The sequence below is a fragment of the Pinus tabuliformis genome, chromosome 4_2 (assembly GCF_031772625.1).
Source record: "Pinus tabuliformis cultivar Carrire ecotype Pingquan chromosome 4_2, CPIR1, whole genome shotgun sequence".
Taxonomy (NCBI): domain Eukaryota; kingdom Viridiplantae; phylum Streptophyta; class Pinopsida; order Pinales; family Pinaceae; genus Pinus; species Pinus tabuliformis.
In genome coordinates, this window is record NC_142304.1 from 136,118,986 (window position 1) to 136,263,164 (window position 144,179).

General features: G+C 39.8%; 1 long non-coding RNA gene across 1 annotated transcript; it reads left to right on the forward strand.

The window, feature by feature from the left end:
• The first annotated feature begins 32,385 nt into the window (after positions 1-32,385).
• LOC149168597 (uncharacterized) lies at positions 32,386-33,586 on the forward strand. Its single transcript, XR_016259333.1, has 3 exons — positions 32,386-32,513; positions 32,604-32,875; positions 32,987-33,586. It is a non-coding gene; the product is annotated as an uncharacterized LOC149168597 (long non-coding RNA).
• The last annotated feature ends 110,593 nt before the right edge of the window (positions 33,587-144,179 follow it).

Genomic DNA, 144,179 nt, shown 5'->3' on the forward strand with positions numbered 1-144,179 from the left:
CTAGTCAAACAAATACCTCAATCCAATGTGATCACTCATAAGCACAAACCACCTACCAAGAAGATAATGCCTCCACATATTCAGTGCATGTCTAATCACTGCTAACTCAATATCATGTGTTTGGGTAGTTCTTCTCTTGCTCGTTTAGTTTTGGGGACTCATAACATACAACCTGTCCATCTTGGCATAAGGAATCCACCAAGCCCTCTCTTGCAAGCATATATACATACCACAAACTCTTTTTCTGGATCTGTAATCTGTAGTACTGGTGCATGCATCAACAACTGCTTAATCTGCTCAAAGCTAACTTCAAACTCCTTTGTCCATTCGAACTTCTTACCTTTCCTTTGCAATGGTGTAATGGGATAAACAATTTGTGATAAGACTTGATGAACTTCCTATAACAGCCTACCAGACCCATGAAAGATCTCACCTCATCCACACTCTTAAGAGCTACCCACTCCATGATGGCCCTTATCTTCTCTGGATCTACTCCAATGCCATTCTTAGAGACCACATGCCCCAAGTAGTGTACCTCAGTTTGAATGAAAATACACTTGTTGAGCTTAGCATACAACTGATGCTCTCTCAACAACCTCAATACTGCTGCTACGTGCTCGACCTGTTCTTCCTCATTTTTAGAATATACAGTATATTAACAATGAACACAATAACAAACTTATCCAAATATGGCCGCAACACACTATTCATCAAACACATGAATGTAGCTAGAGCGTCAGTTAAGCCAAATGGAACAACAACAAACTCATAATGCCCATACCTAGTCCTGAACGTGGTCTTGTAAATTTCCTCGTCTTTTATGCATACCTGATGGTATCCGAGTCTCATGTCAATCTTCAAGAACACAACTACTCCCTTCAGTTTATCAAGCAAGTCATCAATCCTCAGCAAATGATATATGTTCTTGATAGTCACTTTGTTCAACTACCTGTAATGAATGCATAATCTGAGGGTACCATATTTCTTTCTCCCAAACAAGATCGATGCACCCCAAGGTGATAAACTTGGCCTAATGTATCCCTTGTCCAACATTTCCTTCAGCTGCAATTTTAACTCAAACAACTCAGGTGTGCTCATCCTGTAAGGTGCTTTTGATGCTGGAGCTGCCTCTGACACTAACTCGATTGAAAAGTCTACCTTCTTGTGAGGTGGAAACTTTGTAATATCCTCAGGGAATACATCCTGAAACTGTTGCAACACTGGATATTTGTTCAACACATCTACATCCTCAACTTCCTTGCCCTTATCACTAGAAATGTGTACTGCAAATAGCTTGCACCCTTTCCTGCAGCTATGCTCTTCTTACATTGTTGTCACCATCCTAACTGATGTGGCTTTGTTCTTACCTTGCAAGAATCTTGGTTCTCCATAGTCATCAACACAATCAATGGCTTTGTCATAGTAGTCAACCTTGTTTCTATGTAGATACAACCAATCCATGCCCAATAACATATTGTATGATCCCAACGGTAACACATTCAAATGTGCTGCTATAGGCATACCATTTAAATCAAATGTGCAAGCTCTTACCTAATGATGAACTTACTTCTTTGTACCTATAGCGAACTGCACTAACCAAGACTTTGCATGCAACTCTTTATTCAAACCACAATTATCCACCAAGTCAGGACTAACATAGCTATAATTAGATCCATGGTCAATCAAAATAGAAATAAATTGATCACAAAGCTTACTATCCATCTCAATTATAGATTCCTGGTGTTTCGCTTGCTCATTTTCCACTATTGCATAGATACGTGGAATACTCTGGCCAACATCCCCAATAGTCTGTGCCTCTTGTACACTATTATCTTAGGCCTTCCACCCTAGTGCTGTGGATAATCTCTCATATGGTGTTCCTCACCACATGTCCAACACTCTAACTGACCAATGCCCTAACCTCTATGATGTTGCTGCTGCTGTGACCCATGTCCCTATCTAGCTGCATTAAATCTCTTTTGTGGAGCCACATTTTCTTTCTCATCTGCATGTTGAGGCCTTGTCCTCTTAGGCTACCATTTACCTCTACCTTTGTCTTTTCCCTTCCATCCATGCTAAGATTCATTATTACGCTTGGATTGCTCATAACAATGCTTTAGTTTCCTAATAATTTCATCAAGTGAACGAGGCCCATCATACTTAATCTGATCCCTAAATGTTAATGGAAAACCACCGACAAATCTCTGAACTTTATCCTTCTCATCAGTAAGATATGGCACATACCTTAATATTTCCAGAATCTTGGTCGTGTACTCTCTGTTTGTCATTGATCCCATCTTTAACTCATAGAATTCTTTTGCCTTACTGTCATAGTACCTTTTTGAGAAGTACTTCTTCTTGAAAAGCCTCATGAATTCTTGCCAACTCAAGTCATCTATCCCGATGTATCTAACCCGCTTAACATCTTTCCACTAGATGTCTGCTTTACCTTTCAAGATGAAGATAGCCATTTTGGCCTTCATGTTATCCATGTACTCATGCAACTCAAAGAATTTGTTCATCCCAAGTATCCAAGCCTTTGCATGAGTCTAAATTCTTCACATCTCCATCAAAAGTAGGTGGTTTTGCTTTCTTGAATTCATCCGGTAAGTATCCCCTATAGTTCCTCCTATAAGGATGATAACAACGATGATCATGATGTCAATCAGAACCAGAACTAGAATAATATATGTACTCTTCGCCCCTCTTTTTTGGAGTGCCCAACAACCTGCCATCTCTCACTGTGTCAAATCTATCGGACCTATGTCTACCAGGATATCTACTACCATATGCTCCATTAGTCCCATCCTCATGTGCAAGGATGATCCGAAGTGTCCCTTGTCACTATAGTTCTGACAAAATATGAAGAAGTATAGCATTGACCTCTGCTTGATTCTCTTGTGCCTATATGATCCGATCATTATCTACCTTACAACTCCTTATCTCTTCCTTCAAGCTTTTCAATGTATTAGCCAAATCAGAAGTATGCCCCACACCATGCTGCTCATATGATGCATAGGGAGATTCTATGTAATCTACCACCTTGTTAGCCATTTGATCTTTCTCTACCTGCAATAGATAATATGTCAGATAAACCAAATCACAATAAACCAACATACCTTAGTATAAATTGGGGAGGATACATTGTCTACAAGATCACCAAATGAACATGATACATGTATAACATAATCATAACAACGTATAGACATTCACAAGTAATTGTATCAACACATAATCATCACTCTAGTTAGGATCCAGTCCTCAATGCAAGGCCATATCAACAATGCATGCTATGACTTCATGTATGAAAACAACCATTAATCCATTATACACATTGCTACATGCAATCGACAATATGCATAAGCAATGCCTAGCCAACTACAAATACGCATAAATGCATGTAATTGAACATAATCGACCCGTTATTGCAATCAAACTACAAGACTGATACATTTAATCAAAATATTCAAAATGTAACCTAACATACAAGGATGTAAGTAAGTGACATAAAATCAACATGTAAGCGACAATTAACCATATACAGTCAGTCACATATTCATGTCAAATACTCTTCACAAAATCAACATCAAATTCTCCATGATAACCATACTGCAACCTTAATCCATCATCAAGCAAATGCAACAAGTATATAAGTGTAAGAGACACACATGCAACTGACATGCATGCATGAATAACACATTCAACCCATCCATTTTGAGAGTTGAACCATGCTTTGATACCACTCTGTAACACCCTCCTCCCACATCCACCCATGGAACTATGCCAACCGAAGTAAACATGAGACGAGAGGCTACTATGATAAGATTCGACCTCCTATGTGACCTTAAGGAATTGGAATCGATGGAACATCACACATAGTCATCCAACGTCATCAAAAAAACCCTCAAGAGACAAGTCAACCACTCAGACAACCTGTACCTTGGTCCCACTACTGTTCTGGACCTCTGAGGCCATAGTCGCTCTCATGCTATGGGAAAGGGAGTGACCAGAGAGCCTCAACATGTTTTTACTTGTATATGAATGGATAATGTGTCTATGGCCTAATAGATGAATATGCAACAAATGGAATGAGGAAACAATGGTTCACAATGATTCTCAGATAAGCATGGGATCCCTACACTTAATTCTGTTGTTTACACCTGCATGTTTCATGGTTACAATATGTTTGATGAAATGCCTATCATGGCTAGTAGGGGTTCAATTAAGGTCTTGTTGATTTTATTGCTTTTGCTTCATTATTTCCCTGTACCTTTCTTAATTTCAAGCCACTTGCCTTGGTGCAGGAGTTGTACATGCATAGTATATGCACTATCATCCTATTGACGACCTCCATCTGGCCATCAGTTTGGGGATGGAAAGCAGTTGACTTGGTGAGTTTGGTTTCCAATAGTGTCCAGAGGCTTGACCATAATGTGCTCAGGAACTTGCTATCCTGATCTGATATAATGGTCTGTAGGATCCCAAAATGTACCCACACTTGTTCAAAGAAGAGTTTGGCAGTGTCCTCTGCTATGATACTCTTCTTGCAGGTTGCCAATATAGCCATCTTAGAAAATATGTCCATGACCACAAATACATAGTCATTACCATGCTTGGTAGAAGGGAGGCTAGACATATATTCCATGTAGTTTGATTCCAATGACTAGCTGGGAGTAGGTAGAGGAGTGTACATGCCTTGCTTCTTGATGGTTGGCTTGGTGATGGCGCATGTAGTGCAGGATCTGATATATTTCCCAACATCTAGTCAGAGTTTTGGCCAATAAAATTACTTTTGTAGTACAACCATAATTTTCTCCACACCAAAGTGTCCTGCGATTTTCCTGTAGTGCGCTTCCCAAATGAGCTTGGCACACTTGCTTGAAGGAACACAAAGGCGGTCCAGGTAGCATAATAATGCGTCCTGGAGGTGGAAATCAGGAACTTCCTTATCATCTACTAGCATCTATTATGTGGAGGCAAACTCTGGATCATTTTTATATAGTTGTGGCCATCCAGAGGTCTTGTGGCCACAAGAGTTGAGAACAGTAATTAGTGCTACAACTGGGGTTTCACTGAGGTAGTTTGCAACATTATTGGTGCTACTCTTTTTGCATTTAATGTTCAAGTGGAATTTTTGTAGATATGTAGACCACTTATGATGGTGATCGTTTTATAACTTCCCTTGTGTCTATATAAATTGAAGAGAATGGTGATTAATGTGGATGACCGTCTCCTTCTAGAATGTAATGCTTCCATTGCCGACAAGCTTGAATGATGGAATACATATTTTTATCATAGGTTGGGGACTTCCAAATTGTATCGAAAAGTGTCTCACTATGATAGGCCACTGGATGCCTGTGTTGGGTGAGGACTGCACCAATAACATAGTCTAAGGCGTCTGTCTCGATTTCAAATGGATGTTGGAGGTCTGGCAGTGTGTGTACTAGTGTAAAGCAGAGTCGGTGCTTCAACTCAACAAATGACTCCTGTTGGGACTTAGACCAGGAAAATTTTTCTTTTGGCCCGCCCTTAGTAATCTGACTCAAAGGCCAAGTGATATGGGAGAACCCCAACATGAACCTCAGATAAAAATTTGTTAGGCCCAAAAACCTGCGAAGCTCCATTAGAGTGTGTAGAAATTTCACCTGTAGAAAAAACCGATATATGCAATGTCCTAAAGCATAATACTTGTTCTACTTCTACAAAACATTAAGCGGAAGCATAATCAAATTCATGAGCAACATCAAGTAGAAACATGCATAACTGATCAAGTGAAATAATCACACATAACACAAGATATATCTAAGGGAAAGCACCAGCATAAAACTCCAACCATGTATTATCAATCAAGTGGAAATCCTCTTCACAATACCAAAAGAATTAGCTCTCAAGCTATTCAGTTCTCAATGAACTATGAATATCTGAAGATATCTCTCATGAACCAACCAAGCCCTGTATATAAAGGCTTTACCTATGGTCCAATCCCTATTTCCTTGCACAGTTTGCTGAGGAAATAATAGCAAAAGCATATGCAATTAATTCGAAACATACCAAGTTAACCAATGGTCCAACTACACAATCCTTGAGGACACTAGTTCCTCAACCATGCAAAAACTACTTACTAGAAATAGTCAAGAATCTGATAGTACACTGTCCCACATCTGATCTCAACTGGGTCTCTGACATAACTGAAATGCAACAGTTATCCATGAGTGAATTCTCAATTATCTAAAATAATAGTTGTCACATGCATGCAAGCATTAAAAAACTATATATTATTATTTTAACAACTTGTTAAAATAATCAAACTGGACTTGAATAGTTAGAACTAAGTCGACTGATTCTCTCATTATAGAACTCGTACTTATTCCCTCAATCAGTGGAGTAAATTAAGGATAAATTCCTCAATCAATGGGACAACTCATGTGCATGCTCACAAAGACTTCAAATTCGAATTTTCTTAACTAATTAACTCAACTGAATTAATTAATTAATATTTCCAATTGTTGTTAAGACCAAAATTAATTTTACTTCCTATAGATAGGCTAGGGACTATTATAAATAGGAAGGGACCCAACAATGCTATTTTTAGAACTTTTTATTTTTAGTAGTTTCACCTCTCACCCAATGTGGCCAATGACCTCACTGGCCAAACTGCTATTTTTAGACATGCTATTTTTAACAGTTCTATTTTTAGCACTTTCTAAATTTAGCATTTCTTGTTGCACATTTTTCAACACTCCCTCTCAACAAGAAAGGCTTCCTCTTGAATCCGATTCTATAACACTAGAATGTTCTGCATGCAACACATCTACCAAGTGCAGTTGCTCCAGCAACACTCGAAACAAAAAAACTCCCAATTGACCACTATGTTGGGCTAGAAACATACTCTGATGCTAACAAGTGCTCCCTCTTTGACCTCTACGCTACTACAACATCTCCATGCATCTCACACCATTGCACCCTTCTCTGTGCTACCTTGCACTGTGCAACACACTTGTGCCTTTCGCATTGCTGCAACTTGCATGCTCTGCGCTGTCCTAGGATTCCCTGCACTATAGCTCTCTCTGTCGCTCCATCTACATCTGTCTCTACCCAATTAGTCAGTTCTTGCTACTCCACATCAGGGCTCCTGTAGCAAGGTCTCATCCAAGAGGTTGGGTACCTCAAGGACCCTGCCCCTCCTCCTTGGGACGATCACTCTACATCGCCCCACCTCCTACTTGGAGGTATGGTTGCATGTGATCCCTCAGCCCACTTGGCTCAAATTTTGCCCCAACTAGAGGTCTCTACATGAGTGGATGCCTCCACTATGTCTCCTCTTGGCTTCCCTAGTTGTGGCTGCTCCACAACCTCCTGAAGCTGCTTCACCAATCGTGGCTCCTCCACAATTGTCTGAGACTTCTTCTGGCTCTGCATGTTGAGAGGTAATTTACTCTCCCTCTCAACCACCAAGTATCTAACCTTTTCCTTGCTCCTCAAGTCTTTGCATGTATCTTGTACCTCAAGTGCATAGAGGTTCTTCACTAGCACACCAATCTATTTCCACTTTCCCACTGTCACAAATTTTTCTAGAAAAAGAGTTGATATTAAATCAGCGATATCTCCCTCATTCGAACTTCGATTTAGCCGATTTTTTTATTTTTTATTTTGGGTATTTTCCCACAAGGAATCCAAATCTTCTATTTGTTTATGAAAGTTTTGTACAAAATTTTTCAGATCTGCTCTACAAACTCTCGGCCCAAAACTAAAAACTTTGAAATATCCTATAGTATATTGTTCTTCCTTGATCAACTGTGCTCCAATACCATGTAGAATTTTGTAGAATTCTTCTACAAATCCTAGCTTTGATACCATGTAGCAATTTCACTTGTATGACAAACTGATATATGTAATGTCCTAAAGCATAATACTTGTCCTACTTCTACAAAACATTAAGCGGAAGCATAATCGAATTCATGAGCAACATCAAGTAGAAACATGCATAACTGATCAAGAGAAATAATCACACATAACACAAGATATATCCAGGGGAAAGCACCAGTATAAAACCCCAATCATGTATTATCAATCAAGTGGAAATCCTCTTCAAAATACAAAAAGAATTAGCTCTCAAGCTATTCAGTTCTCAATGAACTATGAAGATCTGAAGATATCTCTCATGAACCAACCAAGCCCTGTATATAAAGGCTTTACCTATGGTCCAATCGCTATTTCCTTGCACAATTTTCTTAGGAAATAATAGCAAAAGCATATGCAATTAATTCCAAACATACCAAGTTAACCAATGGTCCAACTACACAATCCTTGAGGCCCTAGTTCCTCAACCATGCAAAAACTACTTACTAGAAATAATCAAGCATTTGATAGTACACTGTCCCACATATGATCTCAACTAGGTCTCTAACAGAACTGACATGTAACAGTTATCCATGAGTGAATTCTCAGTTATCTAAAATAATAGTTGTCACATGCATGCACGCATTAACAAACTATATTTTATTATTTTAACAACTTGTTAAAATAATCTAACTGGACTTGACTAGTTAGAACTAAGTCAACTGATTCTCTCATTATAGAACTCATACTTATTCCTTCAATCAGTGGAGGAAATAAAGGATAAATTCCTCAAACAATGGGACAACTCATGTGCATGCTCACAAAGACTTCAAATTCGAATTTCCTTAACTAATTAACTCAACTCAACTGAATTAATTAATTAATATTTCCAACTGCTGTTAAGACCAAATTAACTTTACTTCCTATAGATAGACTAGGGACTGCTATAAATAGGAAGGGACCCAACAATGCTATTTTTAGAAATTTCTATTTTTAGTAGTTTCACCTCTCACCTAATGTGGCCAATGACCTCACTGGCCAAACTGCTATTTTTAGACATGCTATTTTTAGCAGTCCTATTTTTAGCACTTTCTAAAATTAGCATTTCTTGTTGCACATTTTTCAACAGAGTGGTTGAGGTTGGCCAATCCTGAATGACTTGGATCTTAGTCGGATCCACATGCACACCACACACATCTATGATGTAACCCAAATATTGGACCTGGCTCATGCCAAAGGTGCATTTATCCAAGTTGGCACACAATTTGTGTTGCCAAAGGGTTTGAAGGACCTACCGAATGTGTTGCAAGTGTTCTTCCCAACTCTTGCTGAAGATGAGGATGTCGTCCAGATAAGCAACCACAAATGAGTTGGTGAAGGGCCACAAGATGTCATCCATTAGCCTCATAAAAGTAGAAAAGACATTTGTCAACCCAAAGGGCATAACCAACCATTCAAAAAGGCCTTCCTTGGAATTGAAGGCAGTCTTCAATACATCTGTGGGCTCTATTGGAACCTGGCGATAACCAGACTTTAGATCGATCTTGTTGAAATACTTGGCCCCTTGAGTTGGTCCAAAAGGTCATCAATCCATGGGGTTGGATATTTGTTCCTAGTGATTTTGTTTAGTGCCCCATAATCAATGTAGAGCCTCTAGGTCTGATCCTTCTTTTGTACAAGTAAAATCAGTCTCCCATAAGGTGAGGAACTTGGTTGGATGTGGCCGTTTTGCAGCAACTCCTAGATTTCCCGCTTGATCTCTTCATTTTCCAGAATAGAGTGTGATATATCGGACCGTTGGGTAGAGGTTCTCTGAGAGTTAGATCGACCGAATGGTTGACTTGACAGTGCAAGAGTACCCTATGGGTGAGGAGAAGATGTCCTTGTATTCTTCCATGACCGTATCCACCTACTTCTACTGCATGGAGGAACCCTTCCCCGGGGCCATGGATGTGGCTACGATATTCCCCTTACTTTGAGATTGAATCATAGTAAAACAAATTTCCTAGTCTGGGAGATGATCTTACTGCATTGCTTAGCAGAGATCAAAGAAATGGTGGTAAGCGAGGCTACCTCCGATATCTTGTATAAATTACTACCCAAAGAAATAATAACAGAGTGGGGTATAGCCTCATATACAACATGTCGCTTCCACAAGTATGGTTGTCCTAATAATACATTACAAAATTCAAGAGGAGCAACACCACAAAATACCTCATCCATGAAGGGCTCGATGTTGTAAGGATGGTGACAGTGCTTTCTCATGCAGAGATCTCGTCCTTGGTGAAGCCAACCGATGGTGTACAACTGCGAATGTGCTGTAGTCGGTAGGCCCAGCTGCTTCATGACCTCTACTAAAATGAGGTTCTTTTGGCTCCCACTATCAACAATTAATTGCAGTGGAGAACCCTTCACCCACATTTGTGAGTGGAATAGGAATTCCCCCTCCTTTGGATATTCAGGTTCAACCTTCTAGATCTTGGTGGTGGCCATAGTGGAATTGGGCTCCGTGTCAATGATCTGCTTCCCTTTTCATTTCCCTTGTCAGGTTCTGACTTAGAGTCGGAACATGCATCTGACTCAGAAGCCTTCAACTCAACCACCAACGACTACTTGTCCAGACACTCGTGTTGTTAGTGGAGCTCTTATGGAACTCACACCACTTTCCCATGTCCTTATTTGTTTTTGTGGTGTTGTTGATGATGTTTTTGGGAATTTTTTATTTGCTTGTGATTGGAACAATCTACATCTGTAATTGGCTGCAACGAGTCCATAATTATGACATATAGAACATTCAAAATTATTGATCGGAGGAGAGAATCGATTAACATTTCTATAGTTAGGAGTAAATGATTTTATTTGAAGATTCACCTTCATTGGTTGTTGATCAGGTTGAATTCTTATCTCTTTGTTGAGCATTTCAGGCTTTGCATTGTTACCCTTTAAATTCCCTGCATCAACTTGTGAACTAGATTCTCCTTCAACAGTTTCATGAAAACCAAGACAAGATTTGATGATAGGAGAACTTTGACTACTAAGAACATTATCCAAAATATTAGTACTATCTTGAAATCTCAAATGCTTATATTTTTCTTCTAATTTACTTTTTAGAATGTTTATCTCAACCTCCATTCTTTGATATTTCTTTTCCTTTTCTAGATACTTCTTCTTCATACTTTCTAAATTAACACTTATTCCTTCTTCCACCTTCTCCTTTAATTTGAGAATCTATTATTTCAACTCATTTTTCTTTTTCTTCAAATGCTTGAAGTAGTTCTTCATTCCTCTTATTTGATTTTTCAAGATCTGCTCTTAGAGAGATGATCTCAACTTCAAGACCTTCACAATATTGTTTAGATTCCACAACACCATCTACTGATCTAATATGATCATTGTTATCATATTCCTGCAAATTATCTTTAAGATTAACAATCCTTTTCAAAGAATAATATGTTTTGTTCTAAGATCAAAAATTTCTTCTAACTTGTCTTCTTTTGAATCAACAACTCACTCTTACATAACAAAGGTTGTTTTGTTATCATGTTCATTTTTTGACACATTGTTAGGGATAGGATTACCTAGCGGTTCCCCCAATGAGCAACCTTCCTTTGGGTTTTCTTCATGGATTTCTTGTAGAATATCCCACATTTTCTTTGCAGCTGCATAATGCATAAGCCTATTTAATTTTGAATTAGGTATTCTATTAATGGTGTCACTTAATGCCTTACTGTTCTTTTGCACTTCCTCATCTTATGGAGGAATTTTGGTGTAGCCATTGCATACTAAATACCAAACATCACAATTCATTATATTAGACTTCATATTTTCTTTCCATTGGTGATAATTATCATTACTTAGCATAGGTATGCCTTCATTGTCCATTGTTATTGACTTGCCTTGATCTTATGCTTCTAGGGCCAACATTTTTGAATCTGTTTTCTCTTTAGAGTGTTTACTTTCACTTTTACCCATGAGTGCAAGTTCAATCATTTCACTATCATCCTCACTATGATTATTGCATATACAAGTAAATGGACCACAATTAGAACAAAAGCCCATACCTGATAATTCTTTATTACCGTCTTCTTCATTCTTGATCAATAGAAAGGGGTGATCCCAAACCTGAATATTTGCTGACATCTGTAACTGTTACTGCATCTAATATATCACTATCACAATTTTTTGAATCCATTATTTGAGCTATCTTCTTCTTTCCCATCATCTTGACAAATCTCCTTCAAACGATCAAGCTTCTTCTGAAGGACTTGCCTTTATTTCAATTGTTGGGAAAAATACTGGGGGGGGGGAATTAGTATCAGGGAAAATTTTAAGAACCCCCCCTAAATTTATAAATATAATAAATGGGCGAATCTCCATGGTATATAGGAAAAATGGAAGGCGATTTTATCAATAATATAATATGTATATATAATTTTTTGGCGAATCTCTCACCAGGCATGGCGAATAGTTTACTCAATTATAAAATCTTGTAAGATCTTTGCGAGTCTTTCACTAAATAATAAAACTTTGTAAAGTCCTAGTGAATCTTAGCATAGGCTACATGCTGGTTTAATTCCCCCATTTAAATAGGCTACATTCGAAGTGAATACCATGGGTCAATACCATGTGCCATTTTGGTGAATACCATGGGTCAATACCATGTGCCATTTTTGTTTTTATTAATTCTAATAGTAGGGTTAATAATGGTTTTTTGCATGGTATTAATAACAATCTAGTCCATGGTATTTGTCCCATAGTATTTTGGCCATAGGTTTCACCTAAATATAACCCATTTTTTGAGTGTTCTTAAATGTAAGGTGACTTATGGAGTAAATATAAAAAAATGTTTTATTTGTTTACCATACCTCTCGTTTATTTATATTTTTATTAATTTACCATACCTCTTTTACAAATATGGTATTTGGCCCATAGGATTCACTTAAATAAAACCTCTTTCTTGAGCCTTCATAAATAGAACGAGGGTTATGAACTAAATATAAAAAGAGGTTTTATTTATTTACGATACGTCTAGTTTATTTATATTTTTATTTATTTACCATACCTTTTGAGTAAGTATAAAAAGACGTTTTATTTATTTACCATACCTCCACTTTACTTATATTTTTATTTGTTTACACCCTTACATGTATATAAGATGACTTATGGAGTAAATATAAAAAACGTTTTATTTATTTACCATACCTCCACTTTACTTATATTTTTATTTGTTTACACCCTTACATGTATATAAGGTGACTTATGGAGTAAATATAAAAAATGTTTTATTTATTTACCATAGCTCTCATTTATTTATATTTTTATTAACTTACCATACCTCTTTTATAAATATGGTATTTGGCCCATAGGATTCACTTAAATAAAACCTGTTCTTGAAAATGGGCGAATGGATTCACTTAAATAAAACCTATTCTTGAAAATGGGAGAATGGAAGGTTGTAAGTCCTAATTTCAAGGGCTAAATTTACCTTTTTTACCCTCTCCCTTAAAATAAGGTGGGCTATTTGAGGTGATTTGTAAAAATGTACTATGATACAAAATATTCGCCCACTAAAAATTTAAAACCCCTTAATTTCGCCAAAGGGCGAACATTCGCCCCTAAAATTATCCTTGATTAGTATTTTAAAACTCAATAAAACATTTCAATTTCTTATTCATATTTCTCTACGCGAATGTGGAGTACTAAAAAGGTATGTTTTTGATGATCATTTCAATGGCTTTTCAGTGGGACTTGTGAATCCTTTTGCATCATGAACGTGGAAAACAATAAAGAATTATAACAAAACATGTGGGATTAGTATGCAAGACTTAACCGCTGATAGTTGTCATTCTCCTGTGCAGGAAGGGGTAAAAACGAGGAGCTGTTGTTCCAAAGAAAAAGACAAGAATAGGGTAACTGCTATCCCTTTGACGAAGGACTGAGTGCAAACGAGGCTAAGCAGGTTGAAGCAAACCGGTCCGAAAAAGGAGGAGAAGACACCAGCTCGGTGGAGGAGAAAAGAAGTGATTAAGGATTAACAGTTTGGCGAATCCCTCAGGATCTTTGATCCTGAGGGATCGCTGCTTTATTTATCTTATTGCTTAGACATCTCCGCCATTGCCCTTATATAAAGGGACGTCACTTTTAGCTTTGGGGGATTATGCTTTTATGTAACTTTCTGTTAAAGATTGAACTTTGATCATCGAGTCTCGTTGAACTTGGCTCATTGTACTTTCTGTTTTATGCATTAATATAAACTTGGTGATTATCTTATCTCTGCGTCTGGATTAACTTAAAGCGGTGTACCCTTGAGGCTAAGGGCCCGACCCCGGAGGACACTTGCTTCTGTATCACTATGATTTGATTTCTGCGTGGTTTGCTTACCATCATTAGTTGGTAATCTGATATGCTTTATAAGTTACATCATATGCTCTGTTAAGATTCGTTCATTAAGGTTTTTACAGACAATAACTGTTATATTGACTCTGCATTATATCACCAATACTTTCAGAGTTGATTGAGTATCATTAGACTTAATTGAACATTGTTACTATTTTGTTACAGAGCTCTTATGCTGTATATTCGTGTTGTGGAATTTATCTGAAAGTTGTGTTCTTTATGATTCAGGAGTAATGCTGTTCCATTTTGAAACACAGTTGTATTCCTGTTGATGACGATTGGTGCTAAATCAGATTACTCTTCAAGTGTGTTGTGTGTGTGTATGATTTCCAAACGCTGTTCCATAACTTATTAGTAATTAATGCTATTCCATTAGTGCGTGTTGCTTGATTTGCATGGAGAATGAAAGATTGATGTTTGATTGCAACGAGTGCATTTGAGTTGGTAGGATAAAGCTTGATTACTTCTCGTGAGGTTTAGTTATTTGATTGTTGTTCCATTTCAGAATTGCTGTTCCATTTTAGCATTGTTGTTCCATTCCAGATTTGCTGTTCGATTTCTTATTTGCTGTTCCATTTTTCTACCTGCCGTTTCATTTACTCGCATTTGTTATTTTGGTGTGAGAGACGATCTGTGGCTGTAGCGAGCCTCGATATTTACTGCCTAGCTCCCATACCTGTGGTCCATGCTCTAATTTCCTTTCCATCAGTTTCCAAAGTGATGGGATATTGCTGTCGAACCCTTCACTGATAAAGTTGCCTAGATTTAAGAGTGTGTGATTTAGTCATTTGAAGTAACTTAGTTATAGACAAGCATCTGTTTACTCTTGTATTTTTGTTAAACACTGTACTACTAGCATTACTCTGACAATTAGCCTCAGATTTAGTCACTCTTTGAAATAACAAAACGCTCTCGGATTGACATATTAATGTGAGATAATTAGAGGTGAAAGAGACCCTTTTTATAGCTCTACATTTTGGCGCCATTGCCGGGGAAAGAGTGTAGCCATTTGTCTTTTTCAGAGTAGTGCACGAACCTGCTAGGGAAGAGTTGGATCTTAAAAACGGAAGGTAAGAACCTGCGTGCGGAGCATGTAAAAGCCCTACTCCACTGTCCGCTTTCCTAACAGATTTGCTATTGCTTTGTTTGAATAGAATTTAGTAGTTCATTTGAGTGCATGGCTAAGCATAAAAAAACCAGAAAATAATATTAAGCTTCCATCCAAACCTGTAAAAGCTAAGGGGCCAGTGACCCTTGGCCGAACAACCTTCATAGACGAAATCTATAAGAAAACAGAATCTTAGCCATCAGTAGGTCCCAGGAAAATTATTTCTAAACAACCTATTAGTTCCCTTCAAGCCACAAGATCACCATCTGTAGCCTTTGCTGAGGTGCATAGTCAAACTGAAGAGCAGGACTTTCAAGAAATTGAAAATTCTACTCCAGAACTATTGCAGGAAGGGAATTTCAGCAACTTTTGTGAAGGAGAAGGAGAAACAGGGGAAACCGAGGAACCAAAATCTCCCATTGGAACAGATCAGCCATTAAACAGCCCAGATAAGGGGAGCGCTGCAAAAATCATTGTTGAAGGAGTCCAATCTCCTCAGACATCAGGTATTCCCCTTATCCCAGATAAAGGAAGTGCCATTAAAACTATCCCTGCTAAAATTGTTCCCTCTCAACCTAGGAATACCCTCCTAGATATCCGAGAAGGTTATTGGCATATATTCGATCCTATGGCTCAGAACTAGCCAAATACTCAAACCTCTACATTACAATATCCTATAGTGGATTCTGCAGCAAATGTGCCCATGAAAGCTATCCCTCTTCAACATATTCCTACATTTCACAGTCTCACATCAGAAGATCCGGATGCTTTTTTATTCGAATTCTATGTGTTGTGCAGGGGATATGATTACACCATCGATCCCCAGAAATTGAAATTATTCCCTCTACATTAAAAGGGGCTGCTTTAAGATGGTTTATGGGACTAGGTGGTGGGCTCATCAACAATTGGGATCAAATGAAAGAATCCTTCTTAAAAAAATATCAGGATTATTGTAGGTTTAGAGAATTGAAAGATGAAATATTCCAAATGACAGCTAAACCGAACGAAACATTAGAAGAATATGTGGAACGTTTTCAGTACAATTTACAAAGATCTCCTTATGCATCACTACCTTTACCTGATAATGTGTTAAAAACTGCATTGATAAGGGGCATGGAGGAACAGTGGATTGAAACATTAAACATCATGGGAAAAGGGGATATTTATCAAGAGAATTTTGCTGACATTATTGATTTATGTATCAGAAGTTCGAGAGGCAGCACAAGAGTAAAACTGGCAGAATATGATTGGTTTGCAAGAGACAACAAAATATCAACAGAAGGAGTAACACGTGGGAGATTGGAAATTTATTAGAAAATTTTAAAACTGATATTCTAGGGACACTAACTACACAACTTGATATTATGCAGGCCAAACAGAAGCAGATGGAGGCAGAACAGAATTTGGCAATCTTCTGCCCCCGATGCAGGAAAAAGCATAGTCACAAGGAGTGTCCACTGGATACAGTCCAAACATGTGCCATCTGTACAAAAGATCATCTTACGGAAAGCTGCCCCTCACTTCCTGGATTAAAAGCAGTATATAAGGAAGCAGAGGAAGAACCAGAATCGGTGTACTTGATCAACCAGCGCCGCCAGTGGCAGCCGAGACAATCTGGTATGTTTCCAGACCCAACCTCTTCTTTTCAGCCTCCACAATATAATGCTCAACAATATAATATGTGGCAAAGTCAGTCCCAACCCCCATTTTCAAATTGGTCACCATCGTCGTTTCCTTCTTCAAACCCGTGGCTGAATCAGGCAAGCCAATCTGGTTGGCCGAATTTTCCACCATATTAGAAAAATAGCCCATATCCTCCACAATGGACTCCCCCTACTTCACAAAGTTCACCCTGGCAGACAAACTGGTAAAGACCGATGCACCAGCCAATAGGAACTATTCCACTCCCTCAACCTACTTTGCCAGCTTTACAATAAAATCCCAGTCTAATCTAAGACCGCAACTCCCAGCCCAACCCAACCCCAATCCAAATAACAAATCGGTCCAATCTCTTCAAATCATAGAATCACTAGAAATAGGACCCGATCTGCGGGAGTGTAACGATCTTCAATTATGATCTGGATGTATCATTGAAACTGAGGGAGATAAAATAGTTCATATTGAGGATCAGTTATCAAGAGAACATTAGTTGCAATAAGAGGATGTAAATAAGCAGCAGACTCATAATCAAGCAACCACATCTCTCCTCCGTTCCCAGAATGATTAGTCATACCTCGACCTTTACAGTATCTTGACTTTGACATTCTGGGAGAATTACAAAATTTGTACATAAAAATCCCATTCCTCCAAGCCATTCAAGACATTCCTATATATGCAAAAACTATCAAAGAATTGTGCATAAAGAAACCAAGGAGGAATATAACAACTAATCCAAGAGTCCAAGTAGTCGGTATTTTATCTGATTTATTATCTGGGAAAGAAACACCCATTAAATATGAAGACCTAGGAAATCCAATTGTAACTGTTAAAATTTATGGTCAGACCCTATCTAATGCCTTAGTTGATCTAGGAGCTGCAATCAATATTTTAACAACCACTACCTGTCAAAAGCTTGGAATTACATTTGTAGAACCCACCTCTACTTTGTTAGAATTGGCTGACCGATCTGTCGTTAGACCAGAGGGTACTCTACATGATGTCATGGTCTCTGTAGATTCCTGGGAATATCCAACCGATTTCCTGATAATTAATCCAAAAACCCAACTTGATGGACACTCGTTAATCCTAGGTAGACCTTGGCTTGCCACTGCCGATGCTTACAATGGTTGCCGGCAAGGAAATATGACCATAACCAAAGGACCTGATATCAAGAATTTAGTTCTATACCCTCCAACACAACCAAGTGTCACAATAATTAAAACTAACAAGTATCCTGTATCATACCTTACTGATAACATTAGATCTCCATTGACTATACAAGAGGCACTTGATTTTAAAGATCAAACAGAAGATGATGCCATTAACAACTTCATTAGTCAAACTGAATCCGGATCCTGCACACAATGTCACATGATAGAAGCAGCATTTGATAATGAATTAGAAGAAGATCCTCTGAAAGACACACATGATCAAACAATACCTGTTACTTCTGTCGCAAATAGTAAAATTGTGGAAATTGAACCGGGAAAAACTTTAAATATCAATGCCAACCTCACACCTGAACAAGAAACGAAGCTCATCCATTTGTTAAGAAAATATCAAGAAGCATTTGCATGGGATTACCCTGATATGAAAGAAATCGATCCACAATTGTGTACACACCACATTTATATAGAAAAAGATGCTAGACCTGTCCGTCAACCGCAAAGAAGACTTAATCCTCATCTAAAGGATGTGGTAAAAGCTGAACTTCAGAAAATTTTAGATGTCAATTTTATTTATCCTATTTCTGACAGTAAATGAGTCTCTCTGCTGGTGGTGGTACCAAAAAAGAATGGGAAATGGAGAATTTGTGTGGATTACAGGGAACTCAATAAAGCAACACAAAAATACCACTTTCCTCTCCCGTTCATAGACCAAGTGCTAGATACTTTGGCAGGAAAGAAATTCTTTTCTTTCCTGGATGGCTTCAGTGGATACAATCAGATTCAGATTGCCCCTGAAGACCAGGACAAAACTACTTTTACTTGTCCTTGGGGAACATTTGCCTACCGAGTTCTACCTTTTGGCCTATGTAATGCTCCTGCCACATTCCAAAGGGCTATCCTTAGCATTTTTGCAGATTTAATAAATGATGGAATTGAAGTATATATGGATGAGTTTACACCATATGGAGATGATTTTGATCTAGCACTAAACACCCTAGAAAAAGTCCTACAACACTGCATAGCTACTAGGCTTTGCTTAAGCCACGAAAAATGTTACATGATGATGACTGAAGGACTTATTCTAGGACACTATGTTTCAGCAGCCGACATTCAGGTAGACCCAGCCAAAATCCAAATACTTTTGCTTATTCCCACTCCTACTACTCAAACAGAGGTACACAACTTTCTTGGATTTTCTGGTTATTATAGACGATTTATAGAACATTATTCACACATTGCTGCACCTTTATATGCACTAATTGGTAACGTTGATTTTCTTTGGATAAAAAAATGTGAACGTGCTTTCAAGGATTTAAAGAGGCTCGTATCTACAGCCCCAGTCCTTCGAGGAACAAACTGGGATTTGCCATTTCAAATATCATCTGATGCCTCAGATACAGCCATTGGCGCAGTCCTTGGGCAGGAAGAGGATAAAAAACCATACGCTATCTATTACATCAGCAAAAATTTATCCCTTGCTGAATTAAATTACACTGTTACTGAAAAAGAATTCCTAGCTGTAATACATGCTGTCAATAAGTTTAGACATTATATTACAGGCTATCCTGTTATCTTGTATACGGATCATTCCGCCATAAAATATTTAGCAAATAAGCCTGTCACAAATGCCAGAATAACTAGATGGTTGATCTTATTGTAGGAATTTGATATCACAATCAAGGATCGGCCCGGAAAAGAGAATCCTGTAGCCGATTTTCTCTCAAGAATGCCAAAGCCAATTGATGGAGCAGCAGTTGAAGATCAATTTCCGGACGAACATCTGTTCGCTGTTGCCGTTCGAACACCCTGGTATGCTGATGTTTCCAATTACCTTGCAGTAGGTAAACTACCAAAACACCTAACCCCTAATGAACGAAAACAGATTGTTCAGAAGAGTAATCGATTCTCCTGGATTGGGGGCTATTTGTTTCACATAGGGGCAGACATGCATATCAGGAGATGTGTTCGAGAAGATGAAATTTTTGACATCCTAAAAGCCTGTCATGACGGACCATGTGGGGGACACTTCGCTGAGCGTAGAACTGGACACAAAGTATTACAGACAGGATATTATTGGCCCACGATTTTCAGAGATGCAAAGAAATTTGTCCAAGCCTGTGATAGCTGCGAGTGAGCAGGACGTCCTGGTCAAGCTGACGAGATGCCTCTGAAACCACAGTTAGTCGTCGAACCATTTGAGCGATGGGCTCTTGATTTCGTTGGACCCATCAACCCCTCATCAAATCAGAAAACATATATCTTGGTGGCAATAGAATATGTCACCAAATGGGTTGAAGCAGAAGCATTGCCAAGAGCCACAGAGGACTCTATCATACAGTTCCTGTTCCACCTATTTGTACGTTATGGTCTTCCAAGGGAAATAATTACAGACGGAGGACCACAATTTGCTGGCAATAGATTAGCTGCAAAACTTAATAATTATCATGTCCAACATAAAATCACTACTCCATATCACCCACAGGCGAATGGACAAGTAGAAAGTAGCAATAAGGTAATAGAATCAATCCTAACGAAAAACATTGCGTCACATAGGCGTGATTGGGCTGCCCGACTATCTGAAGCACTCTGGGCCTATAGAACAACATGGAGAAGCACCACCGGTTACTCACCTTATCAGTTAGTGTTTGGAAAACAACCCATTTTTCCTATAGAATTTGAAATCCAAACATTACAAACAACACAAGAAGTTGGCTTAGATCTAACCAAGGCACAGATTAATCGACTGCAGCAGATCAATGAATTGGACGAAATTAGGCTCTCTGCACTACAAAATACAGCACTGATTCAACAGCAGTGAGCTAAATGGCATGACGCGCTCATCAAAAACAAAGTCTTCCACGAGGGAGACTGGGCTCTGTTATATGACTCTCGGTTTCAGGACTTCCATGGGAAACTCCAGACTCGTTGGTTGGGTCCATACGAAATCCAGAAGGTACATGACAATGGGACCATCACTTTAATCACCATTGATGGTTCTGGATGTGCCTTCAAAGTAAATGGCCACCGAGTTCGTCTTTATCATAAACCACTCACTCGGGAATCCTTCTGCCAGCAGCTACGCAGAGACACTGATATGGAGATTTTAAGAGAGGAAGAGAAGTCTTCCTCACTTGTAATTCATTAAGGAATTCATTTCTTTTTACAATTTGTACATAAGTTCTTTTCTTTAAGTCGTTCGTGTACATATGCTTGAACTAAATGTGTTCTTGTCATTTTTTCTGCTCAAAGATTTCGATTTCTGCCGTTCCGTTTCTAAACGAATGGCATTTGCGTGTTTTTGCTGTTCCTTTTCAAAAGGAACATCATTCTTGATTTTTCTGTTGTTCCTTTTCAAAAGGAACAACATTCTTGATTTTTCTGCTATTCCTTTTCAAAAGGAACAACATTCTTGACTTTCTGCTGTTCCTTTTCAAAAGGAACAACATTCTTGATTTTTCTGCTGTTCCTTTTCAAAAGGAACAACATTCTTGATTTTTCTGCTGTTCCTTTTCAAAAGGAACAACACTCTTGATTTTTCTGCTGTTCCTTTTCAAAAGGAACAACATTCTTGATTTTTGTTGTTCCTTTTTCAAAGGAACGACATTTGCTTGTTTTGTTGTTCCTTTTCTAAAAGGAACAACATTTTGATTTTTGCTGTTCCTTTTTCAAAAGGAACGACACTGCGGTGTGTTTGCTGTCCCTTTTCCAAAGGCGCAACATATTTTTGATTTCTGCTGTTCCTTTTTCAAAGGAACGGCACTTTTGCGTCTTTTGCTGTTCCTTTTTCAAAGGAACAACATTTTTCATGGCTGCTGTTCCTTTTTCAAAAGGAACGACATTTGCACTTTTGAGACCTATGCTCCTCTGTTGTTCCTCTCCCCAAAAGGAACACTTCTAGCATACTTTTTCTCTCCTTGTGAAACAACTTATCCCTTTTGCTGATCTAAATTGAGGATGCTTCTTGCTCCTGTTCTTTCAAAGTCTTTTAAAGACAACTATGCACTTATGCAATGAACACAAAATCGCAACATACTGAAATCAGAAAATTATAAATCGCTATCTTTATAAGGCTTTGTATCGATAAGAGGACAGAAGGAAGGACATACTTATTCATCATCTTTTGTTGTCATTGTCTTACTAATTTTGCCTTGATTGGTTATCTTTATCATGACATTCTCTTTAATCTTATTTGATTATTGTTTAGGAATAAGGGCAAAGGGTTTATATCTTCCTATTGGGATAATAAGACTTTTTCCACCATTCCTATTCTTAAGGAGTGTGTTGAACCACCCTTTGTGTATAAATAAGGAAAAGTGCTTTATGAAAAAAGAAAGTAAAAAAATGAATTATAAGTTGTCAAATGCAGGATAGGGGGTCTCATCAAGAGCCAACCTACCATGATCATGAGGATGGAAGTGAAGTGGCATTCCCACTATGGCCACCACACCAGGGATATGGTCCAAAAGGTATATCAAATAAACAAACCTTGGAACAGGAGGTCTCATCACGAGTTTGCCTTCCCACTCTTCGCTCCCTCCTCATGAATGGCATTATGGCTAACTGGTTACCAAGCCAGCATAATGGCCTACACTTTGACATTACATTCCTTAATATGCACATAAAGGATCATGGTTCCAGGGGTGAAATAAACAACTCTGCCAAGGTTATGGACACCTGTCGGTAGCAGAGCACTGTTAATGGTATTGAAGTCACATTGATTACACCAATAGGTAGGATACTAATACTCTTTTGTTTCTTATATCCCAAGCACTAATCATACATTATTTCCCGACTTATGTATCGCATGAACATTTATTACCACCAATCATGGCAAAGGAGGTGACAATGACCACTTGAGATTTGGCAAGTACGACAGACGTCCTATCCCCTAGCCTCACATCATATCACAGCAGCCTCTTACGTAATTCGCGATCCAACTTCATGCCTCGATTTCGGTAATTCGTTGTTTTTCTAAACATGGCATATTTTCATACGCTGTTCCTTTATGACTTGGTTGCAGATCGGGTGCTGCTCCTTTCTTTGATGGCTGGGACAGCCTATCGCATTGTGGGGGGGAGGTTAACCTCATTATTCCCCGGGTTATGTGTCAGCTCACTATTCGGGAAAGATAGTGTACTAGGGAATGGCATGGCTTAACGACATGATATTTCTATTTTTTACACAAGTTGCTGTTCATAAGCCATTTCTATTGCATACTCTATGTTTTTTTCAAAATCTTGCGATTATTACTCCCTCTGTGTTTCAAACAGCACAAGCAGTTGCTGTTCCATTGAGAATCCATAGTGAAACCATGGGAGGCAGGGCAATTCGAAGCGAACCTCAGGAGTTGACAGTCTCCGCTGCTGCCCGGGAGATCCTGGAAAGAGCAGGATGGCTGACTTATCTCAGTCACTTGCAGGAGTCTAATGAAATAGTGGCGATGGAATTTCTGCAGAACCTGCAGGAGAATCACTCCACAGTAAGGGGGAAGCAGATAACGGTCACCGACGATATAATCGCAGAAGTCTCGAGACTACCAGCCACCAGACCTGTATGGACACTAAAGAAGGAAAGATTACAAAAGATCATGGAAATTTTCCAGGACGAAGGCCAGAGCTTGATGATTAAGGGGAAGGGAGTTCTGCCATAAACGCTAGGAGAACCCTGGGCGGAATTAGCAGGAACAGTGCAAAGCTACATCACCTGCGAGGGGAGGAAAGATGTGGTAAGACCACGACATCTTAAACTCTTAGCTGTTTTAAAGCAGAAATGCTCTGTAAATCTGCCTGCACTTTTGAATTCATTACTTCATGACGTTACACGAAGCCTAAAAAAGGCACAACATGTAGAGTCAGTTGTCAGCCACCATGGGTTAATTCGATTAATAGTTAGTCATAGCCTCACCCAGCAGCAAAGCAGCTGGGAAGAGCTAATTGCAATAATTGAAGGGAGGGCGACAACACCATCCCCAAAATGCAAACATACTACAAGCACACCAGAACGTCCGGAAAAATGCAGAGAATTAGTAAAACAAAAACATGTTGCGAGCACATCTGAACGACCAGAAACATGCCAAGAATCAGCAAAGCGTAAGCATGACACTGGTACACCTGAACGGCTAGAGAAACGCATAAAATCAGTTCGGTTAGCTTGGATAAGAGGAAGGCTGGAAAAGCTCCAGGAAAGCACCAACCAGCCAGTGGTAATTGAGGATGAGCAATCCTCACGGCTAGAAGTAGAAGAAGAACAAGCTGAAGGAGAAAAGAAAGGAGAGGCCGAGGAGGCCGAGCAATCCGAAGAGGAAAATGAGGAAGAAGCTGAGCATTCAGAAACAAAAGTTGAGCATCCTGAAATAGAAGCTGATCATTCCGAGGCAGAAGCTGGACAATCCAAGCAGGAGGAGGAAATGGGACAGCAGGAAGGTAGCCCACCATAGGACCCAGTGGGAGAAGATGAATTGGCCATAGTCTTGGCCAACATGGGTGAGTATGGCCAACCTTCCACTCCATCAAACAAGGTTAATTTTAGGGGCGAATAATAGCCCAAAGGTGAAATTTAAGGCTTTTTATATTTTAATGGGGTGAATTTTTAATTAAAATAATAATTTTTTTTATATATAATTAGCCCATATTTTATTTAAAAATTAATTTATTTTTTTTATTTTAGCCCAGGGCGGATAAACTAACCGAATCGTATTTGATCAAAATCGCCCCATTTTGATATTTGCGGAATCGTATTTGATCAAAATCACCCCCATTTTGATTTACAGTTTGGGTTTTCTGGTCTGGGAGTGGTTTGTGAGGGTCGATTTGGTCCCGGGAGTGGTTTGTGAGGGTCGATTTGGTCATGGGATGTTAGATTTATTTTGAAATGGAGGGCGGAGCGAGGGCGGCTCCCTGTTTTGACGGATTCAGCCCGCTGTTTTGGTGTATATGGCTCCCTGGGTCCCTGTATAAAAATGGTTTTGAAATAGGTTTTTTCATCCTAGTTCACAAATCTAGCAGCAGCAGTTTCGGTGGGATATTCTTGCATTTTCAGATTTCAATCCGCTTATTCTTCTCTGGTTTCGGTATCCATTGTTTCTTGGATTTGAACGGCTCATGCCACTGCAGCAGCAACAACAACAGTCGGTACTTGAGCGAATTGTTGGCTGAGCGCGAGAAATTAGGCCCCTTTATTCTCATGTTCGTGTAAAAGGTATATTAACTCTGCTGATATTCAAGCATGGGATAAGTAGCCGTGATCTGCTTACTCTTTTTATGATTGTCTGTGTCCTCCCTTTTGTTGTGTTGTTGAGCTGGAAAGTTATCAGTACTTACCCTAAATATTACAGCATTTGGATGTTTGCAGTCTGCCAGTATCCCAAGATGAATATTGTGATGGAGAAGGCAACTTCCTGCTTCTGATTCCCATGTATTGTTCGTGTTGGAAAGATCTAGGCAATGATTGTTGTATTGTTCATATTTTTCATTCAGCTTGATCTCGGTACAATTGTCTCAAATGTCTTTTATGGTGAGAGGGAGCGTTATAGTCATGTTGCCAAGTATGGGCTGGTTCATAGGGTTGAGTGGGGGAATTGGGTGTTTTCTTGCCTGAGTCATGGGTCAGTTAGCACTATTTATATCAAATGTGGCCTGAATGCTGTTTGAAACTGGAGATACTGATGACCTCAATGATGTGAAAAATTGGAGATACCGTATGGCCTCAATGGTGTTTGTAATCAAAATCTGGATTGAACACAGTGTCTGTATAGAATGTTGTATAGATTGTAGTCTAATTATGTATAGACTGTTGGTCTTAAGAGCATGCGATCATTGATCAAGCCATCATGACCCATGGCAGCTTTGAAGGGATAAAAGGAAGACGTGTTGAAGCCAATGCTGCCATTGGAGTTTGATTCTTGAATATCATGGAGATTAAGAAGAATTATGTTCCATGCTCAAGGTTAATTACAGTAACGTTTTATGTGCTTACTCTACAAATGAATTTGAACAAGTTTTTCATGGAAACCTTTCGAAAAGAGAAAAAAGACCTTGCATTATAGTTTATTGGTGGATTCCTATATTTTCTTGGTTGTTGTTACATGTTGACTATTGGAAGATCTGTTTATATTACTGAGAATCTTTCACCTGAAAATGGAGCAGTAAAGGACATATTAACTGTCTGTAGTCTGTACTGTGGTAGACAATAAGATGATTTCTTTTCTCAGGGATTGCAATTGCTTTCCGGAAGATGGGGTATACCTGTTCATGGTACTTCTTTCGACATCAAGTTGATAAACCTTCCCTTAGACTTGAGTTTTGTTTGGTTCTTGTTCGTTGGGTGATGATAAAAAATGTAATATTCATTTGTATTTGTTGATTTTATACTCATGGAACTTGTTTCTTATTGTACTCAGTTCTTTTGATGCAAGAAAGAACAACAGACTAGTTTGAGCTTGAGGTACTTGAAGCGGCAGCAGCTCTCTTCTCAAGCGGTATGTGTTCTAGTTCTCAAGTGTAATATGAGTAAATTTAGAATGTACTGCCGTTTGACAATACTTGTAAGCACTTTGAAGCAAATGTGGCCTGAATGCTGTTTGAAACTGGAGATACTGATGACCTCAATGATGTGAAAAATTGGAGATACCGTATGGCCTCAATGGTGTTTGTAATCAAAATCTGGATTGAACACAATGTCTGTATAGACTGTAGTTCAAGTTTTGTATAGACCTTTTGAAAAGTTTTCATAAGAGGTACTTGAAGCGGCAGAAGCTCTCTTCTCAAGCGGTATGTGTTCTAGTTCTCAAGTGTAATATGAGTAAATTTAGAATGTACTACCTTAGTTTTCATTTCATCATCCAACAACAACTCTAATGTGTTCAAAAAACTTGTCTACCTCCACCATCGTTGCCCGATGAGAGATAATCCTTCTCCCTTCTCCTCTTCATTTGGTTATCCTTTGCCATCATACTAGAATACAATCTCCTCCACAATTGTAGTCTTCATCTCAAGGACTTCACATGACAAATGAGTCTCTCTTTGTGGTTAATTGTACTATACCTTGGGTGCCAACATTCATAATTCTTGTTGTTGAACCAAGCTCTCCAGTTGCAGCAATAAGCTTGACACCTTTGTCTTATTGATTGCATTCTTTGAACAATGTTACTCAAGCCAATCCTTAAACCTTGGATTGATCAACCGATCTCTAAAGAACATTGCATCATGATGTTGTTCATCCCCTCTTCTACAATTTCTCTCTTATAGATGCATTCTTTGATTGTTCAAGGCCTCCTCCTTAATGACATTTGAGGGATAATTTTGCCTCCTTCCTTGTCTTAACATAAACTTGGTTTTGTTATCCATCTTTCACATGGCTGCTAGGATCCATGGTCACTTCTGAAAATTGCTTGCAAGGTTATCTTGGCTTCATTATGCATTGTTTTTTCCTTTTGGAAACTCATCCTTCCTTGAGGATTGTTTAGCATCTACTACCTCAATTTGGATTTCTTGGATCAATTTAGTGCTCTCGTTCTCCTTTTGGACCAGTTGTCCATTCTCCTCACATGCAAAGCATGCATTCACATAAAATTCACCAATTTTAAAAATAAAAGGTTACCTGGCCTCTTCTGATGCCTCCAACATCAAATTTTGTCTTCCTTCCATGCTTTAGGAAGGTACTCCTTCTCTTTCTTCTATTCTTATGACAACTATGAATGATTGTCCCTCTTGAAAATCCTTATCATCTGCATCTATACACATAGCATCAGTATCATAATCACCAAGCTCTTTAGCCCCATATGGTATATATGTTACGAGCACTTCTAGCTAACCTCCCATGAGACTTTCATTTATTGTCTCATCGACATCCTCTTTGTGTAGCTCCCTCTACTGTTATGATGCTTTTTCCACCATATCTTCTATCAACAAATCCATATGTTGATTTGAACTCTTTATGCAGTCCATGAGACTCTTTGATAGTCTCTCTTCAACATCTTCCTCATCATCAAGGACTATTCCCTGCTCTGGTTCAAAATAGTGAACTAATTCAACTTTAGGCTCAACAGGTGCTTCATCTTCCTCCCTAGCTTTCTAGCTTTAGGGGGCTTCCTCTTAAAATATTTTTTCTGACAAGTAATTTGGCCTTCTTCCTTAGGTCCCATCTCTACCTTTGGTATTCTCTTTCAAGCCTCATTTTGACTATGTTGAATCTCTCCTTCAACTCATAAATCTCCTTTTCAATTTCTTCTTTACTCATGCCATTTTCCTTGGCATGCTTCTCCCTTTTGTTATGGCCTCTCTTTGAATTATGTCCATCAGTAGCCATCTTCTTTCCTCCTTTCTTGTGAGCTTTCTCTTGCTCATTGTGAGCTACACTCAAGCCCCTTTAACAATTCTTCTCCATCACTTGTTACCCAATATCTCACCCACTTCACCTCAACCTAGGCTTTTGGTATTCCTCTGGTTCCCTCCTCTGGAACCCACTTGAGCATGCTCTGGTCTTCTATGGCTTCTACACTTTTCTCACCTTTTGAGAACTCCACTTGTTCTCTTCTCTTTGAGGACCTCAGCTAGAAACCTTCTATGTTTTGTTTTGTAGCCTATTTGTCGTAAGTTTCTTGCCATACACTTTAAGAACTTTATTGGTCCTCTGTTACCACTCCTTCTACTATTACCACTGTAAGGATTAACTCCTTGTATACATTTAAAAAAAAATACAAACCAGTTACCTACTAGTTCCTTAACCTCTGAGGTCTCAATATCTCAGTTCTTCCTAGCTCTACACTTGGTTGGTACTTCTTTAATATGCTCCAATCCTGTATTCCGTTCTCAATCTCTTTCTCTCCTCACTTTTTTTCTTAGGTTCCTCTTGCCCAAAATTTTCTTGGTTTCTTTGTCTCAACTTTGATGTCTCTTCTTCACGAGCAATCTTATAAATCTTTTTGGTTCACTGCAGAAACCTCCTCAATCACTTGTCAATCCCCAAGAGCATCAATATTGCTCTAGTACCACTTAATGCATACCTTTTGGCTACTCTCATATTTCCATCATTCAACATAGTCCATCTCATTCATTCACCTTCCCATTTTTGGCTCTTCCGGTCCCTTTTTCTAGCAGCCTTAACTGTGGAACCTTACGTTATGACCCACTAGTCAATTGCTCTATTCCTTTGACCTTTGACATAACAAACAATCTTGATTTTCCCAGATTTTCCACAAGTTCTTTCTCACAGTGACTATACTCACCCCTGTCTTGCGTTCTAAACCTCCCTACTACCTTCAACACAACCACCCTTAATAAATATCTTCGCATAACCCACTTAGTTGTTCTAGGTCACTAGACAGTTCTCAACCTCCTTAGTTGAAGATTTGTTCCCACTGTGACTTGAAACCTCACAGAATCTGCTTAAAGTGTGTAATAATTCTCCCAGGCCAAACTTGAAGTCAACACACACACCTGTCTCCTAGTATTTGAAAGCACTCAATCTCAATAATAAAGGTGCTTAGGCCTAACTTTACTCATATTACACTTGAGGTACTTGAAGCGGCAGCAGCTCTCTTCTCAAGCGGTATGTGTTCTAGTTCTCAAGTGTAATATGAGTAAATTTAGAATGTACTACCGTTTGACAATACTTGTAAGCACTTTGAAGCAAATGTGGCCTGAATGTTGTTTGAAACTGGAGATACTGATGACCTCAATGATGTGAAAAATTGGAGATACCGTATGGCCTCAATGGTGTTTGTAATCAAAATCTGGATTGAACACAGTGTCTGTATAGACTGTTGTATAAACTGTAGTCTAATTATGTATAGACTGTTGGTCTTAAGAGCATGCGATCATTGATCAAGCCATCATGACCCATGGCAGCTTTGAAGGGATAAAAGGAAGACGTGTTGAAGCCAACGCTGCCATTGGAGTTTGATTCTTGAATATCATGGAGATTAAGAAGAATTATGTTCCATGCTCAAGGTTAATTACATTAACGTTTTATGTGCTTACTCTACAAATGAATTTGAACAAGTTTTTCATGGAAACCTTTCGAAAAGAGAAAAAATACCTTGCATTATAGTTTATTGGTGGATTCCTATATTTTCTTGGTTGTTGTTACATGTTGACTATTGGAAGATCTGTTTATATTACTGAGAATCTTTCACCTGAAAATGGAGCAGTAAAGGACATATTAACTGTTATACGCTTTTGATTTTTCTGCCTTTGAGAACCTTGTGAGTTGTATGTCATTGAAGGGTGACTTGGTTTGAATAGTTAGCTTTGGAGAGCAGTTAGAGGAAGAAATAACTCAAACCCAAACTCAACAATGGAATTTTTATCAATGTGTCCATTCCAATAGATTATTATTCTAAATATGGATGATGTGGCAACAATAATTATATATTTTTTGGAATGTACCTCAGTGAATGATCACCTTTTGTAATATTTTAAGTGCCGCTACATAGAGATGTTATTTCTATGCTTAATTAATTGCATTGATGTGCCATAGAGCAATGCAATGCATCTGGATACTTGAAGTCTTGGAATTGCAGAGCAGCATTTGCTTGATTCCTTGGTAGCTGTTTGAAGATCCTAACCAAACTGATGTTTCTTTCAGAATTGTGGTTCTTTGTCATAGTAGTATAGTACGCTGTTCCTGAGATTACCTTTGGTTCTGTTCTGAGATCTGTAGAGAATTTTTGAGCAAGGGGGAGGATAGCTTCATCTTAATTTTAAAGCATCCCTCTACCCAACGTTAAGCTTGATGGGAAGAATTATCCTATCTTCAAGTGAAGGGTGCTAAACATATAATTGAAGAATTGATTGTTAAGACTTGTGGAGGGTAAGAAGACAAATTGCACTGTTGCTAAAGAATTAGTAAAGCTTTTGGCGCACAATGAAGATGTTTAGTACATTATAAGTTTTACTATTGCAGATCATATTGGTCCTCAAATTAGAAGTTTGATTAGTTCTTGTAAGATTTGGACTAGGATTCTCTAACAGAACAAGGATTCTCTATTCTAGGAAATGACTGTATGCATTTTAAATGATTGGTTGTGTATATCACTGTTTATACGATACGTATTCAGGATGTGCAAGATCAATTTGGAGCAGTTGATGATAGAATTGATCCTAAAGTTCATAGTGCCACTGTTCCAATGGTTGAAAAAAATGTTTCAGCCATTTGTGACCAGTGTGAATGCCACTGATAAAGTGGCTAACTTTCTTGGTGGAATGTTACTGTAGAAAGAACATTGCTGGAACAGATTCACTTAAAAGAGTGTATACCGAGCACTTACACTGAAATCACTAAGAAGAAAGGGAAGAAGTCTGCATAGAAAAGTTTAAAGGAAACTTCACAAAAAACCCTTGAAAAATGATGTTGTATCAAGCAGGGCCATTATTGCAGAGATTGTGTCAAGGCCCATTACCACAGTAAATATATATTATTTAGAACTATGTTGTAATTTTTGTCAGGGTTCATGTTTAGGTTCAACTATCACTGGCTACCCTATTCTGGAAGAGCTTTTGCTCTCCTGAAGACATCTTGATCTAACTCTTCATTCTTTGTTTTCACCTCCATAAAAAATCTCTAGTGGATTCATAAATTTTCCTTTTATTGTGACAGACTATTTTATGTGGTATTGTTGGCATACCTCCTTCAAATGGTGTTATTCCTGAATCTCCAATGCACATGAAAGGCTTAGCTACCCTCAAACATTAGGTACTAATATATTGGAATTATCAATTGCAACTTCTCAGGGAAAAGACACAATTCAGACATTTTATAGACGAGTAACTTACAAGTACGTTTGTTACAGTTGGTGCTTAGCAAGTTAGTGACAACAATCTGGAAAAGTATGCAGAAAATTTCAACCTTAGGGCAATTATACAGAAACATGCAAGAAGCCTATGAGCAAATGCAGACCCCAATGGTTTATCAGCCTCCACCTGCCTTGGTAATGGTCTTATTTTTGAGTTTGGGTGTTTCATTTTATCTAATTTTCCTCTCCCTTTATTTATTTGTCTTGTCATGTCCCAACCATTTATGCAGGCACTTAAGGAATTGAAAGAGTCCACAATTCAGTTGGCCACAAGTACTGGGAATATGGATGCCCCAGTTGATGAATCAATTTTTAATGTTGACAAGGACGTGGATGACCTGCTTCTTGTTGAGGTGAAAGAACAGCAATTGAGTAATTTGTTGCAATCTCTGATGGTGGTTGGCTGCCTTGTAGTAATGCCCATCATTAGAAAGATCCCAACTTCTGTGCTTTGGGGTTACTTTGCCTTCATGGCCATAGAGAGTTTGCCAGGAAATCAATTTTGGGAAAGGCTATTGTTTCTTTTCACTGCTCCAAGCCGTAGATACAAGTATGAACTTTATTCAAACTATATTGTGATTGAATTTAATGCTTGTACTATAGTTTTCAAAGATGATCAATGTTGAACTGATGGTTACAGAGAACTTTAGGAGTATCATGCTACATTTCTTGAAACGGTGCCTTTCAAGACAATTGCCACTTTCACCATTTTCCAGACATGTTATTTGTTGGCATGTTTTGGTATCACATGGGTGCCTATAGATGGTGTTCTCTTCCCACTACTAATCATGTTGTAACTTGTTAGTCCCAGCGAGGCAGTATATCCTTCCCAAGTTTTTCAAAGGAGCACATCTTCAAGAATTGGATGCAGCAGAGTATGAAGAAGCCCCTGGAATGCCATGCAATATAACAGTGAGTGCAAGACACATATCAAACAAATTTTAAAAATATTACTCAATTCTATTTCATAAGCCCTGCAACATGAACAATAATAAATTGAACTGTAACATATATTGATTGCAGGAAGCTGGAATTCAGGGGTTCGGACTAGGAAGCATGGGAACAGGTGCAAATGATGGCGAAGTTTTGGATGAGATGATTACATGAAGTCGCGGTGAGGTCAAACACACATATAGTCCATGGATAACTAGCTTGAGTGATTGCACACCAATTCATGGATCCGAGTCTGCATTAAGTCCCCAAGTTGCAGAAGCTAAACAAATATATAGCCCCCGTATAAGTGAGATCAGACAGACACATAGCCCTCACAGAGGGGAAAAGCATTCGGGCATTCCCCTGGTTAGTCAAGGAAAAAATATGAGTCCAAGTGCATTTGGTTTGAGGCCACATAAACCAACTTCCAATTAGGTGTTTGGAGTATAAATCCTCGGCTAGTAATCTTTCCCTTGAGTGAGCATATCTTATGTTTAATAGTACATATTTTGTTGGCTTATCATTATTTAATCATTGTGCCATAAATCACTCGGTTGTATTTGGTGTGTCTTCACAAAGAACCTCTGTCCATCTCAGAGGACAGGGTAGACCATATAGTGCGTGTAAAAAAATGTAATGGAAGTCAAGCTTGAAGTATTTCTGTTTTCTTGAAGCATGAAATCTATTATGTCAGTCTTGTGGTTTTGTAGACCCCGTGGTATTAAAGGGTCCTATGAGTGGTTTGAGCTTCATAGAAAGTCATCCTTATTCTACCAGTTGGATCATAACCACAAAGTTTGCAACCTTTAATGTTTCATTGAAATAAAAAATGTGGAAATTAAACTTGACAAATGAAAAGGAAATGGTAAGGCTTACAATATTAGAACTTCTGTAAATGTTTTCCCTTGGTTAGTTTTTAAAGGTAATGGCTAAACCAGAAATTACCTTTAAAAAGATCCAATTCATTTCTCAGAGTGGTGCAAGTATTGCACTAGGCCCTCTTTATTTTGCATGGCCACATTTTTGTTCAGGCTAAAGTTGGATTTTTGATCTTCTTTTTTTGGTTTTTTCTTTCTTCTTGTTAACCCGTAACAGGGTTTCTGCAGTAGAAGAGGGGCTGTGTATTCTTCCTGACCAGTTGGCCATTGCGGTGGCACATTGATGACAACCAATCTATGTTCTGAAGGACACAATTACATTATATACCACCTCTATGCCATTTCTGTAGATCAAAGTGCCAGACATTATGCACAGATTGAAGTCAAGGACCATGTAGGCTGGTGCCACTTGTTCGAGATTCAACTCTTGGGAAGAACACCATTTCCAAGGTCCTCCAAACTTGTAAGCAGTGGCCTACAGTTCAACTCTTCATTTAGTTGAACAACACTGTTGGTGGACCATCCTTAGCATTAACCATTTTCTTACAGTGAGCTACTTGGTTCTTGATATTCCTGACAAGTAGAGCTACCCTTACTAGCACTCAACTGTGTAAAGCGCCTTTTCCAATTTTTCCTGAATCACTGCCATGTTAACTCTGTCCATTGAAGGAATGCATGCAGAAGTTTTTATATCCTTTGTTTTATGTTAAAGTGTTTGGATCAAACAGTAAACATGCAGGTATCCTCCTTTTTTTGTTAAGGGCTTTGTAGTCCCTCATACCCTAGTCTACCCAGATTGTGGAACATGTAGTTTAAGGGGTTAATTACTCTGCCTAGTGAGGCATTTTGTTGGCAACAAAGCTTGAGGTTTGGCAGTCTCAGACTTCAGTCATACATTTTAATAGAAAAATAGAGAGGCAGCATAATGTTTCAACATTAATAGAAGTCTAGTTTCCAATGAAAAGTGTTGAACAAAGAAAGCATTAAACATTCATAGCACAATTTGCCAAATATGAACTTGCCAACTTAACAAAGATTCAAATAGGTGAGATGAGATGATGAAGAGATATTCTAAAAATGTACATACACTGGCCTCACAAAGAAAGTAGGAGAGAGAATAGGAGAATTATATTAAGATTTTCAGAATGAATGTACAGAAGATTCGATGCCTATATCTATGTGCCATCCTCTTACATATTGAAGAATCAATTATGATTGAACTACATAAATAGTAATAGGTTAACAATAATATATGTATGACCAATAACATAAGAGATTATATATGAATGACTAGAATAAAACGCTGAAATAAACTAAATACAAACTGTCAATATCCAATTAACATAAAATGATATCATGAGCAGAATTTTTTTTATACGGATAGAGAGAAATGCTATCCTCTTCAAGTAACAAGTAGCCCCTATTTTATCCTAAGATAACAGCTATAATTCAAATCATGTTTTGCTAGATTCAATACCCTAGATTTAGAAATAAATGAATAAATACTACAAGGAAATAGCATTACCCCATAAGCTTTTTCAGATGCAACAATATGCTCCTTTTGTGGTTCATTGTTGGCTCCTTCATCCACTATATCATGTTACATACAGGCACTCTTGCTAGCTCATGTTGAGATGGAAATATATATTTTTCATGACAGTAAAACATTTAGATAATGGAAATAAAGAATATGTGCATTCAAGTTAAATCAGATTTATCTTGAATGGTTGGGAAGATTTGTTATTATCTTTAATAATTTAAGTCTTGTAAAACAAATTCAGAAGGAATAATTTAAGTCTTGTAAAGCAACAAACTTGAAGAAAAACAAAGAATATGAAGCCATATACAAGGAATATGAAGCCTGTGTGTTATGTTAATTTATCAGCAGTTTTATGCTCTGCAGTATAATCTGTGAGAAAATTGGCTACAATATTCAACAGACAGGAGATTATGAGTTTCTCAATTTGTGCTATTATATGCTATGGATTTTCTAACCGATATCTTGAAAACGCGGTCTGCACTTGCCATCTATGCCTGAGTTCTGCAGCGGTTTGTTACTTTCAAGCCATGCCTAATGTCATATTGTTTGTTGCAACTTTAATGTAGACAGCTAACCAGGAAGGCATTGGGTCATTCATAGAGGATGCTTAGGCATGATTCCAGGATTTTGAAAATAATTGTGATTTCCATCACTAGTCATAGAACTTGATAGAAAGTTGGGATATTCATGAGTGTGAATTTATGTTTGTGTGTTTACATACTTTCTTATGAATTAACTAATGCTCAGTAGCAGTAGACATTGGACAAGTATATTTGTATACTTCTGTTTTAAACTGAAACAAATCCAGGGCTAAAAGGAATGGATTGATTGCACTAGTCATCCTTCTATAACTTTCCAACATAGGCTGGAGTAAATAGATTGTAATTTGGGTAATTTTTCTAACTGCAAACAGGAACATACTTGTGTATTGGCAGGGAAGCTATGATGGCCATTATGTCAGGCCAGGTGATCACACTCCCTTGATTGTGAGCACGATTGTGATCAAGATGGAAGACTTCATAGTCTAGATTGATTGTTTAGAAGTGATAGTTAGTGGGCTCATTCACAAAAGCTTCTATTTCACTAATCCTTTTTATAGAGTTGTCAGATTCAATTTCCAAAGGTTTTAAGTACACTATAGAGTTGAGTTCTGAGAGAGTTGTGATTCACAGTGTTAAGTATAGCAGCTATGACACTTGAATGAAGACAAGCATAATAGAGGTATCAGACTCTGTTATAAGCTTACCTACATATTATAAGGGACTTGGTTGGTTTTTTTATAATTTTATAGACAAGTTCCATGTCGTGGAAATGTGAAAAAAAATAGTGATATTGCCACCATGTGGTTCTTATCATATATGGTTTTATACTTCTTCAAAAAATTCTCTAAGAGTTCACAATGCTAAAATTCACTAGGACTTTACAAAGTTTTATTATTTAGTGAAAGACTTGCCAAGTTCTTACAAGATTTTATAATTGAGTAAAATATTCGCCATGCCTGGTGAGAGATTCGCCAGAAAATTATATATACATATTATATTATTGATAAAATCGCCTTCCATTTTTCCTATAAACCATGGAGATTCGCCCAATTATTATATTTATAAATTTGGGGGGGGTTCTTAAAATTTTCCCTGCCATCAAACCTCCACGGAAAGCCCCAGGAAGAAGATGCATCCGAAAACCACATGCAGAAGAGGCAGAAGAAGGAAATCTGCCTGTTCATGATGAAGAGGAGATAGGAGACACTGAACGGGAATAATCTGTTCCCAAGGCACCAGAGGAAATTTCGGAGGAAGTAGGGATAGAAAAAGAATTCACCCAAGAAGTGACAGAACCAGTTAGGGTTCCTACCCCAGAACAACCAGCACAAAACAATGAAGAAGCACCCCAGGAGAAAGATCCAAGGACTAGTCACGGCCCAAAACGCAGTAGAAATCCTGCTGTTCCTTCTAATAAAACGCTAGAAATTAGGGAATTACGAAAGGAACAACGGAGATTATTGAGCATAATAGCCCAGCTCCACCAGCAGATCAAGATCCTGAAAGCGAGGCAGAGGGTAAGGAAGACCGCAGGGAAGAAAAAGATGACCACTGTAGTAAAAATCCGCAAGATAAAAAGGCGGAGGACCAAAAATCGCCCTGCTGTTCAAAACCCTGCTGAAGATCCAACTGCTGTTCCAAATGATGCTGAAGATCCAGCTGCTATTCCAAATGATGCTGAGGAACAGACTGTTGTTCCATTTGAAAAGGAACAACAACAAGCTGATATTCATGTTAAAAAAGAAACGGACAACAAGGAAATTCAGATGGAGGCACCACCCTCAGGGGTGATAAGGGTTCTGAACTCAAAACAACGCAATAAGAAAGTTCAGGTAAAACTCCCGGCCTCCACTGTTGCATGGAGAAGAGATCCAAAGATAGTGACCTTGCGCAAGGGATTGAAACAGGCTCAGCAAGAAGCACAAAGGCTTAGAGAGCAAATGGTCCCTCGCGAGAAGCATGAAGAACTACAACAACAACTAAGGAACATCAATCAATCCAAAAGCCAGGCCTTTGAAGGGTGGCGAAAGGAACAAGAGAAAGTTGCAAAGGTAACTCGTAGGCTAGATACTGTTATCAAGCAGATGGATACCATGTGTTCTTTATACAATGACGTTTTAGCATGTAGGGCCCCTGCCAAAAACTATGCTCTGTTTTTACTGGAACGATACTTACAATTAAAAATAAAAGCTGTTAAAGGAAGCGCCCCGTACAAATTAACACTGTCCATGACTTTATAGACTGTTGTAAACATTATGGGGCGAAGGTCCAGAGATTTCTATGTGAATTCTATTTGCATAACCTCGTGCTAGACCAGGAGACTGAACTGAACCCTGGCCCTTTTGTTGGAGACATCCAATTGCAAGCATTCATCTCATTCGAGGTTAATAAGATTAAATGGCTCAAAGCCTATAATACTTTCCAGAGGCAGGAAAATGGCCTAGACTTGTGGGTAAGGGCTGAGCCTAGGGACCCAGTACAGTTGTGGAAAGCACATAGAAACCTCATGAGAATTCCGGGTGTCATCGAAACGTTAGGACCCATGCATGAGGCACTCATTCGACAAAGTTTAGAATATTTTCTTTCTATCAAAGACCTCGCCATTGATGCAGCCAAATTTCGGTACCGAATCTCTAATCCAAACATCCAACTCAGGGATCCATTTAAGTATGATAATTTTCAATTAGATGCCAACTGTTTGAACCTCTATGGCGAAAGCATTTTGAGGGCAGGGCCATCCTAGTTAGGATATAGATTCCGCAATCCAATTATCTGGCACCCTGCACCCAGATACCAAGCCCTATATGAGATGTCTGAGGGTGAAACAGGCCAGTTCTTTGACTACCTAGTCACTCACCATGGTTGTAGGCCTTCGCATGAGATTCCTTCTCCAGCCTATTCTCTCACTGCTTTGCATGTCAACTACAACGTTTTCATGAGGGCATGAAACAGGGTAAGCAGGGGGGTGTGTGGAGTACTAAAATGGTATGCTTTTGATGATCATTTCAATGGCTTTTCAGTGGGACTTGTGAATCTTTTTGCATCATGAACGTGGAAAACAATAAAGAATTATAACAAAACATGTGGGATTAGTATGCAAGACTTAACCGCTGATAGTTTTCATTCTCCTGTGCAGGAAGGGGTAAAAACGAGGAGCTTCTATTCCAAATAAAAAGACAAGAACAGGGTAATTGTTGTCCCTTTGATGAAGGATCGAGTGCAAACGATGCTAAGCAGGTTGAAGCAAACCGGTCTGAAAAAGGAGGAGAAGGCACCAGCTCGACGGAGGAGAAAAGAAGTGATTAAGGATTAACAACTGCTTTATTTATCTTATTGCTTAGACATCTCCGCCGTCGCCCTTATATAAAGGGACGAAACTGTTAGCTTTGGGGGATTATGCTTTTATGAAACTTTCTGTTAAAGATTGAACTTTGATCATCGAGTCTCGTTGAACTTGGCTCATTGTACTTTCTGTTTTATGCATTAATATAAACTTGGTGATTATCTTATCTCTGCGTCTGGATTAACTTAAAGCGGTGTACCCTTGAGGCTAAGGGCCCGGCCCCGGAGGACACTTGCTTCTGTATCACTACGATTTGATTTCTGCGTGGTTTGCTTACCGTCATTAGTTGGTAATCTGATATGCTTTATAAGTTACATCATATGCTCTGTTAAGATTCATTCATTAAGGTTTTTACAGACAATAACTGTTATATTGACTCTGCATTATATCACCAATACTTTTAGAGTTGATTGAATATTATTAGACTTAATTGAACATTGTTACTATTTTGTTACAAAGCTCTTATGCTGTATATTCGTGTTGTGGAATTTATCTGAAAGTTGTGTTCTTTATGATTCAGTAGTAATGCTGTTCCATTTTGAAACACATTTGTATTCCTGTTGATGACGATTGGTGCTAAATCAGATTACTCTTCAAGTGTGTTGTGTGTGTGTATGATTTCCAAACGCTGTTCCATAACTTATTAGTAATTAATGCTGTTCCATTAGTGCGTGCTGCTTGATTTGCATGGAGAATGAAAGATTGATGTTTGATTGCAACGAGTGCATTTGAGTTGGTAGGATAAAGCTTGATTACTGCTCGCGAGGTTTAGTTATTCGATTGCTGTTCCATTTCAGAATTGCTGTTTCATTTTAGCATTGCTGTTCCATTCCAGATTTGCTGTTCGATTTCTTATTTGCTGTTCCATTTTTCTACCTGTCGTTTCATTTACTCGCATTTGCTATTTTGGTGTGAGAGACGATCTATGGCTGTAGCGAGCCTCGGTATTTACTGCCTAGCTCCCAGACCGTGGTCCATGCTCTAATTTCCTTTCCATCAGTTTCCAAAGTGATGGGCTATTGCTGTCGAACCCTTGACTGATAAATTTTCCTGGCTTTAAGAGTGTGTGATTTAGTCATTTGAAGTAACTTAGTTATAGACATGCATCCGTTTACTCTTGTATTTTTGTTAAACGCTGTATTACTAGCATTACTCTAACAAATAGCCTCAGATTGAGTCGCTCTTTGAAATAACAAAACGCTCCCGATTGACATATTAATGTGAGATAATTAGAGGTGAAAGAGACCCTTTTTATAGCTCTACAACGACTTTAATTCAGTGAACCAACATATGAACGCGACTGTGATGAGGATAAGTAGCGTATATCCAGTTAACTAACTTTTCAACTAATTCATCATCTATTTAACTTGAACTAGTGCATCAGTACTTATTTAGACATTAATAAAATATTAACCATGTGTAGTAAGAACAAAATAAATCATTACACGTAAGTGATATATCAACACACATGAACACTGAGATTTTTAGGTGGAAACCCAATGTGGGAGAATACCACTACCGCTATCATCTCTGCTTTCATATTTTATTATAATTAAAAACTTCTTAAAATCTTGTACGGGAGTAGAATCACACTATCACATAGGCACCCTCTTGTAGTAGGCTACAACCTTCTCTTGTTCTCCTGTACCCATTGGTTGGATCTCGTTTACCGGCACCCACCGGAAGGGAGCTCCAACCCCCTGATCAAATTTACCAGCTACCACTCAAAGGAAGATTTGAATCCCTTACTAAAGGCTCCAACCCTCAGCACATCCATGGACCACATTTCATAATTTTCATACTGGATCCACCTGATTCAAAACATCAAAACCTGTAGGCCTCTTTTCATCAAATTTTTAGACTGGACCCACCACCATGATTCAAGCTTAATATCAAATAATAAAACTAAAACCAATCATCATATCAAATCACTTAATCACTGTACCAACTAAGACCCAAATAAACCTCAAACAACCAAAGCAGTTAGATTGTTGTAAATCCATTCACCAAAATACCAATCCACATACTATTCATCATAGAAAACAAATTATCTCACTACAAACCCTGATGAACCATATATCAAAATATATACCCTTTTGTTCTTAAGCATATCCACGTATATACACATTTTCCATGAAGCATACCTGCGTACAGATCTCAAAACAATGAACCCTGAAACTGAATCACTGTCATACTGAAATACTCACTAAATCACTTACAAAACCAATCACAGATCTTTGAACCACATATAGATAGCAACATAATTACTATTCAACAAATCATTCCACAAATCGTTTAACCTCAACCATCATTGTTAAACCCAAATCATCATGAAAGACTTCATTAACAGACAACAACAAGCACAATACGACTGATCAAGTTGATGAGACACCATATTCAACAAAACCCTAGCATATGTACACGACCCTTACAAAACACTTCCGTGTATGTACACGGATTTCATATTTGATACCCCCGTAAATATATTTCCATACTGAAAAATCAATACACTACTACTCAAAATCTGATCCGCGTATGTACGCGCTTTTTCTATAACAAACCTGCATACAAAAATGTAATTATTGACTCATACCTTTGCTGCACAACATAACTTCTATCAAACCCATACATAGTAACAAACTCAGGTTAAAACATTATCATCACAGATCAAACCAACCCATAAGCAAATTATTCAATGTATAGTAACTTCAAAACTATCGGATCTGATCCATCATCATACTCCCCGGTGCATACTTATCTAAGATCAAACTATTCACTAATAACCCATATCATGCACACTTAGTACTTTGACCTCCATCTCCTTATATAGCTTGGGCCTTAGCCAATACCTTAGGTCAATTCCATAGTTATGTTGATGGTATTCTTTGACGGGATCAAATGTCCATTACTGCGCTCATTACTATGGGCCAATACCATGGTAAAGGGTTCTGGAATTTAGAATACCATGGTGCGGAAACTATACACAATTTTTCTTCACCAAACCTATGTATGTACGTGGTTTTTCTTCATAGAACCTGCTTATATGCAACTTTTCTTCACCAAACCTTCGTATGTATGCGACTTTGCTTCACAAAACCTACATATATGTGACTTTTCTTCACTATAGTTGCGTATGTATGTGAATTTTCTTTACAGAACCTGAATATACTTCCTCAAACTTCATCTTTATCATTCCTCTATCTCTGAATTGATATTCCTTTGTCCAATCTTTCTGTCACATATGTACTTCCCAAAATACTCATCCTGCTACCATCATGCTGACATATTTATTAAATAGGTTGCCATCAATGATAACACATTTTTCATAATGCGAGCAATCTCCCCCTTAGGACTTTATGGCAACCAATTTGGTGTTTGGTCACCACCACCTGTAGATACATGTAACCACATCTGTAGATATACTAAGCATTCTCCAAACACCAAATTTGTCTCCCCCTTTAACATCAAGGGAAAAGGACTGGCAAATGATGAATTAAGGCTTCTCTCCCTTTGCTAACATGAGCAATGTTGATTTGATCCACTGAGTATGAACACTGAATACTAACCATGCTCCCACTTAGCAAATGCTAAATTTTCTGAAGATATACAAAGAAGTACATGACTATATGACTCAACCAGACATGGCCTTTCTTATCAGCAATGCCTCATGCTTACATTGATCACCCAACACAGTGGAGTTACATATTTAACTCAACATTACAGCACATGCCCAAAAAGATGGGATTACATGACTTAACCACAATAGTCCATACATGACTGAAATTTACAATGATTTGTAACATAGGTCTTTATATGACCTTTACATCGAGAGAGATACAATATTTATAACTAAGATAAAAGACCTCAATAAGACCATGATAGTCATCAAAAATCATCATACACTATATGAGATCTACAACATAAGCATCTTTCAACAATAATGTGAACTACATCATGCACATTTTCATCATCAATTTGCAAGATAAGAAAATGTAGCTTTAATCCGTTGAGAATGCAACAAGATGATGGAGCTTAGTGGAAAGAAGTCACCTTCACTAAGTGGGCCCACAGGCTATTTTTGGCGCAAAGTCTATTTTTAGACTATGTCTATTTTTAGACATATGGATCATGGTCTATGAGTTGCAGGATGCTGTTTATGGATGATTGGTCATGTTGGGAAAAATAGATGGAATTCTATTTTTGGTTCACATCGGAGTGATCAGAGTCTATTTTTAGACTGCCAGGCTAAAAATAGAACAATCAAATATTATTGTCTCATAATAATATTTGGACTATAAACATTATCTTATCCTCTTGGAGCACTTCAGTTTGAGCTACAGATGTGGCACATGTAGCTGTCAGAAGGAAATACGCTTTCTTTGTGGGTCAGTTGAGCTATTGCATGCAAGACTTCAGTTAGAACTCATGTGGTTGAGTTTGGTGGAGTTGATGGAGTTGTGTTCAGTTTGACTTGGTTGAACTAGTTGTATTTAGTCTAACTGCAAATAGACTAGTGATGAGTTGTGTGAATTAAATATTAATTAATTCACTAATTATTAACTCATAAAGCAACTAAAGAAATACATCAGTTAACTCAGTGCATGTACAGTTCAGTGGAGACAGGTGTTAGAGGTTGAGATTGATATCAGTTGTGACTATAGTTGTGCATGAGATCTTGCACAATCAGTGGGATTGAGTAATGCCAATGAGGACTACACAGTGTGGGCCAATACCAAGTAAATTATAGCCTGTGCTCATGTGATTTTCACTTTGGCATTGTGCAGTGGAGGCAGGCAAAGCAACGGAGGAGATTTGAACCTGTGACTTGTTCGGATCTGAGCTAGTTTTGTGTGTAACAGGTGGAGATAGTACTGAGTACTTGAGAGGAGTATTGTACTATGTATTGTTACATGTTCTCAATCATTATAATATACAAATAGTGTGGGGTTTTCAACTGTATGCTTTCCCCGGGTCACATACTGTGTTAATGTGTGCACGCGATTGATGTTTCATTGTTTTTGATGCTGCTAAATTGATGATCAATGTAGAGGAGATTATGTATTGTGCATGTATTCCACAATAGTGTATAATTGGGATAATATCTGTTGAATAAATGTTTATTATTCAAAATTTCTACATGGTATCAGAGCCGTTGATCATTATATCTACTATTCAGAAAGTGCTTACATCTTATTTCTTCAGGCAGAGTCTGTAATCGGGCTAGGTAGCCTCTGGATTCATCCTTCCTTTGGAAGGTGAGATATCTGGTAAAAGCCCATACAGTCAATCTCTGTATGAGAAATACTTTGTTCTCACGAATTTTAGATTTGAGGTGGTTGAGTTGTTGAGCTGGTGGAATTCGAATTTGTAGCAGTGTTTTCTTGGTGTCAACGTTTCAATGTCTTCCAACGGATTGCGATTGGAGTATGCTCTTGAGGGCAGCTCGAACTATATTGCATGGAAGGATAGGATGGAGGCGGTGTTAGATGATAATGGGCTGAAGGAGTTCATAGCGGCTAAGGTCCCAAAGCCTACTGATGCTGCGGAAGCTGAGGTTTGGAAAAAGAAGACAGCAAAGTGTCGAAGGATTCTATTGGAGGGCGTGAAGGATCACATTGTGTCCAGCCTGCATGGATAGGCTTCTCCATACTTGATGTGGAAAGCGTTGACATATCTATTCAAAAGCAAGAGTGACCAGAGGAAGCTGGCACTCAAGGATAAACTTAGAAACATTAAATGCGAGAAGGGAGACAGTATTCCCAAGTATCTCACAAAGTTCACTCAGTGTAGGGATGAGCTGGGAAGTGTGGGGGTGACTGTCGATGATGAGGACTTAGTGAGCTTGGCTCTCCTTGGTCTTCCGAAGAGTTGACATTCCTATCAGGACTCTGTCAATGGTCGGGAGAAATTGCCAGGATGGGAGAGAGTTTGGTCAGATCTTGTGCAGGAGGAGATCAGGCGGAATACCAGGGACGAATCTTCATCAAAGGGAACTGATGAAGAAAATTGTGCTTTGGCTGCCAAAGAAAAGAAGGGGAAGAGCAAGAAAGCTTCTCAGTCTGGTGCGAAAGGAAAGAAGCAGGACATGTTCAAGGTGAAGTGCTTTCACTGTCACCAGCACGGACACTATGCCACTAATTGTCCACAGAAGAAGAAGAACAAGCAAGCTACTGGATCTGCTACAGGAGAGGCTCTAGCCTCGCAGTTTGAGCTTGATTTTTCATTGATCGTATGCTTGGTTTCAAGTGTCATGGGATCAGTGTGGTTCTTGGACAGTGGTGCGTCTTTTCACATGACAGGAGATCGAGATTTGTTTTCTGATCTGGGGGAGAAAGATCTTGGAGTGCACATCGAGATGGGCAATGATGGTAGATACAGTGCGACCAATATCTGTACCATTTCCTTTGAGAGGGAGTCTGGTAAACCCTTCATATTGAAGGAAGTGATGCATGTTCCATGATTGAAGAAGAATCTTATCTCTGTGGCAATGTTAGAAGACAAGGGATATGATGTTGTTTTTAGCGAGGGAAAGGCTTTCCTGCGTAGCAAGACAACTGGAGAAACCCAGAAGATAGGGGTTCGAGTAAGGAACCTTTATCAGTTGCATGTAGATGGCTGCACAACAATGGCATTCAAGGCAGAAGGATTGGTGAGCTGGGATGATGGCGAGATGTGGCACAGGAGATTGGGTCACCTTCACCATGGAGCCTTGAAGGTACTGCAGCAGATCACTACAGGGCTTCCTAAAGGCACTCTTGCACAGTCAGATCAGTGCAAGGGGTGTACTTTGGGAAAGTTTGTGAAAGCCACCTTTCACGAGAAGGATAGTCATGCCACGACATTCCTTGAGAGAATTCACACAGACGTGTGTGGACCTTTCTCAGTAGCTTCGATAGCAAAACACATGTATTATGTGATTTTTGTTGATGATTTCTCTCGTAAGTGTTGGATCTTCTTCATGCAGAAGAAGAGCGAGACATACTCAAAGTTCTGTGAGTTCAAAGCATTGGTCGAGAAGGAGTCGGGGAAGAAGGTGAAGGCTCTTAGGAGCGATAATGGTGGTGAATACATCTCTGGTGAGTTCAAGGACTTTTGCGGTGCAGGAGGTATTCGAAGAGAGCTCATAGCTCCCCATAACCCACAACAGAACGGGGTTGCTGAGCAGAAGAACATAACAATCATGGGTGCTGCACGGGCGATGTTGCATGATCAGGGCCTACCCCTTCACTTATGGGCGGAAGCATGCAATACTGTAGTATATGTGCAGAACCATTGTCCTCACAGGATACTTGGCATGAGTACACCCGAGGAGGCTTATTCTAGTAAGAAGCCTGATCTTTCTCATTTGATGATTTTTGATGCTAACGTTTACATGCATGTGACAAAGGATGCCAGGAAGAAGTTGGAGCTGACCGTAGAGGTTGGGATATTTGTGGGGTACACTGATACGCCCCACAACTATCGTGTGTATTTGCTAGACAGTGGCAAGACTGTTGTGTGACGGGATATAAAATTTCAGGAGGAGAAAGCCATGAAGTGTTCACTTGAGAGGGAGCCACACTTGCATGCAGATGAGGAGCTATTAGTTCCTAAAGATGAGCTTCAGGACGTGGGTCAGCCACAGGATGAAGTTTATGGAGTGGAAGAAACCACTCATGCAGCACTAACCATTAGAGGGCGAAAGCGCTTGATAAAAGCTGAGCGACTGGCTCAAGATGCAGAGAAAGTTGTAGGACCACCTACAACCCAACGCAGGCAGAGACAGTCACCCGATCGGTACACTAGATACATGGCTCTTGTGAGAAAATTTGTTGTGACTGAGCCATCCTATTTCGAGGAAGCTGTGGAGGATCCCGCATGGGTAGACGCCATGGTGGAAAAGTATGATTCGATTGTCAGAAATAGTGCATGGGAGATTGTCCCAAGACTGGAAGGGAAATCAGTGGCGGGTTCGAGATGGATCTACAAAGTTAAGCAGGCAGCTGACGGGAGTGTGGAGAAGTACAAGGTAAGATTTGCTGCCCGAGGCTTTTCACAGATAGAGGGGATCGATTATGAGGAGACCTTTGCACCTGTCACAAGGTATTCTTCCATACGGACGATTCTTGCTCTCTCAGCACAGATGGGATGGCACATTCATCAAATGGATGTGAAGATTGCGTTCCTCAATGGAGTCATTGAGGATGAGGTGTACATTGAGCAGCTTGAAGGTTTCGATATCTTCAGCAGTGAGTCGCATGTGTGCAGGCTCAAGAGAGTGCTGTATGTGTTGAAACAAGCACCACGTGCTTGGTACACACGAATAGACAGTTATTTCATCGGACTTGGATTCTCCAAGAGTGAGGCGGATCCTAACCTATACCAGATTGTGGTGGAGGGTAAGTTGCTTATCATTGTACTTTATGTAGATGATTTGATTCTAACAGGTGATGAGCTGTTGATACTTTCATGCAAGGATGATCTTGCTAAGGAGTTTGAAGTGAAGGACTTGGGCCTCCTTCATTATTTCCTGGGATTGGAAATTTGGCAGCCCAGTGATGGACTATTTGTTTCTCATGGTAAGTATGCTCGGGAGATACTGGAGAAGTTCAACATGCATGGCTGTAAGTCTATTTATACTCCTCTTCCTGGAGGTTGGAGGAAGGATGGTGCCACTTCAGCAGAAGAAGTGGATGCCACTGTCTATCGACAGTTGGTGGGGTCGCTTATGTATCTGGTCAATACACGACCCGATATATGCTATGCTGTTAACCATCTTTCACAAACTATGGTTAAGCCAACCAAGCTCTTCTGGAAGGTAGGCAAGCATGTATTGTGTTATTTGAGAGGCACACTAGGATATGGTTTGTGGTACAGACAGGAGGATGAGGTGAAGCTATGTGGCTTCATGGATGCAGATTGGGCAGGGAGCCCAACAGACAGAAAGAGCACATCAGGAGGGGTCTTCAGTATCGGGTCGACAACAGTTTCTTGGTACAGCAGGAAGCAGAGATCCATGGCACTCAGTTCAGCAGAGGCCAAGTATATGGAAGCAGGTTTGGCTGCATGCGAGGCTATATGGATGAGGAAGATCCTGGTCGGTTTGTTCAGTTCTTACTTGAGCCTACTGTGATTTACTGTGATAACCAGAGTTATATTAAACTCTCAGATAATCCTATATTTCATGATATATCTAAGCACATTGACATCAGGTACCATCATATAAGAGATTGTGTGCAGCGGAGAGTCATGTTACTTTCATACATTCCAACGCAGGATCAGGATGCTGATATCTTGACGAAGGCGCTCACCAGGAGCAAATTCGAATACCACCAAGGCAAGATAGGGGTTGCTGATAATCCATATCTTGTTGAGAGGGAGTGTTGAGAATGCAATAAGATGATGGAGCTTAGTGGAAAGTAGTCGCCTTCACTAAGTGGGCCCGCAGGCTATTTTTGGCGCAAAGTCTATTTTTAGACTATGTCTATTTTTAGACATATGGATCATGGTCTATGAGTTGCAGGATGCTTTTTATGGATGATTGGTCATGTTGGGAAAAATAGATGGACTTCTATTTTTGGTTCACAATGGAGTGATCAAAGTCTATTTTTAGACTGCCAGGCTAAAAATAGAACAGTCAAATATTATTGTCTCATAATAATATTTGGACTATAAACATTATCTTATCCTCTTGGAGCACTTCAGTTTGAGCTACAGATGTGGCACATGCAGCTGTCAGAAGGAAATACGCTTTCTTTATGGGTCAGTTAAGCTATTGCATGCAGGACTTCAGTTAGAACTCATGTGGTTGAGTTTGGTGAAGTTGATTGTGGAGTTGATGGAGTTGTGTTCAGTTTGACTTGGTTGAACTAGTTGTATTTATTCTAACTGCAAATATACTAGTGATGAGTTGTGTGAATTAAATATTAATTAATTCACTAATTATTAACTCATAAAGCAACTAAAGAAATACATCAGTTAACTTAGTGCATGTCAGTGCATGTACAGTTCAGTGGAGACATGTGTTAGAGGTTGAGATTGCTATCAGTTGTGACTATAGTTGTGCATGAGATCTTTCACAATTAGTGGGATTGAGTAATGCCAATGAGGACTGCGCAGTGTGTGCCAATACCAAGTAAATTATAGCCTGTGCTCATGTGATTTTCACTTTGGCATTGTGCAGTGGAGGTAGGCAAAGCAGCGGAGGAGATTTGAACCTGTGACTTTTTTGGATCTGAGCTAGTTTTGTGTGTAACAGGTGGAGATAGTACTGAGTACTTGATAGGAGTATTGTACTACGTATTGTTACATGTTCTCAATCATTATAATATACAGATAGTGTGGGGTTTTCAGCTGTATTCTTTCCCCGGGTTACATACCTTGTTAATATGTGCATGTGATTGATGTTTCATTGTTTTTGATGCTGTTAAATTGATGATCAACGTGGAGGAGATTATGTATTGTGCATGTATTCTGCAATAGTGTATAATTGGGATAATCTGTGTTGAATAAGTGTTTATTATTCAAAATTTCTACATAATCATCATCAACCTATGACCAAGTATGCAACATCAACAACATAAGATTTTTCCGTATAGATCTACTATCAACTCATCCTCTTGAGCTCATCAAGGTCAACTTGTCCTTTCCCTTAGTAGGAAGAGCCTCAATCTGTGTTCATCGAAGGCATATGGATCTTTTGTCACATAACAAAATATCTTTTCATGCACCAATCAACATATGTGAGAACCAAGCATATACTCATAAATTAAGATAGGGAAAAGTAGCATCATTCCTTAACATCATCAATATGTGACTAAGTATGCCATGTCTCCAAGTATCATTTAACAGATGTAAAATAAGTATATCAATAACCATGTCTTCATGAAACCTGCAGTAACATCATTCTCTTTGCCCATTTTGTCATGCAAGAAGAACTATGACACCAACACCTCTTCATCAACATACAACTTAAGTAATCATCCATAATGTCCTTATCTGTAATTCACCCATCAATGATATCCCATTACATAGAAATAATAGTATGTATGTAGATTATCGTCAATGAGAAAATTGATCACTAGCAAACAATGAGATCAACATCATTTATCAAACTTTGTTAGTAACCCATCTCCTTGATACCATCAAGAGACCCAATCCTCAAGCGATATACCATGTGCATCATATCATGTGAGAACCAAGCACCATAAACATCATAATCCATATATGCAACTTATGTAAAATGACAACTGTAACATGTAACTATCATTCAAAACTTCAACAATCATGTGTGTCTTTAGCATCATTACCAATATACTTATCATGAACACCATTATTCAACAAGGAAAACTAAATAAATCATAATGCCAACAATGCATTATTAGAAGCATATAAAATTCTCCCCCTGAACCTGTGCCAACTATTAACTCTTAGATCTGATATTATCAACTTAGCCATCAGTTAGGTCATTAAAGCATCTTCATCAATTAGTAAATCCACCAAAACATATTTGTCATATTGCAGCAATTCATAAACCATAAATACAACTTCTAAGTAGCATCCACAGACTGTAACCATCAACATTATAACAAGAAATCTAAATAATAATCATCTGAAGCATATCAGAGCCTTTCCCTAAGTCTGCCCTACTATTTCTTCATCATAGGAAAACATACGCGACCGACTGTATCAAAAATCACATATATACGTGATCACACTTAAGCATGTACTGTTTATACCTGTTCATTACTACTACATCAGATGCACTATCAGTAATGTAAGAAACATGAATACCAAAACAACCACGGGAATCATCATCAATATAATATATGTATTACTCCCCCTGAGGTTACACATCACTAATCTTAATGACCCGATAGTCATCTTCTTCTCTTATGAGGTCATCTACCTTACATCACTTTGGCAATCAACGTTACAAGTATTCTTTTAAGAATAATGGAATGCAATGGGCACCATCTTCTTTTACTCTAAGTCTGAATCCTCCTCATATTAGTGAGAATTCAGTTCTTCAAGCACATATAATTTGTCTGGGCTTCTATATCCTCTTTCTATGACCTTTCCAGATTATTCAACTATAACTTTGCATTTGGTTGATGTAAAACACAATTATATTTCCTTTATCTGCCATTTGTCCTAATCTTAGAATATTTTGCTTTAGCCCTTGAAATAATAAAGTATCAGATGCTCCTTTATGTTTATTAATTATGGCTCTACATTTTCCTAGAACTTTTGTTGGAGCATTATTTCCAAGAATAACATTACCTTATTGATTTTTCTTGAGATGCTCCATCTTACTCTTATCTCTAGTCATGTGATGAGAGCATCAACTGTCTATGTACCATTCATAGTCTTCTTCAAAGGAGAAGAGATTAAGATCACACCTTATATGTTCTTCTTCTTTCTGCTTATTATGAGAAATGTTGGTGGATCCATATTTTTCAAGTCTTCTGACATCAATTGTTATATACCTAGGGGGGATAATATGGGGTACCAAGGGAGGTACTCAAGGTAACAATGTAATAATGGGATGGGCCATAGTAATAAATAAGGTGGTTAACCCATGTCATGTAAGGGACCACAAGTAGTTAATAATAATGTAATGGGCCCATGGTATTAGTTGATGGTATGAGGGAACCATGGTAATGACCCATGGTATTGTATGTATGAGGCCTATATAGAGGCTAGAGACTCCACTTGGGAGATAGTGAAGGATTATTGTATGAACATGCATATGGCTTGTGGAGTGTTCTCCTTCCTTAAGGAGTGAATGTATGGTGTTGCCCTACCTTAAGGGTTTGATAATAAAGAAGAAATTCTATCTATTTATCTCTTATTGTTTCTGGGTATATTTATATTATCATATATTTTTGGATCAGATCTACAACAATTGGTATCAGAGCACTTTCTTGGGCAAACAGTGGAGATTTTTTTTTTTTGCAGGGTTTCGGGGGCGGCGACTTTGCAGGTAAGATCTGTACATTTTGGTGCAAGATCTGTAAAATATAATTATAGATCTGTATTCTTTGTGAAAAAATAGCCGATTTCAAAAAAAAAAATCGGTTGAATCGGAGTCCGGATGAAGGAGATATCGCCGATTTAAAAATCAGTGGGGTTGTAGACAATTTTCAGGGCAGCGAGTTTGCGGCGCAGATCTAGACGTCCTGGTTCAAGATCTACAAAATATAATTGTATATCTGAATTGTTTGAGAAAAATTACCCAATTTCAAAAAAAAAATCAGTCGAATCGGAGTCCGGATGAGGGAGATATCGCTGATTTAAAATCAGCTCTTTTTGCAGAAATTTTGGTGATGGCGGGAGAGTAGCAGCACAGATCTGAAATTTCAAGTGTCTGGATCAAGATTTCTACCACATGGGCAGATGCAGAATGATTGTTCCATTTCTAAAAACAGGTTATAATATAGATTCTGAGCAATATTGACGAAACTGTGACAATTTCAAATTTTCGCCAAGTAAGTGAAATTTTTTCAAACCCTCTTCATGGAATATTTTACTGGAAAAGATGATAGCCCTACTATTGAAGAATTCATACAAAACATAAAGAAAATATTTGAGGAGAGATGGAAGTTTATGGTACCACTTTTTTTGAAAGAAGAGACTGCTATATGGTGGAACTCACTGGGCCATATAGCCTTGTCCAAATTCTCGAATGAAGAAATGGAAAAACTCCTTATGTACAAATGGTCTCAGACTAGAAAACAAGATAAGGGGAAACATGTGGGGTTATTTCCTACTGGTATATCTTTATTGCAGGTTCATGGATTGATTCAGAAAGAGAAAATCATTGTTTTTATAAATCCTAGTTGCAAGCAAAATCTTATAAGTGTTAATTTGGCAAAAAGATTGCAAGTTCCAGAAAAACTCATTGAAACTGCACAAGTTGATAATGAGGATGTTCAAGTGTACAAGGATTTGAAGATTTCTATGGATAAATATGTGTTGCATGGTGATTTTTATGCTTCAGATATGGATAACATGGATGTTGTTTTGGGATACCCTTGGATGGAATCAGTGGGTACCATAAATATTAATGTGCAAAAGAAATTCCTGAAGCTCTGGTATAAAAAGAAGAAAATTACATTACAAGATATTTCCATTACTAAGCAGGTAGAGTCCAAGGAGGTTGAAGCAGAAAATGTTCCAGAGTCTGATGATGAGCTAGTAATGATAGATAATCAAACACAAACAGACGCTGAAGCAGAAAAGGCTACAGGTACTGATACATCCGAGGACGGCTCAGTGGTTGAAGTCATATTGGACAAGAAGACACGAAAACAGGCACCACAGCAGGGTGAATTAAAGAAAAAGACACCGTGGGTTAAAACTTCAACATATCATCACCCACATCACCCCACAAGAAAACAACCAACACGATGGCAACCAAATAGCCACAAGGACAACAAGCCTCATATGATGGATAGCAAGGAGCCTAGATCCACCTACTACACATCAACAATGAAGAGCTGCAACGGTCAACTTCCATCTCAAGCGAGCGAGGCCCCAGTGAGATCGAGGGTTCACCTTTCTCTTGGATGGCTAGATGCACGTGCATGGTACCAGTGGACTACTCTTTTGAGTAGATCTTATTATTCCCCGAAACATGCTTAGGGGGGTGGAATGTTATATACCTAGGGGGGATAATATGGAGTACCAAGGGAGGTACCCAAGGTAATAATGTAATAATGGGATGGGCCATAGTAATAAATAAGGTGGTTAACCCGTGTCATGTAAGGGACCACAAGTAGTTAATAATAATGTAATGGGCCCATGGTATTAGTTGATGGTATGAGGGAACCATGGTAATGACCCATGGTATTGTATGTATGAGGCCTATATAGAGGCTAGAGACTCCACTTGGGAGATAGTGAAGGATTATTGTATGAACAAGCATATGGCTTGTGGAGTGTTCTCCTTCCTTAAGGAGTGAATGTATGGTGTTGCCCTACCTTAAGGGTTTGATAATAAAGAAGCAATTCTATCTATTTCTATCTTGTTCTTTCTTGGGTTATTTTCTATTCTCATATATTTTTGGATCAGAGCTACAACATCAATATTCTTATCTGATTGCTTTCCATGTTGTTTGAGACGATCCATAGATTTGTTCTTGCATTCTTTTGCTATATGCTCGAACTTGTTACACACATAACATCTTATATGAGCAGAGGAATCACAATATTTATGTTTCATATTCCTTCTATTGCAATCAATAGCTTTGTGATCAAATATATTGCAAGAAAAATAATATCCCTTAAAGAAGCCTAAGTACCTGGAAGTTGATGATATTTTTGTAAAGCATTTATTTGCTTATGATAGAAACAATCTGCTTCTACAACTAGTTGCAGCATGCCCATAATTATGACAAATAAAACATTCAACATTATTGATCAGAGGAGAGAATTGATTAACATTTCTATAGTTAGGAGTAAATGATTTTCTTTGAAGATTCACTTTCCTTGGTTTTTTATTAGGTTGACTTCTTACCTCTTTTTTGCACATTTCAGGTTTTGCATTGTTACCCTTTAAATTCCTTGCATCAACTAGTCAACTAGATTCTCCTTCAACAGTTTCATGAAAACCAAGACCAGGTTTGATGGTGAGAGACCTTTGACTAGTAAGAACATTATTCAAAATATTACTACTATCTTGAAATCTCAAATGTTTATCTTTTTCTTATAATTTAGCTTATAGAATGTTTACCTCAACCTGCATTCTTTGATATTTCTTTTCATTTTTTTGATACTTCTTCATATCTTCTTCAACCCTTCTTCCTTCTTACACTTGCTCCTTTAATTTGAGAATCTGTTCTTTGAGCTCATTTTTATTTTTTCTTCAAATGCTTGAAGTAGTTCTTCATTCCACTTACCTAAATTTTCAAGATCTGCTCTTAGAGAGATGATCTCAGCTTCAAGACCTTCACAATATTGTTTAGATTCCACAACAACATTTACTGATTTAATATGATCCTTGTTATAATATGCTTGTAACTTATCTTTAAGATTAAAAATCCTTTTCAATTCAAAATCAAGTTTTGTTCTACGATCAAAAATTTCTTCTAACTTGTCTTCTTATGAATCAACAACTCCCTTTGACATAACAGAGGTTGTTTTGTTATCATGTTCATTTTTTGACACATTGTTAGGGATATGATTACCTAGTAGCTCCCCTGATGAGCAACCTTCCTTTGGGTTTTATTCATGGGTTACTTGTAGATTATCCCACACCTTCTTTGCAGTTGCATAATGCATAACCCTATTTAATGATGAATCAGGTATGCTATTAATGATGTCCCTTAATGCCTTACTGTTCCTTTTCACTTGCTCGTCTGATGGAGGAATTTGGTGTTGCCATTGCATACTAAATACCAAACATTACAGTTAATTAGATTATACTTCATCTTTTCTTTCCATTCGTGATAATTATCATTACTTGGCATAGATATGCCTTCATTGTCCATTGTTTTTTACTTGCCTTGATATTTTGTTTCTAGGGCCAACATTTTTGAATCCATTTTCTCTTTAGAGTGCTTACTTTCACTTTTACCCATGAGTGCAAGCTTAGTTGTTTCACTGTCATCATCACTATCATTATTGCATACATGAGGAAATGGACCACAGTTAGAAAAAAAGACCATACCTGATAATTATTTATTATAGTCTTCCTCATTCTTAATCAATAGAAAGTGGGGTGCTCCTAAATCTGAATATTTGCTGACATATGTAACTATTAATGCATCTAATATACCACTATCACAATTTTTTGGATCCCTCCTTCAAGCTATCTTCTTCTTTCCCATCATCTTGATGAATATCCTTCAAGCGATCAATTCCAAGGACCCACTCTAATTCCAATTGTTGGGAAAAATACTGGGGGGGGGGGGTTGGTGAATCAATATTTTAAAACTCATAAAACCTTTCAATTTCTTCTTTATATTTTTGTACATGAATTTAATTAAGTGAACTAGTGTATGTACGCAACTATGATGAGGATAAGTAGCATATATCCAGTTAACTAACTTTTCAACTAAATCATCATTTGTTTAACTTGAACCAGTGCATCCGTACTTATTTAGACATTAATTAAACAACAACCATGTGTAGTAAGAATAGAATAAACCATCACACATAAGCGATACATCAACACACATGACCACCAAGATTTTTAGGCAAAAACCCAATGTGGGAGAAAACCACCGCTGTTGTTGTCTTTGTCTTCATATTTTATTATAATGAAAAACTTCTTATAATCTTATACTAGCACAGACTCATACCATCATGTAGGCACCCTCCTACAGAAGGCTACAACCTTCTCTCATTCTGCAACACCCATTGGAAGGGAGCTCCAACCCCATGATCTTGTTTACCAGCACCCACTGGAAGGGAGCTCCAACCCACTGATCAAATTTACCAACTACCACTGGAATGAAGCTTCGACTCCTTTACTGAAGGCTCCAAACCTCAACACCTCTGTGGATCACGTTTCATAATTTTCATATTGGATCCACCTGATTCAAACCATCAAAACCTGGAGGCCACTTTTCATCAAATTTTCAGACTGGACCCACCACCATCATTTAATCTCAATATAAAATAATAAAAATGAAACCAATCATCATATGAAATCACTTTATCACTATACCAATCAAAGCCCAAATCAATCTCAAACAAGCAAAGCAGTTAGATCACTGTAAATCCATTCACGAAAATACCAATCCACATACTATTCATCATTGAAAATAGATTATGTCACTGTAAACCCTGATCAACCATATATCAAAATATATATGCTACTGTTCTTAAGCATATCCACATATATATGTGCTTTCCATGAATCACACTTGCGTATAGATCTAAAAACAACAAACCCTAAAATTGAATCATTGTCATACTGAAATAGGTGTGGGTATGGAAGGTATGAAAGAGGCTATAATTACACTGCAGTTGTGTTGATGTAGAGGTGGTAGTGGTTGAAGATGAAATGGGTGTAGTAAAAATGGGGGTGATTATTAGAGGTGTAGTAGCAATAGAAGAAAATTCTAGAGGAATAGAAACAACAAGAAACTCTATAGGGGTAGAAATAGTAGAATGTCTAAAGGGGTAGTATGAACAACATGAATTTCTAATGGAATAGAAAAACTAGGTGGAATTATTTGTGAGGTTGGAGAGGAAGAAACATAAGAAGAAGAAGAAAGTTTAGGTGATTGATGAAGGAGGGATTTATGCACTGCTTGATCTAACTAGCTAACCAAAGCTTCAAGCTTGTCAAATTGTTTGAGTTCATCATCAAGAGAATTTGATTTATAGGGTTTTAGTAGGCTTTCATATCTCATAGTTTTAGGCACAAAGCTTCCATATTTACTTCTAAAAAGATTATGTTCAAAAGCTAGATCAAATTCTATATCTTCTAAAGTGAAAAAATTCTCAGGAAGAGAATTAAACCTAGGTAGAGAACCTTCACTTGATTCACTCTCAGATACACTTTTCTTTCTAATTATATTTTTTGGATTATCTGCAATTTTCGATGGATTTGGATCTGGATTAGTTCTAGTATAAATTCTTTTAGGAGCCAAATATACTATTAAGTATATAGAGCTAAGATATATAAAAATATTAAAGTGGAAAACAACCTTAAATCAGAATCTATTTCTGAGCCACAAAACCTAGAAATAATTTTAAGTTTTGAAACAAAAATTTACCATGGAAAATTTTAATACAAATCAAATTTGTTTGAAGTCCCCAGTATGGTCACCAGGATGTTATCACTCCGTAATTTCTTAAGGTTGTGAAAGAAACCCAGAGGTAACAACAAAACCACTTTTAAGTTTAGAAGCTAGCCCTTATAAACTCAGAGAGGGATCTCTCTGTCAGATTTAGATTTGCTTGTAGTGGGATTTTAGGCTAGATATGAGGTTCAAAGTTTGGTTTCTTGAATTGTTTAGTTTAGGCTGCAAGACAAGGCCATTGGGAAATGGAGTCAAAGTCTTAGAGTGATCAAGTGCATAAATACTAGATTAGAAATAACAGGGAAAGGTAGGCAGGCCGTTGGATCTTAAGGGCTCGATGGAGTGATAGGAAGGAAAAAGGTTCAAAATCAATTAAACATATAGAAATTAATAATTATATATTTAATTTTAGTTGGAAAACATATATATTGCTTAAAATCTAGGATAGAGTGTAATTAAACAAGTTTGGCCCATAATTTTGTTTTAAACAATAGAGAAAAGAAACACATATGAAAAACAAAGATATTACATAATTACGAGTAGAATAAACATCACCAATTAAGCTTCACACATGAATCCTAGAACACTATCTGTATTAATGGGAAATGATCACTTTAGCTTAGTGAACAAATTTACATCAAATGGTAGTCCTTTCTTGATACAAGTCCCAACATTTGTATTTCGATTTGGGAAGCACTTATACAAATTTATAAAAAAATATCTTAAGTGAAAACCTCAGGATCTTTTAAAAATATCCTAAACTATTTGTAAAAATAAAACAAAAATATAGATAGCTGAAACAATTGTGATGATATGGCACTATCTTCGAGGCTTGTTGTTGATGATTGGGCCTGAAAAAGTGCTACTCTGTTACTAAAGATAAAACAATTTTTACACTAAAATTTGACATAGCTGGTCCCATTAGTCTTCATTTGGAATTGGCATTTTAACCAATTTTCTGTAAGTCTCATCTACCTCGGTGTATTTATGGAAAGTTGGTTTGACCAGAAATAAATGCTTGATTTCAACTTTGATAAGCAGATCAAATTCCAAAGCCTCCATGAAATCTTTTCTTGTGATTGGGCCTTTGATAATTGAAAACTTTGATTTAACCCAAGCTATTGAGTACAACTTCTGCTGATAACTTGTTAGGGGCACTAACTTGTCTCCAATTCCCTTTAGTCTCGACAATCCTTTCAAATGTAATGCATTGAATTTCTTATGAAACTTATGGATGCTGGTCTCCAAATGCTAGCACTTGTTTTCCAACTGTACTAGTAAGTTCCTTTTAGTAAGGACTCTCTTGACTCCCAAGATAGTCTCTGTCCTATCTGCAATTTTAAAATCCACTAAGTCATCCTTGGTTTTTGAATTCAAAATTTTAATTAAAGTGTTAGCTTTCCCTGGCCTTTGTCCTAGGTTTTTTTTGACTTCTTCGATTAACTCCCTTGATCTTTGTATTAAGTCCTCATGTTCAAATATTATTTCAATTGAAGGCCATATTTCTGTGATGGCCTCATTTATCTCAATCCATATGTATTCTTTAGCCCGTGTTAGTGTTTGGGCCATCACAGATTCATTCTCTAGTTGCTCAATCCTTTGGGTTAGCCTGTGAGATTTATGCAGTTAAGATATATATGAATTATCTATCTTTAATTTATGATCCTACAAAGTTTTAAGTTGGGTTTTTAATTTTTCAATTTCCTGCCCTCTGATGTATAGGTCTTCCATAGCTTTAACCAACTCATTTGAGGAATCTGCGGTCTGTGCTTTTGTTGTTGTCGATGTAGATTCTTTTGCTGTGGTTGCAACTAAAATAGGCATCGCTGTTAGAGGAAATATGGCTAGCTATGATGAATTCTCCTTTTCCTTGAGCAATCTTTCCATCTCCACTTCCATATCCTTAATCTGGCTACTTTGTTCAATTATGATCTTGAACATGTCTTTTTTTAATTTCTCAAGCTCCCCAACTTCCTTAGCTTGGGGATCCTCAGTGTAGGGAAGTTTGAGTTGTTTCCTCAATGCTTCTATGTTTGTATTTTTCCTCCTCACAATTTATTCTGCTTCTTTTACATCTTTGGGGTCATACCACAGTTTAATTACCAGGTCCTCTAATGATTTAATTCTGGTTTCCTTAGCCAGAGATGAGAAATTTTCAAGTTTTCACTAAGATTACATGTTGCTAATTGAGGCCTACAATTTGGATACTGTCATGGTATAATTAGTTAGAGTACAATATAACATTTCACCAATTTGTGTATGCAAGTCTATTTGGTGAATGGGTGAATCTGCTCAGCATCAAAAGAGAATATATAATTATTGTAATTAGTTGGAGTCTTTGGAAATGGAACCTGTGCTTGAAGGAATGCAATTTAAATTACCCTTTTCTGTATCAAAGGATGAAAGAAGCCTGCGCTGTGAAGATTCTATTTGCTTCCAGAATTGGGAGTATGTGTTGGCTTTGAGCAGCTCATTCTTCTTCTTAATTTCTCTATATTTTGCAAAAATATTTAGTTCCTTTATCTAGTGGATCTTGAGAAGCTAAGGAAGATGGGGATCCTGTGAGGATATATTCTTCCCTTGTAGAAACATAAGGGCCTATTAGGACTATGGTGGCTTGCTCCTCATCCTCCTGTAGAAAAAATGGTTTAGTATTAGTCTTCTACTTCTTCTTGTAAATTAGAAATTATTTTACTCCAATCTCTGTCACTGAAGGGGAATCATCCTCCCTTGGCCTCTTGTCCCTTTTTTCTTTAGTTACTGGAGTCTGTGAGGTAGTCATGGATATCACCTATTCTTCTGCCTCTTGTAGCGTATTCTCCTCCCACTAAATTTGATTCATGAACTTTTCTATCTTTGGTCTAGGAGTGTGAGTGTAGGGAGTGGTTTTTTGCTCCACTCTCAGTTTGGAAATGATAACAAAAGGGTCATTTTTGTGGGGGAAAGTATCCAACTCGGAATGACCCTAACCCACTCTAAGGGTGACAATTCCTTAGCAACAGCTGAAAGCAAAGCTATCTAAAGTTTCTTCTTTATGACATGCAAGAGATAAAAGGAAGAGATCCACTTACCGATGTCTTGCGCAAATGGTCGATCCAATCTCCTTTGATTGCCGCTTGCTCCCAGCTCCAAGTATTTTCACGGGCCCAGCTACACGAGATCCTGCAAACAAGACAAAGAAAGGAAACTACAAGAAGCATGCATTCATAACCGATTCAAGGATTAGCATAAATCAAAGACGCAAGTAAGACAATACACCATTGAAACACATGGGAATAGAAGAAACTCAAAAGCTTTATTAATATATGGAAGTAAGGTTCAGGCGGTGATACAACCATGAGAGGTCCAATCCAGCATCACCTTCCCGACGGAGAGAAATCTCTTCTTCACCTCCCTCAAGCAATCACCCAATGCTCACAACTGTAAACCAACAGCAATTCTTTGCACTAAATTCCGGCCTCCAGATCCCATGGGATGAGACCCTTATATAGAGTTTTGGAGTGAAGATAAGTCATCTTGATGTGCGACTTGTTGTCCTCTTCAACCCCAGTTGTTCTTCAGTCCTTCACTCAGAGTTTCTGCCTTCCACTTGGAGTTTTAGAAGCTCTTAACTCATCATTAGGCGAATCTTATGATCAAGTGTCTTTTTAGAAGCTTCCTGGGCACTCGCACTTTGAGAAAAATATTCCTCCACATGTCCAAGTACGCCCAACGCAGGTAGCCTTTGTTCTACTTGCTATGCAACGCAGGTAGCCTTTGTTGTACCTGCTATGCAGCGCAGGTAGCCTTTGGAGCAGCTGTTTTGATCCAAAATTGGCCTGTTTTTGAGTGTTTTTCAGTGGAGAACTGAACTGTAGTGCTGTGGTTTGCTGACCTTGTTCTTCTAAGGGTAAGAACAACATGTTTAGGGACTTTGGATCCCTTAGATTATTGACATTTCATGCTCTATGCTGTAAGGCACAAAAATGTCTATAACAGTTGCCCCCTAAAGTATGAGGTCGTTTATCGGGTGAAATGCTTTATTAGGAGGATCCGAAGTTCATTCAATCGTCGGGAGGTGACCTGTAACAATAATACAATACAATACATTATCTTTTCATACTTTATTTTCATGATCTAGCTGATGCAGGCATTTCCCATGCTCAGCTTTATAAATACATTTGCTGTACATAAACAGACGATCGTCTGATAATAGACTGATAATTCTCTGCTTTTAATTATCATCCTTTTAGTAGGATGATCATCTGCTGCACATGTCTATGTTTTTATCTCCTGAATATATATCGCAGCCCGGATGGATGAAACTAGATCCGGGGTCTTCAAACTTATCCGATCTTCACTTTAGTACAAGTCGATCCATGTGAGAATTTCTTGAAGTCGAACATGGAAAGACATCGCTTGATTACCAGTCAATAATGTAAATTGTTAACAAGCGCGAGAGGAATCACCGATAATGATGATGACCCTCAAGGTACTGCAGCACAATTCACATGGTGTGAATATAGGATCTGACGTCGAACACCACGCAAAGTCTCCTGGTCGAAGGTCATTAATGTATACCTATCGCCGGGAGTGAGAAACTTGCCATTGAGGCATGCAAGCTTCAAAGTACTGAGGGGGTGTTCCTAGATCAACTTCTTGGATAATGAGCTGATGTCGACAAGAAGTGATCCGTCAAAGGAGGGCCTTAATGAATCCCACATCAGTGACACAGAACGGAGCTAGTGATGATGGTGAAAACAATCTGTGAAATATGATTCAGGGTGGCGGTCATGGAAGGATGAAAGATGATGTACGGTAGTGGATGGGACCCGGTTGACACTTTTCTGAATGACATCTCTTGAACATATAACGACACTGATGTGATGGATCGGTAGCATTACCCCATGTATGGATGGTATGGAGAGACCATGGTGAAGGGACCGGTGAATGATAATAACCCAACCCGATATTTACGGAGGCAAAAGTGTCATGTTCAAGAGCAACTTGCTACCATTAAGCTTTGAGGTTTTTCCCAATTTTTCCCCAGTCATTTCTGACCAGTACCTCTTTATTTTTGTCAAGCTTGAGGAGGATAACATATGCTTGTTCTATAACCTGCCCTTCGGGCAAGCCCATCGCTATGTTTTAACGAGCTTAGCGATAGGGAAACTCGTTCTCGTCTAAAGACAAGTTTGTCGCTATCTAATATTTTTAACGAGCCCAGCGACAAAAACAACTCGGTCCTTTTCATTTTTAGAGAGTCTGAAAAGGGTACATAAAGTGGACTCCAGGGGTCCTTTTTCGTCATCTAATCCCTTAAGTCCGAAAAAGTATAAAACAATACAGAAGGGATGAATGTTCGATATCTTTATCGAGCCGAACTAGACAAGCGCTCGATCTTTTTGTGCAATAATCCCTCAGGTCCAAAAAGATTAAAATCTAGAGGAGGGATAGCTCTTCCGGTCCTTTTAACGAGCTGGAAGGCCAAAACTCAGCAAACTTTTCATTTTTTACGAGTCAGTGAAAAGAGCTCAAAGAAGACTCGTATTTGTAGAAATTTTGAATAATTTAGCACATATTCAATGGAGATTATCCTGATCATGTACTAATGCGGAAAACATACACAATACATAAGCTCCTCTACGTTGATCAAGAATATAGCAGCATCAATAACAATAAAACATCAAGAGCATTCACACATTAACACAGTATGTATCACGGGGAAAGCATCTCGCTAAAAACCCCACACTATCTGTATATTAATGATTGAGTCATGTAACATTACACAGCATAATACTTCTCACAAGTATCTCCACCTCTGTTACACACAATACAGCTCAGATCTGATCTCCAAATCTCTTCCACTGCTTGCCTGCCTCCACTGCTCAATACCTGCTCAAGAACTGATGAGAATTGCTTCCCAAACTCGATTTTCACCTGCAAAATAGTCACTCACTCTTTGTGGACGTGAGCAAAGGCTAAAATGCGGGCCAAATACGTGAGCAAACTCATTGGCATACTCAATCCTTTGATTGTGCAAGATCTGGTGCACAACTATAGTCACAACTGATAGCAATCTGATTCTCTACCACCTGTCCCTGTTGAACTGAACATGCACTGACATGCAACTGAGTTAATTGATGTATTCTTTAGTTGTATTATGAGTTAATAATTAGTTTAACAACTCATCATTAGTCTATCTGCAGTTAGACTAACTACAACCAGTTTAACTAAGTTAAACTGAACACAACTCCATCAACTGTACCTCCAGTCCACTAAACTCAACTCACTTGAGTTCTAACTGAAGTCATGCATGCAACAACTCAACTGACTCATAAGAAAAACGAATTTCCTTCTGACAGCTGCATGTGCCACTTCCGTAGCTCAAACTGAAGTGCTCCAAGAGAATAAGATTAAGTTTATAGTCCAAATATTATTGTGAGATAATAATATTTGACTTTTCTATTTTTGACAGCCAGTCTAAAAATAGACTTGATCACTCACACTGTGATCACTCACACTTTCATCAAAAATAGAAGTCCATCTATTTTCCCAACTTGATCAATCATCCATAAACATAGACATGATCCATATGTCTAAAAATAGACATAGTCTAAAAATAGACTTGCGCCAAAAATAGCCTGCGGGCCCACTTAGTGAAGGCGACTCTTTTCACTAAGCTCCATCATCTTGTTGCAATCTCAACACTCCCTCTCGACAAGATATGGATTATCAGCAACCCCTATCCTGCCTCGGTGGTACTCGAATTTGCTCCTGGTGAGAGCCTTCGTCAGAATATCAGCATCCTGATCCTCCGTTGGAATGTACGAAAGTAACATGATCCTCCGCTGCACACAATCTCTGATATGATGGTACCTGATGTCAATATGTTTAGATCTATCATGAAATACAGGGTTAGCCGAGAGTTTAATGCAACTCTGGTTATCACAGTAAATCACAGTAGGATCCAAATGAGAACCGAACAAACCAACCAGGATCTTCCTCATCCATATAGCCTAGCATGCAGCCAAACTTGCTGCCATATACTCGGCCTCCGCTGAACTGAGTGCCACAGATCTCTGCTTCCTGCTGTACCAAGAAACTGCTGTCGATCCGATACTGAAGACCCCTCCTGATGTGCTCTTTCTGTCTGTTGGGCTCCCTGCCCAATCTGCATCCGTGAAGCCACATAGCTTCACCTCATCCTCCTGTCTGTACCACAAACCATATCCCGATGTGCCTCTCAAGTAGCGCAATACATGCTTGCCCGCCTTCCAGAAGAGCTTGGTAGGCTTAACCATAGCTTGTGAAAGCTGGTTAACTGCATAGCATATATCAGGTCGTGTATTGACCAAATACATCAGCGACCCCACCAACTGTCGATAAACAGTGGCATCCACCTCTTCTCCCGAAGTGGCATCCTCCTTCCTCCAACCTCCAGGAAGAGGAGTATCAACAGGCTTGCATCCATGCATGTTGAACTTCTCCAGTATCTCCCGAGCATACTTGCCCTGAGAAACAAACAGTCCACCACTGCGCTGCCATATTTCCAATCCTAGGAAATAGTGAAGGAGGCCCAAATCCTTCATCTCAAACTCTGTAGCAAGATCCTTCTTGCATGACAGTATCAACAGCTCATCACCGTTAGAATCAAATCATCAACATACAGTACAATGATAAGCAACTTACCCTCCACCACAATCTGGTATAGGTTCGGATCCGCCTCGCTCTTGGAGAATCCAAGTCCTGTGAAATAGCTGTCTATCCATGTGTACCAAGCACGTGGTGCTTGCTTCAACCCATACAGCGCTCTCTTGAGCCTGCACACATGCGACTCGCTGCTGAAGACTTCAAAGCCTTCGGGTTGCTCAATGTACACCTCCTCCTCAATGACTCCATTGAGGAACGCAGTCTTCACATCCATCTGATGAATGTGCCATCCCATCTGCGCTGAGAGAGCAAGAATCGTCCGTATGGAAGAATACCTTGCGACAGGTGCAAAGGTCTCCTCATAATCGATCCCCTCAATCTGTGAAAAGCCTCGGGCAACAAATCTTGCCTTGTACTTCTCCACACTCCCGTCAGCTGCCTGCTTAACTTTGTAGATCCATCTCGAACCTACCACTGATTTCCCTTCCGGTCTAGGAACAATCTCCCATGCACTGTTTCTGACAATAGAATCATACTCTTCCACCATGGCGTCTACCCATGCGGGATCCTCCACAGCTTCCTCGAAAGAGGATGGCTCAGTCACAACACACTTGCTCATAAGAGCCATGTATCCAGTGTACCGATCAGGTGACTGTCTCTGCCTGCGTTGGGTTGTAGGTGGTCCTACAACTTTCTCTGCATCTTGAGCCAGTCGCTCAGCTTCTGTCAAGCGCTTTCGCCCTCTGATGGTTGGCGCTGCATGAGTGGTCTCTTCCACTCCATGAACCTCGTCCTGTGGCTGATCCACGTCCTGAAGCTCATCCTTAGGAACTAATAGCTCCTCATCTGCATGCAAGTGTAGCTCCCTCTCAAGCGAACACTTCATGGCTTTCTCCTCCTGAAATTTTATATCCCGTCGCACAACAGTTTTACCACTATCTGGCAAATACACACGATAGTTGTGGGGCGTATCAGTGTACCCCACAAATATCCCAACCTCTGCAGTCGGTTCCAACTTCTTTTTGGCATCCTTCGTCACATGCATGTAAACGTTAGCACCAAAAATCCTCAAATGAGAAAGATCAGGCTTCTTACCAGAATAAGCCTCCTCGGGTGTACTCATGCCAAGTATCCTATGAGGACAACGGTTCTGCACATAAACTGCTGTATTGCATGCTTCCGCCCACAAGTGAAGGGGTAGGCCCTGATCATGCAACATTGCCCGTGCAGCACCCACAATCGTTTTGTTCTTCCGCTCAGCTACCCCGTTCTGCTGTGGGTTATGGGGAGCTATGAGCTCTCTACGAATCCCTTCTGCCTTGCAGAAATCCTTGAACTCGTCCGAGATGTATTCACCACCATTATCGCTCCTAAGAGCCTTCACCTTCTTCCCCGACTCCTTCTCGACCAGTGCTTTGAATTCACAGAACTTTGAATATGTCTCGCTCTTCTTCTGCATGAAGAAGATCCAGCACTTACGAGAGAAATCATCAACAAAAATCACATAATACCTGTGTTTTGCTGTCGAAGCAACTGAGAAAGGTCCACACACGTCTGTGTGAATTCTCTCAAGGATCGTCGTGGCGCGACTATCCTTCTCGTGAAAGGTGGCTTTCACAAACTTCCCCAAAGTACACCCCTTGCACTGATCTGACTGTGCAAGTGTGCCTTTAGGAAGCCCTGTAGTGATCTGCTGCAGTATCTTCAAGGCTCCATGGTGAAGGTGACCCAATCTCCTGTGCCACAACTCGCCATCATCCCAGCTCACCAATCCTTCTGCCTTGCCTGCCATTGCTGCGCATCCATCTACATGCAACTGATAAAGGTTCCTCACTCGAACCCCTATCTTCCGGGTCTCACCAGTTGTCTTGCTGCGCAGGAAGGCCTTTCCCTCGCTGAAAACAACATCATACCCCTTGTCTTCTAACATCGCCACTGAGATGAGATTCTTCTTCAATCCTGGAACATGCATGACTTCCTTCAATACAAAGGGTTTACCAGACTCCCTCTCAAAGGAAATGGTACCGATACCGGTCGCACTGTATCTACCATCATCGCCCATCTCGATGTGCACTCCAAGATCTTTGTCCTCCAGATCAGAGAACAAATCTCTATCTCCCGTCATGTGAAAAGACGCACCACTGTCCAGGAACCACACTGATCCCATCACACTTGAAACCAAGCATGCGATCAATGAAAAATCAAGCTCAAACTGAGAAGCTAAAGCCTCTCCCCCTGCAGATCCAGCAGCTTGCTTGTTCTTCTTCTTCTGCGGACAATTTGTGGCATAGTGTCCATGCTGGTGATAGTGAAAACACTTCACCTTGGACATATCCTGCTTCTTGCCTTTCGCACCAGACTGAGAAGCTTTCTTGTTCTTCCCCTTCTTTGCTTTGGCAGCCAAAGCACAATTCTCTTCATCAGATACCTTTGATGAAGATCCATTCTCACCTTTATTGTTACTGAGTTTATCCTTGAGCGCCAGGTCGCTCTTGCTTTGGAATAACATTTGCAATCTGTTGAAAGACATTTCAACAACACTGCTGCAAATTCGATTTCCACCAGCTCCAAACTCAACTGCTTCCGATCAACCCTCGCTTGATATCCTGTAAAAATCTCTTCTACAAATCAAGCTGCTCCGATACCATGTAGAAATTTTTTCTACAATTATCTAGCTCCGATACCATGTAGAAATTTTGAATAATTTAACACATATTCAATGGAGATTATCCTGATCATGTACTAATGCGGAAAACATACACAATACATAAGCTCCTCTACGTTGATCAAGAATATAGCAGCATCAATAACAATAAAACATCAAGAGCATTCACACATTAACACAGTATGTATCACGGGGAAAGCATCTCGCTAAAAACCCCACACTATCTGTATATTAATGATTGAGTCATGTAACATTACACAGCATAATACTTCTCACAAGTATCTCCACCTCTGTTACACACAATACAGCTCAGATCTGATCTCCAAATCTCTTCCACTGCTTGCCTGCCTCCACTGCTCAATACCTGCTCAAGAACTGATGAGAATTGCTTCCCAAACTCGATTTTCACCTGCAAAATAGTCACTCACTCTTTGTGGACGTGAGCAAAGGCTAAAATGCGGGCCAAATACGTGAGCAAACTCATTGGCATACTCAATCCTTTGATTGTGCAAGATCTGGTGCACAACTATAGTCACAACTGATAGCAATCTGATTCTCTACCACCTGTCCCTGTTGAACTGAACATGCACTGACATGCAACTGAGTTAACTGATGTATTCTTTAGTTGTATTATGAGTTAATAATTAGTTTAACAACTCATCATTAGTCTATCTGCAGTTAGACTAACTACAACCAGTTTAACTAAGTTAAACTGAACACAACTCCATCAACTGTACCTCCAGTCCACTAAACTCAACTCACTTGAGTTCTAACTGAAGTCATGCATGCAACAACTCAACTGACTCATAAGAAAAACGAATTTCCTTCTGACAGCTGCATGTGCCACTTCCGTAGCTCAAACTGAAGTGCTCCAAGAGAATAAGATTAAGTTTATAGTCCAAATATTATTGTGAGATAATAATATTTGACTTTTCTATTTTTGACAGCCAGTCTAAAAATAGACTTGATCACTCACACTGTGATCACTCACACTTTCATCAAAAATAGAAGTCCATCTATTTTCCCAACTTGATCAATCATCCATAAACATAGACATGATCCATATGTCTAAAAATAGACTTGCGCCAAAAATAGCCTGCGGGCCCACTTAGTGAAGGCGACTCTTTTCACTAAGCTCCATCATCTTGTTGCAATCTCAACACTCCCTCTCGACAAGATATGGATTATCAGCAACCCCTATCCTGCCTCGGTGGTACTCGAATTTGCTCCTGGTGAGAGCCTTCGTCAGAATATCAGCATCCTGATCCTCCGTTGGAATGTACGAAAGTAACATGATCCTCCGCTGCACACAATCTCTGATATGATGGTACCTGATGTCAATATGTTTAGATCTATCATGAAATACAGGGTTAGCCGAGAGTTTAATGCAACTCTGGTTATCACAGTAAATCACAGTAGGATCCAAATGAGAACCAAACAAACCAACCAGGATCTTCCTCATCCATATAGCCTCGCATGCAGCCAAACTTGCTGCCATATACTCGGCCTCCGCTGAACTGAGTGCCACAGATCTCTGCTTCCTGCTGTACCAAGAAACTGCTGTCGATCCGATACTGAAGACCCCTCCTGATGTGCTCTTTCTGTCTGTTGGGCTCCCTGCCCAATCTGCATCCGTGAAGCCACATAGCTTCACCTCATCCTCCTGTCTGTACCACAAACCATATCCCGATGTGCCTCTCAAGTAGCGCAATACATGCTTGCCCGCCTTCCAGAAGAGCTTGGTAGGCTTAACCATAGCTTGTGAAAGCTGGTTAACTGCATAGCATATATCAGGTCGTGTATTGACCAAATACATCACCGACCCCACCAACTGTCGATAAACAGTGGCATCCACCTCTCCTCCCGAAGTGGCATCCTCCTTCCTCCAACCTCCAGGAAGAGGAGTATCAACAGGCTTGCATCCATGCATGTTGAACTTCTCCAGTATCTCCCGAGCATACTTGCCCTGAGAAACAAACAGTCCACCACTGCGCTGCCATATTTCCAATCCTAGGAAATAGTGAAGGAGGCCCAAATCCTTCATCTCAAACTCTGTAGCAAGATCCTTCTTGCATGACAGTATCAACAGCTCATCACCCGTTAGAATCAAATCATCAACATACAGTACAATGATAAGCAACTTACCCTCCACCACAATCTGGTATAGGTTCGGATCCGCCTCGCTCTTGGAGAATCCAAGTCCTGTGAAATAGCTGTCTATCCATGTGTACCAAGCACGTGGTGCTTGCTTCAACCCATACAGCGCTCTCTTGAGCCTGCACACATGCGACTCGCTGCTGAAGACTTCAAAGCCTTCGGGTTGCTCAATGTACACCTCCTCCTCAATGACTCCATTGAGGAACGCAGTCTTCACATCCATCTGATGAATGTGCCATCCCATCTGCGCTGAGAGAGCAAGAATCGTCCGTATGGAAGAATACCTTGCGACAGGTGCAAAGGTCTCCTCATAATCGATCCCCTCAATCTGTGAAAAGCCTCGGGCAACAAATCTTGCCTTGTACTTCTCCACACTCCCGTCAGCTGCCTGCTTAACTTTGTAGATCCATCTCGAACCTACCACTGATTTCCCTTCCGGTCTAGGAACAATCTCCCATGCACTGTTTCTGACAATAGAATCATACTCTTCCACCATGGCATCTACCCATGCGGGATCCTCCACAGCTTCCTCGAAAGAGGATGGCTCAGTCACAACACACTTGCTCATAAGAGCCATGTATCCAGTGTACCGATCAGGTGACTGTCTCTGCCTGCATTGGGTTGTAGGTGGTCCTACAACTTTCTCTGCATCTTGAGCCAGTCGCTCAGCTTCTGTCAAGCGCTTTCGCCCTCTGATGGTTGGCGCTGCATGAGTGGTCTCTTCCACTCCATGAACCTCGTCCTGTGGCTGATCCACGTCCTGAAGCTCATCCTTAGGAACTAATAGCTCCTCATCTGCATGCAAGTGTAGCTCCCTCTCAAGCGAACACTTCATGGCTTTCTCCTCCTGAAATTTTATATCCCGTCGCACAACAGTTTTACCACTATCTGGCAAATACACACGATAGTTGTGGGGCGTATCAGTGTACCCCACAAATATCCCAACCTCTGCAGTCGGTTCCAACTTCTTTCTGGCATCCTTCGTCACATGCATGTAAACGTTAGCACCAAAAATCCTCAAATGAGAAAGATCAGGCTTCTTACCAGAATAAGCCTCCTCGGGTGTACTCATGCCAAGTATCCTATGAGGACAACGGTTCTGCACATAAACTGCTGTATTGCATGCTTCCGCCCACAAGTGAAGGGGTAGGCCCTGATCATGCAACATTGCCTGTGCAGCACCCACAATCGTTCTGTTCTTCCGCTCAGCTACCCCGTTCTGCTGTGGGTTATGGGGAGCTATGAGCTCTCTACGAATCCCTTCTGCCTTGCAGAAATCCTTGAACTCGTCCGAGATGTATTCACCACCATTATCGCTCCTAAGAGCCTTCACCTTCTTCCCCGACTCCTTCTCGACCAGTGCTTTGAATTCACAGAACTTTGAATATGTCTCGCTCTTCTTCTGCATGAAGAAGATCCAGCACTTACGAGAGAAATCATCAACAAAAATCACATAATACCTGTGTTTTGCTGTCGAAGCAACTGAGAAAGGTCCACACACGTCTGTGTGAATTCTCTCAAGGATCGTCGTGGCGCGACTATCCTTCTCGTGAAAGGTGGCTTTCACAAACTTCCCCAAAGTACACCCCTTGCACTGATCTGACTGTGCAAGTGTGCCTTTAGGAAGCCCTGTAGTGATCTGCTGCAGTATCTTCAAGGCTCCATGGTGAAGGTGACCCAATCTCCTGTGCCACAACTCGCCATCATCCCAGCTCACCAATCCTTCTGCCTTGCCTGCCATTGCTGCGCATCCATCTACATGCAACTGATAAAGGTTCCTCACTCGAACCCCTATCTTCCGGGTCTCACCAGTTGTCTTGCTGCGCAGGAAGGCCTTTCCCTCGCTGAAAACAACATCATACCCCTTGTCTTCTAACATCGCCACTGAGATGAGATTCTTCTTCAATCCTGGAACATGCATGACTTCCTTCAATACAAAGGGTTTACCAGACTCCCTCTCAAAGGAAATGGTACCGATACCGGTCGCACTGTATCTACCATCATCGCCCATCTCGATGTGCACTCCAAGATCTTTGTCCTCCAGATCAGAGAACAAATCTCTATCTCCCGTCATGTGAAAAGACGCACCACTGTCCAGGAACCACACTGATCCCATCACACTTGAAACCAAGCATGCGATCAATGAAAAATCAAGCTCAAACTGAGAAGCTAAAGCCTCTCCCCCTGCAGATCCAGCAGCTTGCTTGTTCTTCTTCTTCTGCGGACAATTTGTGGCATAGTGTCCATGCTGGTGATAGTGAAAACACTTCACCTTGGACATATCCTGCTTCTTGCCTTTCGCACCAGACTGAGAAGCTTTCTTGTTCTTCCCCTTCTTTGCTTTGGCAGCCAAAGCGCAATTCTCTTCATCAGATACCTTTGATGAAGATCCATTCTCACCTTTATTGTTACTGAGTTTATCCTTGAGCGCCAGGTCGCTCTTGCTTTGGAATAACATTTGCAATCTGTTGAAAGACATTTCAACAACACTGCTGCAAATTCGATTTCCACCAGCTCCAAACTCAACTGCTTCCGATCAACCCTCGCTTGATATCCTGTAAAAATCTCTTCTACAAATCAAGCTGCTCCGATACCATGTAGAAATTTTTTCTACAATTATCTAGCTCCGATACCATGTAGAAATTTTGAATAATTTAACACATATTCAATGGAGATTATCCTGATCATGTACTAATGCGGAAAACATACACAATACATAAGCTCCTCTACGTTGATCAAGAATATAGCAACATCAATAACAATAAAACATCAAGAGCATTCACACATTAACACAGTATGTATCACGGGGAAAGCATCTCGCTAAAAACCCCACACTATCTGTATATTAATGATTGAGTCATGTAACATTACACAGCATAATACTTCTCACAAGTATCTCCACCTCTGTTACACACAATACAGCTCAGATCTGATCTCCAAATCTCTTCCACTGCTTGCCTGCCTCCACTGCTCAATACCTGCTCAAGAACTGATGAGAATTGCTTCCCAAACTCGATTTTCACCTGCAAAATAGTCACTCACTCTTTGTGGACGTGAGCAAAGGCTAAAATGCGGGCCAAATACGTGAGCAAACTCATTGGCATACTCAATCCTTTGATTGTGCAAGATCTGGTGCACAACTGATAGCAATCTGATTCTCTACCACCTGTCCCTGTTGAACTGAACATGCACTGACATGCAACTGAGTTAACTGATGTATTCTTTAGTTGTATTATGAGTTAATAATTAGTTTAACAACTCATCATTAGTCTATCTGCAGTTAGACTAACTACAACCAGTTTAACTAAGTTAAACTGAACACAACTCCATCAACTGTACCTCCAGTCCACTAAACTCAACTCACTTGAGTTCTAACTGAAGTCATGCATGCAACAACTCAACTGACTCATAAGAAAAACGAATTTCCTTCTGACAGCTGCATGTGCCACTTCCGTAGCTCAAACTGAAGTGCTCCAAGAGAATAAGATTAAGTTTATAGTCCAAATATTATTGTGAGATAATAATATTTGACTTTTCTATTTTTGACAGCCAGTCTAAAAATAGACTTGATCACTCACACTGTGATCACTCACACTTTCATCAAAAATAGAAGTCCATCTATTTTCCCAACTTGATCAATCATCCATAAACATAGACATGATCCATATGTCTAAAAATAGACATAGTCTAAAAATAGACTTGCGCCAAAAATAGCCTGCGGGCCCACTTAGTGAAGGCGACTCTTTTCACTAAGCTCCATCATCTTGTTGCAATCTCAACACTCCCTCTCGACAAGATATGGATTATCAGCAACCCCTATCCTGCCTCGGTGGTACTCGAATTTGCTCCTGGTGAGAGCCTTCGTCAGAATATCAGCATCCTGATCCTCCGTTGGAATGTACGAAAGTAACATGATCCTCCGCTGCACACAATCTCTGATATGATGGTACCTGATGTCAATATGTTTAGATCTATCATGAAATACAGGGTTAGCCGAGAGTTTAATGCAACTCTGGTTATCACAGTAAATCACAGTAGGATCCAAATGAGAACCGAACAAACCAACCAGGATCTTCCTCATCCATATAGCCTCGCATGCAGCCAAACTTGCTGCCATATACTCGGCCTCCGCTGAACTGAGTGCCACAGATCTCTGCTTCCTGCTGTACCAAGAAACTGCTGTCGATCCGATACTGAAGACCCCTCCTGATGTGCTCTTTCTGTCTGTTGGGCTCCCTGCCCAATCTGCATCCGTGAAGCCACATAGCTTCACCTCATCCTCCTGTCTGTACCACAAACCATATCCCGATGTGCCTCTCAAGTAGCGCAATACATGCTTGCCCGCCTTCCAGAAGAGCTTGGTAGGCTTAACCATAGCTTGTGAAAGCTGGTTAACTGCATAGCATATATCAGGTCGTGTATTGACCAAATACATCAGCGACCCCACCAACTGTCGATAAACAGTGGCATCCACCTCTTCTCCCGAAGTGGCATCCTCCTTCCTCCAACCTCCAGGAAGAGGAGTATCAACAGGCTTGCATCCATGCATGTTGAACTTCTCCAGTATCTCCCGAGCATACTTGCCCTGAGAAACAAACAGTCCACCACTGCGCTGCCATATTTCCAATCCTAGGAAATAGTGAAGGAGGCCCAAATCCTTCATCTCAAACTCTGTAGCAAGATCCTTCTTGCATGACAGTATCAACAGCTCATCACCCGTTAGAATCAAATCATCAACATACAGTACAATGATAAGCAACTTACCCTCCACCACAATCTGGTATAGGTTCGGATCCGCCTCGCTCTTGGAGAATCCAAGTCCTGTGAAATAGCTGTCTATCCATGTGTACCAAGCACGTGGTGCTTGCTTCAACCCATACAGCGCTCTCTTGAGCCTGCACACATGCGACTCGCTGCTGAAGACTTCAAAGCCTTCGGGTTGCTCAATGTACACCTCCTCCTCAATGACTCCATTGAGGAACGCAGTCTTCACATCCATCTGATGAATGTGCCATCCCATCTGCGCTGAGAGAGCAAGAATCGTCCGTATGGAAGAATACCTTGCGACAGGTGCAAAGGTCTCCTCATAATCGATCCCCTCAATCTGTGAAAAGCCTCGGGCAACAAATCTTGCCTTGTACTTCTCCACACTCCCGTCAGCTGCCTGCTTAACTTTGTAGATCCATCTCGAACCTACCACTGATTTCCCTTCCGGTCTAGGAACAATCTCCCATGCACTGTTTCTGACAATAGAATCATACTCTTCCACCATGGCGTCTACCCATGCGGGATCCTCCACAGCTTCCTCGAAAGAGGATGGCTCAGTCACAACACACTTGCTCATAAGAGCCATGTATCCAGTGTACCGATCAGGTGACTGTCTCTGCCTGCGTTGGGTTGTAGGTGGTCCTACAACTTTCTCTGCATCTTGAGCCAGTCGCTCAGCTTCTGTCAAGCGCTTTCGCCCTCTGATGGTTGGCGCTGCATGAGTGGTCTCTTCCACTCCATGAACCTCGTCCTGTGGCTGATCCACGTCCTGAAGCTCATCCTTAGGAACTAATAGCTCCTCATCTGCATGCAAGTGTAGCTCCCTCTCAAGCGAACACTTCATGGCTTTCTCCTCCTGAAATTTTATATCCCGTCGCACAACAGTTTTACCACTATCTGGCAAATACACACGATAGTTGTGGGGCGTATCAGTGTACCCCACAAATATCCCAACCTCTGCAGTCGGTTCCAACTTCTTTCTGGCATCCTTCGTCACATGCATGTAAATGTTAGCACCAAAAATCCTCAAATGAGAAAGATCAGGCTTCTTACCAGAATAAGCCTCCTCGGGTGTACTCATGCCAAGTATCCTATGAGGACAACGGTTCTGCACATAAACTGCTGTATTGCATGCTTCCGCCCACAAGTGAAGGGGTAGGCCCTGATCATGCAACATTGCCCGTGCAGCACCCACAATCGTTCTGTTCTTCCACTCAGCTACCCCGTTCTGCTGTGGGTTATGGGGAGCTATGAGCTCTCTACGAATCCCTTCTGCCTTGCAGAAATCCTTGAACTCGTCCGAGATGTATTCACCACCATTATCGCTCCTAAGAGCCTTCACCTTCTTCCCCGACTCCTTCTCGACCAGTGCTTTGAATTCACAGAACTTTGAATATGTCTCGCTCTTCTTCTGCATGAAGAAGATCCAGCACTTACGAGAGAAATCATCAACAAAAATCACATAATACCTGTGTTTTGCTGTCGAAGCAACTGAGAAAGGTCCACACACGTCTGTGTGAATTCTCTCAAGGATCGTCGTGGCGCGACTATCCTTCTCGTGAAAGGTGGCTTTCACAAACTTCCCCAAAGTACACCCCTTGCACTGATCTGACTGTGCAAGTGTGCCTTTAGGAAGCCCTGTAGTGATCTGCTGCAGTATCTTCAAGGCTCCATGGTGAAGGTGACCCAATCTCCTGTGCCACAACTCGCCATCATCCCAGCTCACCAATCCTTCTGCCTTGCCTGCCATTGCTGCGCATCCATCTACATGCAACTGATAAAGGTTCCTCACTCGAACCCCTATCTTCCGGGTCTCACCAGTTGTCTTGCTGCGCAGGAAGGCCTTTCCCTCGCTGAAAACAACATCATACCCCTTGTCTTCTAACATCGCCACTGAGATGAGATTCTTCTTCAATCCTGGAACATGCATGACTTCCTTCAATACAAAGGGTTTACCAGACTCCCTCTCAAAGGAAATGGTACCGATACCGGTCGCACTGTATCTACCATCATCGCCCATCTCGATGTGCACTCCAAGATCTTTGTCCTCCAGATCAGAGAACAAATCTCTATCTCCCGTCATGTGAAAAGACGCACCACTGTCCAGGAACCACACTGATCCCATCACACTTGAAACCAAGCATGCGATCAATGAAAAATCAAGCTCAAACTGAGAAGCTAAAGCCTCTCCCCCTGCAGATCCAGCAGCTTGCTTGTTCTTCTTCTTCTGCGGACAATTTGTGGCATAGTGTCCATGCTGGTGATAGTGAAAACACTTCACCTTGGACATATCCTGCTTCTTGCCTTTCGCACCAGACTGAGAAGCTTTCTTGTTCTTCCCCTTCTTTGCTTTGGCAGCCAAAGCGCAATTCTCTTCATCAGATACCTTTGATGAAGATCCATTCTCACCTTTATTGTTACTGAGTTTATCCTTGAGCGCCAGGTCGCTCTTGCTTTGGAATAACATTTGCAATCTGTTGAAAGACATTTCAACAACACTGCTGCAAATTCGATTTCCACCAGCTCCAAACTCAACTGCTTCCGATCAACCCTCGCTTGATATCCTGTAAAAATCTCTTCTACAAATCAAGCTGCTCCGATACCATGTAGAATTTTTTTCTACAATTATCTAGCTCCGATACCATGTAGAAATTTTGAATAATTTAACACATATTCAATGGAGATTATCCTGATCATGTACTAATGCGGAAAACATACACAATACATAAGCTCCTCTACGTTGATCAAGAATATAGCAGCATCAATAACAATAAAACATCAAGAGCATTCACACATTAACACAGTATGTATCACGGGGAAAGCATCTCGCTAAAAACCCCACACTATCTGTATATTAATGATTGAGTCATGTAACATTACACAGCATAATACTTCTCACAAGTATCTCCACCTCTGTTACACACAATACAGCTCAGATCTGATCTCCAAATCTCTTCCACTGCTTGCCTGCCTCCACTGCTCAATACCTGCTCAAGAACTGATGAGAATTGCTTCCCAAACTCGATTTTCACCTGCAAAATAGTCACTCACTCTTTGTGGACGTGAGCAAAGGCTAAAATGCGGGCCAAATACGTGAGCAAACTCATTGGCATACTCAATCCTTTGATTGTGCAAGATCTGGTGCACAACTATAGTCACAACTGATAGCAATCTGATTCTCTACCACCTGTCCCTGTTGAACTGAACATGCACTGACATGCAACTGAGTTAACTGATGTATTCTTTAGTTGTATTATGAGTTAATAATTAGTTTAACAACTCATCATTAGTCTATCTGCAGTTAGACTAACTACAACCAGTTTAACTAAGTTAAACTGAACACAACTCCATCAACTGTACCTCCAGTCCACTAAACTCAACTCACTTGAGTTCTAACTGAAGTCATGCATGCAACAACTCAACTGACTCATAAGAAAAACGAATTTCCTTCTGACAGCTGCATGTGCCACTTCCGTAGCTCAAACTGAAGTGCTCCAAGAGAATAAGATTAAGTTTATAGTCCAAATATTATTGTGAGATAATAATATTTGACTTTTCTATTTTTGACAGCCAGTCTAAAAATAGACTTGATCACTCACACTGTGATCACTCACACTTTCATCAAAAATAGAAGTCCATCTATTTTCCCAACTTGATCAATCATCCATAAACATAGACATGATCCATATGTCTAAAAATAGACATAGTCTAAAAATAGACTTGCGCCAAAAATAGCCTGCGGGCCCACTTAGTGAAGGCGACTCTTTTCACTAAGCTCCATCATCTTGTTGCAATCTCAACACTCCCTCTCGACAAGATATGGATTATCAGCAACCCCTATCCTGCCTCGGTGGTACTCGAATTTGCTCCTGGTGAGAGCCTTCGTCAGAATATCAGCATCCTGATCCTCCGTTGGAATGTACGAAAGTAACATGATCCTCCGCTGCACACAATCTCTGATATGATGGTACCTGATGTCAATATGTTTAGATCTATCATGAAATACAGGGTTAGCCGAGAGTTTAATGCAACTCTGGTTATCACAGTAAATCACAGTAGGATCCAAATGAGAACCGAACAAACCAACCAGGATCTTCCTCATCCATATAGCCTCGCATGCAGCCAAACTTGCTGCCATATACTCGGCCTCCGCTGAACTGAGTGCCACAGATCTCTGCTTCCTGCTGTACCAAGAAACTGCTGTCGATCCGATACTGAAGACCCCTCCTGATGTGCTCTTTCTGTCTGTTGGGCTCCCTGCCCAATCTGCATCCGTGAAGCCACATAGCTTCACCTCATCCTCCTGTCTGTACCACAAACCATATCCCGATGTGCCTCTCAAGTAGCGCAATACATGCTTGCCCGCCTTCCAGAAGAGCTTGGTAGGCTTAACCATAGCTTGTGAAAGCTGGTTAACTGCATAGCATATATCAGGTCGTGTATTGACCAAATACATCAGCGACCCCACCAACTGTCGATAAACAGTGGCATCCACCTCTTCTCCCGAAGTGGCATCCTCCTTCCTCCAACCTCCAGGAAGAGGAGTATCAACAGGCTTGCATCCATGCATGTTGAACTTCTCCAGTATCTCCCGAGCATACTTGCCCTGAGAAACAAACAGTCCACCACTGCGCTGCCATATTTCCAATCCTAGGAAATAGTGAAGGAGGCCCAAATCCTTCATCTCAAACTCTGTAGCAAGATCCTTCTTGCATGACAGTATCAACAGCTCATCACCCGTTAGAATCAAATCATCAACATACAGTACAATGATAAGCAACTTACCCTCCACCACAATCTGGTATAGGTTCGGATCCGCCTCGCTCTTGGAGAATCCAAGTCCTGTGAAATAGCTGTCTATCCATGTGTACCAAGCACGTGGTGCTTGCTTCAACCCATACAGCGCTCTCTTGAGCCTGCACACATGCGACTCGCTGCTGAAGACTTCAAAGCCTTCGGGTTGCTCAATGTACACCTCCTCCTCAATGACTCCATTGAGGAACGCAGTCTTCACATCCATCTGATGAATGTGCCATCCCATCTGCGCTGAGAGAGCAAGAATCGTCCGTATGGAAGAATACCTTGCGACAGGTGCAAAGGTCTCCTCATAATCGATCCCCTCAATCTGTGAAAAGCCTCGGGCAACAAATCTTGCCTTGTACTTCTCCACACTCCCGTCAGCTGCCTGCTTAACTTTGTAGATCCATCTCGAACCTACCACTGATTTCCCTTCCGGTCTAGGAACAATCTCCCATGCACTGTTTCTGACAATAGAATCATACTCTTCCACCATGGCGTCTACCCATGCGGGATCCTCCACAGCTTCCTCGAAAGAGGATGGCTCAGTCACAACACACTTGCTCATAAGAGCCATGTATCCAGTGTACCGATCAGGTGACTGTCTCTGCCTGCGTTGGGTTGTAGGTGGTCCTACAACTTTCTCTGCATCTTGAGCCAGTCGCTCAGCTTCTGTCAAGCGCTTTCGCCCTCTGATGGTTGGCGCTGCATGAGTGGTCTCTTCCACTCCATGAACCTCATCCTGTGGCTGATCCACGTCCTGAAGCTCATCCTTAGGAACTAATAGCTCCTCATCTGCATGCAAGTGTAGCTCCCTCTCAAGCGAACACTTCATGGCTTTCTCCTCCTGAAATTTTATATCCCGTCGCACAACAGTTTTACCACTATCTGGCAAATACACACGATAGTTGTGGGGCGTATCAGTGTACCCCACAAATATCCCAACCTCTGCAGTCGGTTCCAACTTCTTTCTGGCATCCTTCGTCACATGCATGTAAACGTTAGCACCAAAAATCCTCAAATGAGAAAGATCAGGCTTCTTACCAGAATAAGCCTCCTCGGGTGTACTCATGCCAAGTATCCTATGAGGACAACGGTTCTGCACATAAACTGCTGTATTGCATGCTTCCGCCCACAAGTGAAGGGGTAGGCCCTGATCATGCAACATTGCCCGTGCAGCACCCACAATCGTTCTTTTCTTCCGCTCAGCTACCCCGTTCTGCTGTGGGTTATGGGGAGCTATGAGCTCTCTACGAATCCCTTCTGCCTTGCAGAAATCCTTGAACTCATCCGAGATGTATTCACCACCATTATCGCTCCTAAGAGCCTTCACCTTCTTCCCCGACTCCTTCTCGACCAGTGCTTTGAATTCACAGAACTTTGAATATGTCTCGCTCTTCTTCTGCATGAAGAAGATCCAGCACTTACGAGAGAAATCATCAACAAAAATCACATAATACCTGTGTTTTGCTGTCGAAGCAACTGAGAAAGGTCCACACACGTCTGTGTGAATTCTCTCAAGGATCGTCGTGGCGCGACTATCCTTCTCGTGAAAGGTGGCTTTCACAAACTTCCCCAAAGTACACCCCTTGCACTGATCTGACTGTGCAAGTGTGCCTTTAGGAAGCCCTGTAGTGATCTGCTGCAGTATCTTCAAGGCTCCATGGTGAAGGTGACCCAATCTCCTGTGCCACAACTCGCCATCATCCCAACTCACCAATCCTTCTGCCTTGCCTGCCATTGCTGCGCATCCATCTACATGCAACTGATAAAGGTTCCTCACTCGAACCCCTATCTTCCGGGTCTCACCAGTTGTCTTGCTGCGCAGGAAGGCCTTTCCCTCGCTGAAAACAACATCATACCCCTTGTCTTCTAACATCGCCACTGAGATGAGATTCTTCTTCAATCCTGGAACATGCATGACTTCCTTCAATACAAAGGGTTTACCAGACTCCCTCTCAAAGGAAATGGTACCGATACCGGTCGCACTGTATCTACCATCATCGCCCATCTCGATGTGCACTCCAAGATCTTTGTCCTCCAGATCAGAGAACAAATCTCTATCTCCCGTCATGTGAAAAGACGCACCACTGTCCAGGAACCACACTGATCCAATCACACTTGAAACCAAGCATGCGATCAATGAAAAATCAAGCTCAAACTGAGAAGCTAAAGCCTCTCCCCCTGCAGATCCAGCAGCTTGCTTGTTCTTCTTCTTCTGCGGACAATTTGTGGCATAGTGTCCATGCTGGTGATAGTGAAAACACTTCACCTTGGACATATCCTGCTTCTTGCCTTTCGCACCAGACTGAGAAGCTTTCTTGTTCTTCCCCTTCTTTGCTTTGGCAGCCAAAGCGCAATTCTCTTCATCAGATACCTTTGATGAAGATCCATTCTCACCTTTATTGTTACTGAGTTTATCCTTGAGCGCCAGGTCGCTCTTGCTTTGGAATAACATTTGCAATCTGTTGAAAGACATTTCAACAACACTGCTGCAAATTCGATTTCCACCAGCTCCAAACTCAACTGCTTCCGATCAACCCTCGCTTGATATCCTGTAAAAATCTCTTCTACAAATCAAGCTGCTCCGATACCATGTAGAAATTTTTCTACAATTATCTAGCTCCGATACCATGTAGAAATTTTGAATAATTTAACACATATTCAATGGAGATTATCCTGATCATGTACTAATGCGGAAAACATACACAATACATAAGCTCCTCTACGTTGATCAAGAATATAGCAGCATCAATAACAATAAAACATCAAGAGCATTCACACATTAACACAGTATGTATCACGGGGAAAGCATCTCGCTAAAAACCCCACACTATCTGTATATTAATGATTGAGTCATGTAACATTACACAGCATAATACTTCTCACAAGTATCTCCACCTCTGTTACACACAATACAGCTCAGATCTGATCTCCAAATCTCTTCCACTGCTTGCCTGCCTCCACTGCTCAATACCTGCTCAAGAACTGATGAGAATTGCTTCCCAAACTCGATTTTCACCTGCAAAATAGTCACTCACTCTTTGTGGACGTGAGCAAAGGCTAAAATGCGGGCCAAATACGTGAGCAAACTCATTGGCATACTCAATCCTTTGATTGTGCAAGATCTGGTGCACAACTATAGTCACAACTGATAGCAATCTGATTCTCTACCACCTGTCCCTGTTGAACTGAACATGCACTGACATGCAACTGAGTTAACTGATGTATTCTTTAGTTGTATTATGAGTTAATAATTAGTTTAACAACTCATCATTAGTCTATCTGCAGTTAGACTAACTACAACCAGTTTAACTAAGTTAAACTGAACACAACTCCATCAACTGTACCTCCAGTCCACTAAACTCAACTCACTTGAGTTCTAACTGAAGTCATGCATGCAACAACTCAACTGACTCATAAAAAAAAGAATTTCCTTCTGACAGCTGCATGTGCCACTTCCGTAGCTCAAACTGAAGTGCTCCAAGAGAATAAGATTAAGTTTATAGTCCAAATATTATTGTGAGATAATAATATTTGACTTTTCTATTTTTGACAGCCAGTCTAAAAATAGACTTGATCACTCACACTGTGATCACTCACACTTTCATCAAAAATAGAAGTCCATCTATTTTCCCAACTTGATCAATCATCCATAAACATAGACATGATCCATATGTCTAAAAATAGACATAGTCTAAAAATAGACTTGCGCCAAAAATAGCCTGCGGGCCCACTTAGTGAAGGCAACTCTTTTCACTAAGCTCCATCATCTTGTTGCAATCTCAACAGTATTTTGAGGAACGAGTGATAAACAGGGATAGCAACAGATTCCAGGTACAGGTTGGAATTTTCCAATCACGGCAGTATTACAAGGATGGCTAGGTGGGATCACTCTTCGCAGCTGTTCCTCAAAATAGGTAAACAATCAAGTGGATGTGAATGATCGGCCAAATGAAAAGTGGAGGTGACGGTGCACAAACATGACCAAGGCTTTTATGGCTGATGAATTTACGGTCTCAAATGGTTATTTACCGCTTCATTTTTTCTGAATGAGCTTGAACTCTGGGGGAAGCCTGCTCACAAGCTTCTTTTATTTTTTAACGAGCATGAATTTCCGCGTTAAAACTGCTCGGATCTTGCGTTTATTTTTTAACGAGCATGAACCTTGCCAAAACTGCTCGTTTGATAAGGTCAAACTCATATTTCACCATGACTAGTTTTTTTTTTTCAGAGATAGTACTATTTTCATCAATTGCTGCAACAAACTTTGTTAGAAACGGATAACATGAAGTAAAAATACTAACATTTTACTTTGAACTACGTAAAAAGCAATTAAAAGATGTTTTTACCTCTCATTTTACCATTTCATGTGCATTTGGTTTGTTGGAGCTTTGGAGGTGCCTCTTCCTCTTGATTTTTCACCAGCTGATTTCGGGAGATTCTGTGGACGATTTTCAGCGCCGTTTCCACCAAGTAGGAGCTAAACCCTAGCTCTGTCTTTTCATGGTCTTATTTCTCAGTTTTATGCTTGTTTTCCTGCCCCCATGAGCCCCTGGGGTTTCCTTAGGGCACTCTGCCATCAGCGCAGGTGCCCTATATCGAAACCTGCGTTGGGGGTCCTCTTTTTCAAAGGTAGTTTGTTCCCCAATGCAGGTAGACCCTTCTCTACCTGCGTTGGGCGCAGAAAACTTCTTGGTTGCATGTTTTTTCATGAGATTTTTTCCATTTTCTTCACTGAGTCAGGGATCTTACTCCTCCTCTTGTTTGTTTTGCAGAGTTTATTGGAGCAGAATGACTCTTACGTGGCGAGAACGAGAGCATGAAGAGGAGGACATGATTGCCCTCCATGATCCTGTTACCGTGAGCGCGTTGCGGAACTGTGGCTTGCTAAAATTCTTCCGCATATCTAGCATGAGGGCGCAGATACGTTTACTGCAGTACCTGCTTGATGCTTGGGATCCTGTTAACCAAGTGTTCCAGATTAGGGGCAAGTCCATCCCTTTGACCATAGTGGACATTTTCTTCTTGACTGGGTTGTCAAGGCGGGGTGCCCCCATTTCCTTGTCCGGTTCGGCCCGAGGGAGTGATTCCGTGAAAGATTATATCCATCAGTATTGCAGGGAGGGATCTCAGCCGAGTAGAGACAGCAAGATTTCTATCTGTGATGTCACTGACAGGTCTCTCAGGTCTATTCTATACACGATTTGTAGGATGGCCGGTAGTGCATCCCCTCATGTTGCCAACAGGTCATATGTGCAGCACGCCCTGGAGTGTCTTCAGCCGAAAGTTTTCAACTGGTGTGATGCAGTACTGGTTCAGATGAAAAACCAGTTGACCAAAGTAAAGGACAGGACACTGAAGAATTTTGGCTTTGGTTCAGTTTTGACTGCCTTCGCTTTGGAGAAGATACCCCTGATGCAACCTCAGTACATTGTCCTCGACTTGCCATCTCCTACTGAGCCACGTATGCAGAGGTGGGTCGACCACATGGCTAGACATGCAGGTCAATCCAAGATTACTTTCACTGATGCCTTCTTTAGGTGGTTCGAACGGCAGGATATGGCTTTTTCCGAGTATCCATATATTGGCATGGATTTCCAAGGTGATCCGGATTTGGTACTACCGGATGGCGAGCAGTGGGGTGATCTCGGTAAATATTTTGACCTTATCACTGTTTACTGTTTTTATTTATATTGTCCTTGTGCTTTACTCTATCAAGACTCTAATCAAACTCATGTGTGCATGCAGATGTGGGCCCTGTCCGTCCAGCAGTTCGTCCGAGAGCTCCGGCCACTGCCCCCACAGGGGAGGCTCCTGGGAGAGCTATTCTCTGTGACCTTGACTTGGCCGAGACTCTTACAGCTGTGCAGGAACATGTCGAGGGTCTTACCCTTGGGATTCCGGATGTACGGATCGACGAGTTGCCTCTACGATTGCAGCGACATACTGTTGGTGTTCCCAGACGATGGTCTCGTCTTCTGCGCATGATTGCACAGGCCATGGCATGTTATCATGAGCATCACTAGGCTAGGGTGCCCCCCAACCATTTTTGAGTTTTGGGGTCGTATGACCGATTTTGTCTTGGTTACAGAACATTATATGTAAACCGTAAACAGTTATATATATTTTTGATTTTCAGAGTTTATTCCAGTTTTTATGTGATCCATGTATGAAACATCGATGATGCTTCTCTTTTTATCAATTTTGCAGATGTCTATCTAACACATAGTTTGCTAATGAGTCGGTTAATGTGTTTAAGTTTCTGGAAATGTGTTGATATTGGATAAAATCAAACTGTCTTTCCAAGATTTTAACTCTTAGGAACTTGCGATAAATAGCTGGATTTCGGACAGAGTAGGTACCATTGAGCTGTAGTACCACGAGCTGTGAGTCTAGCCTGACGACTAGCCGGCGTATGCCATGGGTGATGGCATCAGAGAGGAGCTCTATCAACGCGCTATACTCAGCGATATTATTTGTTGATTGACCAATACATACCCCCCTGAAACTCACTAACTCGCCGCTTGGGTTAAAAATGGCCCATGCTGCAGAGGATAGGTTCCTCGAACTACGACTCGCTCCGTCAGCATATCCAACCCACGGTTCCAATGGATTTGACATCTGCAATAAGTGTAAAAAGCAGATTACTTAAACCGGAACAAACGCTTTAGCGAAAACAAAAATGTAACAAAAGCATACAGGTTACTATTTAGGCATAGTAACGCTTAAGGTACAACCCGTTGCGGGGTTGCGCCAGTGGGATTCCGTCATAATCTACTAACTCGTAGGCGCCTTTTGCTAACACACTTTTAACAATATAAGGGCCCATCCATAAGGACTTGAGTTTCCCAGCTCCCAATTTATCGGATTCTTGGTCATAAAGCAAGACCAAATCACCTTCCGAGAAGACACGAGGTTTGACATTTTTGTCGAACTGCGCTTTGACTCGTTTCTTATGGGCTTCGTTGGCCAAGGCGGCATCACGACGAGTTTCATCCAACTGGATTAACTCTAAGAAACGAGCTTCTTCTTCTGAGGTTCCGGGGGGGAGATCAATTGCGAGTTTAAGGGACGAAATTTCGCACTGGATTGGTAGGATCGCTTCCAGGCCATACACCAGTTGAAACGGTGTGAACCCAGTGGCATTCCTTACCGATGTTCGGTAGGCCCACAAAGCCGAGTATAGGATCAAATGCCATCTTCTTTTGTGAACCCCCACCATCCTTTGCAGCATGCGCTTCAGGACTTTGTTGATCGCTTCAACTTGTTCGTTAGCTTGCGGATAGTACGGAGTAGAGCTGTCGTGAGACAATCCTAGTTTGGCAGTTGATTCAACCATCATGTGATTGCGAAAATGCGATCCATGATCTGTTACTATGGCCTGTGGCACGCCGAATCTGGCGACTACATGATTAAAAAATAATAGGGCTACTGTTTCACCAGTGTTATCCAATGTAGGCATCGCCTCGGCCCATTTGGTAAAATAGTCAACTGCGACTATAATATACCCATGCCCCCCGGTCGAGGTGGGGTTACATTGCATGAAATCGATGCCCCACTTGGCGAAAGGCCCCACAGCTATTATTGGCTGTAAAGGAGCGGGGGGTCTTCTGGTTTTTCTATCAAAAATCTGACATGCATGGCAACTTCTAACCGCAGTTATGCAATCTTTGAACATGGTTGGCCAGAAGTATCCTGCTCGTAAGATTCTTTGTGCTGTAGCATATCCAGATTGATGCCCCCCACAGGTGCCTGAATGACATTCATTCAGGGCTTTTTCGGCTTCCTCATGGGTTAGACACCTTCTCAGGACCGTATCGACACCACGACGGTAAAGCGTATCACCGACGATCATGTAGTCTTTTGCTTGGTATCGAATGCGTTTTCGTTCTGAGTGAGAGGTGTCTGGCCGAAACTTTTGGGTTTGGAGATAAACTATTATATCTCCATACCACTCATCACTTGCTGATATCAGAAACAAACTTTCGTCCACAATCGATTCTTTGGACGTTTCATCGTTGTACGATGACGGGAGATCGCATAATAATTCTGCGAAAACTAAAGCTTTCTTTGATTTGGATTTCACAAATTCCAGATCAAACTCTTGAAGGATAGCTATCCACTTTGAATATTTGCCCCCAAGCAACTGTCGCGACAGTATATAAGTCATGGGGTTGCAATCTGACAATACAGTGGTCTTCCTAAAGAGGACATAATGCCGAAATCTTTGAATCGCTTGAACAGCTGCTAATGCCAACTTTTCAACATGAGAATATCTACTTTCCGTATCATTTAAGTTTTTGCTTAAATAATATATAGGGTGTTCAATTCCATCGACTTCTTGAACCAAAACCATTGCAATGGTCGTATCTGCTGCAGGCAGATACAGGTTAAAATCCCTTAGATAGTTTGGGGCGTACATTAATGATGCTTTGACTAGCGCTTCTTTCAAAGCATCAAAGGAAGCTTGTGCAACCTGGTCCCAGACGAAAGGTACATCCTTTTTCAGGAGACGGGTATAACCTTTAGCAAGTTTTGCGTAATTTGGAATGAACCTCCTCAGAAAGTTTGCTTTCCCTTGGAGTTTCTGAATCTGAAGCAAGTTCGAAGGTGGAGGAAAATTAATGATTGCCTGCACCTTGCAAGGGTCGAGACGAATCCCATCCTTGGAGACTATAAAGCCAAGTAAACGACCAGAACCGACGCAAACCACACATTTGTGTGGATTGAGTCTTATCTTGTAGTGTCGGCAACGTAGAAATATTGCTCTTAAATGATGCGGATGATCAGTCCGCTTTTGCGAATGAGCCGGAAGATCGTCGAGATAAGGTTGAACGATGTTCTTGATGTCATGGAAAGCATAATTCATTGCTCTCTGAAATGTCGCCCCTGCGTTCTTTAAACCAAAGGGTAATTTTCGATAAGCGAATGTGCCCCACGGACAAATAAATGCAGTCTTTGACTGGTCCTGTGGGCGGATATTAATTTGATTATACCCGGAAAATCCGTCCATAAATGAAAAGATTTCACATCCGGCGCATTCATCAATTATCTGGTCGATGAAGGGTGTAGGGTAGTTGTCCTTTGGACAAGCTTGATTTACATCCCTATAATCGACGCACACTCGTATTGTTCCTTGTTTCTTCATAACAGGGACAATATTCGATACCCAATCGGTTAGAGGAACCGGGTAGATGAAACCAGCATGGAGGAGCTTTTCAACTTCCGCCTTGATGGCAGCGGCTTTCTTGGGGTGCACCTGCCGAAGCCGTTGTCTTACTGGTTTGACATCAGGATACATCTTAATTTCATGTTCAACTATACTCGAGTCGATGCCTGGCATTTCATCATAGGACCAAGCAAAGACATCTCTATATTCGCGGAAAAGAGCTTTATATATTTCTTGTTCTGAAGGGGAACAACCTTTGCCAACATAAATATTCTCTACAATGTCCGTTTTGGTCGAGATATTTATGGCTATAGTCTCTTCTATATTGGATAGGTTTCTCTCGGAATCCACCGTATTTATAGTATTTGTTAGGAATTCAAATACTGAAGGGTGATATAGGTCGCCTTGAGTATCTTCCTTTGGAAGGGAACGATGGTGGTTATCATCCCATGGTGCCCCCTCAATCATAATTGATTGCAGGATTCCTTCGTCACTTGCATGCACTCGCGACCAAGGATCCAAAGGGGTACCACATTCTCCTGACCTATCTACCCAGACGCTTGACGAGCATTGATTTGGGCTCGCCTCCCATGCCTGAAACATTGATTGCTACAATATTTCGATTGGGCTCGGGTGTAACACCATTGCCCGATCCATGATGACTTTGTCTTTTGCGACCTTCGTGGAAGATATCATGTTGCAGGTGGCCACCAACGGTACATTTCCTATGTACATATGATTTGGTAGCGAGAAAGTCCCCATCATCGTGGGGTATTTCAACAGTCCTACTCCTATATCTTGAATTGAATGGTCGCTTTCATGAATCATGGGAATGCTTCCCGTAACTTGTGAACCATTAAGGAGGAAGTTCTGTTGGTCGACGACCGTAATCCCTCCTTCAAACGGGAAAGCGATCTTCCTAAAATAAGTCGACACGACAGCTGCCATGGCATAAATCCATGGTCTTCCCAGTAGGATGTTGTAATCTAGATTTCCATCTATGACTTCAACATCAATCTCTACTGTTTTTCCACCTAGTTCAACTTTCAAGTTACTTAGGATACCGTAAGGGGTATATGTCCTACCGTCGAAAGCCTTTAGTGTTGTCGAAGATCTCGACAAGGTTGGTGACCCTAGCATTTTCCAGCAGCTCATCGACATAATACATGTCGATGCTCTCTCGTCAATAATTGTTCTGTGAACAGTTTTGTTGAGGGCCTTCACTTGAATCAGGAAAGCTAGCTGAGCTGGTAACTGAGGGTCATACCCTTTGTGATCAAAGGACACAAGATTGGAATCCTTAGGATCAACCCCCCCTATTGCCGATAACAATGCCTGCCTCTGGGATGGACAATTTTGTAGTACTTCTAGAGTCGACATAGCGGATGGCGATTGAGCCAAATCTTCTACTATGTTATAATGCTGCGCCGCTCTGGCACGAGGATTAAACGTTGACTTGTGTACTACACCCTTAGGTGGTTTTATCGTTAATTCCGGCATTATGGGCGGGACAACTTCTGACGAAGTCGTTGTCGAACTACTAGGTTGATCTTTACCTTTTTCGTTTGACAGTTGCGGATTCCCGTAATCTTTGCTCCTTGTCGAAATCAAAGCATCATTTTGCTGCTTAGAGATCGACAACATCAGCACTTGTGACGGGGAAGCATTTCCACTATCAACCATATTTTGACCTGGATTGGGAAATGGATCAGTCAGCACAGCCGGGTTCTTTGGACTTTTAAAGAATCTCTTGAGCTCAGCTTTGTATGGACAATCTTGTGTCCAATGATCCTCGTCACATACAAAACATGGATGAGGTGGCTTCCCTTTCTGTTTCCCTTTCCTAGGAGAGCTTGAAGAAGCTTTTTCAGGTGACGGATCATCCTGCTGCTTCTTCTTCCCTTTGTTTTGTTTCTTCTTGCTTCCTGGTTGATTGGTTTCTTTGCCTTTATCTGCTGATATGGCATTTACTTCCGAAGCAAGAATCTCTTCATGGGCATCTCGATCTGAAGTCTTACGGGCTTTCTGAGGTGAAGCCTTTTTCGACTTCGCGCTTGCAGTGCCAATCACGCCATCTCCGGCATGAGAGTCAATATTCGATTTAGGAGGGGGAGGAATTGAAAATTCAGGTCTGGGGGCATCAGGTATTTTGTCATAGAGCGTGCCAGACTGAGTATATACCAAGTCTAAATATTGAGCACGAGCAATGACTTGCTCCTCTGTTACGACTCCCCCTTTGGCCACATCCTCCGTTATAGCTGGAAGCAGTGACTTTATAAACCATTCAGCTAGTAGCTGATCAGGAACGTATGTTTTCACCATCCTACGACGGCGACGCCACTCATGTATATGATCAGATATGTGAGTAGCTGTCGTCTATTTGAAGTTGGTCAGTATCTCGGTTCCTGTTTCATACCTGATTGGTAATTGAAAATGGGTTAAGAAAGTCGTGGCTAAGGAGCTGAAATTGTCGAAAGAGGCTCTTGGTAATTCTATATACCATTTAGCCGCCGGACCTGTCAATGTCCTCTGGAAGAGGCGAAGTCTTATCGAATCATCGTTCAGGGTGTTCGATGAACACCACAGATGAAAGGTCATGACGTGATTCGACGGGTCTTCACCTGGATTTCCATTGAATTTAGGAATGTCCGATGGAAGTTTGTGAGGAATCATGGGCCACCAAGGGGCGTAGGCGATAGGATCGTTTGTCAACCGATGTAGATCGGGTAACTCCAGAGTTGCCACGAATGGCAGCTGCTGACTCAAGTTAGGTGAAGCGTACCCAGGGTATGACGGAATTGCCTGAGCAGTTGGCCTTTGCATACCAGCATAATGTAATTGATGCTGATATGATTGATACGGTTGATGGACTACTCCACTATATAGTGGTTGGTTTTGACCGTACTGTAAGTATGGTTGTCCATTGTTCGCAAAAATCTGCTGCTCGGTACCTTGGTACACTTGCTGGAACTGCGGTTGTTGATACTGCACTAACCATGGTTGTGACGCCATTGGTTGTTGTGCTATGCTTACCACTGGGCCAAGATTAGGGGTAAGGGTACCCGCTTGTGCTTGTGTTGCCCCGCCAGTTGGCGATTGTGGTTGAGTTGCAGGGTCAAAGGGTTGTTGCATTACAACCTGAGAAAACTGAGGTTGACATGCAACAGGTATTGTTTGAACTTGCGACACAGTCACAATAGCTGGTGTCGTCGGGATGTTCGTCACAGGCATCTGTTGTTGCATAGAATACACAACTCTTGGTTGCTGGGGTAGCATAGGTATCCAACCACTGGTAGTTATTCCAGTATAACTTGGGTATGGTTGTGAACTCCCGTATGGGTAACCTCCTGGAGGAGGTAATGAGAAAGCATATTGCCCCCCATACGGTGGTGGTCCGGAACCGAGAGGATTTATTACACCTCGAGGACCGGGCTGTCCAATGGATTCCCGAAAGGATTGATTTGTTGAGTTCCAACATAGGAGTTACCGGGTATTATCCTGGGAGAACAAACAGGAACAGACCATACTGTCGTCATGGCCCCTGAAGGGACCCCCTCCGGCTGTTGAGAGTTAGGGACAGATGGTATGCCGGCGAACATTGTCAGAATGACTGCAGGGAGTTCTGCTGTCGCTGTGTCATTTGGCACAGTCCTAGATGTTGACGGTTGTTCAGACATTTTGAGTCTATCCAGTAGATTGCCTAGTGATTCTTCAGGAACTTCTCTGGGTGATAGGCTAGCTTCCAATGCAGTAGGAAGTAGAGTGATCCCTGCTCCAAAATGTGTTGGAGTAGTTGCTTGCGGATCTTCTACAATCTCTTCTATTGCGATCAGACTGGGTGGAAGAGGAAGACCGTCAGGTCCGTAGAATATTTCTAGTGCCGAAGAAGGGGTTGTTTCGACAGCGACAGTTGTTTGAGGAGCAAGACTCTCTGAACCGATCACTGATGGACCTGATTCAGTAACACAAGTATTTGCTTTCAGACTAGGATCAGTGTTACTGTCCTTCTGGGGCTGTTGAACTTCTTCAATAGGGGCAGGGTTTCCAGAAATGTTTGGAGTAACTGGAACCTCAGATGTCGTCGGAACACTTGTTCTAACTTTGACAGGAGATTTGGAACCAGTTGAACGAGGTCGCTTTGCCCGGGTTGTTTTCGATTCCGGGGACAAAGACGTTTGTCTCGTGTTCCTCCGTGAACGACGGTTCATCGATTGAATTTCTTCCACGATTGCGGATTACTTGATCAACCAACAATGCACAGGGTAAAATGTGTTTTCGAATTGAATTAATTTTAGACGCTTTTAAGACACAACTTGCTTTTTCATGTTTTAAGAGTCGAGAAAAAGCTAAAGATGACTCTAGTCTCCTTCGATGTATTAACGAGCCCGAAGTGACAAATGCTCGGATGGACTTTTTCAGTTATAGAGTTTGAAAAAGGCCAAAAGAAACTACTCTGGAGTTCTAGGCAAGGGTGTGCCAAACCTTTCGCGAAACCACAAAATACGTTTTACGGTACGAGTGGTTGATCTTCGTGAATGCTGTGTTCACTGCATCGCGATCAGTAGGGCGGCCGACACGGCTTCCTATGGATAAAGGCTTTGTTCCTATAGGGGTCCTCCAATATACGCGACGGTACGTGGGGGCACAAGTCCGTATTAGTGCTATCGTCCCTCAGGAGGAATCACCCACCTTCGTAGAGATCGACAGTCACTATGTTTAACGACGCCGGTTCACGTCTCTACCTAGACCTCTACTGTGTTTCGTTATGTTTCAAAGCGTTGTTAGATAAATTTAGTTCTTTTTAGGTTGATCTTGCTTAGCAGTTTGCCTTTATGGATCACCACGTGATGTATGAGACAACTCCTAAATGCAGTCTAAGAATGATAAGCAAGCTTTTTCAATTCTTTCAACTTATGAAAATCTTAACTACTGAAGGAAAAGAAAGACATCATCTTTTCAAACAGATCATAGAGCACACACTGATGCACTTTTCCTAAATCGACATGCAAACTGTCAAAATGCACATGCACAATGCAAGTATTTCTTTTCTTCTTCCTTAATGTTGATGTATTACAAAAAGAAAGCTGTTGTATAATTTCGAATTCAATTTCAAGCGAAAGGAAACAAGTTTTGTCCAATAATCAAAAAAACACCTTAAGATTCACTCGTTTCAACACAAGAAATACTGAAATTCGAACCATATAACGAAAGTAAATGCTCAAGCAGCTATGAACAGCAATAAACTAGCTCTTAGAATCACAACGACACTTTCTCACAGGTCTAGATCCAAGAGGTCATAGCAAGACTAGTTCACTTTTGCTATGGGAAACTATGAATGACAGCAAGAAATACAATAAGAACAATCACAGTTTCTTCACACAACTGAGGCGGAATGAAGGCAAAGAGAAGTGGTTTCAGCTGGGTATACAGGTTGACAACAGGCTGCAAAAACAATACTGAAAACTGGGCAACAGACAGTGGGGAATCTCAGCTGCACAAGGCAAAACTGGATCAGCGCAGGTGCTGTACTGTCAATCTGAGATGCAGCGCAGGTAGCCCCTTCGGGACCTGCGTTGCAGTGCAGGTAGCCTTTGTTGCAGCTGCACTGATGAGACAACTCTCGTCTCTCTCAGATTCCGGGTCACAGTTTGCTAAAAAATGAGCGGTTTTTGGCCAAATCAGAGGCTGTCAGTCAAGTATACACTAGAGGATGATTAAGGGAAGATGAACACTATCACAAAGAGCTAAAAAGAGTCCTTGTGGATCTGCTCTTCAAATCATAAAGAGTCCTTGGAGTAGCTGCCCTCTACTTTGCATTCGAAGGACTCGCATGCAGTTCGATTCGGTACTCTTTCGTTTAAGAAATGAATAGCAAGAAACACAAGCTACCAACATGACACGATCCCCAGTGGAGTCGCCAGTCTGTTGTGGGGGAAAGTATCCAACTCGGAATGACCCTAACCCACTCTAAGGGTGACAATTCCTTAGCAACAACTGAAAGCAAAGCTATCTAAAGTTTCTTCTTTATGACATGCAAGAGATAAAAGGAAGAGATCCACTTACCGATGTCTTGCGCAAATGGTCGATCCAATCTCCTTTGATTGCCGCTTGCTCCCAGCTCCAAGTCTTTTCACGGGCCCAGCTACACGAGATCCTGCAAACAAGACAAAGAAAGGAAACTACAAGAAGCATGCATTCATAACCGATTCAAGGATTAGCATAAATCAAAGACGCAAGTAAGACAATACACCATTGAAACACATGCGAATAGAAGAACCTCAAAATCTTTATTAATATATGGAAGTAAGGTTCAGGCGGTGATACAACCATGAGAGGTCCAATCCAGCATCACCTTCCCGACGGAGAGAAATCTCTTCTTCACCTCCCTCAAGCAATCACCCAATGCTCACAACTGTAAACCAACAACAATTCTTTGCACTAAATTCCGGCCTCCAGATCCCATGGGATGAGACCCTTATATAGAGTTTTGGAGTGAAGATAAGTCAGCTTGATGTGCGACTTGTTGTCCTCTTCAACCCCAGTTGTTCTTCAGTCCTTCACTCAGAGTTTCTGCCTTCCACTTGGAGTTTTAGAAGCTCTTAACTCATCATTAGGCGAATCTTATGATCAAGTGTCTTTTTAGAAGCTTCTTGGGCACTCACACTTTGAGAAAAAGATTCCTCCACATGTCCAAGTACGCCCAACGCAGGTAGCCTTTGTTCTACTTGCTATGCAACGCAGGTAGCCTTTGTTGTACCTGCTATGCAGCGCAGGTAGCCTTTGGAGCAGCTGCTTTGATCCAAAATTGGTCTGTTTTTGAGTGTTTTTCAGTGGAGAACTGAACTGTAGTGCTGTGGTTTGCTGACCTTGTTCTTCTAAGGGTAAGAACAACATGTTTAGGGACTTTGGATCCCTTAGATTATTGACATTTCATGCTCTATGCTGTAAGGCACAAAAATGTCTATAACAGTCATATGACCAGGTGAAACTCAACTTGAAGTTCATTTGCTTAAGGAGAAAATATGCATCCTTACCTGCTGCTCTGGTGTTACAAATAAATGGTCCAACCTGTGCCTTGATTTTAAACTGAGACTTCTTTTTTGCTGCAACAAAATGGATATCATCCATATGAATCATTTGCCTTATGTATTCCAATCAGAAGATCCTCACGGGAACAAATTTTGGGAGCCTGTATGGTGGAAATTCACACCCATAAACTATGATCTCGGTATAGTTTTGGTACAAGTACCAATCCTCTTAGTCTGCTCACTGAGATGCATAATTCTTTGTATCTCTAGTTCTATCCTAGGCTCTACATTGTGGTTTAATAAACATGATACTGTGTGTAAAAATTGATCAACATAATCAGAGAAGGTGTACTCAGTGGAATTTTTCGTCACCAAGGAGGTCCAATGGATTACTGACTGTGGATTACTCTTCTCATCTAATTTCTACAAAGGGAATGAAAACCTATCTTCCTGATGATAAAGAAACAAATAAACCAACACTGAAGCATATTTGAAAGTCCCTTCAGTAGAGAACTTGAGGAACTGGTCATGAATTGATTCTGCAATGAACTCACTATAATTGAAAATGGAGGGTTTCTCACTAGTTGTAAAAACTGATAAGAAACCAACAATGGCCTCATCAACCCACTAATCGGATTGATAGCCAAGTATGCATGAAATAATTGAAATCACTTGTTTAGTCATCTTAGGGAACATAGAGGATGAGTATGGGGGGTTGTTCTTGGGTAATTGGGCATCCTCAAGGAGAAAAATCTCAAAAATCTTGGCTCTCTATGGGAAGGTTAGGTTTTTGTAGAATTCCATAAGGGAATCTACTGAAAATGGTTTCAGAGAGTCAGAATTTGGAAATTGGAGCATTTGGGAGATGGATTTTGCAGTGATGGTGAAGCGGATGTCATTGTTTTGGGCCACAATTGACCTCTGACTAGGGATATACCTAAATTGACACTAGGAGATGAATTCAAGGAAGTGGTGTGTCTGGGTAAAGATGAATTAGGGTAGGAGATAATCCCACAGGCTCAGTTCATCGCTCTGGTCCAAGAAGTTCTATTTTAACCAGTTGTGAAGCTCATACAGGTAATTCACAACTAGTTTCAACAATTTTGTAGTCTTTGTCTACCAATGGTTGGTGATCTAAGTCTATGATAGGGGGAAACATAGGATCATCATCATAGTTCTTGGATTTTCCTTTAGGTGTGACGATAGAAGAGAAAATAACATGGAATTTAGAATTGCCCGGTAAAAATAGGCGAATACTAGTATGTGGATGAAAATTGATGGCTAGGCACTCGGTTGCAGTGACTAGTTATGCTATCTGGTCACAGTGATGGCGCAGATCACTGACTGGGAATTGGGACAAAATCTATTTGGTTAACTGTGCATTGGAACTTCTGATTTCTTGTTATCCTGAAACAATGAAAGGAGGTGATGGAACGGGCTTTGGTGGGTTATATAGGAGAAACGAGTTTACCATTGTTAATTAACCGTTTAAATGGAGTGGGTCCATTATCATGGAAGCGGATAAGCATTTATTTACCCACGATTTTTTGATGTGGTGGCAAGAGTGCCAGATGGAAATATTATATTGGGGGACAAGTAGTGACGGGAGGTGGTTTGGCAGAAGGGAAGTGGGGTCTATCGGTGTGAGGTGGCAGACTGGCAGTGGGGGAATAGGGAATGACGTAGGAGCAAGGTGGGGAAGGGAGGTCCACATGGTGGAATGTAAGTGGCGCTGGAGTGGGATGGTAGTTTTCGGAGGGGGGAGGGATGGTTTGCGATTTTAGGTGGGGGGGTGCGAAATGCTTGGAAGTCACCACGTCGCCGAATATTTCCACCATTTAGGACCCCCCTTGGTGATTAGACATTAGAGGGGTTCATGGGGGACGAATATGATCCCCCTCCTTTGATCCTAGCGCGGTGGATCGTGGCTGTTTAGACATGCGCCCACTTTGTTGTATAGCGACAAAATATGTCGCATCAAAAATTTATTTACAATTTGGAATTGTGATTAACTTAACAATTAATTTTAACATTAAATATTTCTAACTAACCTCTAAAGGCACATTTGAACATGTAGGCCTATTTTTATTTTTATTTGTCTAAGGTTTTCATTCTTCTTCTCATTTGATTTCAATCAACCATGTTTAAACAACGTGGATAATTGATTTTATTCTAACTAATCTAATTCAACCACAATTACACAGTGGGGTTGATTATTCACTAACCTAAACTAATTTTATTTAATCCATCTTAATCACGCTTAAACATTGTGATTAAACCAACTAGTCTACTTCTCTTACTTCAATGTGGCATTTTAACTAGCAGCACATTATTCAAAATTTCTAAGGTATTATTGATGCATTTTTCATTTTTTGAGTGGCATTTGGATTTTCTCACTTATTCTTTTGGGGTATTTTTCATTCTTTATTTCTATTTTCTCATATTTTTTTAAATTTTTTATTCTTTTCACACACACACACACACACACACACACACACACACATATATATATATTTCTTGTTTTTGTATCCCCTTTTTTTTGGAAATAGTTTACAAATGGAATATTAATTACAACATTTCATATACAAAAATCAACAACAACTAGTCAGCTCATCCTATAAAATATAGGACCCTAACAAGATCTTTATCTCTAATTCACCCATCAATGGTATCCCATGACACAGAAATAGTAGTATGTATCTAGATTTTGATCAATGAGAAAAGTCATCAATGGAAAACCATGATCTCACCATAATTTATCAAACTTTGTTAGCAACCCATCTCCTTGATACCATCAAAATACCCAATCCTCAAGTGATATACCATGTGCATCATATCATGTGAGATGCAAGCATTATAGACATCATCATCCATATATGCAACTTATGCAAAATGACAACTACAACATGTAGTTATCATTCAAAACTTCAGCAATCATGCGCGTCTTTACCAACATTACTAATATACTTATCATGAACACCATTACTCAACATGGAAAACTAAAGAAATCATAATTCCAACAATGCATTATTAGAAGCATAGCAAATGCTTCCCCTTAACCTGTGCCAAATGTTCATTTTTAGATCTGATCATATCAAATCATCCATCAGTTAGGTCTTTAAAGCAACTTCATTAATCCGTAAATCCATCAAAGCATCAATGTCATATTGCAAAAATTCATAAACCATCAATACCACTTCTAAGTAGCATCCACAGACTGTAACCATCAAAATTAGAACAAGAAAGCCAAATAATAACTACCTTAAGCATATCAGAGCCTTTTCCTAAGTCTGTCCTACTATTTCTTCATTTTAGGAAAACATACACGACTGTCTGTATCATAAATCCCATATATACACAACTGTAATTCATGATATATGCGTATAGAAATTAAAATGCTGAAACCACAACTCCCCCTAAATCTGTACTACCTATACCTGTTCACTGCTACTGCATTAGATGCGCTGCTAGTAATGTAAGCAACATGAATATCAAAACAACCATGGGAGTCATGATCAAGACAATATACATATTACTCCCCCTGAGATTACACATCATTGTTATTGAGACATGATAGTCATCTTCTGCTCTTATGAGGTCATGCACCTCACATCACTTTTGTTGTCAATGTTAGAAGTATTATTTTAAGAATAATGGACTGAAATGGAAACCATGTTCTTTTACTCTGAGTTTGAATCCTCCTCATATCTGTGAGAATTCAGTTCTTCAAGCACATATAATTTGTCTGGGCTTCTATATCCTCTTGCTATGACCTTTCCAAATTCTTCATCTATAACTTTGCATTTGGTTGATGTAAACACAATTATATTTCCTTTATTTTCCATTTGTCCTATGCTTAGAATATTCTTCTTTAGCCCTTGAACTAATAAAGTATCAATGCTCCTTTATGTTTATTAATTATGGCTCTACCATTTCCCAGAATGTTTGCTAGAGCATTATTTCCAAGAATAACCTTACCATATTGATTTTTCTTAAGAGACTCCATATTACTCTTATCTTAAGTCATGTGATGAGAGAATCCATTGTCTATGTACCATTCATCTTCTTCTTCAAATGGGCAAAGAGCAAGGCCACACCTTATTTTCTCTTCTTCTTTCTGCTTATTATGAGAAATGTTGGGAGATCGATCTTTTTCAGGTCTTCTAACATCAATATTCTTATCTGATTGTTTTCCATGTTGTCTAAGGTGATCCATATATTTGTTCTTGCATTATTTTGCTACATTCTTGAACTTGTTACAAGCATAACATCTTAGATGAGTAAAGGAATCATAATATTTATGTTTCATATTCGTTCTATTGCAATCAATATATTTGCGACCAAATATATTGCAAGCAAAATAATATCCCTTAAAGAAGCCTGAGTACTTGGAAGTTGATGATCTTTCTATGAAGTAGTTATTTGCTTGCGATTGAAACAATCTACTACAATTGGCTGCAACGTGGCCATAATTAGCACATATAGAACATTCAAAATTATTGATCAGAGGAGAGAATCGATTAAAATTTCTATAGTTAGGGGTGAATGATGTTCTTTGAAGATTCACTTTCCCTGGTTGTTGATCAGGTTGACTTCTTATCTCTTTGTTGAGCATTTCAGGTTTTGCATTGTTACCCTTTAAATTCCTTACATCAACTTGTGAACTAGATTCTCCTTCAATAGTTTCATGAAAACCAAGACCAAATTTGACAGCGGGAGACCTTTGACTACTAAGAACATTATCCAAAATCTTAGTACTATCTTGAAATATCAATTGTTTCTGTTTTCCTTCTAATTTACCTTTTAGAATGTTTACCTCAACCTCCATTCTTTGATATTTCTTTTCCTTTTCTAGATACTCCTTCATATATTCTTCAACCCTTCTTCCTTCTTCCACTTACTCTAATTTGAGAATATATCCTTTCAACTCATTTTTCTGGTTCTTCAAATGCTTGAAGTAGTTCTTCATTTCACTTATCAGATTTTTCAAGATATGCTCTTCGATAGATGATCTTAGCATCAAGCCCTTCACAATATTATTTAGATTCCATAACAACATTTACTGATTTAATAGTATCCTTGTTATCATATGCCTATAACTTATCTTTTAGATTAACAATCATTTTCAAAGAAAAATCAAGTTTTTTTCTAAGATCAGAAATTTCTTCTAACCCGTCTTCTTCTGAATAAACAACTCCCTCAACATAACAAAGGTTGTTTTGTTATCATATTCATTTTTTGACACATTTATAGGGACATTATTACCTGGTAGTTCCTCGGATGAGAAACCTTCCTTTGGGTTTTCTTCATGGATTGCTTGTAGATTATCCCACACTTGCTTTGCAGTTGCATAATGCATAACCCTATTTAATGTTGAATCAGGTATGCTATTAATGGTGTCACTTAATGCCTTACTGTTCTTTTGCACTTCCTCATCTCATGGAGGAATTTTGCTATATCCCTTGCATACTAAATACCAAACATCACGGTTCATTAGATTAGACTTCATATTTTCTTTCCATTGGTGATAATTATCATTACTTAGCATAGGCATGCCTTCATTGTCCATTGTTTTTGACTTGTCTTGATCATATGCTTCTAGGGCCAACATTTTTGAATATGTTTTCTCTTTAGAGTTCTTACTTTCACTTTTACCCATCAATGCAAGTTCAGTCGTTTCATTATCATAATCATTATCATTATTTCATAGACAATGAAATGGACCACAGTTAGAACAAATTACCATACCTGATAATTATTTGTTGTCATGTTCTTCATCCTTGATCAATAGAAAGTGGGGTGCTCCCAAACCTAGATATTTGCTGACATCTGTATCACTATCACTATTTTTTGAATCCCTCCTTTGAGCTATATTCTTCTTTCCCATCATCTTGATGGATCTCCTTCAAGTGATCAAGCTTCTTCTAAAGGACCTTCTCTCATTCCAATTGTTGGGAAAAATACTGGGGGGGGGGGGGGTGAATCAATATTTTAAAACTCACTAAAACCTTTCAATTTCTTATTCATATTTCTGTATGCAACTTTAATTCAGTGAACCAACACAGGCACATGACTGTGATGAGGATAAGTAGTGTATATCCAATTAACTAACTTTTCAACTAATTCATCATTGTTTAACTTGAACTAGTGCATCAATACTTATTTAGACATTAATTAAATAGTAACCATGTGCAGTAAGAACAAAATAAACCATCACACATAAGTGATACATCAAAACACATGAACATCAAGATTTTTAGGTGAAAACCCAATGTGGGATAAAACCAGCACTGTTGTCATCTTTGTCTTCATATTTTATTATAATGAAAAATTTCTTACAATATTGCATTGGTGCAAACTCATACCAGCACGCAGGCACCCTCCTATAGAAGTCTACAACCTTCTCTCATTCTCTAGCACCCATTGGAAGGGAGCTCCAACTTCCTGATCTCATTTACCGACACCCACTAGAAGGGAGCTCTAACCTCGTGATCATATTCACCAGCTACCACTAGAAGTAAGCTTCGACTCCCTTATTTAAGTCTCCAACCCTTAACACCTCCATGGACCACGTTTCATAATTTTCATACTAGATCCACCTGATTCAAACCATCAAAACCTGTAGGCGAATTTTCATCAAATTTTTAGACTGGACCCACTACCATCATTTAAGCTCAATATCAAATAATAAAACTGAAACCAATCATAATATTAAATCACTTAATAAGTATACCAACTAAGACCCAAATCATTCTCAAACAACCAAAGCGGTTAGATCACTATAAATCCATTCACCAAAATACCAATCCACATACTATTCATAACATAAACCAGATTCGGTCACTGCAAACCCTAATCAACCATATATCAAAATATATATGCTACTATTCTTAAGCATATCCGTGTATATATGCACTTTCCATGAAGCATACATGTGTACAGATCTCAAAACACTGAACCCTGAAACTGAATATTGTCATATTGAAATACTCACTGAATCATTTACAAAACCAATCATAGATCTTTGAACCACATACAGATAGAAGCATCATTACTGTTCAAAAAATCATTCAAAAAATAATTTAACCTCAAACATCACTGTTAAACCCAAATCATCATGAAATACTTCATTGACAGACAACAACAAGCACAATAAGATTGATCAAGCTGATTGGACTTCATATTCAGCAAAAACCTAGCATATGTACATGACCCTCACAAAACACTTCCACGTATGTACATGCCTTTCATATTTGATACTCGCGTACAGATCTATCCATACTGCAAAATCGATTCGCTACTACTCAAAATCTAATCCTCATATGTACACACTTTTTCTACAACAAAAATGCATACATATTTGTAATTATTGACTCATACCTTCGTTGCATAACATAACTTCATTCAAACCCATACATAATAACAAAAACACGTCAAAAAATTATCATCATAGATCAAACCAACCCATAAGAAAATTATTCAATGTATAGTCATTTTAGATCTACTATATATGATCTATCATCATACTCCCCAATGCATACATACTTCAGATCAAAATATTCACTTAGTAACCCATATCATGCACACTTATTACTTTGATCTCTATCTCCTTACATGGCTTAGGCCTTAGTCAATACCTTAGGTCAACTCTGTAGTTATGCTGATGGTATTCTTTGACAGGATCAAATGTCCATTACCGCACTCATTACTATGGGAAAATACCATGGTAAAACCCCCGGTATTTAGAATACGATGGTGTAGAAAATATACGTGACTTTTCTTCACCAAAATTGTGTATGTACGCAACTTTGCTTCATAGAACCTATGTATACACGACTTTTGTTCACCAAAATTGCCTATGTACTTGGCCTTTCTCCAAAGAACCTGTGTATATGCAACTTTTCTTCACTATACCTGCGTAGGTATGCAGATTTTCTTCACAAATCTTGCGTATACTTCCTCAAACTTCAACTTTATCATTCCTTTGTCTCTGAACTGATATTCCTTTTTCCAATATTTCTATCACATATGTACTAGCTTGAACACTCATACTGCTACCATCATGTTGACATATTTATTAAGTAGGTTTCCATATAGGACATCACATTTTTCATAATGCCAACAATCTCCCCCTTTGGACTTGATGACAACCACTTTGGCGTTTGGTCACCACCACCTGTAGTGTAACAACCCTCGTTAAAAATCCATGTAAAAAATATAAGACCAAGGTCATGGGACATGTATTCCAAACTGAATGGTGGGAAAAAATCATCCTAGTGGGGTGTCACTTCGATTTATTATAGCTAAAGAAATTGGCAAAGGCTTTGGAAAGGCACGAGGCATTATTGGCATATTATTTATGAAAATAAAGGAAATTAGGAGAAAAGGAAGGTGAAAAGGCACAGGTTTCATGTGAGGAGGAAAATGAAGGAAAATAAAGGATAAATTATGAAAATAGAGGCCTCATTGATAAAAAGGTTTTTGAGGATTAGTGGGCATGTCTTTGTCAGTTCAATTTTGGAGCTCTCTCTATTCTCTCTCTCATACTCTTGGAAACTTGGAGTTTTCTTGGAGAAACCTTAGAGGAGTGTGGAATACTTTGAGTTTTGGAGAAAGAAGGTAGAGAAAGAGTAGGAAAGTTTAAGAGGACATCAGGATCAGCAACTACAATGGGTTTTCTTGTAGGTATTGAGTTTCATGTATGTTTTCCTCACTAGGTTTGGCATGCATGACACATGCATGTGGTTTATTGGTCATGATCTGTCATTGGCGTGGAGGATTGCTTGGATTGATAGTGGATTTGTCTAGCTTTTCCATTTCCTGGATAGCAATGGTGTTGTGGGTTCATTTCTTTGTTTTCCTGGTTGGTTCTCATGTTTCCTTTAGCTTGGATTGAGTTACTAGTTCCTGGAAGCCCTGGTTGGACAAATGCTCTGGAAGGCCTGTAACAACTTGGGTTGAGTTACTAGTCCTGGAAGCCTTGATTGGAAAAATTCTCTAGAAGCCCTTGATGGGTTGAGTTACTAGTCCTAGAAGCCCTAGTTGGAAAAACGCTCTGGAAGCCTAGAGTAAGCTGTGCGTTGAGTTACTAGTCTTGGAAGCCTTGGTTGGAACAAACGCTATGGAACCCTGAAAGGTTTGGGTAGAGACCAATCTAGTGATGGTTTTGTGATGTTTGACCATGAGGTGGAATCACTGTTTGATGGGTTGAGGTGGTTGGCTTCTGGAAACCCTAGATGGTTTTGATTGATGTGTTTTATGATATCCCACATTCATGCTTGGAATATGGCACTAGGGTGAATGGTTGAAGAGAGATTTGGCTCAGTAATTTCTACGGTCGGGCGGTACATGGAAGTCCTAGACCTGGTTTCATTTTGGATATGTTAATAAGAGCTCTTTCCTCATGTAAATGATGGGTTTATTATGTGATCTTGATGGTTGTATTATCATTATTATGCTGCTGGTTATGAGCATGTTTTAGAACAGTGATGATGTATGGCTCTCATCATGTTTTGATTTGTAAATGAATGAACAATGTATCTATGGCTAATAGATGAAATTGTAGCTAATGATATAAGGGAACAATGCTTCTTAGCAATTCTCAAATAAGTATGAGACCCCTATGCTCAGATATGTTGTTTAAACCTCTAGATTACATATTTGTGACATGTTTGACAAAATTCCTGTCATGGCTAGTAGGGGTCGAGTCTAATCCTTGTTGATGTTTTTGCAAATTCATAATTATTATGTTTTGTAAATTCATTTACGAAAGTGTCATTGAGTTCTGGGAAGTGACCTAGGCCAAAAAAATTGTCTCAAATCCTGGAGACATAGGCACATCACTGGGTAGAGAAGTCCCTGGGCGCATGCATGCCCATGCTGTGGGAGGGTCCAAAGCCTCTTGGACAGATGCATGCCCATATCAAGGGAGCGTCTAGGTGTTTAATGGTCTAAAAACTTAGTGGGACCCATGGGCTGGTTACGTGAGAGGTTGGGATGGTTGCTAGGAGTCCTATTGCTGATGTGGAAGGTCTATATGGTGTGTTTCCGTCGACTCCAATTCCTTAACTAACAAATAGGGAGTCAAATCATATCAGAGTAACTTCTTGTCACATGTTTACTCCGGTTGGTCGGTTACTTGGCTAGATGTGGGAGGAGGGTGTTACAAAGTGGTATCAGAGCATGGTTCACCCCTCAGATTAGATGGGAAATGTGTTGGTTATGCATTCATGTCGGTTGCATATGTGTTCCATATGCTTGTAGTCCACGTGCTTGTTGAATTTGCATGGTGTTGTTCATGGTTGTAGTGATGTCACCCTATGAAGGGTTGATGGTGTTGTTGCAGGATGTGTCATCATGAGTGTATGGTTGTATATGCATTTGTTATGCATGTCAATGTCTGTATGTTGTTATACATGAATTGTAATGGTTATAGTTATGCATGTATAGTAGGTTAAACATGCATTGTGAGGTCATTGTCTGTAGCTTGTGCCAACATGATGTTATTGGTATGTTGTGATGCTAATGTGTTGACTGAGATGAAGCAGGAGATGCATACCATCAAAGTGAAGTTGTAGCACTAGACTTCGGTGTAAGAGTAGATCCTCATACAAGTTTGTATGGTGGGCATGCATGTATGTGGTTAATGGTTGTTATACTTATATACTTGTCATTTTATTTTTTCTATGGTTACATGTATGCTAAATTCTAGTTGATCAGTGTAGTCATATGCACATGTGTCATATAGTAATGAATGGTAGTAACCTGTTTTTGTATACAATATGGTCATATGCATGATGGTTATGTTCATTGCATTGAAGATATTGATGTTACACGTATCATGCTAACCTAGATTGGTCTATGAAAATGATTATGGTTATGGTATTCATGTATGAGTCGACTTATTTTTGATAGTGTGTTGTACTAATCTAGACTGACTATTCATATGTGATTGTTATGCATGAATGACAATTTTTTATGAGTTTATGATGTGAGCATGTTAACTTGTCATTTCTATGGATATCATGACCTTATTTATGTTTGAGATGAAATGTTGTGAAGTTATATCATGCTAAACTAGATTGATTGCACAGACAAGTTAGCCCCCCCTGAGATACATTAAGGTATGAGCTTGCTTATGTCGTCTACTTTGTGCTTGAATGTTTGATTATGTTGTCTATTTGGTGTTTGAGTGTTGGTGTCTTTTGTGTCATCTATCTATTGTTGAATGTTCAAGTAATCACATGATATGAGTATGTGTCTATAAGTTTGCATCAAGCAAGGATCTTGTTTAAGATGGTTTTACTCACACATATGTGTTGAGATAGCTGACATGTAATTGAGTGTAATAGGTGACAGTTGTAGCATTATGTCTAATGACTACGAGTTGCCTATGGATTATGACATGATTTTTAGTCTTGGTAAAGGTTGATTTCAAATTGATATATATGATTGTCTTGATATTTGGAACATGTGGTCGACATTGTGTGAACAGTTGTAGGAAACATGCTTGGTATTAGCATGACAAGGTAATATTTGATTTGTTTATATAACTATCCATTGGGTTATGTGACAATACATAGTAAGACTCAATTGCAGCAAGGTAAAGGTAAGAGAAATGAATTGGGCGAGAATTCCTTTGGCTATGGTTGGAAATCACAATTCCAAACGAATGAGTGCTTTGCATACAGGAAGTCTTCTTAACCCTAATTTGTCTGAAATTATGTGGATGCGTGCTATATTCTTGGACATGTATTTGACAGGTATAACAGTGGGTGTCTAATTATAGCTAGATCTATCAAGGGAATTGGAGTCCCTTGAGACATGGCACAAATGTGTTCAGCTACAAGGAAATGTGTGTGGCATAACATGGTAAGCTAACTGGTATATTGTTATATTTATTTATGCATTGACAATTATGTGTTTATGGAAATATGACGCAAGGGATTGTATGGAAAAAGAGATTTCCATGAAATCATAAAGAAGGCTTGGGTTAAGATTTCACTTGGAGGAACTGGGGACCATGGGGATGGAGTCATGGTGTCTATTGCTAATTTTGTGCTTTTGATATTTATGATTTGGTTGTGCTTGATTGCATCTTTGTTATGTCTGGTGCAAGGCCTTGCCACTTTGTTTGCAGTGTCATATTGTTATTGATTTTCATGTTTTTCTTCTTGTTTATTTCTTGTTTTTCCTATTATGTTTTGAGTCTTAGGAATTTGTTTGGGAAAGCGAAAAGTTAATGGAGTTCAGGGAGATTTGTGTGGTACCCAACAACTGATGTAAGGCCTAGATGAATCTCAGTGCATGTATAAGGGAAGTTGAGGGAAAGCGTATGAAAGCTAGTTGGATTGGTTGCCAGGTCTATTGAGGTAAATGGATAGTGATAGGACAATCATGAGAAAATTAATTAGGAAAGGGAAAGTAAATAGATTTGAGGCGTCAGATGCCTTTGCTATCTTTGGAATTGTTCTTCTTAATATTGTGCATGCTGTGCATGAATAAAGGAAGTTCTCTTAACCTTGGCCTTATGATATATAGTAATTATGTTGTGATCATTGTTGCTTTATGCTAATGTTTATATGCATATATGTATGTATTTACGTTGTTATCTGACAGGGTCATCATGGATCATGATTGTTTTATGTTGATGTTTATATGTATACATGTATATATGTATGTCGTTGTCTGACAGGGTCACCAGGGATCATTCTTGTGGATGAATGATTTCTTATGCAGGTGAATAACATGAAAAAGTTTCTGGCCTTATGGGGAATCAAGTAGGAAGAGTAGCCATGACAAATATATGAGGTCAATATCATGTGGATATGAATTGATATTGTATTCTTGTCTTATACCTATGTTTATGTTATGACAGGTAATTCTGAAGTATACATCAATGAAATGAAAGCAGTGTGGTATGCGACATGCAGGGATAGGCATGGATAAGACACTGGAAGCAAGGTTTCTTGGTAGAGATGGTGCGGTTTTGGATGTGTGGTACTACTATTGTGCATATGTGGTATATGTTGTACATGTTGCATCTGTGATGTTGTGTGCATGCAATGTTGTGTATATATAGTGTGTGTACATGTTGTTTATGCAATGTTACGTATAGGGTGGTACATATAGTGTTGTGCAAATGTTGCGTATGCAGTGTTGGGTATAGATAGTGCATTGTACATATTGGATATGAGGTGCTGTGTACATATCGTACTGTGCGCATGATGGATATGCGACGTTGTGTGCATATGGTGTTGTGCGCATGTTGGATATGCGGTGTTGTGTACATAGGGTGCTATGTACATGTTGTATATGAAGTGCTATGTACATATGGTGTTGTGTGCATGATTGTACATGTGGTGCTGTGTGCAGGTGGTGCTCTGTACATGTCGTGCGTATGGTGTTGTGTACGTGGTATCATGTACATGTGCATATGGTGTTGTGTATGTCTGGCGTTGTGTACACGTTGTACATATGGTAAAATTACACGTGGCGTTGTGTACACGTTGTGCAGGTGGTGCCATGTACATGTGATTTTGTGCACACGTTGTGCAGGTGGTGCTTTCTACAGGTGGTAATGTGTACATGTTGTACATATGGTACTGGTGTACATGTGGTATTGTGTGCATGTCATACATGCTGTGTTGTGGGCATGCGATACTATGTATGTGCATTGTTAGTTGTGGTATCATGATATATGTATTCATTGTGTTGTACTCTGGGCACATATTTGTGTTGTTTTGTACACTAGGTTTAGGTGTATGTATTGTGTTGTGGTGTACACCTGATGTAGAAGTGTGTATTGTGTTGCGTTGTGCACTGGGTGTAGGTGTATGTGTGGTATGTTAGGTGTAGATGCATGCATTGCATGGTGTTGTATGATGTGTGTGGTTGTATGTGTGTGATGCACACTATATGTATGTGCACATGGTTTAGGAGAAGACACTGGGTGTTTGTTGGGTGTGGAAACCGATCCGGTGTGCATACATAATAAGGACAAAGGTAGAATCTAAGGATCAGTTAAAGGTTAAGTATCGATATTTTATTCCAGTTTTATTATGCATGTGATTTATGATTCTGGTATATGATGATTACATGTGATCTATGATTCTGGTTTATGATGGTTACATGTGATTTATGATGGATGTGTTTTGAGCTAACCCGATGTGATACGTTTATACATAATGATTTGATCAATTATGCTAGTTTGAATTGTTGTGATGAGAAGTAATAAAGATTGCAAGTGTACCTTATTGTCGAGCTACTGATGAGGTACGATGTGAATTTATTTCAATTTATTTTAAATCTAATGGAACTTATGTGCTTGGTACATGAAGCACAAAATGTATGGTTGGGTGGTTGAAATTTACTGCAAGGATTAGTAGCAACAGTGAAAGGAATTGAAATAGGAAGCCGTATGCTAGCAAAGCTTTCAGGAGTAGGGCCATAGTTACCCAAGAGTGTCCATTGATTTCCATGAGCATGCTATGACCAATATGATGGTTTTAATGCATGGATATGCCTTGGTTTTTGGACCTTTTGATGCGAGGAAACCTTGCTGAGGGATGGAATACCTGGGATGGGGGTGCCAACGGAATTTGGAAGGTGTGTGACTGCACGGAAGGGTGTGACTGGATTGCTCGAGTGACTGTGTAGAAGAGAAGGGAAGATTGGGGATGTATTTTTTTTGGTCATTAGCATTGCCAGATGGAATAAAATGCACATTGGGAGTGTGTCTGGGAACAATGAGTTGGTAACTGTTCACTGAGAGGACAAGTGGCACTGGGTTATAGCGCTCAACATTGGATGCAGATTTGACCTTGCAGTGGATTTTGGACTTCCTAGGAAGGAGGTGAATCCTAGTATTACTTTGAGGGTGGAGGTGTGAGCCTATGGATTCCCTTGTTGCAGATGCAAGCATCATATTCTTTTATTTGCTGGTTGAGCAAATGTGCATATGTGTATATGTATGTATTATTGTAAGTACTATATCAAGCTAGATTTATAAAGCTCCATAGAGAGTGGTTATTTTATAGTTGAAGAAAATGTGTATATGTGTATATGTGGTTATTATTGTAAGTACCATAATGAGCTATGTTATTAAGCTCCAGTAAATGTATGTTTGTCATGTTTTAGAAAATGGTCATTGTAAACACTGCAATGAGCTATGTTATAAAGATCCATGGGAAGTATGTTTTGTTTTCATCAGTCTTGTTGGTTATAGGTGTCATTGAACACTTAGGACAGTGTTCCCCCAAGGGGGAGGGTTTTGTAACAACCTTGGTTAAAAGTCCATATAAAAAATATAAGACCAGGGTCATGGGACACATATTCCAAGCTGTATGGTGGGAAAAAAACATCCCAGTGGGTAGGGTTTTATCAGTTCATACTTTTGTAAGTTCAGTTTTGGAGCTCTTTCTCTATTCTCTCTCTCTAATACTTTTCAGCACTTAGAGTTTTATTGGTGAACTCTTGGAGGAGTCTAGAATACTTGGAGTTTTGGAGCAAGAAGGTAGAGGAAGAGCAGGAAAGAGTAAGAGGACATTGGGATCAACAACTACAACAAGTTTTTCTTGCAGGTACCGATTTGCATGCATGTTTTCCTCACTAGTTTTGGCATGCATGGCATATGCACATGGTTTAGTGGTCATGATCTGTCATTGACATGGAGGATTACTTGGATTGACATTGGATTTACCTAGCCTTGCCATTTCCTAGATAACCATGGTGTTGTGGGTTCATTTCTTTGTTTTTTTGGTTGGTTCTCATGTTTCTGTTAGCTTGGGTTGAGCTACTAGTTCTTGGAAGCCTTGGTTGGACAAACACTCTTGAAGCCCTGTAACAACTTGGGTTGAGTTACTAGTCCTGGAAGCCTTGGTTGGAAAAATGCTCTGGAAGCCCTTGGCTGGTTGAGTTACTATTCCTAGAAGTCCTGGTTGGACAAACGCTCTAGAAGCCCGAAGTAATCTATGGGTTGAGTTACTAGTCCTGTAAGCCTTGGTTGGAACAAATGCTCTAGAGCCTTGGAAGGCTTGGGTAGAGACCAATCTAGTGATGGTTTTGTGATGTATGATTGTGAGGTGGAATCACGGTTTGATGGGTTGAGGTGGTTGACTTGTGGAAGCCCTGGATGGTTTTGATTGATGTGTTTTATGAGATCCCACATTCATGCTTAGAATATGGCATGGGGGTGACTGGTGGAAGAGAGATTTGGCTCAACCATGTCTACGATCCCGTGGTAAGTGGAAGTCCCAGACCTGGTTGCATTTTTCATATCTTAATAAGAGCTCTTTCCTCTTGTAAATGATGGGTAAGTGTATTTTCTATTATGTGATATTGATAGTTGTATTATCACTGCTATGCTGCTATTTATATGCAGGTTATGAGCATGTTTTAGGACAGTGATGATGTATGGCTCTCATCATTTTTTGATTTGTAAATGAATGAACAATGTATCTATGGCCTAATATATGAAATTGTAGCTAATGATATAAGGGAACAATGCTTCTTAATATTATCATATAAGTATGAGACCCCTATGCTGAAATCTATTGTTTAAACCTACAGATTACATATTTGTGAGATGTTTAACGAAATGCCTATCATGGCTAGTAGGGGTCCAATCTAATCCTTGTTGATGTTTTTGCAAATTCATAATTGTTATGTTGTGTAAATTCATTTCCGAAAGTGTCATTGAGTTCTGGGTAGTGACCTCAGCCAAAAAGAGTGGCTCAAATCCCGGAGACACAGGAACATCACTAGGCAGAAAAGTCCCTGGGTGCATGCATGCACATGCTATGAGAGGGTCCAAAGCCTCCTGGACACATGCATGCCCATATCAAGGGAGAGTCTAGGGGTTTAATGGTCTAAAAAATTAGTGGGACCCAGGGGCTGGTTACCAGAGAGGTTGGGATGGTTCTTGGGAGTCCTGTTGTTGATGTGGAAGGTCTGTATGCTGTGTTTTTGTCGGTTCCACTTCCTTAAGTGACACATAGGGAGTTGAACCATATCATAATATCTTCTCATCACATGTTTACCTCTGTTGGTCAGTTACTTGGGTAGATGTGGGAGGAGGGTTTTACATGTAGATACTTATAACCACATCTGTAGATATACCAAGCATTTTCCAAACACCAAGCTTCTCTCCCTCCCTCAACAACTCCATGGACCACATTTCATAATTTTCATACTGGATCCACTTGATTCAAGCCATCAAAATTTGTAGATCATTTTTCATGAATTTTTCAAACTGGACCCACCACCATCAATTAAGCTCAACATCAAATAATAAAACTGAAACCAATCATGATTCAAATCACTTAATCACTGTACCAATTGAGGCCCAAATTAATCTCAAACAAGAAAAGAAGTTAGTTCACTGTATATCCATTCACCAAAATACCAATCAACATATTGTTCATCACAAAAAATACATTTTGTCACTGCAAACCTTGATCAACCATATATCAAAATATATATGCTACTATTCTTAAGCATATCCACGTATATACATGCTTTCCATGAAGCATACTTGCATACAAATCTAGTAACAATGAACCCTAAAACTGAATCACTTCATATTGAAATGCTCATCGAATCACTTATATAACCAATCACAAATATCTAAAACACATATAGATAGCAACACCATTACTATTCAACAAATCATTTAACTTCATTCATCACATTTAAACCTAGATCATCATGAAATACTTCATTGATAGACAACAACAAGCACAATAAGGCTGATCAAGCTTATTAGACATCGTATTCAGAAAAACACTACACGACCCTTACAAAACACTTCTGCCTATGTACATGCCTTTCATATTTGATACTCGCGTATAGATATTTCCATAATGCATAATCAATACGCTACTAGTCAGAATCTGATCAGTGTATGTACGCGCTTTTTCTATAACAAACCTGTGTAAAAATCTGTAATTATTGACTCATACTTTCGTTGCACAGCGAAACTTCATACAAACCCATACACAGTAAAAAACATAGGTTAAAAAATTATCATCAAAGATCAAACCAACCCACAAGAAGATTATTCAATATATAGTCATTTCAAATCTATTGGACCTTATCCATCATCATACTCCTCGGTGCATACTTATTTCAGATCAAACTATTCACTAATAACCCATATCATGCACACTTAGTACTTTGATCTCCATCTCCTTATATAGATTGGGCCTTATCCAATACCTTAGGTCAATTTGGTAGTTATTCCGATGGTATTCTTTAACAGGATGAAATGTCCATTCTCACGCTCATTAATATGGACCAATACCATGGTAAAGACCCCTGGTATTTAGAATACCATTGTGTGAGAATTATACGCGACTTTTCTTCACCAAACCTGTGTATGTACGCGACTTTGCTTCACAAAACCCGTGTATATGCGAATTTTCTTCATCAAACCTGCATATGTATGCAGATTTTCTTCATAGAACCTGCGTATATGCGACTTTTATTCACTATACTTGTGTATGTATATGAGCTTTCTTTACAGAACCTACATATACTTCCTCAAAACTTCAACTTTATCATTCCTCTATCTTTGAGCTGATATTACTTTGTCTAATATTTCTGTCACATCTGTACTGGCCTGAATACTCATCCTTCTACCATCATGTTGACATGTTTATTAAGTAGGTTTCCATCAAGGACAACACATTTTTCATAATGCCAACAATCTCCCCTTTTGGACTTGATGGCAACCACTTTTGTGTTTGGTCACCAACACTTTTAGATACTTGTAACCACATTTGTAGATATACCAAGCATTCTCCAAACACCAAGCTTCTCTCCCCCTTTGGCATCAAGAGAAAAGGGCTAACCAATGTTGAATGAATGATTTTCTCCCTTTTTTGACATGGGTGCTATAGATCTAATATGCTAAGTATGAATACTGAATACTAACCATGCTCCCCCTGAACACATGTTGAATTTTCTGAAGATATACAAAGAAGTACATGACTCTATGAATAAACCAGACATGAGATTTCCTATCAGTAATTCCTCATGCTTACATTTATCACCCAACATATTGGGGTTAAATATTTGACTCAACATTACATCACATGCCCAAAAATATGGGATTAAATGACTTGACCACAATAGCCCGTACATGACTGAATTTTACAATGATTTATAACATAGGTCTTTACATGACCTTTACATCAAGAGACAAATATGTCATTTATAACTAAAACCAAATACCTCAATAAGACCATGATAGTCATCAACAATCATCATACACCATACGATATCTGGACCATAAGAATTTGTCAACAACAATGTGAACAAAAACATGCACATTTTCATCATCAATTTGCAAGATAAGACAATGTAGCTTTAATATCATCAACCTGTGACCAAGTTCAAAACATCAAAAACATAATATTTTTCCATAGAGATCTGCTATCAACTCATCCTCTTAACCTCATCAAGGTCATTTCTCTTTCCCTTAATAGGAAGAGCCTCAATCCATGTTCATCAAAGGGATATGGATATTTTGTAGCATAGCAACATATATTTTCATGCATCAATAAACATATGTGAGAACTAAGCATATCATCATAAATTAAGATAGGGCAAAGTAGCATCATTCCTTAACATCATCAATATGTGACTAAGTATGCCATGTCTCCAAGTATTGTTTAGAAAATGTAGAAGAAGCATATCAATTAAACCATGTCCTTATGAAACCTACGGTAAAATCATTCTCTTGGCCTATTTTATTCACACAACAAGAATTATCACACCAACACCTCTTCATCAACATGAAACTTAAGTAATCATCCATAAGATCTTTATCTCTAATTTACCTATAAATGGTATCCCATGACATAGAAATAGTTGTATGTATCTAGATTCTCATCAATGAGGAAAGTCATCAATAGAAAATCATGATCTCGCCATAATTTATCAAACTTTGTTAGTAACCCATCTCCTTGATACCATCAAAAGACCCAATCCTCAAGCAATATACCATGTGCAACATATCATGTGAGATCCAAGCACTATAGACATCATCATCCATATATGCAACTTATGGAAAATGGAAACTACAACATGTAGTTATAATTCAAAAATTCAGCAATCACGTGGGTCTTTACCAACATTACCAATAATCTTATCATGAACACCATTATTCAACAAGGAAAACTAAATAAATCATAATGCTAACAATTCATTGTTAGAAGAATAACAAATGCTTCCCCTTAACCTGTGCCAAATGTTCATTGTTAGATCTGATCATTTCAGCTCATCCATCAGTGAGTTCTTTAAAGCATCTTCATCAATCTGTAAATCCATCAAAGCATCAATGTCATATTGTAGCAATTCATAAACCATCAATACCACTTCTAAGTAGCATCCACAGATTGTAACCATCAAACTAGAAAAAGAAAGAAAAATAATAATTGTTTGAAGCATATTAGGGCCTTTCCCTAAGTCTATCATATTGTTTCTTCATCATAGGAAAACATACACGACTATCTGTATCAAAACTCATGTATATACATGACTATACTTCATAATATACGCATATAGAAAGTAAAATGTTGAAACCACAACTCCCCCTAAGCCTATACTGTCTCTACCTGTTCACTACTACTACATCAGATGCATTGTTAGTAATGTAAACAACATGAATATCAAAACAACCATGGGAGTCATCATCAAGACAATATATGTATTACTCCCCCTGAGATTACACATCACTGATGTTGAGGACCTGATGGTCATCTTCTGCTCTTATGAGGTCATGTACCTAACATCAATTGTACAGTTAATTTTAGAAGTATTCTTTTAAGAATGATGGACTACAATGGGCACTATCTTCTTTTACTTTGAGTCTCAATCCTCCTCATATTTGCAAGAATTCAGTTCTTTGAGCACATATAATTTATCTGGGCTTCTATATCCTCTTGCTATGGCCTTTCCAAATTCTTTAGCTATAACTTTGCAGTTGGTTGATGTAAACACAAATATATTTCCTTTATCTTCCATTTGTCCTACACTTAGAATATTCTTCTTTAGCCCTTGAACTAATAAAGTATCAACTGCTCCATTATGTTTATTAATTGTGGCTCTACCTTTTCCCAGAACTTTTGTTGGAGCATTATTTCCAAGTCTCAAGAACAAACTTACCATATTGATTTTTCTTAAGAGACTCCATATTACTCTTATCTCGAGTCATGTGATGAGAGCATCTGTTGTCTATGTACCAATCAACTTCTTCTTCAAATGAGCAGAAAGCAAGACTACACCTTATCTATTCTTCTTCTTTCTACTTATTATGAGAAATGTTGGTGGATCCATCTTTTATAGGTCTTCTGACATCAATATTCTTATCTGATTGTTTGCCATGTTGTTAGAGGCAATCCATAAATTTTTCTTACATTCTTTGCTACATTCCCGAACTTGTTACAAGCATAATATCCTAATGAGCAGAGGAATCATAATAATATACCTTAAAGAAGCTTTAGTACCTGGAAGTTGATGATCATTTTGTGAAGCAATTATTTTCTTGTGATTGAAATAGTCTACTTCAACAATTGGCTGCAACGTGTCCATAATTAGTACATATAGAACATTCAACATTATTGATCATAGGAGAGAATCAATTAAAATTTCTATAGTTAGGAGTAAATGATTTTCTTTGAAGATTCACTTTCCTTGGTTGTTGATCAGGTTGACTTCTTATCTCTTTGTTGAGCATTTCAGGTTTTGCATTGTTACCCTTTAAATTCCTTGCATCAACTTGTGAACTAGATTCTCCTTCAACAGTTTCATGAAAACCAAGACCATATTTGATGGTGGGAGACCTTTGACTACTAAGAATATTATCCAAAATATTAGTACTATCTTGAAATCTCAAATGTTTATCCTTTTCTTCTAATTTACCTTTTAGAATGTTTACCTCAACCTCCATTCTTTGATATTTCTTTTCCTTTTCTAGATACTTCTTCTTCATATCTTCTTCAACCCTTCTTCCTTCTTCCACTTGCTCCTTTAATTTGAGAATCTCTTCTTTCAACCCATTTTCTTGTTCTTCAAATGCTTGAAGTAGTTATTCATTCCACTTATCTGATTTTTCAATATTTGCTCTTAGAGAGACGATCTCAGCTTCAAGACCTTCACAATATTATTTAGATTCCACAACAACATTTACTAATTTAATGTGATCCTTGTTATCATATGCCTGCAACTTATCTTTAATACTAACAGTGCCTTTAAAAGAAAAATTAAGTCTTGTTCTAAGACCAAAAATTTCTTCTAAGTTGTGTTCTTTTGAATCAACAACTCCATTTGACATAACAAAGGTTGTTTTGTTATCATGTTATTTTTTTGACACATTGTTAGGGATAGGATTATCTGGTAGTTCCCCTGCTAAGAAACCTTCCTTTGGGTCTTCTTCATGGATTTATTGTATCCTATCCCACACTTTCTTTAAAGTTGTATAACACATAACCCTATTTAATGTTAAATTATGTATGCTATTAGTGATGTCACTTAATGCCTTACTATTCTTTTCCACTTCCTTGTCTGATGGAGGAATTTTTGTGTAGCCTTTGCATACTAAATACCAAACATCATGGTTCATTAGATTATAATTCATCTTTTATTTCAATTGGTGATAATTATCATTACTTAGGATAGGTATGCCTTCATTGTCCATTGTTTTTTACTTGCCTTGATCTTCTGCTTCTAGGGCCAACATTTTTGAATCTATTTTCTCTTTAGAGTGCTTACTTTCAATTTTACCCATGAGTGCAAGTTCAGTCATTTCACTATCATCATCACTATCATTACAAGTTAATGGACCACAATTAGAATAAAAGCCCATACCTAATAATTCTTTGTTACCTTATTTTTCACTATTGATCAATAGAAAGCATGGTGCTCCCAACCATGAATATTTGCTGACATCTGTAACTCTTACTCCATATGATATATCAGTCACAATTTTTTGAATCCATCCTTGGAGCTATCCTCTTCTTTCCCATCAACTTGAAGAATCTTCTTCAAGCGATCAAGCTTCTTCTGAAGGACCTGCTCTGATTCCAATTGTTGGGAAAAATAATGAAAGTGAAGTTGTGTGGCTTCAAAAATGAAAATTGGGTGGGAAATCCATCAAACCAAAACATTACATTAGGTAGAATTTTCAGTGTTGGGTCCACAACAATTTCCTGCCACAACAGGAAACAAAGATCTGTGGTGCTCAACTCGACAGAAGCAGAATACATGGTTGCAAGTCAAGCAACATGTGAGACGATTTTTAGAAAACATACTTAGAAGGGGGGGGGGTGGTGAATCAATATATTAAAACTCACTAAAACCTTTCAATTTCTTATTCATATTTTTGTACACGACTTTAATTCAATGAACCAACATAAGTACATGACTGTGATGAGGATAAGAAGCGTACATCTAGTTAACTAACTTTTCAACTAATTCATCATCTATTTAACTTGAACCAATGCATAAATACTTATTTAGACATTAATTAAATAGTTTTATGTGTAGTAAGAACATAATAAATCATCACACATAAGCGATACATAAACACACATGAACACTAGCATTTTTAGGTGGAAACTGAATGTGGGAGAAAACCACCACTATTGTCATCTCTGTCTTCATCTTTTATTGTAATGAATTTTTTTTGACAATCTTGTATTGGTGCATATTCATACCAAAATACATGCACTCTCTTTCAGAAGGCTACAACCTTCTCTCGTTCTCCAGCACCCACTAGAAGGGAGCTCAATCCCCATGATCTCATTTACTGACACCCATTTAAAGGGAGCTCCAACCCCCTCATCAGATTTACTAGCTACCACTAGAAGGAAGATTTGACTCCCTTACTGAAGGCTCCAACCCTCAACACCTCCATAGACGACATTTCATAATTTTCATACTAGATCCACCCAATTCAAACCATCAAAACCTATAGGCCACTTTTCATCAAATTTTCATATTAGACCCACCACCATCATTTAAGCTCAATATCATATAATAAAACTGAAACCAATTGTCATATCAAATCATTTAATCACTGTACCAAATGAGACCCAAATCAGTATCAAACAACTAAAGAAATTAGTTCGTCATAAATCCATTCACCAAAATACCAATCCACATACTATTCATCACAAAAACCAGTTTCTGTCACTGCAAACCCTGATCAACCATATGTCAAAATATATATGCTACTTTTCTTAAGAATATCCACATATATACGCACTTTCCATGAAGCATACTTGTGTATATATCTCAAAACACTGAACCCTGAAACTGAATCACTGTCATACTGAAATACTCATTGAATCACTTACAAAACCAATTACATATATCTGAACCACATACAAATAGTAGCATCATTACTATTCAAAAAATTGTTCCACAAATAATTTAACCTCAACCATCACTGTTAAACCCAAATCGTCATGAAAGACTTCATTGACAGACAACAACAAGCACAATAAGATTGATCAAGCTGATTAGACATCATATTCAACAAAACCCTAACATATGTACACGACCCTTACAAAACACTTCCGCATATGTACACGCCTTTCATATTTGATACTTACATACAAATCTGTCCATACTGTAGAATCAATATGCCACTACTCAGAATCTGATCCGCGTATGTACACGTTTTCTATAACAAACCTACGTACATATTTTTAATTATTGAGTCATACCTTCACTGCACAATGAAAACTTAGTCAAACACATACACAGTAACAAACACACGTCAAAACATTATCATGACAAATCAAACCAACGCATAAGCAGATTATTCAATGTATAGTCATTTCAAATCTATTGGATCTGATCCATCATAATACTCCCCGGTGCATACTTATTTCAAATCAAACTCTTCACTAATAACCCATATCATGCACACTTAGTACTTTGATCTCCATCTCCTTATATAGCTTAGTTCTTAGCCAATACCTTAGGTCAATGCCGTAGTTATACCGATGGTATTTTTTGATGGGATCAAATGTTCATTGCCATGCTCATTACTATGGGCCAATACCATGGTAAAGACCCTTGGTATGTTAGGATATTTTGACACATAGAAAATAGTTAAGTATAAATTGGTCTAGTGTAGAGTTAGGTAAAGTGTGTTTCTTTACTATGTACTTTTGTAACTTACAATCCGACGGTCACAATATGTAGTGATTTGATGGTTCATTCTCTCCTCGGTATTACCGACACTTGATCTGTGGATTAACACCCTGTTATCACCCAAAAATTCTCTAAAACTTGAATAGTTTACATTTGTTCCTAAGTCATAATGTTAGATGGTGGTTAAGTCACTTTTATGGTTTTTAGAGTCTAAGTGATAGGGTTAGAGTCTCATTTCCATCATCAAATAAAGTTCAACAACCTTGTTTTACACTTTATGGGTCCCATATCATGTTTTGAAAGTCATGTGTTCAGACATTTTGAAAAAAAATTGAAGTTAGCTATGAATCCATGTTTTCGTAGCGCAGACAGTGTAAAAAACCAATTTTGCGCTACAAAATCACTGAAGCAGCCTTTTTCAGCAGAAAAACTGTTTTAAGTAGTCAACTTCTAGAAGGTCTCTTGAGCAACTGAAAGTATATTTTGGAAAAATGAAAGAGGTTTTTATTCCTAACATACTGAACTAAAAAAATTTCTTTCAGTTTCTTTAAATTCATTATGATCTGGGAGAAATGGATGACCCAACTTGCGCTACGAAATTGTTGTAGGTGCAGTTTTTCAGAAATCAGAATTTCCCAGTTTACACCTGATATTCAAAGACAGTTTCTGGGTAGTAGGAAAGGTATTACAAAAAACCAAGAGAGCTTTTTGTTCAGCATAGAGTGGTCTATAAAAGCCTCCTTCAATTTTGAAAAATACATTTTTTATGAGGAGAAAAAAGCCTTTTCCTAACACCTATTTTTCAGCCAGAACAGAGTAGGGGACAATTTCCTAGTTTTCAGGGCAGATGAAGGAGAAGTTATTGAAGGCCAGCTGGGGGGTTATGGACATCACCAAGGTCGAAGTTAAGGAGGAGCAACTGTCAAAAATCAAATTTAATTCATAGTTTAGGTTGTTACTATCATTAAAGGAGTTGTACTCCTAATTGTATTAGGACTCTAGGACTGTTAGTTAACTGTCTCTTGTAATTAATAGTCTGTTTAGGTTTGAATAGGTGTCAGGTCAAGCAAATTCGAATTCCCCTCATGTTGGAGGGAGGAATCCAAGATTGTAATGAAAAATCTATAAAGGACAAGAGGTGGAAGGCCTCAGGGTTGGAAATTTTCAGAGAAAACACTCATATTGTGTCATTGTAGAAGATTATGTTTTTATGAATACAAACTTTGGCTTTACTTCTCAGGATTCAGAAAGAGTTCAATGGTGGATTGTTTTATGTTTGTCCTCATTTATTTATTTGCAGTAGTATGAATGTATGATACTTAGAACTCATTGGCAATGCTCTAACTTCCTTCATGCATTTGTAGACTGTGTTTCCTACATCTTTCTATGTGTTAACTAATACATTGAACTTTTGATTCCCTAACTTCCATGTTCAGCTAGTATTGTTGTCATACTAAGAATTTTTTGACTCCATAAGCCCAATGGATGTTTATTGACTATGTTTCAACCATTTACACTCCATTTGTTTCATAGAGTTAGCCATCTAATCCATTATCAAAATCTTTAACCTAGTGAGAGAGCCCTCTCAGGTTGAGGAGGCTAAGCCTCAACCAAAAGTTGGTTTGAAATAGTTACTCAAAGTCTACCTGATCAACATCTTATCAAGGTTACGTTTTGTGATAACACACCCGATTGGTCCATTATATCTATTTAAAGAGCATGGAGGGTCATTTGTAGAGTAACCATTCATAAGTTAAAGAGCATGGAGGGTCATTTGTAGGGTAATTGTTCATGAGAGAAGCTTATGTAAATTTTCATTCTTTTATTAATAAATTTCCTGAAGTGGCCGTGTTGGCTTAGGCTGTGGACTGTTTCCCACTTTGAGGGTTTTAACCACGTCAACAATACTGGTGTACTGATCTGTGATCTGTTTGTGAGTGGTGTCCTTGAGAGCCGCATCCGTTGGTGATTCAAATTTGAAGCCGATAGAACTACATCCGACTGTCGTTTCCTAGATCTACTGCTACTGACTACTTTCGGGCCGAGAGGACTGCTCTATTGTGTTAGGGGCATCTGTTCCAGTGAGGAACCCCTTTCGTTTGACGCGAAAAGGTTTCCGTTAGTCTTAGCTACGTCATTTTTAAGATTTGGATGTATATAATGTTTATTTGCAGTTTTTAGTTATTTTCTCTCTGTTTATTTTGGTTTATTTAGCTCTTTTTTTTATTACCAGATCTATACCTTTCATTTCTGTGTATTCTCTTTGCCCCACAACTCTGTGTGATCTGGGCAAATCAGAAACAAAAAGGAAGGATTTTTCTCATGCGTATGCTCTTTTCCGCCGCGCCTTAGTGTGATCTCAGAAAATCATAAACATTGAGGAAAATATTTAGTTTCTGGCTAAGGCTAACTTCAAGCCGTAAGGTTTTTTTTTTTTTTGTATGTCCATGTTGGGTTTTTTTTTTGTAGGCAAAAAAGAGCTTTCTCAAGTAAGCATGCACCCCAAAGCTTCAGTGACTAAAAAAGCAAAAATCCCCTTCCTCTTTTCCAAAAATTACTAACCTTTTAATCTAGCTCACTTGGTCCAAAGCTACTTTATGAGAATAGAGGTCTTGAGTTCAAGCCTTTCTTTTTGTTGAGCTAATTAGATCAAGTTTGGAAGGGGGGCAGTTTTTTTTTTTTTTTTTTTTTTTTTTAAATATAACATTATCATTCATTTCCACACATTCTTGCACTTTGTCGGCATCTTCAACAACTTTTCTTCAAAAAGCCATAACTTCTTCATCCGAAAGCTGTTTTCAGAGCCGTTTTTTTTAATCAACCTAATTTTTCGAGATCTTTCCATTGGAACACTTAGTTTCAACATCTATATCTTCAATTTCTGTTAAAATGGAAATTCCATGCCAAGTTATTCTTGACAACACCAACTACTTCCAATGGTGGTCCTATATTGTGTATTTACTTAGAAGTAAAGGTCTTTACAGAATAGCCTCAAGCCAAGAAACCAAACCAAAAGATGAAGATAAGGCAGCCAAATGAGAAAATAGGCAAGATCAAGCACATGGGTTGATAGGGATGTCTATTTCTCTACACCTTAGATTCCATATCGCAGAACTTGATACTCCTAATGAAGAAATGAAACAGATCACTAAAGTTTTTGGACTTAAAAATGAACTTAGAGCCCATCATCTCAAAAATGAGTTGCTTACATTGGACCCCAATAAATTTTCTTCCATTGAAGATTTTTTGTCCAAGTTCAAGACCCTTAGACTTCTCTTGGAAGGTGTTAATGTTAAGAAAGAAGATGGTAACCTTATCTATTCCATTCTTACTAAGTTGGGACCAGCCTACTCTGTATTTGTTTCCACCTTCCATTCTACAACAGAAGCCTTCATTTCTCAAGGACAAGACTACAAGTCCCCTTCCTTTATGCATTTTGTGATTCTTTAATAAGAGAACAAGAAAAACTCTTACATTTTGGTCTTCTTAATCTTGGAAACTCTTCTAAGAAAGCCTAACCACCCAGTAGCAACCAAATTCAAAGAATCATAAGAAGTCGTATCCTAAAAAGAATGGTCCTAAACCAAACAAGGGTACTAAGCCATTTCAGTCACAAAATGAAAAATTATTTCAACAAAATGATAAGGCAAATAAAAACAAAGGGAAGAAGACTGATAGACATTGCCACTTTTGTAATCGAAATGGCCACTTAGAATCCAAATGATTTAAGAAGATGGAAGCCTTGGAAGCAACAATGAAGAAGCATTTCATCCATTTGGAGCACTCAACAACTTCAACTTCATCTTGAGGAATATCACTTTTTGCATGTGGTTGTCAAGCATCTTGGTCTGGATATGCACTAAATATATCTTCTTCTTCTCATTCTCATGAGTGGCTCATTGATTCTAGAGCTTCTTATCACATGGCCAAAAATAAAGCCATGTTTAATTCTTTAAATGATTGTAACACAAAAAATATATATGTTGGTGATGATATATCTCTTAGTGTTGTAGGGACTGGAACTGTTCATATAGACAATGGTCAATTCAATGATGTATTATGTGTTCCAACCTTATCCTGCAACCTTCTATCTGTATATTAGATAACTCATTCAAGTGAAGGTAAAATCATTGAATTTTCACCTCACAATGTTGTAATTAAGGACCTAAGAGATCCTAGACAGATTTTTGCTACTGACATTGCTGATGATTCTACAAGGTTGTATAAGTTTAACAACTTTGGGTCATCAAATCTTGCTCAGTATTTGTTGCTCATAATGATGAAGTGTGCAAACTTTGGCATGAGCGATTTGGTCACTTAAACTATCACTCCCATTAGAATCTATGTAAAGAAAATATGGTGATAGGTCTTCCAGTGGTATCTTGCAAACATGGTGTTTGTTTCGGATGTGTACTCGGAAAACATCATTGGGATAGTTTTGAAAAACGTGCCTCTTGGCACATCTCAGCCCCTTTACAACTTGTGCATAGTGATTTATGTGGTCCACTTCTAGTTGTTTCATTCTCTGGCTACAAGTATTTCTTAACTTTCATTGATGATTTCTCCAGATGCACTTGGGTATACTTCTTAAAACTCAAGAGTGAAGAATTCAACATGTTCTTAGCCTTTACGGCCTTGGTTGAAAAACAATCTGGACATTAAATTCTTAAGCTAAGATTTGATAATGGCGGAGAATATGTTAACAACAAACAACTTTTGCACTGAGAATGGAATTCAAATGCAACCTACCGTTCCATATACTCCACAACAAAATGGTGTAGCTGAAAGGAAGAATCACACCTTAAAGGAAATGGCTAATGTTATGCTTCAATCTAGGACTTAGTCTTAATTTTTGGGCAGAAGCAATTAACTGTGAAAATTACATAATAAATCGCACTCCTACTAAGGTTTTAAAGAATATCACTCCAGAAGAAGTATGGAGCTCAATTAAACCAGATGTAAGTCACTTTCATGTTTTTGGAAGTGAAGCATGGGCCCATATTCCAGATGAGAAACATAAAGCTTTAGAACCTAAGAGTGAAAAATGTATTTTTGTTGGATATTCTGAAGATTTCAAAGGATACAGACTTATTCCACTTAAGTCCAAACATGTTATCATTAGAAGAGATGTAAATTTTGCTGAAAAATATATCGGCCTACAAGCCTAGTTCGGCAGATGTGCCACCTCTCTCTATCCCTTCTACTTCTGAAAATATTTCTTCTTCAGATGATCACAACGAGGATGACAATCCTCCCCCACCTTCCCAGGATCCTCCTTCAGCTCCTCAGCTTTCAAAATGGGTCCGTGCTACTCGGGATGTAGCAGGTGCTCTTGCCGGTGATCCTACAGATCATCGACGTACACATTCTCAATTCGATAGAGCCTCTTCTTTACTAGCTCAAGCTTCAAATAATTATGATCCTGACGCCTTTACAGAAGCTTCAGGCCATCCAAATTGGGACACAACTATGAATGAAGAATATTGTTCATTATTGGAAAATGATACATGGGATCTTGTTCCCCTTCCAAAGGGACGAAAACTTGTTAGATGCAAATGGGTTTACAAAACCAAGTATGGACCAGATGGAAAAGTTGATAAGCATAAAGCTCATCTTGTTGCTAAGGGTTTTTCATAAGTTGAAGTCATTGACTATACTGAAAACTTCTCCCCTGTTTCCAAAATGAACTCTATCTACCTTCTTCTTTCCCTTGCTGCCTCTTTCAAATGGGAAGTCCATTATATGGATGTTACATCTGCCTTCTTGCATGGGGACTTGCATGAATAAATCTATATGGAACAACCTACTGGCTTATACAAACAGACTCCAACCTCATATGTCGGCTTAACAAATCCCTTTATGGTCTCAAGTAAGCCCCTCGGGTTTGGTATGCCAGAATGGATAGCTTTCTTTTAGAAACTGGATTTTCTAGGTGTCATTCTGACAACACTGTCTACACCAAGAAAGTGGGCAAGTCTCTTATCATTCTTGTTCTTTATGTTGATGATCTTATCCTTACTGGTAGTGATCCCAACCTTATAAACCATGTGAAGTCCAGCCTTAAAAAGAAGTTTGAAATGACAGACTTAGGACACTTGCATTATTTTCTTGGCCTTCAAGTCTTGCAATCCAAGGAAGGTATTTCCATTTCCCAGTCCAAGTATGCATGTGATCTTCTACGCCATTTTCACATGGAATACTGTAAGGCATCCCCTTCACCCTTTCAGTTTGGAGCTAAACTTTCAGTCACTTGTACTTCCCATGAAGTTGATGCTACCTTATACCGTCAATTTATAGGAAAACTTTTGTATCTGACCCATACTCGTCTTGACCTTTCCTTTGCTGTTGGCCTTATTGCTCGGTTTATGTAAAACCCACATGAAAGTCATTGGAAAGTAGCTAAAAGAATACTTTGTTATGTTCGAGGTATAGTTCAATTTGGGATTCATTATAGTGCAAAAGCATCTCCTCTATTGGTTAGTTTCATTGACTCTGATTGGGTTGGTGACCCTGATGATTGGAAGTCTACTGCAGGTTATGTGTTCACTCTTGGTTCGGGACCTATTACATGGGCTTGCAAGAAACAAAGTGCCATTTCTCTTTCTTCAACAGAAGCAGAGTATTGTGGTGTCATAGAAGCTAGTAAGGAAGCCCTGTGGCTTTGTAAGATCTGTTATCAGGAAATCTAGTGTCCATGCGGAGCTGCTAGTCCCACTAAGACTGGTAGCTATCTTAGAAACAAACAAACTAAAACTACTTTCGTTTTCCTTTATTAGAAGTAGATAAGAGGGGAACAAAGGAGACCAACCTCTGTCTTGCGCTTGGTTCCTTACTTGATTCCTCTCCCTTCTGATAGATCTTTGCCACTCGCTTCCTCGTCTACCCAGCTTCAAAGAGCACCCCTGGAATCAAAGCAGCATAACACTATCCAAGAACATAGATCTACTATCACAAACAATATAGGACCAGATATATATTGACCACACAAATGCATATATCATCAATCATACAAGAATGTGGAGGAAAACTTGAATAGCTTTATTAATATCAAGAATAGCAAAGAGGATTACAACCAATTGTTCTGACCCAGCATCATCCTCTCAGCAAGAAAGCCCTCCTTCACCTCATGAAAAGCTTAGATCACCCAACACTATGATGTTACACCAAGAAACTAGCAGCACTTCCTTACAAGATACAAAATTCCAGCCTCTGGATCTATGGGATGAGGGATCCATATATAGATGATTGCAGGGAGGTGAGTCAGCTTCTGAGATTTGATTAGTGTCCTCTCTCTGATAGTTCTTGATTCCACTTGGATATTGATGATATCTTACTCATCCCTGGGCGAATTCAGAAAGGCAAGTGTCAGAGGAGAAGTTTCTGGAAGATTCCATGATCATCCACCTCGCCAATTGACTCTGCCATTTGTCCACTCTCGCCCATCGCACCCCATAGAAGGGATTTTCAGTATGCATCGCACCTCCTGTGTGCATTATGTGGGATGCATCACACTTTGACCATGGATCAGGTGAGATGGTCCAATTTTGACCAGTTCTGAGTAGTTTTTCATGGAGAACTTCTGGGAGATGATGTAATCAGCTGACCTTCTTCCTTTAGGGTGTGAAACAACACTTTTAGGGACTTAGGAGCCCTTGGTTTATGGACATATATGATTGGGGTCGTAGTGCCCAAAAATGTCTATAAAAAGATCCTATCAGAGTTTGGATTTCAGTAGCAGTATCCGACTACACTTTGGTGTGATAATCAAAGTGCCGTTCAACTATGCAAAGATCTAGTCCAACATCAGCACAACAAACACATTGAACTGCACGTGCACTTCATCAGAAAGCTCATTCATGACCATGTTCTTGAAGTGCAATATTGTTCAACATATGATCAAGTTGCAGACATCTTTACAAAGGCTCTCACAGAGGTGAAGTTTACTAAACTTCGATTTATGGTTGGAGTTCAAGAAGTTGTCACTAAGGGGGGATAGGCTCTAATGCCTCCTTCCTTCTCCTATTGTGTCATATTTGTACATCCTTCAATCCTATCCCAAGTTGTTCTTAAGGGGGGATGTTAGGATATTCTGACACATAGGAAGACCCATCGCATCTAAGGTTCATCAATTTGAATGGGCACACTTGAAGGTTTCAAAGTTGAAATCAGATCTGGCATTTCTTAAGAGATGCAGAGATTCCTCCATTCCTAGTCAAATATAGCCATTAGAAGATCTTCTCTCCCTATTTAACCTATAGCCATGATCTGGTTCTTCAACCTGTCCTGACGATGAACCACACTCGTTGGTTTGAAACGCGTCGACAAAAATATTACAATGTGATTTTCGCCGAAATATTTCTCATTAAACATAGGAAATAGTTAAGTATAACTTGGTCTAGTGTAGAGTTAGGTAAAGTGAGTTTCTTTACTATGTACTTTTGAAACTTACAATCTGACAGTCACGATTGTAGTGATTAGATGGTTCATTCTCTCCTCGGTATTACCGACACTTGATCCATGGCTTAACACCCGATTGGTCCATGATCTCTATTTAAAGAGCATGGAGGGTCATTTGTAGGGTAACCGCCCATAAGAGAAGCTTATGTAAATTTTCATTATTTTATTAATAAATTTCCTGAAGTGACTGCGTTGGCTCAGGCCATGGACTGTTTCCCTCTTTGAGGGTTTTAACCACGTTAACAATACTGGTGTATTGATCAATGATCTGTTTGTGAGCGGTGTCCTTTGGTGTTCTGTCTGAGGAACTTACCCTGTAAATTCCTACATGGTATTTAGAATACCACGGTGTGAAAATTGTACACGACTTTTTTTCACCAAAATTGCGTATGTACGTGGCTTTGCTTCACAAAACCTACATATATGTGACTTTTATTCACCAAACCTATGTATGTACGTGATTTACTTCACAGGGCCTGCATATACACAACTTTTCTTCATTATTCTTGCACATGTACGTGACTTTTCTTCACAGAACTTGCGTATACTTCCTCAAACTTCATCTTTATCATTCCTTTGTCTCTGAATTGATATTCCTTTGTCCAATATTTTTGTCACATCTGTACTAGCATGAATACTCATCTTGCTACCATCATGTTGACATGTTTATTAAGAAGGTTTCCATCAAGGACAACGCATTTTTGATAATTCCAACAATGATCTAGATGAGAAAGACACTTGTGGGACTGTTTGATCAGATGATGGATCCAACTGTGATCTATTGTGGTAATCAGATTTGCATTAAGCTTTCCGAGAATCTGGTATTTCATGATTGATCCAAGCATATAGATATCTGGTATCACCATTTACGGGACTTTGTGCATAGGTGAATAATGTTGCTACAATAAATTCCGATAGAGGAACAAGATGATGAAATTTTGACAAAGGCTTTGTCAAGAGGGAAGTTCGGGTTCCACAGGTGCAGGATCAGGGTGGTTGATAATTGCTTTCTTGTTGAGAGGGAGTGTTGAAAAATGTAGCAATAAATTCTCAATTTGATTTTGCCTTGATTAAATTGAGAAAATTCGAATTTCCACATCAACAGACAACTTGGCTATAATAAATTGAGGTGACATGGTTCTTGTCACTCAGTTATCTCATTAAATTAAAGTTGAAGGAGTTAGAGTTCAGTTAAGCATGTGTGATTTCTAATTTGTAGCAATCAAGGTCAGTTATTTCAAGTTGTTTTCAGTTAAACTAGTTCCAACTGTTGGAGGAACTAGTTGAAGGTCAGTTATACAATGGGACTTCAGTCTAACTTAGTGATCATCAAGTTGATTAATCAATCATCCAAAAATAGCTAGTGCATGTAGAGGATTTGAGTTCCCCAACTGTGGTGGAGATTCCAAGTGTACCATCAGTTGTAGACTGGTCTTGAGTGTACAAGTGTTGTATGTAGTCAGATGATCAACCTTGGGAATTGCGCTAGCATTTTCAAGGAAATTCCTAAATAATAAGGGCCTAATTTCCTCAGGAATTGTGCAAGGAAATAGAGGCTCAAACAGAAGAAGAAATTGACTAAATCTGGGTTAGAGCTTCTCAATGAGTAGAGAGATAGGTTATTCACTTTCATGTTGTGCTCAGTTGAGAAAATAAATTGTAATACATCTCTATTAATCATATTAATGCAAGCAGGCATTGGTGTTATAGCTCCAAATCTCACTCTTATGGTTTGTGATGCTGCACTCATGGCCTAGGGCAACCCCTCCTTCCAGACCTGGTCCAAAAATTTAAAAAACAGTGTTTTATTCCCTATACGCGACATTGCCCTGAGTTAAACGCGTGTACACGCGGGTCTGTCATACCCAACCCGCGTGTATCTATTAAAACACTTAAAAAAATAATAAATTCCTCTTTTTTGGGCGGAGATCGCGGGTTTTACCTGCTGGATCACCTGTTAGTGCCCGTGGCCCAACTGTTCCCAACCAACTCCTAACTAAAAAAACTACTTTGGAGAGGGTATAAAAAGACATCAAAGGGAAGGCCAAAGGGAGAGAAAGGAGAGCAAGATTATTATGCTGAGATTTTCCCCTTAGACCAGGTCTGAAGTCCTTGGTGCTTTCTGCACTTCCCCCATTTTGCATAGGAAACCCCTTGTTTCCATGTGTATTGGTGATCATTCATCCTTGATATCATCATTGAGTAAGACTTGGAAGGAGCTCTTGTTGGAGGCTTGAGGCTGGAACGAATCCGGGAGGAAGCTTTGCTTGGAGCCTGCTGAAGGTGTTCAGGTGATATCTTTCCGTTATATGTACTTTATTTGCCTTTATATATAAAGAAACATGTCTTTGTTCCCGAAACAATCTTTCTTTATGCTTATAAGATTCTTGTTTTGAATTCTTATGCAAGTGGTTACTTAAAGATTTTTATAACTAACTTTATAGCATAAAGATGGTTTATACATAAGTATCTGTACATGTACTGTTGTGTTCTTTGATTTGTTTGTCTTGCAGGTCGAAGGAAGAAGAAGGGAACTCCAAGAAGGGTTTGGACCCTAAAGGCCTTCTCGAACGTAGGACCTTAGGTACATACCCTAAACGTTAGAATTTGCTTAAAAGTAAAAATGATGGCTGTGTGTGTGTGTTTCTTTGAATAAGCAATTTTCAGTCTGGTAGAGTCTTAGACCAAAGGACCCTAGGGGTACTTTCCCTTCAACCAGAATTGGCGACTCCACTGGGGACAACACTCTTGTTGTTCCTAGTTTGGGTAGTCTTCAAGCCAATCAAGGCTCAGCCCCTCTGTTTGTTGGCTCTGACTGTCTGATCTTTTCTTGAACTCCAAGCTTTTCCAGTTTTTCAGTCTGTGTTTTTTATTTTTCTTGAAAGACTTCAGATACGCTCTTTTTCTGGATTACAGAAGCGTATATACGCAAGTTGCACTAAGTGAACCCGCGTATACGCAGGTTTCCTTAGTTACAGTCGCGTGTACACGCATTCTGCACATAATTGCAGGCGCATATATGACATAATTTTCAAGATTTATAAATTTTCTTTTTGCTGAATGTTTGTCTGGTGGTTTGGGTCAGTTTCAAGCAGTCATTTTCCAGTAACAATCCTCTGTTTAACAGGGGGCATCTTGTTCTGAACTCTCTCTAGTCATAAGGAGTATTAGTCTTGTTTTCGTTGATTGCAAGCGTCATTGATTTTTGACACACAAGATTTCTGTTTAGAAATCTTGATTGCTCTGTTTCGGCAGAGTAGGAAGATTGGGTTCAATCTTTGTGTCCATTTTTGCTTTCATGACACTTTTTGTTTGCTTAACGAAATCATTTTTGTGACCACTTGCTCCTTCGTTTCGAGAAAGTTGTTTGTTACCATTTTCTTGAAACTTGTCTTTTGATCTTTTGGACTTTCATTGCTGCTTTTGATTGTCAAAAGCGATTTCAAACACATTTATTTTTGTTGAGTTTTCATCATTTGAAAGGTGTCGATTCACAAAAGTGTTTGGTTTCCCATTTATCAATCATTGGTGTCAGTATTTTTGAGAGCTTTCCTTTGAAAAAGACTTTTTGGTTTGATTGAAAGAAAATCTTTTGAAAGTTTTTGAGTTTCGCTTTCTTAAACTCGCTTCTCATTTGATTTCCTTTTTTGCGAAGTGAAAGTGCTTTGTTTTTATCTTAGAACTTGTTTTTATTGTTTGGACGAAATGATTGGTAACACATCATCTTCTATCTAAGCATTTTAGTGGCAAGACAAAATTTGGTAAAGCAGCAACTTTCCTTCTTTGTTTTTAGAGTAGTCTTTGAATCTTGCATCCACATATAGTTCTTGCATTAGGGTAGGATTTGCATCTCTTTTAGGCATATTTAGTTTTGTTAGTTTTTGTGAGTGTGGAGTCTGAAAAGAAAAAGAAAATTTGTTTATATTACAAGTACCTCTGAACCTCATAGAAATTGCTCTTCATCGAAAACAAAAGTGCATGTGCATGTAGCTAAGTTTTATTAATTTCTTTTGCGTCCATAAAAACACCACAAGTTTCACCTCCATTACCTTGTGACTTAAAGAACAGCCTAATAAAATCAAGCGCTTAATTAAAATCCACTAAAACTTTTTGTTTTAGTTATTACACCAACAAGTCTAGGAATTTAGGGCCTTGGATTAGGCGAGTGGAGAGTTAACTCTCCAAGGCCACATAAAACGTCAAACATAAGAGTCTGATTAACGAGAGTAAATCCAATAGCGTTAGGAAGACCAGGAAAGCTCCGGATCTGGGAGTTAAGCACGAGGGTCTGTGAAGACAGGGAAGAGAGATACCCCCTCTCCTACTTGTCCGAACTTACCTCACGACTGTTCCGCCTGGCTTCTGCGACGAGTTGGTACCCATAGTTGCCTCTCCTAGGGATCTGCATAGGTGGCTACGGAGGGGAATCCCGTGGCACCTGAGGTCGACGTTGCATCACTTTCGACAGTACTACTGGAGGGCACCCTTGCGAAGCTTGGGGGCTTGCACCGGCGCAGGCTGTTGTTAGGAGGTCAGCATAACTTCCTCTGATACCTTCGCTGATAGGATTGGGCCCTCATCATCCCAGACTATCTTCGGAAGGCCCTTTGATTCACTTTCTCATATTTTGGTGTCCGGTCCTAATCACCCAGAGCGGAAATACCGAGAAGTTGTTTGACTGGCTGTATCTTTAGGAACTTTATAGTGTGTGCTCTGTGCTCCTAGTCGGCTTAGCTTTTAATTTTTTGAGTCTTTAGTTAGATCATAACAAAAAATTCAAAGTGGCTGACCGGTCTCCAAGACGGTCTCGAAGACTTCGTGGTCTCTCGCCACCTAGTTTAGAGCCTTCTCCTAGAAGGCGCAGAGGGGATACTACCGGTGGGGCCCGTCCCACGCCGGTTGACGCATCAGGGATTGATCCTCCTCTCGGGGATATTAGCAGCCAAGCAAGGCCTGGCACTTCTGAGCAAGAGAGGGACACTCCAGTCCTTTCTCGAGTTCGCTTTCAAGCGGAGAATAACGTAGAGGTAGAAGAACTTTCAGAATCTCTAGCGATTCCAAATTCTCCACTACCATCTAGTTATCCGGACGTATTGCAATACGTTGGGACTCCGTCACATAGACCAGCGAGTCCAGGTTACGCTACGCGCTTACCATTTATGATCACTACTGGAAGCATGGCTTCTACAAGTGCTGCGACTATGCAAACCCCAACATTGGTGCAAGGGGGAGGAACCATTTCCATCCCCTCCGCTTCCTTGTTCAGATCTTTTGCTAGTACGTCTTTAATTGGGTCTACCTCCATTCCGTCCACGAGTGGAAATGCCCAAACCAATGCTTTTAGTACTGGTTCCTTCCTTTTTGGCACCCAATCACAGGGTATTCCATCAGTTCCGTTCAGCACCGCTACGTCCATGATGGGCGGATCGGCTTCATTCTAGGGTTTTCCTTTTGGAAGTGGTCATATCCCACATTCCAACCCAACGGTAGGATCCATGCCTTTTTCTTCAATAGGACAAAGCAGCAATCCTTTCCAAGGTTGGAATAACCCTGGGGTTAGTAGCGCAGGAACTGCGAATCCATTTATCGGCCAACAAGGGAGTAGGCCGTATTCCACGGTTAGCATGTTTCAAAGTATTCCTCCCCTTGCTTCGGCTTGGAACCCATATCAGGGGTTATCAACTCCTTACCATTCTTTAGGAGGAAACTTTGCAGGCTATGGAAGTTATACGGCAGGAGTTGGTCAAACTCCGAATTTTGCTGGACCACAAGGCTTGCCTTTTGGTTCAGCCGGTTCTACTGGTCACTTCGGGCAGCCTGGTGCCTCCCAAATCCCAGGACAATCTTTTCAGAACTTTGGGAGTTCTGCCCAGTCTGGGTGGAATCCCCTAGGTCCTCCTAGGCTTCCGTTTCTGGCAACGTTAAACTTGCCAGATCTCACTAAGCTAACGAACAACCCTATCAGATACAATCCGGCCTGGCCTCCGGTCCCAACCAAACTCCCTTCGGATATACCAAAATTCGAAGGGAAGAGTGGTGAAGATCCGGGCGATCATGTAACCACATTCCATTTGTGGTGCTCATCCAACTCCCTCATCGAGGATTCGATTAGGTTGAGACTCTTTCAGCGCACCTTGACTGGTAATGCGGCTAAATGGTATATAGAGTTGCCAGGGGGCAGCTTTACATCGTTCGCTGACTTAGCCAATATCTTCTTAAATCACTTTCAATTGCCTGTCCGCTATGACGCCGGAACTGAACTTCTGGCCACCTTTCGCCAGGATAAGGCAACCCACATTTCTGATCACATTCAGGAATGGAGACGGAGAAAGAGGCTCATCAAAGCCGAAATCCCTCCGGAGTACCGTCTAGAGTGGTTTTTGAAGTCTTTGCAACCTGAGATCTCCAAGGATGTCTCCATGTCTGGGGTCTATTCTGAGGAGCAAGCCATTTTTAGGGCCCAGCAGTTAGAACTGATTTACTCTCAGTTTGGGATCCTCCAAAAGTACTTGCCAGATGCTCCTGGATTGAAGGTTGATTTAGCTAAGCCGAAGCCAGGTCCGCATGCGGACGGTATCGTTGGGTCTGTAGACACATCTACAGTGAACTTGTTGAATCAATTGCAGCAGTTGTCTTTGCAAACTGCTTCTAACAACCAAGTCACATTGTCTAATCCTCCCGCTTCCCAAAATTCTTCCATTAATGCCGTCCAATCCGATAACCCCAAAGGAAATCAAAATTCCAATGGGAAAAAGAAGGGACGTGGTAAGAAGAAGAATTCGGATGGGAAGCCCGATGCAAATAAATCCGGCAACAACGCTGGTGGTGGTAAAGGTGAGTCGAGAAAGAAAGTTAAGTTCCCTTGCAAGTTATGCAGTGGGGACCATCTAACTCATCTCTGCCCTAGAATTGAAGACGCTCAGTGCTTGTTAGGACAGCAAGGGACTTCTAGTTCGCAAGCTGTGTTGACTAACCCGTTTCCCCAAGGGCAGCAACTTCTTGCTGGCGCGAATACGAATCCTGGGACCTCCTCAGGGGGCAACCAGGAAGGGGAAAAAGCACCAAATGTTTTTATGATGGGTTCAAATGTTAACGTGACTACTCGGTCACGTGATTATGGTGAAGCTGAAACATCTAAGGATAAAACGGTTCCCGGAAGTAATGACCTTCATATTGAGTGACCTCTTGTTGAGACTATACCTAGGATACCAAAAGGTTCCGCCAAACGCGCGACAATTAACCCTAATGCTAGGGCCGCCCAAAATTACTCCATTGTGGAGGATTTGGCTCAAAGCCCGTGTGCTATGTCCGCTTTGGAAGTTCTCCAATCGTGTCCGTCTCAGAGAAGTGCTTTACTCTCCGCCATTGGAGCAGTCGATCCAGCTAACTCTTTAGTGCTCTCTTTTGACATGTCAAATGTCAAAAAGAGACTCCCTCATCATATGGCTTTTCAGGTAAAGTCAACATACCGGAAAATCAATATTTTTTGCACCGTTATAGATGAAGGAGCTTCCACATGCGTCATGTCCATGTCATGTTGGAAGGCTATTGGTTCACCTTCGGCCGTTCCTTCACCAACCGTCTTAACTGCATTTGATGGCCATTCTCACAAGCCTCATGGGATTATCCCGGCCTTTCCTATATGTGTTGGAGGGAAGGTCGTTAATATCGAAGTTGAAGTCGTAGATGCTAACCTAGACTATAATATCCTATTAGGAAGGAACTGGGTGTACGAGATGGAAGCCGTCGTATCGACTCTGTTTCGTGTCATTTGCTTTCCTCATGAGGGGAAAATCGTTAAGGTTGATCAATTGGACTATGCTCCAATCGATCCTCAAGCAACCTCCGACTCTACTGTTCCTTTGGTGGATAACCCTCGCCCGCCGACTGAGAATTTAGGAGTAGGGATGTATTCCTCATTGATGGGTACGTTTGATCTTCTCTCTCCTTTTGCAAGAATCAATGCGATTTCATCATCCAAGGAGTCTTCTCGAGAAGAGTTCTTTCGAACTCATTATTTTTTCGACCCTTGGACCTTGCCTTCACCTACGACCACATTAGTTGAAGGACAAGTGAATGGAATGGCGTTTCCTATATCTGCAGCTGAGCTTAGATATCAGTCTATCGTAGACTCTGCAGATAACCATTCTACTCCTTTTTCCGAAGAGGAGTTAGATGGTCATGTGGCCCCAGCTTGGAGCTTTGATTCTACCTCTGCCTTGGACTGCTTAGATTCAGTTCTACCTTCTGAAGAAGCAATCCTCGAAGTAATGATGGGTATAGATCGACCTTGGGAAGACTTACACCATCGCTCATATTTTCTTCCTCCATTGCAGGAAGTAGAATCTAGATTCTCCGAGCTCGTTGGTAGTGATGTTTGCACGGTGTCGAACCCTTTGGCTCCAACACACACACGTGCCGAAGGTAATATGTCGGTAATTTCAAAGACGATACCTATAAACATCTCTAAGGATCCTAACATCATTGAGAATATCTTCATCGGAATTGAGTGTTCCCCTGAAGAAATTCAAATTTACACCGACCTATTCAAGGAATATCGTGATGTATTTGCTTGGTCTTATGAGGAAATGCCCGACATTGATCCTTCTATAGTCCAACATGAGATCAAGACGTACGAAAACGCAAAACCGATTCGTCAAAGGCTTCGGCCGGTTAACCCTAGGAAAGCAGCGGCTATCAAAGCTGAGGTTGAGAAGCTGCTAAGGGCGGGTTTTATATACCCTGTTCCTCTTACGGATTGGGTTTCGAATCCAGTCCCTGTGGACAAAAAGCAAGGAACAATCCGCGTATGCATCGATTTTAGGGTCTTAAACAAGGCTTGTCCAAAAGACAATCACCCCATGCCATTCATTGATCAGATTATCGACGAGTGTGCGGGTAATGAGATTTTCTCCTTTATGGATGGTTTCTCAGGTTATAATCAAATCTCTATTCGTCCTGAGGATCAGCATAAGACTGCCTTCATATGTCCCTGGGGTACCTTTGCATATCGAAAGATGCCCTTTGGTCTTAAAAACGTTGGGGCCACGTTTCATCGGGCCGTGTCCTACGCTTTCCACGACATCAAACATGTCATCGAAGCATACTTAGATGATCTCGCTGCTCGTTCTCGAAAGAGAATAGATCACCCTAGTCATCTTCGATTAGTCTTTGAGCGATGTCGTTTCTATAAAATCCGGTTGAATCCCAATAAGTGCGTTTTCGCGGTTACATCCGGTCGGTTGTTAGGGTTTATAGTGTCCAATGAAGGGATTCAGGTTGATCCCTTCAAGGTTGAGGCAATAGTTCAGTTGCCTCCCCAGTCCTCAATCCGTCAACTTCAAAGTCTTCAAGGGAAGGCCAATTTCTTGAGACGGTTTATAGCAAACTACGCCGAGATCACTAAAGGGTTCATGCGTTTGCTACGGAAAGGAGTTCCATTTGTGTGGGACGACTTTGCGCAGCGGTCGTTTGATGCTTTGAAAAAGGCATTAGTCTTTGCCCCGCTTTTGAGTCCACCGGATTATGGTAGAGACTTCCTTTTATATCTCGCTGCAGCAGAATCTACCATTGGTATGGTTCTAGTTCAGGAAGATGATGCTCTTGTCGAGCACGTGATTTATTATTTGAGCCGAGGCTTAATAGGCCCTGAACTCCGCTATTCTCCAGTTGAGAAGTTGGCCTTGGCAGCTGTCCATGCTGTCCAGAGGCTCCGTCATTATATTTTGCTACGCAAAACTTTTGTCTTAGCGGCGGTCAATCCATTCCAATTTGTCCTCAGTAGGCGAGTGATTGGGGGCAAATATAATAGATGGATAGTCATTTTACAAGAATTCGACCTCGAGTTCTTGTCCGCCAAGTCTAAGAAATCAATGGTCTTCGCAAAGCTAATTTCTGAGCTTCCTTGTGGAGAGGATATTGTTTATGAGGAAAGTTTACCCGACGAACATATATTCCTCATCTCTTCACAAGACCCTTGGTATGGAGATATCATTGTTTATCTCCAGACTTCGAAGTTTCCCTCTACTTTCTCCAAGGATGAACGTCGCAAGTTATGTCACCTGGCTAAAAACTATGTTATCATTGGTGACACATTATACCGTCGAGGGGTTGATTCAATTCTTCGACATTGTTTAACCTTAGAGGAAGTAGAGTCTGTGCTTAATGATTGCCACAGTGGAGCTTGTGGTGGTCATCTATCCGGGCTTGCTACAGCCCAGCGCATCTTACGTGCCGGCTACTTTTGGCCTTCACTCTTTAAGGACTGTGTGGAAGCGGTCAAACGCTGTCACCCGTGTCAAATTTTTACTCGCAAGATGCGCGCGCATCCAGCTCCCCTTTTTCCTGTTGTCACCGTCGGTCCCTTCACTAAGTGGGGTATTGATTTTACGACTTGTAATCCGCCTTCAGCGGCGAATCACAAGTACATTATCGTGGCTGTAGACTACTTCACGAAGTGGGCTGAGGCCATGCCTACTTATAAGAACGACAGTGACACGGCAACTTTGTTTCTTTTCAATCAGGTTATCTCAAGATTCGGTATCCCAAGAGAGATTGTCACTGACCATGGCAGTCATTTCCAAAATCAACTAATGTCCGAATTGGCTTTTAAATTAGGTTTCCGTCAGGAGCATTCGTCTCCTTACTATCCTCAGGCCAATGGACAGGTCGAGGCAGTCAATAAAACCCTTAAGACGAAACTCCAATGGACAATCGATAAAAATCGGTCCAATTGGCACATTATGTTGTATCCGGCTCTTTGGGCATACCGAACCTCCGTCAAAATGGCTACTGGTTTTACTCCTTTTCAGTTGGTTTACGGGATGGAATCTATCTTTCCGGTCGAATGTGAAATTCCATCTCTAAAATTGGCTGTCGAGCTTCTTCCTGAGACTTCGAGTCTCGAGGAGCGCCTAGTTCACCTGGAACATCTCGATGAGCAGCGTCGAGATGCCGCCACGACGAATGAAGCCCATAAGAAAAGGGTCAAAACTCAGTATGATAAGTCTGTCCGTCCTCGTGTCTTTTCTGAAGGTGACCTTGTCTTGGTCTATGACCAAGATAAGGACGCCTTGGGGGCAGGCAAATTCAAGCCTATGTGGTACGGTCCTTTCATTATCAAACGAGTCTTAGAAAAAGGATCATATGAGTTAATTGATTTCGAAGGAAGCAAGCTGGCGGAGCCCCGAAATGGGCTCTATTTAAAGAAGTATTTTGCTTAGTTTTACCAGGCAATGGCTTCTTTGTATTTTATGTGTATTTGTACATATATTATCGAGCGTTTTCTGATATCAACACTTTTTGGTCTGCCTTGGCAGGTGTTGATGGATGATTTGGTTTATTTTGGATTCGCCGATGGTGCTAGTCGGCACACTCGGAATCTTGCTTCCGCAGCTTGGGTACTTTATTACCCAACTGGTCAGTTGATGATATCGAGAGGCGTGTGTATCGGCCCTGCTTCGAACAATATGGCCGAGTATACAGCTGTTATCAATTTATTATCCGAGGCAATCTCTTATGGGATCGACTCGTTGGTAGTATATCTTGATTCTCAATTGATAGTGTCTCAGTTAAATAACATTTATCGGGTTAGAGATCCATTATTATATCGCCAATATTTAAGGGTGAGGTTGTTGCAAAGATCATTTATTTACATTAATTATTTGTACATTCCAAGATCTCAAAATTGGTTAGCTGATTCTATCGCTAATTAAGCATTAGACTGGCATATCAATCATTCATCATCATAAAATCATGCATCAAAAAGTCAATATATATATATATATATATATATATATATATATATATATATATATATATATATCGCAAAGTGTCTCGAGTGTACATATGTGTGTCCAAAAATATACAAAATTGGGACTCAAATTCCCATAATCATGTCAGGCATATCTAACGCCTCGGCTCTGGATGAGCAGCTAAATATGTAACTACAGCATTGGCCACGCGCCGAAAGACGCGAACCCAGTCACGTGGCATCCCAACCACATGACGCTGCATATCTGGAGGAAGATCCTCTCTCTCGGCCATCGGTACTTGGCAGCTCAGTCTCGCCAAGTGTCGCTGGACGTTGTTGAGGGTCCTTTCCGCATCCGCAGCCGCCTCTTCGGCTCCTCGGCCACGCCGTCCATGCCACGGGAATCCATCTGGTCGCATGGGCCCAATGTCTAGAACATGATCATCATATTAGTCATTTGAATCTCATCAAAAAAAATATTTTTCAAAATTTATCATTATATTTGAAAAATCCAAAAAATCATATAATCATAAAAATCAAAATCTTACCAATCTCGCCCCATGCTGCATCCGGTGGTAACACTAGATCAGGATCTCCTCGGAAATCTAGCCCAGCATAGGGGTAGTCATCTATGGCGATGATCTGTTGCTCCCACCAAGCAAAAAATTCATCGTCGAATGCATTCCTAGGCACTTCCCCACCCCCCAGACGTTTCATCAAGTCAGCCCACCGGCCCATGCGTGGATCACGTGGACTACTGATGGGAACTGCTACCCTGGGGCGGAGTGCGGGAACCTTCTCGAAGAAGAAAGTGCATAAAATGGTTCCGTACCCAAAGTTCTTGGTCTGTCCCCTCCTGATAGAAGCAAGCTGTTCCTTCATGTTGGCAAGTAGAGGAGTACACCAGTCAAACACCGTGGTGAGACAGTCCATTGCTACGCTCATGTTTACCCGTGATGCCTGATGTAGTGAGGATGAACCGTTCACTCGAGCTATGGTGAACAAGATTATCCGCAGTGACAAACTCGCCACGTGTGGGATAGAGATCTGGCTCCCGACCTTCCGATCACCTGGGTAGTAAATTTGAACATAGTCGTCTACACTGAGACTATTCCGGGTCCTGCCCCGGGAGTGTACTACCTCTCCCCTTCGGGAAAGGCCCGTGATAAAATATATATCTTCCACTTCTACCCTAAGTGGCATCTGATCAATCACAAAAGCTTCCTCCTCGACATCCCAATAATCAATGAGTCTCTCGAGCAGACGCACGTTTGCTTTCATATTTGGCAACTTGAAGAATTTTAACAATCCGCATCCCCGTAGGGCGTCTAATGCCTCATCATTGTTCATAACTTCATTATCTACAGCTTAGTGCTCTCTTTCACGCCATGTGAGAGTCATCCTGGAAGAAAAAATCACTTTCATCCGTTAGTTTTGTATATAAAATTAGTTTGCTGCGCACACACAGGTTCCCTTGTATACAGTCGCGTGTAGGGCCATCGTATACGCGAGTTCTATACAGCCAACCCGCGTGTACGCTGCAGAGCAATTTTTTGCAAAAGTCTAACGGTGAAACATTAATTAAACTTCCTAAAAACTATCACAATTAATTGCAAGACAAGTTTAGTGCTTACCTGGAAGTTTTTGGCAAGTTTGAACGGTTGAATAAGTCACGGGGAAGTTTGCTCCTTTTGCTCCACAATTTTTGCTCTCCAAGTCAAACGGTGAAAATGGACATTCTGGACATTTTTCGACGGTTCGAGACGGTTCCATGGCTGCTGACTCGTCATGGCAGGTATCGTGTTCTCACTGGCATATAGGTTAGGGACACCATTTTTCCGTTGCATTATGCATACTAGCCTCCATTTGACCGATACATCTGCCGTAGGGTCGACCCCAGCATGTTATGGTTCGTAAGCCATTTTCACTCGCCGATTCTTTAAATCATGACATGATGGTAGAGCCATCCTTTTACATGGTGTTGTGGGGAAAAGTATCCGATGCGGATGACCTTATCCCTACTCTAAAGGTGACAGTCTTTAGCAACAACTGAAAGTAAAGCTTTGATGTTTTCCTTTATGAAAGTACAGAGAGGGGGAAGAAATGATCAACCAACCTGGTATCCTTCGCTTAGTCGATCTTGATCCTCTCTCTTTGTCTCTTGTTCCCAGCTCCTTACTCTCTTTGCCGGTCCAGCTACACACAAGCCCTGCACAAAACGAGAGAGGAAACTACAAGATACAAGTACTCATAACTGATGCATGGATTAGAGTGAATCAAATATACATGTAAATACAATACATCAATGCAATACAAGTATATAGGAGAACATGCAAAACTTTATTGATAGAAGTAACAGGGTTCTGAGAAGGTTACAACCAATGATGGCTCCAATCCAGCAGCACCTCCCCAGCAGCAAGAACTCTCCTCTTCACCTCTAGTAAAACAATCACCCAATAGCTCTAACTGTAATCCAACAGCACCTCCTTGCTTTACACAAAATTCCAGCCTCCTTAGACCTCATAGAAGAGCTCTATATATAGGAGAAAAGAAGAGAGGATGAGTCAGCTTGAGACTGACATGAAGCTGCCTTGTGTCCTCTCCCTCTTCAGTTAATCTTCAGTTCTTGAGTCCACTTGGAGATCCTTGGTTA